This window comes from Rhinoraja longicauda, chromosome 5 (genome assembly GCF_053455715.1).
Source record: "Rhinoraja longicauda isolate Sanriku21f chromosome 5, sRhiLon1.1, whole genome shotgun sequence".
NCBI classification, from domain to species: Eukaryota; Metazoa; Chordata; class Chondrichthyes; order Rajiformes; family Arhynchobatidae; genus Rhinoraja; species Rhinoraja longicauda.
Window position 1 is genome coordinate 26,883,540 of NC_135957.1, and position 144,179 is coordinate 27,027,718.

The following is a 144,179-nucleotide window of genomic DNA, read 5'->3' on the forward strand; positions in this document are numbered from 1 at the left end:
ATATTTAAAAAGGGAAAGGGAATGAGGAACCAGACATGTGTTGTTCAAAGTTTAGATAATTCCGAGCACTGAACTAAGATGCCATTGAAGAATTTAATTTATGGCTATACATGTAAAGTTCCTGTACATATCTGTTTTGTAAATAAAGGGGGATGTTATGGGAATAGCACACCCGGTGGTGCAGTACCGGGGATATATTACCCATGAGGCCGTAGCCAGAGTGATCCTGAATTAAAATGGCTGAACCCAAGACTCGAGTGTAAAGCCTCTGTTAATTAGTTGTGTAGCTGTACTGTAGCAGGTTACAGAAAGGAAACACACTAACAAAACACGGACTATTTGAAATACCTGTGACATAGGCAAATGAGTCCGAGCTCCAGAAGATTATGTGTAAGCCTCAAACAAAAAAACACATTGACCTGAACATATGACAATCCCATAACATAACCGGAACATTAATCTCATTTAAGGCAAAGCTGTAGAGACCGACGCCAGGCAGAGCCGTGGTAGTAGGGGACTCCATCATGAGAGGTACAGACAGGGGTTTCTGTGGCAACAAGCGGGATTCAAGGATGGTTGCCTCCCTGGTGCCAGGATCCAAGACATCATGGACCGATTGTAGAGCATCCTCAAGGGTGAAGGTGAGCAGCCGGAAGTGGTAGTGCATGTCAGCACAAACAACGTTGGGAAGAAGAGGAAAGTGATTCTGCAGCGTGACTTTAGAGAGCTCGAAAGAAGGCTGAAAAACAGGACCTCCAGGGTGGTTATCTCCGGTTTGCTTCCAGTTCCTCGTGCTGGTGAGGGCAGGAACAGGGAGAAAGGGGATCTGAATGTGTGGCTGAGGAGCTGGTGCAGGGGGCAGATTCTCAGAAACACTGGGATCTGTTTTGGGGTAAGGGTGAATTGTACGAAAGGGACAGGTTGCACCTCAACAGGCGGGGGACCAGCATTCTGGCAGGCAGCTTTGCCACTGCTATGCTGGTGGTTTTAAACTAAATAGTGGGGGGGGGACAAATGGGATAGATAAGGATGGAGTTAAAGGGAAAGAGAGTATAGGAAAAGTTAAGAAAGACCCCAGAATTAACGGGACAGAAAGCTCTCGAAGGGATAGGAGAGCATGGCCAAGTTTAATAGTAATCAATGTGAAAGGTGAGGTGAGTAATGGATTGAAAGTATTATATATGAATGTGCGAAGTATAAGAAATAAAGTGGATGAGCTTGAGGCTCAGTTAGAGATAGGTAGATATGACATTGTGGAGATTATAGAGATGTGGCTGCAGGAGGATCGAGACTGGGAACTGAATATTCAGGGTTATAAGTCCTATAGAAAGGACAGGCAGGTGGGCAGAGGAGGCGGGGTAGCTCTGTTGGTGAGGGATCAAATTCAGTCCTTTGCGAGGGGTGACATAGGGACTGACGATGTAGAGTTGGATAGAGTTGAGGAATTGTGAAGGTAAGAAGACACAAATGGGACTTATCTACAGGCCCCCAAACAGTAGCCTGGATATAGGGTGTAAATTGCAGCAGGAGTTAAAACTGGCATGTAACAAAGGTAATGCCACTGTGGTTATGGGAGATTTCAATATGCAGGTAGACTGGGAAAATCAGGTTGGTTCTGGACCCCAAGAAAGGGAGTTTGTAGAGTGCCTCCGAGATGGATTCTTAGAGCAGCTTGGACTGAAGCCTACCAGAGAGAAGGCAATTCTGGATTTAGTATTATCCAATGAACCAGATTTAATAAGGGAACTCAAGGTAAAGGAACCACTTGGAGGTAGTGACCATAATATGATTAGTTTTAATCTGCAATTTGAGAGGGAGAAGGTTAAATCAGAAGTGTCAGTGTTGCAGTTGAACAAAGGGGACTATGAAGGCATGAGTAAGGAACTGGCCAAGGTCGACTGGAAAAGGATCCCTTACAGGAATGAAGGTGGAACAGCAATGGCAGGAATTTCTGGGCATAATCCAGAAGATACAGGTTCATTTCATTCCAAAGAGGAAGAAAGATTCTAAAGGGAGTAAGAGGCAACCGTGGCTGACAAGGGAAGTTCGGTATAGAATAAAACTAAAAGGAAAGATGTATAACATAGCAAAGAGTAGCGGGAAGCCAGAGGATTAGGAAACTTTCAAAGGACAACAGAAGGGAACAAAAAGGGCAATACGGGCTGAAAAGATGAAGTACCACTGAGGGTAAGCTGGCCAAGAATATAATGAAGGATAGTAAAAGCTATTTTAGGTTTGTTCAGAGAAAAAGATTAGTAAAGACAAATGTGGGTCCCTTGAAGGCAGAAACGGGTGAAATTATTATGGGTAACAAGGAAATGGCAGAACAGTTGAACAGGTACTTCGGATCTGTCTTGACTAAGGAAGAGACAAACAATCTCCCAGATGTACTAGAGGACAGAGGATCTAGGGAAACAGAGGAACTGAAAGAAATTTGCATTAAGCGAGAAATAGTATTGGGTAGAATGATGGTTCTGAAGGCTGATAAATCCCCAGGGCCCGATAGTCTGCATCCCAGGGTACTCAAGGAGGTGGCTCTAGAAATCGTGGATGCATTGGTGATCATTTTCCAATGTTCTGTAGATTCAGGATCAGTTCCTGTGGATTGGAGGGTAGCTAATGTTATCCCACTTTTCAAGAAAGGAGCGAGAGAGAAAATGGGGAATTGCAGACCAGTTAGCATGACATCGGTGGTGGGAAAGATGCTGGAGTCAATTATTAAAAAGGTAATAACGGCGCAATTGGATAGCAGTAAAAGGATTGGTCCAAGTCAGCATGGATTTATGAAGGGGAAATCCTGCTTGACTAATCTTCTGGAATTTTTTGAGGATGTGACAAGTAAAATGAATGCAGGAGAGCCAGTGGATGTAGTGTATCTAGAGTTTCAGAAAGCCTTTGATAAGGTCCCACATGGGAGATTGTTGAGCAAAATTAGAGCACATGGTATTGGGGGTAGGGCAGGGCCGTCTTAACGCATGGGCCTGATGGGCACTTGCCCGGGGCCCCACGAGCATAGGGGCCCCATTTTATCGACCATTTACATTTTTATTCCTGTGAGTAGTTGTCGTAGGGGCCCCAGTACACTGCTTTGCCCGGGGCCCATAATGCTGTAAAGACGGCCCTGGGGTAGGGTATTGACATGGATAGAGAATTGGTTGGCAGACAGGAATCAAAGAGTAGGAATAAACAGGTCCTTTTCAGAATGGCAGGCAGTGGCGAGTGGAGTGTCACAAGGCTCGGTGCTATTTACAATATATATTAATGATTTGGATGATGGAATTAGAAGAAACACTAGCAAGTTTGCAGATGACACAAAGCTGGGTGGCAGTGTGAACTGTGAAGAGGATGTTAGGAGGTTGCAGGGTGACTTGGACAGGTTGAGTGAGTGGGCAGATGCATGGCAGATGCAGTATAATGTAGATAAATGTGAGGTTATCCACTTTGGCAGCAAAAATAAGGCAGATTATTATCTCAATTGTGTCAGATTAGGTAATGGGGAAGTGCAACGAGACCTGGGTGTTCTTGTACACCAGCCACTGAAAGTAAGCATGCAGGTACAGCAAGTAGTGAAGAAAGCTAATGGCATGTTGGGCTTCATAATGAGAGGATTTGAGTATAGGAGTAAAGAGGTCCTTCTGCAGTTGTATAGGGCTCTCGTGAGACCACATCTGGAGTATTGTGTGCAGTTTTGGTCTCCTAATTTGAGGAAGGACATCTTTGCTATTGAGGCAGTGCAGCGTAGGTTCACGAGGTTAATCCCCAGGATGGCGGGACTATCATATGAGGAAAGATTGGAAAGACTGGGGTTGTATTCACTGGAGTTTAGGAGGATGAGAGGGGATCTTATAGAGAGGTATAAAATTATAAAGGGACTGGACAAGCTAGATGCAGGAAAAATGTTCCCAATGTTGGGGGAGTCCAGAACCAGGGGCCACAATCTAAGAATAAAGGGGAGGCCATTTAAAATTGAGGTGAGAAGAAACTGTTTCACCCAGAGAGTTGTGAATTTGTGGAATTTTCTGTCATAGAAGGCAGTGGAGGCCAATTCACTGGATGAATTTAAAAGAGAGTTGGATAGAGCTCCAGGGACGAGTGGAATCAAGGGATATCGGGAGAAGGCAGGCATGGGTTACTGATTGTGGATGATCAACCATGATCACAATGAATGGCGGTGCTGGCTCGGAGGGCCAAACGGCCTCCTCATGCACCTATTTTCTATATTTCTATGTTTAACCTTCAGCAAAAGTTCTTTTCAAAAAATATACTCACTGTCTCAGGCACCCACTTGCTACACTTTTTTCCTTCTCCTTATCTGTTCTTTCCATCATCATGTCTACCAGGCCACTCTCCTGCATCTCCTAACATCCAAGAGGTTAATGCTGCACAACGCTTTTTTTATCCAAAAATAATTTAATCAGTTGTTAAAAATTAATATTTACAGTACACAATAAAACAAAACTAAACTCACCACCATAATAGGAGTCAAACAAATATACTAAATGAACTATTATATAACTATATTACAATCCCCATCGACGATGACTTCCACCCCACGAGGTACCTAACGGTCCCGGAAATCCCTCTGGGCACCCGTGGACAGCGAGTAGTTCCTCTCAAGTACCACCCGGGCACGGACGTAACCCCGGAAAGAGCACGGACGTAACCCCGGAAAGAGCACGGACGTAACCCCGGAAAAATCCTCAATTTTGGTAGGAACTGTGCTGATGGTGCATCACACTGTGGGAGGGGCAGTACAAGGGAATGCTGCACTGTTTTAAAAAAAAATTATTTCTCAAAAATAATTTAAATCAACTATTTACAATAATATTTACAGTACGAAATAAATCAAAACAAAACCCTCCACAATAATACAAGTCAAACAAATATACTACTGTACAACTATATCACAATCCTTATTGAGGATGCATTCCAATACCCGCGGTGCCCAGTGGTCTCGGAAATCCCCCAGGGTGCCTGTGGATAGCGCGTGGGAGCAATGCACTGTGGAAGACCAGTGCTGAGGAAGTGTTGCACTGTGAGAGGGGCAGTGCCCCTCTGTGAAAACCGCACCGTGGGAGGGGTAGTTTAGTTTAATTTAGACCCGTGAGTGTGGCTCACCGAGTCCACACGACCAGCGAACCCCGTACACTAGCACTATCCTACACACTTGGGAGTGTTTGCAACCGAAGCCAATTAACCTGCAAACCTGTACGTCTTTGGAGTGTGGGAGGAAACTGGAGCACCCCGAGAAAGCTCACACGATCACACGGAGAATGTACAAACTCCATACAGACAGCACCCGTAGTCAGGATCGTTTGCCTGGCACTGTAAGGCAGCAACTCTACCACTGTGCCACTATGCCGCCCCTTTTGATTTTCTACCTGTAATGTTATGGAAATGCTGCATTGCAGGATGGCAGTACCAAGAGAGCAGATTGCTGTGGAAGGAACTGTAGTGACAGAGTCACGCCATGGGATGGGCTGTGTCAAGGGAGCGTGACACTGTGGGAGGGGAGGTGCAAAGAAAGCGCCGGGAGGAGTAAGACTGAGAAAGCACCTATTGTGGGATAATAACCCATAAGCACCTGTCATTTTGGGGAAAGGGTGGCACTGATTGCCCAAAGGGCTGTAGCTACACCCTTCAGACAGCAGATGGGAGAAAGGTGATCTTGCCACACAGGGTGGAGTGTTACAGAGGCCTGTATTAAATACCCACTGCCCTAGCTACCTTCCAGCAGTGAGTTTAGTATACATCTGTAAGGGGGCAGATTACAAGGCAGATCACAATGACCAGACTGTCCGAGTTTACTCTATCCCCTTCCTCTGACAGCTCAGTCCATTGACCCACCAGCCTCTGTGTGCATAACTTGCCCATCAAATCCCCTTTAAATCTTTTCCTTCTCATCATGGGCATTTGCAGGAAACATGTTCCCAATGTTAGGCGAGTCCAGAACCTGGGGCCACAGTTTAAGAATAAGGGGTAGGCCATTTAGAACGGAGATGAGCAAAAACATTTTCACTCAAACACTTTAATTCGCTGGGATTTGCTTGTCAATAATTAAATGTGTCATTGACCTAGGATCAGATGGCTGGCTTAAGGCTGCATGCATCACCTGAGTGATAACTGGAAGGGCAGCGTTGCATGGATTTCCTGTGAGTGAGTTAATTATCCACAAAGGATCAGCCTCAGGACCTATTGTGTGTTGTCTTCAGACATCAGAATTTCCCTTGTAATATGTAATTAATACCATAGTCGACATGTCTGATTAGTCATGGAGGTGAGTCGGGCAGGATATCTCCCCCACACACTTTGATAGCTGTCATCGCCAAGTTAGTTCCACACACTTCACAAAAACTAATTTTCAAATTGTTTTTTTGTTGTTGTCTGTTATTGATTTAAAAGCCACAGGTATGTTACTGTGAGGTACTAGACTAAGTGGACCCGTAGGGCCCAAACCTCTCCTGCATTGGTGCAGCACCCTCTCCTCCCCCCATGAGTAAGGTGGGTCTAAAATTGTCACACTATCGTGTACCGTTTTGGCAGTAGTTCAGGAACAAACAAACAAGAGTTTTAGTATATTGAAGTAGAAACAAGGAACTGCAGGTGTTGGTTTATACCAAAGGTAGACACAAAGTGCTGGAGTAACTCAGCGACTCAGACAGCATCTCTGGAGAAAAGGGATGTGTAATGTTTCAGGTCGGGATCCTTCTTCAGACTCACGAGTCTCCTTCAGGAGTCTAAAGAAGGGTCCCAGCCCGAAAAGTCACCCATCCTTATCTCCAGAAATGCTGCCTGACGTGTTGAGTTACTCCATCATTTTGTGTCTATCCTACCGACCAGGTATATCGGTAAAATCCTCAAAAAAGGCACAATTTTGACTGTACCCAATTTTCTTCCTAAATACCCATTGACTCCCACAGCATATTTATGATTTATTCTATAATGTCAGATGACCGCTTTCGATAAATGCCATTCTCTCTTCATTTTGAAACCATTGAGCCTATTTTACAGAATAATAAGGTTTGCTCATAATTCCTGATTACAGAGTTTAGTTTAGTTTGGAGAAACAACATGGAAACAAGTCCTTCGGCCCATCGAGTCCACACCAACCATCAATTTCCCGTTCACACCAGGTCTACCCCATATTCTCATCCACTACACATAAGGGACAATTTTTTACAGACCAATTAACCCACAAACTTGTACATCTTTAGGATGTGGGAGGAAACCGGAGCACCTGGAGGAAGTCCCCGCAGTCACAGGGAGAAGCTGCAAGCACCACACGGAGAAGAATCATTGGGCTGATTAGCAAGTTTGAAGATCATCCTCAAGATCAGTGTTCCAAGAACACATTTGTGGTCAATCCTGCGCCTTTCATATTTCAACACTCAAATTACAAAATTATTGATTACCTCACAATCTGTTGGCTAGAACATGAATCTTCCACTGACAATACAGTAATATTCAATGCACAACCTTTTTGCTATTTTGACTGCTTCTACCATGCAATGCTTACTTTGTGGTTAATAACTTGTTGCTACTATTCAGTATATTTTAATTTTCTGTGTAAAGAATAAAGTCCATCTCAAACACTTGTTTACAACCTAAGCTGTATGATTATTTTCTACGTCACTAAACAAAGTCCCACATGGAAGGCTGGTCCAAAAATGTTAGAGCCCATTGGATCGAAGGCAAATTGACAAACTGGATCCAAAATTGGCTTGGAACAGTCAGAGATGGCAACGGTTTGCTTTGTGATTGGAGGTCTGTGACCAGTGTGTACTACGATGTTTGGTTGTACATTCAACACTGGTCCCAACCTTTACTATTTGTTTTGTATATTTACAACTTGGATTTTAATATTGGAAGAATATTTACTAATTTTGCAGATAGTAGAAAAATGACAAGGTTGTGGATAGTGAGGAGAATAGTCTTGGGTACAGAAAACTACAGATGGCAAATTCGGTAAAATAATGTCAGATGGAATATAATTCCGATAAGTGTGAAGCGATACATTTAGGGAGATCAAATAAATCTAGAATGTACACAGTGAATGGTAGGTCCATAGAGACACACCTAGACAAGATGGAAAAGAAGGTCAGGACATTGAGTACAGGAAAATATTAAGTGTTGGAAGAATTTAATGGATCAGGCAGCATATGTAGAGGAGATGGACAGATGACATTTTAGGTCAGACCCTTCTTTCAAACTGAAAGGGGGGGAGCTGGAAAAAGAGGTGTGACCGATACAAAGCCTAGCAAATGAAAGGTGGGTACAAGTGGGTGGAGTATGCGACAAATGGCTAGACGTGAAAAGGAGGCAAAAGGGCTTCAGAAGAGGACTGAAATATAAAGCTGGAGGAAAGTATATGGGTGGAAGGAGACAGGGGAGGGGAAAGAGCGGTGATAAGCTGGAAATGGGGGACTCAGGATGGGAGATGAGTGTACAGAGGGAAAAGGATCACAGATATCCACACTCCAAAGACATACAGGTTGTAGGTAAATTGGCTTGGTAAATGTAAAAAATGTCTCTAGTGTGTGTAGGAGAGTGTTAATATGCGGGGATCGCTGGTCGGATGGCTGAAGGGCCTGTTTCCGTGCTTTATCTTTAAACTAAACTAAACTAAAGGTATCACCTGTCTGCCAATTTAGCCCCCACCCCCCTCATCTGTATCCACCTATCACTTGCTAAGCATTGCCCCACCCTCCTCTCTTTTCCAGCTTTCTCCTTCCTACTCCAATCAGTGAAGAAGAGTCTGGACCCAAAGTGTCTTCTGTCCATTTCCTCCACAGAAGCTGCCTGATCCACTGAGTTCCTCTGTGCTTTGCTCTAGTTTCCAGCATCTGTAGCTTCCTGTGGCTCCATTGAGTACAGGAGTTGGCTATCATGTTAGAATGATAAAAAATCTTTGGTGAGTCTTCAATTGGAGCATTATGCAAATTTCTGATATCCAAGGATGTTGTTAAGCTAGGGAGAGTGCAGAAAATATAACAAGGATGTTGCAGGAAATGGGGGAATGAATTATCGGGATAGAGGATGGAAGTATTTTGCCTGTAGTGAAAGAAACTGAGGGGTGACCTTATAGAGGTATATAAAATTGTGAGGGGCATAGTAGATGGTATCACAGTATTTTGCTCATAGTAGGGGAGTCTAAAACTACAGGGTATAGATTTAAGGAGAAAGATTTGACGATTACCCGAAGGGCAACTTTTCCATGCAGACAGCGTGGGTATATGGAAAGATACCCCTGAGAAAGCAATAGAAGCCAGTACATATACAATTTTTGAAATATATTTAGACAAGTACATAAATGGGAAAAGTTCAGAGGGATATGTGCCAAATGCAGACAAATATTTCTAGTTCAGATATGCCTTGATTGGCATGGAATGAGTTGGGTCAAAGAGCCTGGGTCAAAGTAGATCATTATGGAGTGAGAACATCATGATAGTAAAGTGGACAATTAGTTATTTTAGAAAAATAAGTTCCCGTATATCTTGTTTGCATGGTGAAACTAAATGGAGAGGTGCACAAAAATTCATGAGAATTATGTACTTAGCTTAGTCAATATAGTCACTAATTCATATTCATATGAGAAAAATGTTGTCATATTCACAATAGGTTTCCATTCAGAGTAGAATAGAGGAAATTGTACAGTATGAGGAAACGATTATTATTGTGGAAAACAAATGTTTCTAGTCACTGGAGGCAATAACAAATTAAACCAGAAAAAATGCTCAGCACTTTCAAGTTTTAACACCAACTTCAAGTTGGAAACTCCCTTTATACACATCAACCAATGAATCATTCACAATTTAATATTAAAATATTTTGGGATGGTTAATAGAAAGATAAAAACAGCATAAATGGTACAAGTATGGTACAAATGGTACAAAGGAAGCTCTGTATAAATTTTATTTTTAGCTTTGGAAATACAGTGCGGAAACAGGCCTTTCAGCCCACCGAGTATATATTTCTCCACATACACATTATTTGGTACTTATACTTACTTGGAATGCACCTTACAAACTAGATGAATAGATATCCAGTTTCTGCTCAAACACTTACAAGCCTCTGGCAGCATCTCTGGAGAGAAGGAATGGGTGACGTTTCGGGTTGAGACCCTTCTTCAGATCCAAAACGTCACCCATTCCTTCTCTCCAGAGATGCTGGCTGTCCCGCTGAGTTACTCCAGCATTTTGTGTCTCCCTTCGATTTAAACCAGCATCTGCAGTTCTTTCCGACACACTTACAAGCCTCTTATGGTTGGCAAGTCGTACTGCTGAATAATCGCTCAGGCCATATTTTGAAGACAAGGTCTTTGGCAGTTAGCATCTGTTTTCTCTCTACCTGTTGTTTAGTGACCTTGTTCTTTCATTCTTATGGGAACATTAATTATTAACTTTCTTTGCACACCATATACTGGACAAGTTCCAGAATTACAAGTCTTTTGGACAAATTATTTTTTTGTGAGCATTTAATGCAGAAAGCATCTTTGTTTTATTTGAAAGGAAGGGTTTAATCCATATTGGAAGCGGCAAGAAAACTTCAAAATAAAGTACCAAATTGAAAAATACTCCTTTGAGTTACAACATTAAAAAAAACCATGCCTTCAGGTATAATGTTTGGAACTGACAACGCACAGAGAAAATCACCCTGGATCAGTACTTCGAATTATGATGTAGCGGCCATTACGGAAACTTGGTTGGAAGAACAGCCCGACTGTCAGCTCAAAGTGACTAGGTTGTAATGTTTCAGACAAGATAGAGAAGGGGGAGGGGTGGGGGTAAAAGAGGTGGGGAAGACGTTTTGCTAATCAGGGAGAATCTCACGATGGTACTTAGAGAGGACATACTGGAGGGTATGTCTATTGAGCTGTTATGGATTGAGCTAAAAAATAAGAAAAGGAGCAATTACACCTCAGGAGCAACTAGGAGCAATTATAGGCCACCCAATAGCCAGTGGGAGATAGAGGATCAGATATGTCGACAGATTATGGAAGGATACAAGAACTACAGAGTTGTTCTCGTGGGCAACTTTAATTTCCCCAATATTGATTGGGACTTACACAGGACAAGAACAATAAATAGGACAGAATTTGTTAGGTCTATCCAAGAAGGTTTCCTTAAATAGCATGTGGATAGTCTGACTCGAGAAAAGACCAGACTGGACGTTGTTTTGGGAAAGGAGCCTGGCCAGAGGATTGGTGTTACGGTGAAAAAGCATTTTGGAGAGAGTGATCACAAATCCAAAAGTTTTAAGATTTTTTGGAATAGGGACAAATCTAGATTTGGGGAATGGTACTTAATTGGGGCAAAAAAGATTGCAATGTCTTTAGGCAGGAGCTAAGGAGGGTAGATTGGAAGCAGTTGTTATTGGGTAAATCCACAGATGACATGTGGGAGTAATTTAAAGGTCTGTTGATCAAAGTGCAGAATCAGCATATTCCAGTAAGGAGAAGGGAAAAAGACATCAAGGTACGTGAAAAGTGGATGAACAGGGAAGTTGTAAACCTGGGTGTAACATCTATTAATGTGGGGAGAGTGATGAAGGGACATCCATCGCATTGTCCATGACAGTGACAGACCAGTGTTCAATGGCATTGACTCCATAATAGTCTCCCTGCCTGCCATTCCTTTGAAACTGGCTTATCATAACCACCACTTTCTCATCAGCCCTTCCCTTTGCTGACCTATTGCTCTAGTTCCCATGCCATCTGCCATTCTAGTTTAAACTCTTCCGAATAGCACCAGCAAACCTCCCTCCAGTTCAGGTGCAACTCCAGCACCCCTCCAGTTCAGGTGCAACTCCAGCACCCCTCCAGTTCAGGTGCAACTCCAGCACCCCTCCAGTTCAGGTGCAACTCCAGCACCCCTCCAGTTCAGGTGCAACTCCAGCACCCCTCCAGTTCAGGTGCAACTCCAGCACCCCTCCAGTTCAGGTGCAACTCCAGCACCCCTCCAGTTCAGGTGCAACCCGTTCCTCTTGCACAGTGATCCCAATGGTCCAGGTTTTGGCCACCCTGCTCCTGGAAACATGCCCTTAAGCTGGAATGAATGCAGAAAACATTTACGAGGATGTTGCTGGGACGTGAAGATCTGAACTATTGGAAGAGGTTCGGTAGGCTAGGACTTTATTCTTTGGTGCATCGGAGACTGAGGACGATATTCTATAAAGAGAGGTCTATAAAATCATAAGGGGCACAGATCAGGCTAATGCCCACTACTTTTTTCCAGAGCGGCACAGTGGTGCAGCTAGTAACGTGGCTACCTCACAGTGTCAGAGACCCGGATTCAATCCTGATCTCAGTGCTGTACGTAAGGAGTTTGCATATTCTCCCTGTGACCACACCGGTTCGTTTCCTCCTACATCCCAAAGACATGCAGGTCTGTTGGTTAATTAATCACTGTACAATTGTCTCTAGTGTATGCGAAAGTGGGATAACATAGAACTAGTGTGAACAGATGGCCAATGGTTGGCATGGACTTCATGGGCTGAAGGGCCTGTTTCCATTCTGTATCTCTAAACAGAACGAAAGATTTAAGATGAGAGGGGAAAGAGTTAGTAGGAACCTGAGGGGCAACGTTTTCACTTAGAGGGTGGTGGGTATATGCAATGTGCTGCCAGGAAGTGGTTGAAGCAGGAACAATAACAATATTTAATATACATTTGGACAGATACATGCATAAGAAATGTTTTGAAGAATATGGGTCAAATGTGGACAACTGGGACTGGCTTGAATGGGCATCTGGGTCAGCAAGGGGCCTGCTTCTGTGGTGTCTTGCCTACAGTATCTGCCTACCCTTTCTGTGTCTCTTGGTGGTCATCCAATTACCGATCACTTGCACAGAAGGTACAATAACCTCCCTCCTATGATGCTCTCAGCATCACCCCATATTGAATTTCACAACTTCATGTTCCTTGATATTGTCTGTAATAGTAATCCATTTGTGAAACTGGTTCCGTTTGTTTGTTTTTGAGACATACCAAGTCTCACCTGGCAATTATGTCATTCTGCTCTGCATTGTGCAACCCTTACATTATTTTGTTTTTGTGTTGACTGTTCCCATTCACTCATTGACCAAATGACTGTTCACAGCATATCCTCATGGTTAACCTAGTTCACCTTATTAGAGACATCACCCTCCCAACTCTCCCTGCAGTTTAACATGCATACTTCTTTTGTCTTCTTTCTGGTTTTGACAAAGGGTTTTCAACCTGAAAAACCTGACTCTGTTTCTCTTCCTCACCTGCTGAATATTTCCAGCATTTTCTGTTTTTATTCCATACTTCACTTGCATTATTTTTCTTGAAGTCATTGTTATCTACCATTCAAATTATTGTTTTTGTCTTTGTAAATGTTACACAGTAGCTAATATGACTTATCTGAGAAAATATTGCCTGAAGAACAATTTATATAATCCTAAAAGTATACCTCTTTAAATGTCCTGTCCCGACTGTAAATTGTTATTTTTCAATATAAGACAGATCACTATCGAAGGGATCTACAAGAGTCGCTGCCTCAAAAAGGCAGCCAGCATCATCAAACACCCACACCAACCTGGCATCACTCTCATTTCACTCCTGCCATCGGAAAGAAGGTATGGGAGCCTGAAAACTATAATGAGCAGGTTCAGGAGCAGCTTCTACCCTACAACCATCAGGTTATTAAACACAACAACCTCCAAGTAGACTCTGAACTACATAGATTTGGGGCATTATTTTTGACTTTGCATTATTATTGTTTATATATGTGTGTGTGTGTGTGTGTGTGTGTGTGTGTGTGTGTGTGTGTGTGTGTGTGTGTGTGTGTGTGTGTGTACTAAACTTTTAAAAGTATTACAGAGTATTATGTTTACATATCAGCTGTGCTGCTGCAAGTAAGAATGTAATTGTTCCATTTCGTGACGTATGACAATAAAACACTTTTGATTCTTAACTCTTAAAGAAGTTTGTCTTTCATTCAATGTGTATAACCATTGCCTTAAAATGATTGAGTGCCTCAGCTTCAAAGGTAACATTGTTGCATGATGCTGGATGCATTTAAATTCCAAAATGAATGCAACAAAAACTGCCTTACAGACCACCTGTGTAGATAAGATTGTTACCTCCAACAATGTGCAAATGGTTCAGGCCTGAACATGCACTGAAGGAAAACTGTTTATAAAAATTTCCATGTGTTAGTGACATGGATAGTTATTACAGACAGCTTTCATTGCAAATGACCAGGCTTGTTGACAGAAATCCAGGTGTCAGATGAGTAGCATGCAATGCAGTCCCTTTCATCACCTCAGGCATGCAGGTTAATATGCAGTGTTCCATAGCGGTTGGATAGAACATTCTTTCACAGTTTAGTGTGCTTCAAAGGAAGAATAAAGACACTACCCGAAGTATCAAAAACGTAAATAAAAACAGTGAAACATTGGAGGGAACAAAATGTTATGAGGCTGTCCAATCTCACTAAGATGGACACAAAATACTGGAGTAACTCAGCAGGTCCGGCAGCATGTCTGAAGTAATGGAATGGGTGACGTTTCGGGTCAAAACCCTTCTTCAGACTGAAAGATAGTGGGGGGTGGGTGTGTAACTGGAGACGAGAGCAAGAAAAGCAAGCAAGCTCAATTTCACTACGTTTCACTCTGTCCTATAAAATAATACGTTCTGTCCAGAACTTCAGATTTTGGAACAAAATCAAGAAAGTGATCAATTTCCAACCAAGATTCAAAATTACCTGTTGCAAAACCAATGATTTGCACATACCAGGAATGGACACGGTCTGTGGCCAGAATCTAATCTGAAACTGAACATAAATGTTTGTAAGACCTATACAGTTCAAATCTAAAAGGAATTACAATTTAGTAATCACTTGTACATAATATTGGAACATACAAAATAGAACAGAACGCCATGGGAACTGGCCCTTTGGCTCACAATGTTTGTGCCAAAAATGATGTCTAGTTAAACTGATCTCATCTGCCTATGCATGATTCATATCCCTCTATTTCCTGCACTTCCATTTACCTATCCAAAAGCCTCTCAAACACCACCACTGCATCTGCCTCCACCACCGCCCCAGACAGTGTGTTCCAGGCCCCCATCGCGCACTGTGTAAAAAAAACATCCCGCACATCTCCATTAAACTTTCTCCCTCTCAGCTTATAGCTATGCTCTCTAAAGTTGGACCTTGGGAAAAAGGTGCTGACTGTCTACCCTTAGGGTGACAGAGTGGTATAGCTGGTGGAGCTGAGACAGAGACAGCACAGAGACCGGGATTTAATCCTGACCTCAGGTACTGTCCGTGTGGAGTTTGCACGTTCTCCCAGTGATCACATGGGATCCTCCAGGTGCCCTGGTTTCCTCCCACATCCCAAAGATGTGTGGGTTTGTAGGTTAATTGGCCTCGGTATATCGCCACTAATGTGTAGGAAGTGGATGCAAAAGTGGGACCGTATGGAACTACTAATGGGTGTCGATAGTAGGTGTGGACTTGGTGTGCTGAAGGGCCATGTTGTATCTCTAAACAAAAATGATGCCCCTCAAAAATTTGATATGCCTTCTATCAAGTCTCCTCTCAACCTCCAATATTCCAGAGAAAATGAGACATGAAAAAGTTTTTCCTTCCACAGGTGCCTGTCCTGCTGAGTGTTTCTGACATTTTCCATTTTTATTTGAGATTTCATCTGCAGTATTTTTTTTCGCAATATCATAATAGAACTCCTCAGTACTGAACTAATCAATAGGACATTGCATTATTGCAATATGAGAGACTGAGATGACAAAGGAGATTGATGAAGGCAGAGTGGTGGATGCTGTATGCAAGGATTTTAGTCATGGATTTGGTAAGGTCCCTCATGTTAGACTGATCCAGAAGATTGAGATGTATGGGATTCACGATGACTTGGTTGTATGGATTCAGAGCTAGATTATTCGTAGAAGACAGAGGGTTATGGTGGAAGATAAATATTCTGGCTGGAGATCTGTGATCAGTGGAGTTCCGCAGGAATCTATGCTGAGACCTCTGCTGTTTGTGATATAGATTACCCAGACGTTAAAATAGATGGGTTAGTGAGTAAGTTTGCTGATAACAACAAAATTGGAGGAGTTGCAGACAGTGAGGAATGCTGTGAGAAGAGACAGCAGGATATCGATCAGCTGCAGAAATGGGCAGGGAAATGGCAAATGGACTTTAATCAAATCAAGTGTGAGGATATGCATTTTAGGAGGTTAAATATAGAGAATAGTGGTTGTCTGGAATGCATTTTCAGGGAAGGTGGTGGAGGCAGATACGATAGTGGTGTTTAAAAGGCTTTTAGATAGGCACATTGAAGTGCACGGAATAGAGGGATGAGATCAGTTCATGTTCGGCACAAACATTACGTTTCCTGCACTGTATTGTTCTATGTTTTTCCTCCAAAATATTTTAGAAATTTGTTTCTACATGAGACGTTTTACTGAATTTCATATTGGTGATAAATGCCATTTCACCAAACCTACATCTCAGCCAACTTCACTGCAGGTACAATGTCAGATAACACCCAAATTGTGATAGCTTTGGATCCATCAAAAAACGCTTCCATAATCAAAGAAGTATTTATTAAAATGTCCCAAGAGCTTTCACTTAATCCACAGTCGTAAACAGCAACCTCTGGAGATCATTAGTGGTAATTGCAGAGATCTCCCTGCACCAAAGGTTTACACAAGGTGAGCAGGGAAAGATTTAATAAGCACCTGAGGGGTGATTTTTTTATACAAAGGGTGGTGGTTATATGGATCGAGCTGACAGAGGAGGTAATTGAGGCAGGTACTATCATAATCTTTAAGAGATATTTAGACACAGGATAGGTTTACAGGTTATGGACCAAGTGCGGGCAGGTGGGACTCGTGTAGATGGGGCATGTTGGTTGGCATGGGCAAGTTGGACCAAAGGGCCTGTTTCCACTCTGTGTGACTCGATGACAATGACCTTGTTTTGAATCCTTACTTTTGCATTTGTTCGATATTCTGTATTGTAATGTTATTTACCCCAACGATTTATGAGAAAAAAGTGTGTGACACAGCGACACAGCTAGTATAGATGCTGCCTCTCAATGACGTAGAGTGGATTTAATCCTAATTTTAAGTGCTGCCTATGTGGAGTTTGCAAATTACTCCTTGTGACCATATAGAATTTGTCCAGACACTATGGTTTCCTCCCACATGCCAAAGACGTGGGTCAGTAGGTTAAATTACCTTTGTAAATTGCCCTTAATTTGTTGGTGCGTTGCAGGTTTAGGGTGTAGTTGATGGGAATGTGTGGAGAATAAATTTTGATGGTAAAGGCTGTTGTCAGGCAACTGATCCACAGCTAGAGAATAGTCCTGAACTACTATCTACCTCATTGGAGACACTCAAACTATCTTTGATCGAACTTTACTGACTTTATCTTGCACTAAACTTTACACATGTTATGCCCCTTATCATGTACACTATGGATGGCTCGATTGTAATCATGTTTTGTCTTTCCACTGACTGGTTAGCACGCAACAAAAGCTTTTCACTGTACCTCGGTACGCATGACAATAAACTAAGCTCAAGAAACTCAAGACATTAGGAATTATAGAACTACTGGAAGTAGCAAATGGCAGAGTAGGATTGATGACTTGAACAGATTGTTTCTCAGTTTCTTCTTCACTGCGAGACAGTTTCTGTAGGTTGAAGCAAAATTTGGGAATCAAATTTGCACCAAATTTGAGAATCTTCTGTAAATTATTCTCGCTCTCCCAGGGTAACATCTACACCGCACCAACATAAACTTCCCTTCTGTAAGCATTCGTATTTGATTTTGTCAGGGAGGGTGCCTTTGAAATCCTGCTGGAGGTTTTGTCCTGTTATTTTTCAGAGTTGAACTGGCACAGATGAACTATGTATGACGTATCAAGATGTTAGAATATAAAACAACCATACCTATTCAATTTTCATTGATACACAGCATGGACACAGGCTCTTTAGCCCAACATACATGGCGACCTAAACTAGAGCCATTTGCATATGATTGACTCATATCCCTCTAAACCATATCCTCCAAATCTGCTGATGTGCCTGTTCAAACCTATATACTAAAACTCTTGTTTGTTTGTTTGTTCGTTCCTGAACTACAGCCAAAACGGTTCACGATAGCGTGACAATTTTAGGCCCACCATACTCACGGTTGTCCCGTGGTGGGAGGGGGGAGGGAGAGTGAGAGGGGGAGGAGGGATAAGGGGGGTTTAGGGGGATGGAGTGGGGGGAAGGGGGGAGGGAGGGAGGGAGGAGGGGGAGGGGAGGGGGGGAGTAGGGGAGGAGAGGGTGCTGCACCAATGCAGGAAGGGTTTGGGCCCAATGGGTCCACTTGGTCTAATATCTTTTAAATGTTGCGATTGTACCTGCCTCAACCACTTCCTCTGACAACTCATTCTATACACACACAAATCTGTGCGGAAAAAGTTGCACCTCAGATCCCTTTGAAATCTTTTCTAGTTTTAGATTCCCCAACTCTGCGAAAAAGAGCATGACCATCCACTTTTTTAGTGCCATTCATGAGTTTATAAATCACTGTCAGGTGACCCTTAAGCCTGCTTTGTTCCAGGGAAAACAGTCCAGTCTATCCAGCCTCTGTGTTGAAGTCAAGCCCTCCAGCCCTGATAATATCCTTGTGAATCTTTTATGCACCTTCTCTAACTTAATCGGACAGCACCTGAAGTCTATTGAACCCTGGTCTGTGGTGCTGTGAGCCAGCAGCTCTTCTGCTGTGCCATGTGCCATCCAGTGATGATATTAAGCTTATTGAGAGTTGATGGTGCTGCGTTCTTCCAGGCAAGTGGTGCGGATCCCATCACAATCTTGATGCCAGTGGAAAGTCTTTGGATGTGAAGAGGTGAGTCTCTCACCACAGGATACCCAGCCTCTGACTTCTCCTTGTAGGCATATTTATGTTGTGGGTCCAGTTGAGTTTCTGGCCACACCACCAGAATATGGATTGTGTGAAAACTAGATTACAACAGGATCTTGATCAGCTTGGTAAGTGAGCAGAGGAATGGCGGATGGAGTTTAATGCAGATATATGTTGCCTTTTGAGAAATCAAACCAGGGCAGGGGTTCATAGTGAATGACAGAGCACTGGGGAGTATTGTAGACAGAGGGATCGAGGAGTGCAGGTACATAGCTCCTTGCAAGAGGTCACCTGCACTCACAGCCTACTCCCTTTCTTCGTTACCACCCATCTACTCTGTTCCTGAACCTTAGGCGTGACCAATTCGCTATAACTCCAATCTATGAATCTCCCATTCACCTGGACGAATCTGAAGTCGTCCAGCCACAACTCCAGTTCCCTAATGCAGTTTGTAAAGAGCTGCACCAAAACACACTTCCCACAGGTATAGTCATCAGGAATACCTGCAGTTTCCCTCACTTCCCACAGCCTGCAGGAGGAACATTACATCATTCTCCGTGCCATCTCTGCTACACTAACACCAACAGGAAAAACAAGCACAACACAACAAACAGCTGTCCGTACCTTTACCTCCTGTCACCCTCTGCTTCTCCTTTGCTCAGCCTTATCGCCAAAGCCTCTTGAGCCAAAGCCTCAAACTAATTCTCCACACAACACTTAAGCCTCTCGACCACCTCTCTCTCAGCACAGCCATTCCTATTGGGCTGCTCTGCTGCACCTTGGCTTATTTTCTTTGGCAGTTCAAGTAACCATTTATAGTTATTTGACATGCTATATTGCTAATATTTATGATATTGAGTTTAGGACTTCTCTCTATCATCATTGCGATCTTATGTAAATAGATTCACTCCTATTATTGATGTTGAATGAGATCTGCCACTAGGTGGCATGAGCCTAGCAAAATTAAAGTTATTTAAAATCTTTTTTTTAATAGAGCATAGAACAGTACAGCACAGGAATAGGCTCTTTGGCCCAAAATGTTTGCGCTGAACATGATGCCAACTTAAACTGATCTGGTCTGCCTGTACATGACTTGGATGAAGGGATTAAAAGTAACATTAGCAAATTTGCAGATGATACAAAGCTGGGTGGTAGTGTGAGCTGTGAGGAAGATGCTATGAGGTTGCAGGGTGACTTGGACAGGTTGTGTGAGTGGGCGGATGCATGGCAGATGCAGTTTAATGTGGATAAGTGTGAGGTTATCCACTTTGGTGGTAAGAATAAGAAGGCAGATTATTATCTGAATGGTGTCAAGTTAGGAAAAGGGGACGTACAATGAGATCTTGGTGTCGTAGTGCATCAGTCACTGAAAGGAAGCATGCAGTGAAGAAAGCCAATGGAATGTTGGCCTTCATAACAAGATTCAAGATTCAAGATTCAAGATAGCTTTATTTGTCATCCAAAAAAACGATTTTTTTGGACGAAATTCAGTCACCCACAGTCCAACAATAAAAGCATTAAAATAGGCAGATTACACAATAAAGCATTAAAATAGGCAAATTACACAACCCCAAAAACACACAAAAAAAGAAACGTCCATCACAGTGAGTCTCCTCCAGTCCTCTCCTCACTGTGATGGAAGGCCACAATGTCAAGAGGAGTTGAGTATAGGAGCAAAGAGGCCCTTCTGCAGTTGTATAGGGCCTTAGTGAGACCGCACCTGGAGTACTGTGTGCAGTTTTGGTCTCCAAATTTCAGGAAGGATATTCTTGCTATTGAGGGCGTGCAGCATAGGTTTACTAGGTTAATTCCCGGAATGACGGGACTGTCGTATGTTGAAAGACTGGAGCGGCTAGGCTTGTATACACTGGAATTTAGAAGGATGAGAGGGGATCTTATCGAAACATATAAGATTATTATGGGGTTGGATACGTTAGAGGCAGGAAACATGATCCCAATGTAGGGGGAGTCCAGAACCAGGGGCCACAGTTTAAGAATAAGGGGTAGGCCATTTAGAACGGAGATGAGGAAAAACTTTTTCAGTCAGAGAGTTGTAAATCTGTGGAATTCACTGCCTCAGAAAGCCAAGAGAGGCCAAGTCTCTGAATGCATTCAAGATAGAACTAGATAGGGCTCTTAAGGATAGCGGAGTCAGGGGGTATGGGGAGAAGGCAGGAATGGGGTACTGATTGAGAATGATCAGCCATGATCACATTGAATGGTGGTGCTTGCTCAAAGGGCCGAATGGCCTACTCCTGCACCTATTGTCTATTGTCTATGATCAATGTCCCTCTACTCCTTGCACTTCCATGTGCCTATCCAAAAACCTCTTAAATGTCACTATTGTAGCTGCGTCTGGCAATGCGTTGCATATTGTAGCTGACCCCACTGCTCTCTGTGTAAAATACTTGCCCCACACATCTCTACTAAACCTTTCCCATCTTACCTTACAGCTATGCCCTCTAGTGTTGAACATTTCCATGCTGGGAAAAAGGATATGACTGTTAACACTATCTATGCCTCTCATCATTTTATATACTTCTATCAAGTCTCCCCTCAACATCTGACGCTCCAGAGAAACCAGTCCAAGTCTATCCAAATTGCAAATATTACCCTGCTGTACAAGAAGGGAGTCGAGCATAAGAGTGAAAACTATAGGCCAGTTAGTTTCAGTGGTTAGTAAGATTTTAGAGTACAATATAAAGGATGAGGTTACCGAGTCCTTAGAAGTTCATGATAAAATAGATCGACATCAGCATGGTTTTGTGAAGGGGAGATCTTGCCTGACGAATCTGCTGGAATTCTTTGAAGAAGTAAATAGCAGGACAGACAAAGGAGAGTCAGTGGATGTTGTTTACCTGGATTTTCAGAAAGCATTTGTTAAGGTGTCGCACGTAAGGCTGCTAAGGAAGATGAGAACCCATGGTATCAAAGGGAGATACTGGCATGGAGAGCAGGTTGGCTGGATAGCAGAAGGCAAAGAGTGGCAATAAAGGTTTTTTTTTCTGGTTGGCTGCCAGTGACTGGTGGAGTTCTGCAGGAGTCGGTGCTGGTGCCGCGAGTCTTTACGTTGTACATTAATGATTTGGATGAGGGGATTGAAGGCTATGCGGCCAAGTTTGCAGATGATACAAAAATAAGTGGAGAGGCAGGTAGGTAGAGAAAGGAGGGACTCTGCAGAAGGATTTGGACAGGTTGGGAGAGTGGGCGGAGAAGTGGCAGATGGTTTGGTGTTGGTTTATGATTGTATGTGTTATTGCATATTTTTATTGCTTATTTTTATTGGTCTTATTGTTGAACTGCGGGTAATTTTTCATTTCACTGCACATTTATGTGTATGTGACAAATAAATTGACTATTGACTATTGAATATAGTGCAGCAAAGTGTGGAGTCATGCATTTTGGTAGCAAGAATAAAGCTGTAGACTATTTTCTAAATGGAGAGAGAATCCAGAAATTGGAAGTGCAAAGGGACTTGGGAGTGCTGGTGCAGGATTCCCCAAAAGTTAATTTGCAAGTCAAATCAGTAGTAAGGAAGGCAAATACAATGCTGGCATTTATTTCAAGAGGACTAGAATACAAAAACAGAGATGTAATGTTGAGGGTCTATACGGCCTGGTGAGGCAGCAATTGGAGCAATTTTGGTTCCCGTATCTGAGGAAGGATGTGCTGGCTCTGGAGAGAGTCCAGAGGAGGTTTATGAGAATGATTCCAGGAATGAGTGGGTCAACATATGCTGAGCGTTTGACGGCACTGGGCCTCTATTCGCTGGATTTTAGAAGGATCAGGAGGGACCTCATTGAAACTTACCGAATAGTGAAAGGCTTGGATAGAGTGGATGTGGAGGGGATGTTTGCACTCTCGGGAGAGTCTAGGACCAGAAGCCATAGCCTCAGAATTAAAGGACATTCATTTAGGAAGATGAGGAGGAATTTCTTTAGTCTGAGGGTGTTGAATCTGTGCAATTCATTGCAACAGAAGGCTGTGGAGGCCTAGTCAATTAATATATTTTTTTAAGGCAGAGTTAAATGGATTCTTGATTAGTATGGGTGCAGGGCTTATGGGGAGAAGGCTCAGACCTCCCAACATTTGATTTTACAAATTCAGAATTTTGATGTCCAAAATTCAGAATTTTACATCAAAATTCATAATATGGCGCGTAATGCAACTTTTCAGCAAAAAAAAAGTATGCACGCCAAATGCGCATACATGTTGCGCAACATTCATGTGTGAAATTATTTCCAACAGTCTGTATTTCTTGGACTACATGTACAATGTCAGGCCTATCATGAGTATATTCTGCCATTTATAGAAAGGTTATTGAACAGAAATACTTTTCACAACACAAAGAAAAAATTGTTTTGTTTTGTTTTCTTTATTTTGCTTTTTCCTTACACAAAATGTATGACTAAGTTATGAAGAAAGAGTTTCATTTAAAACTGCACATACCTAATTTCATTGAAGACATACTTGCTCCAGTGGTCTTCAACAGCAAATCACAACAGTCCATGTCTCCCCACCCCCCCTCCCCACTACCCTCCCCCCCACTCCAACCCCCCTCCCCCCCACTCTACCCCCACTCCCGACTCCCCCACACCCTTTCCCCCTCCCACCCTACCCCCCACTCCCTTTCCCCCCTCCCGCCCTACCCCCCCACTCCCTTTCCCCCCTCCCGCCCTACCCCCCCCCACTCCAGCCTCCCCCCCTACTCCCCTCCCCCTTTCCCCTCACTCCCACCCTCCCCTCCCCACCTTTTCCCCCCACCTACACTCCCTCCCACTCCTCCTCCCTTCCTCCACCCCCCGACCCCCACTCCCCCCTCCACTGCCCCCCTGCCCGCCTCCCCCACACCCCATCCTCTCAACATCAATGGGCCTCGCGTTACACAGCGTGGCAGGGTGAGGCGAGCCCAGCGGCGAGGCGAGGTGAGGCGAGCTCAGCGGCGAGGTCTGAGCCCAGCGGCGAGGCGAAGCGAGCTCAGCGGCGAGGTGAGGTGAGCCCAGCGGTGAGGTGAGGCCGGGCCAGCGGCGAGGTGAGGCGAGGCCAGCGGTGATGCGAGGCCGGGCCAGCGGCGAGGCGAGGTGAGGCGAGGCCAGCGGCGATGCGAGGTGAGCGGCGAGGCATGTGTTTTGCAGAAAAATGTGATATAAAATCGGAATGGCGGAAATGAAATAAGAAAGCGGAAACTTTCCCCCAAATTCGGACGGGTTGGGAGGTCTGGAAGGCTGGAGAATGGGGTTAGGAAGGAGAGATAGATCAGCCATGATTAAATGGCAGAGTAGACTTGATGGGCCAAATGGCCTAGTTCTACTCCTAACACTCAAGAATTTATGAACTCTCTTTGTAGCTCGAATCCAGGCAGCATTCTGATAAACCTCTGCATTCTCTCCAAAGCCTCCACACCTTCCCTGCAATGGAACAACCAGAACTGCATGAACTACTCCAAATGCGGCCTAACCTGTCTTATAGAGCTACATCATGACTTTCTGACTCTTACAATTAATGCCCCTAGCAATGAAGGAAGGCATACCGCAGCGGTAGAGTTGCTGCTTTACAGCGAATGCAGCGCCGGAGACTCAGGTTCGATCCTGACTACGGGTGCTGCACTGTAAGGAGTTTGTACGTTCTCCCCGTGACCTGCGTGGGTTTTCTCCGAGATCTTCGGTTTCCTCCCACACTCCAAAGACGTACAGGTATGTAGGTTAATTGGCTGGGTAAATGTAAATGTAAAAATTGTCCCTAGTGGGTGTAGGATAGTGTTAATGTACGGGGATCACTGGGCGGCACGGACTTGGAGGGCCGAAAAGGCCTGTTTCCGGCTGTATATATATGATATGATATGATATGATACTTGTGCTGCCACCTTCAGTGAGCTATGAACTTGGACTCCAAGATCCCTCTGCACATCAATGCTGTTAAGGGTTTTGCCAATAACTGTATACTCTCTCTTTGCATTCAACCCACCAAAGTGCAGCACCTCACATTTGGTTAAACTCCATCTGCTATTCCTCCGCCCACTTCTGTAGCTGAGCTATATCCTGCTGTATCTTCTGACAACATTCCACACTGTCTACAACTCCATCAATATTGGTGACATCAGCAAACTTATTCACTGACCCATCTACATTTATGTCCAAGTCTTTTATATACATCAGGGTCATGGGTGGCACGGTGGCATAGCGGTAGAGTGGGCGGAGAAGTGGGAGATGGAATATACGGAACTCTGCCTTAAACAAAAATATCCATTGACTAGGCCTCCACAACCTTCTGCGGCAATGAATTGCACAGATTCACCCACCTCAGACTTCCTCCTCATCTCCTTACTAAAGGAAAGTCCTTTAATTCAGCTGCCTAACAGCGATGCAGCGCCAGAGACCCAGGTTTCCATCCCGAATACGGGTGCTGTCTGTATGGAGATTGAACGTTCTTCCTGTGACCACGTGGGTTTACTCTGAGATCTTCGGTTTCCCCCACACTCCAAAGACGTAGAGGTGTGTAGGTTAATTGGTTTGGTGTATGTGTGAATTGTCCCTAGTGTGTGACGGATAGTGTTAATGTGCGGGGATCGTTGGTCGGTGGGGACTTGGTGGCCTGTTTCCATGCTGTATCTCTAAACTAAAATAAAATCACAAGTAGTAGAGCTCCCAGCACAGATCCCTGCAGAACTCCACTGGTTACATATCTGCAATCAGAATATCTACCATCAACCAGAAAACTGTCTTCCATGAATAAGCCAGTTGGAAAGAGTGCTTAAAAGATTCACAAGAGCTGAAGGGCTTGAGTTTAAAGAGGAGATGGATAGGCTGGGGCTTTCTTCCCCTGGACGTTATGGGACTGAGGGCTGATCTTAGAGAAGTATATAAAATCACGAGGAGCATAAATATGGTGGATATTCACAATCTTTCTCCCACTAATTTAAAAACAAATAGAATTATGGTCACTGATCCCAAAGTGTTCTCCCATTGCCAATTCAATCACTTGCCCTCATTCATTCCCTAAAAGGAACCCTAGTATTGTGTCTTCTCTAGGAAGCCCTCTATAAATTGATTAAGAAAGCTTTCTTGGGCACATTTAACAAATCACACCCCATCCTAGCCCTTTACACTTTGGGTGATCCAGTCAATATTTGGTAAGTTGAAATCTGCCACAAATACTACTCTACCATTTTACAGCTATCTACAATCTCCCTCCATATTTGCCCCTCTAATTCAGGCTGGCTCTGTTTCTCCTGGAGTGAAGGTGGTTGAAGGTTGACTGTGTACAGTTTGGAACAATCATGAGGTGGATGGTCACCGTCTTTTTCCCAGTGTAATGGAGTCTAAAACTAGAGAGCATCAGATTAAGGTGAGCGAGAAAAGATTTAAAAGGAACCTGAGAGGAAGGTATTGCACACAGAAGATGGCGGGTGTGTGGAATCAGTTGCCAGAGGATGTTTGGTACAATGGCAAAGTTTAAAAGATATTTGGACAGGTACATGGATAAGAAGGGATGTGGACCAAATGCAGGCAAATGGGATTAGTTTAGGAAGACACCTTCGTCTGTGAAGATGAGATGGGTTGAATGGCCTGTATATCCATGCTGTATGGCAATGACTCTAGAATGGAGAAGGTATATTAAGCGCATTGAATTGGTGTCAGGCTTTGGCATTATGAAAATCCGAAAGAAAAAAGAAAAAACTTTTCTATTATACAGTATAAGCTTTTATGAAGTTCAGGATAATAACTTGAGGCTTCCTTTTGCCCCAAAAGCTTAAAGAATATGAATTATGTAGAGTTTCACCTTTGTACTTTACCTAAATCAAATTAATCCATAATATGTAGTTTTTGTGCCAGCAATTCAGCTCTGTGGGCTTTTTTAAGTGAAGTTTAATGTCTCAAGTGGAGTATTTTGCCATAAACAACCTCACTGTGTGAGTACGTCTTAATAAATATTTTGGTGTTTCAGACAATTATGTAGCAAGAATGGAATTTCCAATAAATCAAGACACAACTATTATCAAATAACTGCTCAATATGTTTTAAAATGTTGCAAAGATAAAATAAGACATATTCATGCTTCAGCTTTAGCTTCCATTAGCCTCAGTTTAAAAAAATGGCTAAGAAATTTAGTTTTGAAACATCCATTGATATTAGGGCTATTGGTAAACAAATCTATTATAGAGTCATCGTCATAGAGCATGGAAAAAGCCCCCTGGCCCAACTCATCCATGCTGACCAAGATGCTCCATATTAGTGATTTCCCCATGTTTGACCCATATGCCTCTTTGATCTCAGTACCCGTCCAAATGTCTTTTAAATGCTGTTATTGTATCTGCACGAATTACATTCTCTGGCAGCTTGTTCCATAAACCCATCATACTAATCATACTATGTGTGAAAACGTTACCTATTAAATCTCACCTTAACCCTATGCCCTCCAGTTCTTGATTCCCCTATCTTGGGAAAAAGTCTCTGTGCATGTCAACCCACCTTAACCCCTTTCCCCCCCTGATTTTATACACCTCTCTAAGGTATCACCTCAGCTTCCTACTATCTAACGAATAAAGTCCTAGCCTGCCCAACCTCTCCTTATAGTTCAGGCCAAGTCCTGGCACCATCTTCATAAATTCTCTCGGCACTGTTTCCAGCTTCCTGGCCTCTTTCCTATGGCAGGTGATCAAAATTGAACTCCAATTGCGGTCTCACCAACATCTTGTGCAACTGTAACATAATGTCCAAAATTCTATACTCATTTCCCTGACTGAAGGTCAGATTGCCAAAAGTCTTCTTCACCTCCTGTCTGCCTGCTACTTTGAAAGAATTGTGTAATTGTTCTCAAATGTGGTCGAGTAACTCAGCAGGTCAGGTAGCATCTCTGGAAAACATGGATAGGTGATGTTTCAGGTCAAAACCCTTCTTCAGACTGGGGTTAGGCAGGGTACTTGCTCTCTTTAGATCACCCTGTTTTACAACACTACCCGGTGGCATACAATTCACTATGAAGGGCCTACCCTGGTTTAACTTCTCAAAATACAACACCTCAGACTTACAGTATCTGCATGAAACTCCATTTGCCATTGCTTGGCCCATTTGCCAACCTGATTAGGAACTGGCTGTAATTCTTGCGAACAAACTTCATAACCTACAATGCTACTTATTTTAGTGTAATTTGCAAACTTACTAATCGTGCCTTGTACATTCACATCCAAATCATTGATGCAGATGATAAACAGCAATGGACCCATTAACTTTCCCAAATTCCCTTAACTTCATGGCTTTCTCCGCAGTAAAAAGGAAGAAATATTCACTGTTCCTTACACATCTTTTATAGCCCCACATATAGATGACCACTTTGGTTTCAGAAGTGCCCTATTCTCTCACGAGTTACTCTTTTTCCCTTAACATATATAAAATCTCCTTAGATTCTTCTTAATCTTATATGCCAGAGCTATCTCGTGTCCCCTTTTTGTCCTCTTGATTTCCTTCTGAAGTATACTCCTCAATCCCCTATCCTCCTCCAGGAATACTTGATCCTAGCTACCTAGTCCTGACCAATGCTTCCCTTTTTTCTTGACTCGTGTATCAATTTCTCTTGTCATGCAGGGTTTCTGCCCTCTCAATTCCCACTTTCCAGCCAAACCTTTGCCTGCAAACAATCTACTCCAACCAACGTTTGTGAGTCCTGTTGGATTTGGCCCTAGAGTATTTAGTGCTGTTCCAGACATCACACAATAGGATGTGAATGGCAACTGAAAGTATGCAAAGGAGATTCACCAGGACGTTGCCTGGATTGGAGCCTTTACAACATACAGAGAGACCAGATAGGTTGGGTTTGTTTTCCCTGGTTTGGAGGAAACAGATGGGTGATCTATTTGGAGGATTTAAAATTATGAAAATGATAGATAGGATAGATACTATTTTTATCCATGGTGGTAGTGTCTTAGACAAAGGATTTAAGGGGAGAGGCAAAAAGTTTATTGGAGACCTGAGTTTTTCACACAAAAAACACGGTATCTGGAATGTCATCCTGTCTGAGCAGTACTCTCGAGAAGCATCTTGACGAGTACTTGAACTGCTAAACGCATAGAAGCTATCAACCTAATTCAGGTAAATGTGTGAATAGGTAAACTTAGTGTAGATAGATACAGCACACAGCATGGACATTGTGGGCTGAAGGGCCTGTTTTCGTGCTGCATGTTGCTCCAACTCTGTAACTCTTATATTCAGTTTTTGGATAGGGGAGATGGGAGAAGGGGACTTCAGACTCGCCTTACATCTAGCACCTCTTCCTTTCTAATGCTAACATGATCCAGAACATCACCGACCTTGCTCTGAACTCTTCCTCAAGATAGCCACATGCTCTAAAAATCGATTTCCGAGTTCACGCTTGGTCTCACCGGTGTGGACGAGGCCACCTTGGGAGCAGTAAATGCAGTGATCCAACGTAATGTTTTATTAAAATTGGGAGTCATTTGAGGCTTCCCTTTCCCCAGCAAATTCAAACAGCATGAATTATGTACAATTTTATTTTTGATCTTTACCAGATCCCAACTAGTCCATAGTCTGCAGTTTTGTTACCAATAGATCAGCTTTGTGTACTTTTATAAGAAAGGATTAATGTCTCAAGTGAACCAATTGGTCATAAACAGATGAAGTCAACCTCACTGCTGGAGCACATTTTAATAAATATTTGGGTGTTTCAGATGATTATGAGGCAGGAATGGAACTTCCAAAAAACTGTCATCAAATAACTGTTCAATCTGTTTAAAAAATAAATAGAAGGATTAAATAATGTTCTTGTTTCAGCTTTAGCTTCCATAAACGCCAGTTTAAAAAAAGCCAAAGATATTTAGTTTTGAAATATTATTAATAGGGCTATTTGGTGAAGAAATCAGTTATAGAATTATACAGCATGGAGAAAGGCCCTTTCGGCCTAACTCATCCATGTCGATCAAGATACTCCATCTCAACCATTTGGCCCATATCCCTCCAAACATTTCCTATCCTTGTACCTGTCTAAATATCTTTTAAATGTTGTTATTGTATCAACTACTTTCCGTGGTAGCTTCTTTCATATATCCAGAATACTTTGTGCGAATATATTGCCTCTCAGGTTCTTATCTGCCCCATCTCACCTTAATCCCTCTAATCCTTGATTTCCCCTATTCTGGAAAAAGACTATGGGCATTCATCCAATCTATTTCCCCTCATGATTTTATATATCTTTACATGGTTGTTACTTTACGTACCTCAACTTTATCCTCTGGCAGCTTATTCCATATGCCAAAATACCCATCACCCATGTACCCACACCTCTGTAAGATCACTCCTTAGCCTTCTGGGCTCCAGGGAATAATGTCCAAGCCTGCCCAACATCTCCCTAATGCTCAGGCCCTTGAATCCTGGCAAAATTCTCATAAATCTTCGTTGTGCTTTCTTCAACTTAATGCACCTTTCCTTTAGCAGGTGACCAAAACTGAAGACATTACTCGAAGTGCGGTCTCAATTACAATTATAATGTTTAAAAAATATGTGGACAGGTATATGGATAGGAAAGGTTTAGAAGGATAGTGGACAAATATAGGCAAATTGGCACTATCTCGAAGACACCTTGGTCAGTATGGACAATATGGGTTATATAGTCATATAGTTATACAACATGGAAACAGGGCCTTATCTAGTCCATCTTGTCCCATTTGTTCGTATTTGGCAAAGAGTCAGACTTATACAGATGGAAGTCTGTTTCCCTGCAGTGCTTCGGCATTATCAAAATCTGAAAAGTTATAAAAATGCAGTACATATGGATCATATGCAAGCAGAGGACATTAGTTTAACTTGGCATCATGCTCAGCGCAAACATTACAGACCAAGGGGCCTGTTCCTGTGCTGTACTGTTATATGTTCTATGTAAGTGTTTCATAAATTGAGTCCCAACAGTAAATCATTTCCTACAACAAAAGCAAAAATTGACTTGTAATTTGATTTACTAGCTTCTGAGATTCTGACTGTTTCCCATAAAATCGACACTTTACATTGCAGTCTCTTGGTTCTCTTTACATTCCTGCAAATTTATGGAACGTAACTTTCTAGCCCAACTCCTTATGTTAATCCAATCAGTTTATTCAATCTTTGAAACAAAAAGAAAACCAAGTAAAACTGTGGATGCTGAAAACCTGAAATAAAGAAACCGAAAATGTTGCAGACACTGAGCAAGTCAGGAAACTTCTATGGAGAAGAAACAAAGTTAACATTTCAGGCCGATGATATATCACCACAGCAACATTTCAAGGTGATAGGCAGAAAAATCGAATTTCCAAGTAGACTGGAATGAGGAAAGAATCCAACAAAATTATTATTTATAGGAAACAGGAACAGCGGATGGTTTACTAAAAAAGGCACAAAGTTCTGGAGTAACTCAGCAGGTCAGGCAGCATCTTTGAAAAACATGGATAGGTGATGTTTCTGGTCTAAACTGAGTCTGCAGAAGGGTCACGACCAGAAACGTCACCTACCCATGTTTTCCAGAGATGCTGCCTGACCACTGAGTTACTCCAGCACTTTGTGTCTTTTTTTACTGGAAACACAGCATATGAGCAGGCATCTTTAGTCCCCAATGTCAGTGCCAAACACACCCATCTGCCTACAGATGATCCATGCCCTGCAGACCCATGTGTCTAACTAAATGCCTCTTAAACCCAACTAGTTTATCTGCCTCTAACACCACCCCTGGCAACGCATTCCAGGCACCCACAACTCTCAGTATAAACAACATGCCTGCACATCACCTTCAGACTTTGCCCCTTTTATCTTAACACTATGTCCTCTCATCTTTGGCAATTCCACCTTGGGAAAAAATTTACCCTATCTATGTTTCTCATAATTTTATATACTATTAGGTCTCCTTCGACCTCGAGCATTCCAGAACAAAAAGTAAGTTGGTCCAGCCTCTCCTTAATATACTTAAGCTAATATCCTTAATCCAGGCAGCATTCTGGTAAACATTTTCTGCGCCCTCTCCAAAGCCTCCCCATCTTTCCTGTAATGGGGTGACCAGAACTGTACGCAATACTCCAAATGCTGCTTAAAAGTATTAAAAAAGCAACATCATGATTTCCTATCTCATACTCAATGCCTCAACGAACGCACAGTGGTGCAACGGTATTGTAGCCTTAGAGCTAGTGACCCGGGTTTGATCCTGACTAGGGATGCTGTCTGTACAGAGTTTGTATGTTGTAGGTTTTCTCCACATTCTCCGGTTTCCCCACATTCCAAATACATGCAGGTTTGTAGGAATATTGGCTTCTGTAAATTGTCTCTAGTGTGTAGGGTAGAACTAATGTATGGGTGATCATTGGTCAGCGCAGATTCAGTGGGCTGAAGGGCCTTCTTCCACGCTATATCTCTAAATGAAACTAAACAATGAAGGCAAGCTACCATATGCTTTCTTTACCACTTTATCTACTTGAGCTGCCAATTTCAGGTAACTATGGACTTGAACCTCTAAGATCCCTCAGTATACGAATGGTGCTGAGTTGTGCCATTAACTGTATGGTTTCCCCTTCCATTGGACATTCCATTGTGCAACACCTCACCCTTGTCTGGATTAAACTCAACCTGAAATTTCTCTGCCCATATCTGTAGCTGATCTATATTCTGCTGCATACTTTGTCAGTCTTCCTCATTGTACGCAACTCCAGCAATCTTTGTGTCAACTCCAAATATATGAGTTTAGTTTAGAGTCAGGAAGACATGATGCAGCTTTAGAGGACTTTGGTTAGACCTTATTTGGAGTATTGCATGCAGTCCTGGTTGCCCCATTACAGGAAGGATGTGAAGGCTATGGAAAGGTGAATTATGACACTAAATGCTTTCTGCTCACCTCTCAGCACAGTGGCAAAGAGAAAAAACTATTTCCATTCAGCACAGAACAGTTCACTTCATTGCCCCTCCCATTAGCCTGTAAACTATCACTGCAGAATTAAAATATTTGCAGTACTATTTTGGGGGGGGATTTATTTATTTATGGGATGGTAGTTTCACTGGCAAGATCAACATTTATTGCCAATCTCATATTGCCCAAAATGATTCGTCATCTAGAATTCTTGAATTGCTGCAATCTTCTGGTGAATGTACTTCCACAATGTTATATACCATTGTCACTTGTAAATTAATATTACAGTTTCCATATGATTATTCCTTCATCAGGTTGGATCTGCCCCCAGCACTGTTGGACTTTCCTCACCTCTGGTTAGGAAAGTGAAACCTTACCGTGCTTTGTCTCCACCTGCTTAAAAAAGACATCAATAATACCAGTATCAAAGAAGAGAAAGATGACATGCTTCAATGAGTACTGACCAATGGCACGAATGTTCGTGGTGATGAAGTGCTGAGAGGTTGGATATGATGTACAGCATCTGCTGTTATAGTAAGGATTTGAACCCACTACGATTTGTCTACTGCCACATCTGATCAACATAAGATCATCCTGGCTCTCCACTCTGCACTGAATCACTTAGAACAATAAGAACACGTACTTCACTTTTGTTCATCAACTGCAGCTCAGCCTTCAACACCATCATCAAACTCAAAGAATTGAGTCTCTGCTCATCCCAATATAATTAGATCCTTGACTTTGTCCTCAGTAGACCACAGTCAGAATGAATTGGCAACAACACTTCCTCCTCAATAACTATCAACAAAGGAGCACATCCATCCGCCTCCAGGAAGATCTCAAGCCCCTCCAGTTCTTCCTTGAACCAAGACCCAATCAATTTCCCTCTACTAACACTCCTCTCTGCCTGGCGGAATTTGTCCTCACCCTCAACAACTTCTTTTTTACTTCTCTCACTTTCTTCAAGTTAAAGGTGTAGCCATGAGCACTCGCATGGACCCCAGCTATGCCTGCCTTTTTGTCAGTTATGTCAAATAGTCCTTGTTCCAAATGTACGCTGGCACCATCCCCTAACTCTTTCTCTGCTGCATCAGGACTGCCTCCTGCATACGTGAAGAACATGTTGATTTCATCAATTTTCCATTAATATCTACTCTTCCTTCAAATTGATCAGCCATGATCACAATGAATGGCGGTGCTGGCTCGAAGGGCCTCCTCCTGCACCTATTTACTATGTTTCTGTGTATCTAAATTCACTTGGTCAGTCTGACACCTCTCTCCCCTTTCTTGATCTGTCTGTCTCCATCACAGGGGACAGACTATTGGCTGATGTCTACTGCAAACCTACTGACTCCCACTGTTATCTGGATAATGCTTCCTCCTATCTTGCCTCATGCAAAGACATTATCCCCTACTCTCAATTTCTCCATCTCCACTGCATCTGCTCCCAAGATGAGGCTGTATCTGAGATATCCTCTTTCTTTAGTAAACGTGTATTCCGCCCTGCTGTCATAGATGTGTCCCTCACCTATGTCACGTAGTTCTGCAGGTGCTCCTTCTCCCCTCTCGGTACAAGGATAGAGTTCTCCTGGTCCTCACCATTCACCCCACCAGCCTCTGCATCCACCAAATTATCCTCCGACATTTCCGTCATGTGCAACATTATCCCACCCGCAGTCACATCTTCCAATCTCCACCTCTTTCCGCCTTCTGCAGATACCACTTCCTCTGCAAATGTTTGGTTCACTCGTTCTTTCGCATCCAAACCACCCCATCCACAGATACGTTCCCCTGCAACTGCAGGAGATGCAACACCAACTCCCACAGTTATCTGGACGTGCAACTGGAATGTTGTAGTCATTACCGAAACCTGGTTAAGAGTGGTACAGGACTGGCAGAACAATGTCCCAGGGTATAGATGCTATTTAGAAAAATGGGAGGGGTAAGTGGCTGATGTGTTCGTGGATGAGCCTCTTGGAACTCTCTTCCACTGTTCTATTAGCTACAAGCTAGTTAGAGACAAACGGCACATTGGTCCAGAGAGTGGCACGGTGGCGCAGTTGCAGAGACCCAGTTTGATCCAAACTACTATTTGTACATTCTCCCCATGACCTTGTGGGTTTTCTCTGGACACTCTGGTTTCCTCCCACATTCCAAAGACGTGCAAGTTTGTAGGTTAAATGGCTTCTGCGAATTGTCCCTATTGTGTAGAATGCGAAACTGGGATAACACCGAACTAGTGTACAGGTGATCATTGGTCTGTGCGGTTTCGGTGGGCCTAAGGGCCTGTGTCGACGCTGCACCCCTACACTAAACTAAATGAAGCTAAAGACAGGGTGGGCCCGTGAGTTAAGAGTTCTAAATGAGGCAAGGCCAACTTTGACAATATTAGACAGGTTCGCTCAAGTTGATTGGAGCAGCTTGTTTGCAGTAAAAGGAAATTCCGGAAAGTGGGCTGCTTTTAAAAGTGTGCTGACAATTCAGAACATGCATCTTCCTATTGGGCAAGTGGGTAAAGGAATGGTTAATGGAGTTTAATGCAGATAAATGTGAGGTGTTGCATTTTGGGAAGTCCAACCACGCAGAACTTTCACAGTAAATGGCAGGGCTTTGGGGAGTGTTGCAGAGCAGAGAGACCTAAGAGTGCAGGTACATAGTTCCTTGAAAGTGGCCTCACAGGTAGGGTGTTTTAGTTTAGTTTGCTTTAGTTTAGAGATACAGCACGGAAGCAGGCCCGTCGGCCCACCGAGATCACGCCAACCAACAATCCCCGCACACTAACACTATCCTACACAAACTAGGAACAATTTACATTTACACTAAGCCAATTAACCTACGTCTTTGGAGTGTGGAAGAAAACCAAAGATCTTGGAAAAACCCCAGCAGGTCATGGGGGAGAACAAACAAACTCAGTACAGATAGCACCCGTAGTTAGGATCGAATTGGGTCCCTGGTGCTGTAAGTCAGCAACTCTACTGCTGTGCCACCATTTCTTTTCCTCCTACAGTTCCAGTTTCCTCCTACATTCTAAAGACATACAGGTTTGCAGGTTAATTGGCTTCGGTAAAAATTGTAAATTTTCTCTCGTGTATTGGATAGTGCTAGTGTATGGGGCGATCACTGGTCGGTGTGGACTCGTTGAGCGGAAGAGACTGTTTCCGCGCTGTATCTCTTACGTCTAAAGGTAGATAAGGTTGTCAAGATAGGATTCGGTACATTGGCCTTCATCAGTCAGGGTATTCAATATAGAAGTTGGGATGTTATGTTACAACTGTACAAGGCGCTGATGAGGCAACAGTTGGAGTGCAGGTACTCCCCAACTTACGTAATAAGTTACGTAAATTTGAACATGTGATAAGTGGTCCCGTTTCCTGAATGACCTGGGTTAAGGCAGCGGGAGGATAATGAGGGCTTCCCATCTGCTTCACAGATATAAAAGTATCATCCGAGCTTGCTGTTCCTCCAGTTTCAGCCACTGTTGGTGTGACACTGGGAAGATAAGCGGAAATGAGGGAGGTAGAGAGCAACTCCTGGTCAAGTCGCCGACATCTTCGACAAGGTGCGCCGGCGAGCCCTTCTTCACCAGCTGCCGCACCATCCGATTGATGGCTCACATTATAGGCCCTGGCCAACAGCACTTTCTTTTGGTCGCCACCATTGACAGGACATGCTCAGTCACCGTGGGGCTCCCTCTCCCCTCACCAGCTGCTGCTTCTTCCTTTGTTCCTTTGTCCACTCCCCCCTCCGCCGCCACCTCATCCTTTTCCCGTTGCTTTGTCCATTCTGATTTCTTCCCCTTCCACGGCCATCTCCACCTCCTTCCACATTGTAGAAGATGTCAGCAACTCTGGGGGCGGAGGAAGAGGAGGCGGCGGAGGTGGAGGGGGGAGCGTAATGTACGTGTGATGGACGCATTTGTAAACTGAGGTAATTTGACAAATACTTTGGTTGACAAACATCTTATGCAAAGATCACACATACCAGCATTAATATTTTTAAGATCTCATTTTATTGGATAATTCTCCATTTACTATTATTTTTAATATTTATAGATTCTTTATAATCACCAACACTTCTGTATTTTAAATTAATAGGCAGAATTTCAAATCACAGATATTACATATTCATATTCTTCACAATTGATATGATTATTTTTACATCTAAATCTTTGATTGAAGATTCTTTATTTAATTGCTTTTGAATTACGATTGACAATGAACTCCAGAATATTTTTTTTGGAATACCATTATTGAATATAAATATTTAATATACTCCATACAAGATCTGTCTTCTGATTAAATATAATTTTACTTTTAAAATGTCATGTACCTTTCTCCCGTGAATGCCATTTGACACCAAATGGAATGATGAGATTGACAGTATCAATGTTAGGTATAAAATGAGACAACATTTCTTTTGAATTAAGGTATTAATAGTTATAAATTTGATCATAGCCTGTATTTAGTATAAATAACCTTCTTGATGTCAGTACTTTGTGTTTACAGACACGAAAATATGACAAAGTTGCAAAAATATTGTTATTATTATACATTCTTCCAGAAACCAAAGAGCAATTTTTTTAAATTGTGAAGATATCTACAAATATTCTTAAGATGCAGATGTATAATTAGCTGGAAAAATGCCAACATTTTCATGGAGTTGTCCTTCCCACCAGTCAAAATGAGAATTAGTTTGGGTTGTCACTGTAATTATATCACCTGCATTGAAGCTGAGATCACCTGGTGCTTGTCCCTCAAACGAATACATTGCCGTCACAGTTAAAGGTTTTTCCCATGGATCTTCTGCAAGGCAGAACAAATGTAAATACACGCACGAGCTAAACAAGCTTATAAAATCAACAATAAATACATTGCCACGATATGATTGAGCACAATGATAGATGCAGAGCAATTTTACAAACTCCACCTGATTTGCAAGGGTCGAGCAATCTGCATGTAGTTAGCAGTGGGTAGAGTTGATACACCAACGATTGTGGTTGGGGAAAGAAGATCATTTGGCTGAAGATGGTGTAGGAAGGAACTAAAGATGCTGTTTTACACTGAAGATAGACACAAAATGCTGGAGTAACTCAACGGGACAGGCAGCATCTCTGGATAGAAGGAATGGGTGACATTACGGGTTGCCACTCTTCTTCAGAATCCTCAGAAGGGTCTCGACCCAAAATGTCACACATCCCTTCAATCCAGAGGTGCTGCCTCCAAATGAGTTACTGTAGCATTTTGTGGCTGAAGATAGTCTCAGTTTATAAATTCACTCTCTTTTCCAGGAAAACAACTTTCTTTGTCAAATTTCAGTAGTGTGGTCAGTACCCATGATGGATCGGGCAACGATAACCACTTTCTGCAGCCACAGGATACATCTGTGGAGGGAATGGACCGGTGAAGTTTCTTATAATGCTAAGCTAGAAAATCAACGATGATCTCATTGAATGGCGCAAGGGGTGTACACCCGAAGGACAAAAAATGTTGGAGCGATTTGGCGACCTTCTCGTTTAACATTTCGTTGAACTAGCGTGAAATGGATGATGTTCAGCGTGGACTCGGTGGGTCGAAGGGCCTGTTTCCACACTGTACCTCTAATCTAAACTACACTGTGCTTTTCGATGTTCTATGTTCTATAAATAATAATCTCTTTGAATTCTCTCCTCGTTCCTGTCTACTTGGAAATTTAATTTTTCTGCTCATGAAATTTTGCTGTTGTGATGCATCATTGGCCTGAAATGTTAACTTTGTTTCTCCTCCATAGAACCTTCCTGATTTGCTCAGTATCTGTAGCATTTTCTGTTTCTTTACTTCAGGTTTCCAGCATCCACAGTCTGACTTGCTTTTCAATTATTTTTGTTTCCAAGATTTAATAAACTGACTGGGTTAACTTTTAGAGTTGGGCTAGAAAGTTATGTTTCATAAATTCACAGGAATGCAAAGAGAACCAAAAGATTGCAATGAAAGGTGTCGATTTTATGGGGAAACAGTCAGAATCTCAGAAGCTGGTAAATTAAAATGTAAGTAAATTTTTGCTTGTGTGACAGAAGATGATTTACTGTTGGGACTCAATATATGAAACACTTACATCGAACATGTACAGCACAGGAAGAGGCCCTTCAGTCCCTAATGTCTGCACCGAACATGATGCCAAGTTAAATTAATCTCCTCTGCCTGCATGTGATCCATATCTACTGCCTTTTCACAGCTTTTCAAATTTTGATAATGCCAGGGCACTGCACATATTCAATGCTTTTAATATATCTAGTCCAGGTGGGGTACAGGGGAGGGGGCAAGAGAAACAGGGGATTAGGATAGGAGAGAAAAGGTGGGAGGGGGGGGGGGGGGGCTTGTTAGAGGTTATATAACATTGGAGAATTCAATGTTCATAGCATTGGATTGTAAGCTACCCATGTGGAAAATGAGGTGATGTTTGCATATGGCTTCATTCTGGCAATGGAAGAAGCCCAGGACATAAAAGTATGCGAATGGGAAGGGGAGTTAAAATGGTGAGCAACCAAGATATCCAATAGGCTTTGATGGACCAAGCGCAAGTGTTCGGCAAAACGGTCTTAGAATCTACGCTTGGTCTCACCAATGTACAGGAGGCCACATCAGGAACACTGGATGTAGGTTGGTGGAATGCATGTGAACCTCTGTATCACCTGGAAGGACTGCTGGGGTCCCTGGATGGAGGCAAGGAAGGAGGTATAGGGACAGGTGTTACATCTCCTGCAGTTGCAGAAGGAAGTACCTGGGGAGGGGATGGTTTTGGTGGGAAGGGATGTGAACAAAAGAGTTGTGAGGGAGCGGTCTCTGCGGAAGCCGGAAAAGGATGGAGATGGGAAGATGTGACTGGTAATGGGATCAGGTTGGAGATGGGGAAAATGTCGGAGGATGATGTTTTGGATGCGGAGGTGGGTGGGGGAAAGGCGAGGACCAGGGGATCTCTATCCCTGTTCCATCTGGATGGAGAGGGAGCGAGAGCAGAACCACGAGACAAAGAGTGAGTGATCCATCTATGACAGAAGGGGGGGGAAACCATGCTTAGTAAAGAAAGAGGACATCTTGGATGACCTAGAATGGAAAGCCTCATCTGGAAGCAGATGTGGCAGAAACAGGGGAATGGGGAGCAGGAAATAATGTCTTTGCAAGAAGCAGATTTGGAGGAATAGTAGTCCATATAACGGTAGGAGTTAGTAGGTTTGTAGTAGAAGTCAGTCAATAGTCTGTCCCCCGTGATAGAGACAAAAAGATCAAGAAAAGGCTAAGAGGTGTCAGAGATAGTCCAGGTGAAATTGAGGGCCAGATGAAGTTAATGAAATCAACAAGTTCTGCACCGGTGCTTAATCTAGGTGAACCTAATCATTTATGGTATGAATCTTTTGAAGTGGACTCGGGGATCATGGTTAACTTGCTTCCATTCCAGTTTTGAGGAGCACAAAACATAAGCATGAATTCTTTTAATATGGAGTGGCCATTCCACACCAGCTACTATATGTTCTTTTTCTAATGGTGAGGAGGTCCAAAACTCAAACTACAACTTAAAACACAGTGGTGATGCAATCTCTAAGCACACCACATGGCTGCAGATTCTTGACCTGGCCTACATCCTTTCCCTTGGATCTGATCGTCACAATCCCCCATCTCCTCTTGCTCCTTCAGTCTTCCTTCCTCATACCCTTTACCCTAACTGCCTCCCTCATCTGCTCCACCCCTCTTCAATAATTCAATGGTACTTTATTGTTACATGTACCCAGGTACAGTGAGATTCTTTGTTTTAGCTTACAATAGTTAGGAAAAGGGGACGTACAACGAGATCTGGGTGTCCTAGTGCATCAGTCACTGAAAGGAAGCATGCAGGTACAGCAGGCAGTGAAGAAAACCAATGGAATGTTGGCCTTCATAACAAGAGGAGTTGAGTATAGGAGTAAAGAGGTCCTTCTGCAGCTGTATAGGGCCCTAGTAAGACCGCACCTGGAGTACTGTGTGCAGTTTTGGTCTCTAAATTTGAGGAAGGATATTCTTGCTATTGAGGGCGTGCAGCGTAGGTTTACTAGGTTAATTCCCGGAATGGCGGGACTGTCATATGTTGAAAGACTGGAGCGGCTAGGCTTGTATACACTGGAATTTAGAAGGATGAGAGGGGATCTTATCGAAACATATAAGATTATTAAGGGGTTGGACACGTTAGAAGCAGGAAACATGTTCCCAATGTTGGGGGAGTCCAGGACCAGAGGCCACAGTTTAAGAATAAGGGGTAGGCCATTTAGAACAGAGATGAGGAAAAACTTTTCCAGTCAGAGAGTTGTAAATCTGTGGAATTCACTGCCTCAGAAGGCAGTGGAGGCCAATTCTCTGAATGCATTCAAGAGAGAGCTAGATAGAGCTCTTAAGGATAGCGGAGTCAGGGGATATGGGGAGAAGGCAGGAAAGGGGTACTGATTGCGAATGATCAGCCATGATCACATTGAATGGTGGTGCTGGCTCGAAGGGCCGAATGGCCTACTCCTGCACCTATTCTCTATTGTCTAATACATAGAATATACAAAGAATTGCCATGTTTCTGGTACCGTCAAAGTTACAAAAGTACTCATTAGTCAAGTTGGTCCTTCGTTCTCGGCATCAACGTTTCCACCCCCCGCAAGGTGCCTCTTTGTTCTCGGCAGCCCCCCTTGTCCCTCTTCTCCTTAGCGCTCTCTCTTTTAGCCCCCTTCCTCTCAATAAATAATTTACAGCTCACACAGGATTTAGCCGAATTGAGGAATAAGCTCAGAGGAACTAATGGGCGAAATGTGTTTCAATATGCCCGACATTACCATAGTATTTGTTCACATAGTGGAGAGGGACTGCTTTTTGGGATAACTACCATGGAATTTCCTACATTAAGAGTTTAGTATTGGAATTCTAGTAAGCTGATTGATTTCAAAGGGAAAATATGGTAGCAAATGGAAGTATATGCACATAGAGGCATCAATGGTTAGCTGGAAGCTACATTTCCAATGATAAGCAGTGTCCAGACACTGGCTCTACGTAGGGATGCGAGGGTAGGAGACCAATGAGTTTGGGCAACTTGCTGATACCAGAAAAGCTGGAACCATATCGTAAACAGAATAACAACCCTCAATTCAGCTTTTCTCAGATCCATTCAAGTATATGCAATGCATGGACAGTGAAATCGTGCCTGGAATCATTTGAGACAATTTCCCTGGTGGGCTATTATCATGTAAAATGCATGGGAAGATGCAGTAAAGATCGCAGAAGAGTATGAAGTGATGGTGAAGTAGGGGCCAACCAATCTTGTGGCCATGAGAGAGTCTGGTGGGGACAATACATCTTACAGCTTAAAGACAATACAGAGGTTGATATTCTGAGGTTGATTTTGCCATTGCCAAGAGAGAAGTACAATCTGAACAGTGTATTCTTCGCAGAGTTAGACTAAGTAATCGGCATTGAGAAAGTGGTGGTGAGTGATGAGTGAGAGTAGCTGTACAATACTTCATTGATATATATATTAAAGCTCTTAAAAATTGGCATCTCAAATATCAAAAGTTACAATCTATTCCAGCTTTACAACATTTGAAAAAATATTGTGGAAATCCGCCTGTTGGACTAACTTAGTTGTCCTATATTTGACTGCACCTTCTTCCCCCACCCCACCTATACATTCTTCTCAATTCTTCCCTCTTAGGACAATCTCCTTGCCCCAAAAATCAACGCAATGAACCTCTACTGCACCACTTAGTAATGCTGAATAAAGAACACAAAGTGGGGGTGAGGGAAAACTTATTTTTGGTAAATACAAGTTTACTATTTCATTATGAACACCGACAAAGAAGATCATCCCTAGCCATGTTTTCCAACTCTTTTCTGTCTGCCCACTATTAAAGAATGATTTTACAATCATCCTAATTGGAATACAATATTTAAGGTACTGGATTTCCATTGTATTTGACAATCTCACAATGTGGGATTATTTGGCTGCAAGTGACATCCAGAAATTATAAACTAATTAGCAGAACAAAATATACTGAAAACAACTTGACATGCTGCTAAAGCAAAATAATACAATGCTGGAAATCTTAAAAAAGCAGAAAATGTTGGGAATATTCAATAGATTAAGACCATCTGCGGTACAGACACTTTATAGTGTCTGTACCACAGATGTTTCATGGCAATGTTCTTTCATCAGACATTCCCGTAATGTCAAAAACTAACCAAATTAACAATAAAACCAGCAAATACTAGAAATCTTCAGTAAGTCAGACAACATTTGTAAAAGAGATTTAGTTTAGTTTAGAGATACAGCGTAGAAATAGGCCCTTCAGCCCACCGAGACCATGCTGACCATCAATTCCACTATAGTCAGAGATAGACTCTTTTTTTCAGATTTCCAGCATCAAAACAGATCAGATATGGATGTTATAAATCTGTGAACTTCCTTAAAGTATTAGTATAGTATTTTAGTTAAGCAATTCCATTGCAACAATTCAATCTCATTCAAACTTTTGAATAAAGCATGATGAAATTCAATTAATAGCAGATTTAAAGCGATTAATAATGGTTTAGAATTCATAGTGGGCTATCCACATTTACCATGACTGCTAAGTATGAATTTGCCTAATTTGGATCGTTGGCAGAAATTTGCATTTGGGAGTTAGCTTGATATCATGCAGTGAGGACTTCTGGATCATCACAGAGAAGCCTCCAACCATAATAAAGCTGACAATCTTTGGCAGCTTTTGTTAATAAATTAAGAATAGGCTGACTATAATAGTATTAGACAAGAACTGCTGAAAGTAAATTGGGTAGCTATTTGAATGTAAATCCACATCTGTCATGTGGGGATATTTAAAAAACCAATCGATTATGAGTTCAGAACCCATATGTGCCTGTGAGAAGATAAGGATGACAAAGTTCAGACACCCTGCATGACAAGTTTAGTCAAAAAGGAAAAGGAAGCATATGTATGATTTAGGAAGCTGAAATCAGCTAAAGTCCTTGAGGAATATAAAGGAAACAGGAAAGAACTTTAATAAATTAGAAGGGCTAAAAGGGACCATGAAATATTCTTGGCAAGTAGGATAAAGGTAAGAGGGAAGGGAAAGGGTAGGCCCACTCAATAGCTAGGGTGTGAATTTGTGCGAGGGGCCACAGGAAGTGGGTTAGACCATTCATAAATACTTTGCAACAGTTAGAGTGGCCTGCAAGTGTGATTGCAGCGCAGGAGACTTCGACTTCTACTTCCTACTCCCTAGCATCCAATTGGACAATATACAATCTTTAGAAATTGAGATTGAAGACTTAAGGGCAAGGTTGCATTACCAAATGGGACACGAGGGAATACTGTATGCTGATTCACAGAGATTTAGCTCACCCTCAGCTCTCCAGACCTGAAGGTTATGGAGTGGTTATTTTCCTAGCTCCTTGTAATGAATACTGTACAATCTAGGTAAAATACATTGTAGTCTTCTGGAAGGTGGGGGTGGGCGCGGTTGGGGGGTGATGTTGGTGGTAAGGGCAGGCAAAAATACCCACTCCTGATACAAACCGAAAAAAGAGTGAGTTAACTAATTGATGAGGTGTTGGTCCCTGAGCTTGAGTTGGGCAGTTGCAGAAGACCACAAACAAAGGTCAGAGTGGGATGGTGAATTAGAAGATAGACACAAAATGCTGGAGTAACTCAGCGGAACAGGCAGCTGGAGAGAAAGAAGGGGTGAGGTTTCGGGTCGAGACCCTTCTTCGGACTAGTGAATGGTGTTGATGAATTAAATTGGCAGATGAGTGTCACTCCTCTTCAGACTCAAACTCGGAAACAAAGTGTTAGAAATGACTGAGAAGCAAGCACTGGATTGATTTACACAATTTAGTTATGTGGCATCAATGCTTTCCAATGCTAATAAACATCTAAACTGTAATTGAATAATTTTGCTTTAACTCCTTTGGGCTTTGGATTTTTATTACAAATGACTTAATAAATTCAGACTTCTAACCAAATATTTACATCAATTAATTGTGAATTTATATTTGGCAGTTAATTGTTCCAGGGACATTCACAACCTCATGATAAACTAAATCTTTCAAGAATGGGAAATCAATCCAGACCAATTTTACTAACAGAAACTAAAATAACAAATTTCATTGTACTCTCTTTATGGGACCATCACGTGCGAATGACAACAAAGACTACTCTGGCCTTAAGAAAATCTACCTTAACTTAGGTCAGTAATCAATGTTTAATTTAATCGTAGAAGTCCTTGCTCATGACACCAACGACTATTGATATGGAAGAAAATGAGAGATACCGGAGAAAACCACAAATGGAAAATGCAAACAACTATAAATACACCACTGGAGGTCAGGATGAATCTGGGTTATTGGACCTTTGAGGCATCAGCTCTGTTAATTGCACTACTGTCTTGTCCTTTGTGATTAATACTTGGCAATTATATTAATTTGACGAGTGAGGATTGTATTGAACAGCCAAGATGCAATAAGGATGGCTTATTCCTTCTTCTTTGTCTTATTTTCCTAACTATTTTTTAAATATCCATCTAGGTGAACAGATGCGATCCAGATTTAGTACCTCATCTGAAAAATGTATCTCATAGACACTTGTGCATACAAACAAGCTTTCAGAACATTGCATTCAAAAGTCTGATGCTACAGATGGCGGAACTACTTCTCCACTTTCTCCACTTTAAGCAATATTTACAATATTGTGGAGGCGTGGTTACCATATTGAGTGATTTGTGTCTATTTTCCAACCAATCAACAAAATTGACTTAAAGATGTCTGTAAAAATGTGATCCACTTATTATTCGGGGACTATCTGCAATTAAATCCATTCTGTAGGCCATTGATCATTTTATTTTTGATTCCAAGTACAGATCCACCACTGATTTCCTGGTATCCTTGGTTCCAGAGCCTTTCTGGATTATCCAGTTTTGCCAGTCCAACTGAGGTCAGGACCTACATGAGGAGTCCTATTGTACCAGGACGGTCAGATTAGGGAGCCGAGGAGCTGAGATATTGGACCGCAAAGTCAGTTGCGGAAGTCAGCTATGGGAACAGATTCTGTGGAAGAGAGTGGCCAGAGTTCCAGAGCCCCGGCCGTAGGGGGCAGATTCAACCTGTCGATCGGCGCGGAAGTTCCAATGAGGTCGAGATCAACTGCCTCTCTGGCCTAGGTGCCACATTTTCGAGGACACGTCCAGGGGCAAGGGGGAGGGGAGGTGGGGAGGGGGATTTCGAGTGCACTCTCGCAATTTTGTCCGGATTAAAGGAGGTGCCAGACCACTATTTGCCAGAAGATCAGTGGTGAACCTGTACATTTATTCAAAACAACAAACACTCAACCGAAATAAGATTAAAAAATTTGGCCAAATCAATTTTTAAAGAGAAAATGAAAATGTGAAAATGTTATTGATAGTGCATTGAGACTTTCCATGTTAAATGCTGCACTATAAATACAAGTTACTGTTATCTTACTTGTTTCAAATGACAACATGATTTTGCTCTACTATGCATGAATTGGTAATCAAAGCTGACTTTCTGTAACATTTAACTTACCAGACTGGGAGTTTGGTAGTTGTGGATAAAGATTTTTGGAATTCTGCTCCACTTTGAATCAAGAAAGAAAATATTGTCACTCAGAATTTATTTTGTCATAGATTAGCCAAGCATAAACATTGTAATATCATAACACTGCATATTTTGTTAATCTGGTATTATTAGAGACTTAAACTCTATTTCTCCTTTTCACATTCATTCATCATTTTTATTATGTTTAGTTTCTTCCTTCTACGTAAGGGGTAAATGCTGTTAGGTTAATTAAAATAAGCATGGAAAAAGATCACATTTATTGCAGGAATGAGAAATAAATAGTAAATTATTCCCAAATATATCAGTCACGGATAGCATATTTTCCTTCATAATTATATTTTTGTCATGATGAATTTTATTAATGAAACAAAAGTATAATTCTCACTTTGAACTGAGTGACCTATGTGAAACAAGCCAACAAGAGTGCACTAAAGACACGAACAAGAAGATAGAAAATAAATTTAACTTGCAGACTCACCATAACATGTGAATTAAATATTTAAACGCTATATATTTCTCGTGTAATTGTTGCCGATTAAAACTTAAGTGGAGCCTAAAGCATGTGTAAGCCCTGGCTGTATATGTGTGACCCCTGGCATTTCTCAAAGCCTTCCAATTTGCCATTCCATCATTGATGTGTTTTGATAATATCCACCTTTTCCCAGCTGGATAGCCATATTAAAGGTCACCTGTGCTACATAATTTGCCTCACCCCAAGCTCAGAAGTTCTTTCCTTCACTTGTGACATTGTTCCATTTACCAAAAACATTCATTCTGTAGACTGGCTGAAAATATGAATTTTTCAAAGATATAAAAGCAGGAAACAAATCCACTAGTTCAGGCTGGATTTAAACTAATTTTGGAAATTTAATTAACTCGTGCTCAAAACATTGATCCAACTATTTCTAGTTATCACTGTAATTTGTGCATTGATTTTGGAACCACATAAGCTAAAATGAGCAGAAGTGTTCCAGCACAAAATCACTTTAAAAGACAGATGAGCAAAAAAATAAAGTACTCTACAAACTCAGTGGATGAGGCAGCATCTGTAGAGGGAAATGGACAGACAATATTTCAGGCCAGGACCCTTCTTCAGACTGATGCAAAGGGTCATTCTTCCATCTGAAGAAGGGTGTTCGTCCAGCACTTTGGCTTTTGTTCACTTTAAAAGGGCTATGACTGTGCTGCGGAGGCAAATATAGTCATTCAGTGCCACCATTGCCCCATAATAGGGCCTCAAAGAGAAATAAGCATGTCAGGATTTCAAGTGATAAAGGAATTTTCACACAAATACAGCATGCCTTTTTTGATTTTGAATTAAGACCATGATTCACAGCATAGGATTAGAATCATGCCTCCACGTGTCTCAAATAAGAAAGGCAAGTAGAAAAGTAGTGCATCATAATAATATTCATACAGATACCTTGTCCTCTTTCATTCGCAGATGCCCGCATACGCTGTGGTCTTGGTGGATTTCTATTTGATTCTTTGACCTATATAATCAAAAGAAAAAGATATGATCATGCAGAATGAAGGAATACATCCGTCCCTTTTTCTACAAAACATTAGGTCCAGACATTCTGTGGTCAAGCAACAATTAAATATACACTGTCCTCATTATGCTCAAGGGTTTTGCACAGATTTCCTGTGGATTATTAAAAAAATGCAGATAATTCAATATCATTGACAAATTGCCTCTTACTCTGGCTAAGGATAATGACATACATCCCCTCCATGGCTATACACTGGAATTTAGAAGGATGAGGGGGGATTTTATTGAAACATATAAGATAATTAGGGGATTGGACACATTAGAGGCAGGAAACATGTTCCCAATGTTGGGGGAGTCCAGAACAAGGGGCCACAGTTTAAGAATAAGGGGTAGGCCATTTAGAACGGAGATGAGGAAGAACTTTTTCAGTCAGAGAGTGGTGAAGGTGTGGAATTCTCTGCCTCAGAAGGCAGTGGAGGCCAGTTCGTTGGATGCTTTCAAGAGAGAGCTGGATAGAGCTCTTAAGGATAGCGGAGTGAGGGGGTATGGGGAGAAGGCAGGAACGGGGTACTGATTGAGAGTGATCAGCCATGATCGCATTGAATGGTGGTGCTGGCTCGAAGGGCTGAATGGCCTACTCCTGCACCTATTGTCTATTGTCTATAACAAATTCTATGTGTAATAAAGTGCTTATGTACACGCTAAGATACAATGCATTATTTTATTGAAGCACTTACATCATAGGACCTGCAGTACATTACAGCTCCGAGCTGCTACATCTACTGCCTGACGTAGGCGAGTTCTTAATATTATAAACCACATACTAGGCGGGACTACTACTAACAAGCACTACGATTCGCTAGCATGCAATAGCCCATCTACACTATGTAAGTTTCAGCTTATAAATTTTAGCTTTGATGTTTCAGCGTTAGTAAATCAACAATAACTCAACATAGTAATTGAACCAAAATCTTTGCTTGAGTCTGTCAGCACCATTCTTCCGCCAATTATCCCTGTTCTACAATTAGTGGGCAAAATCAGAACATTTGAAGGGGTTACACAAAATGGGTCTGATATGCAATAGATGTGGTCTGAATGTTCAAAGAGATTGCACCAATACAAACTCAAGATTCTTTTGTGTAGGAAAGAACTGCAGATGCTCGCCTGAAGAAGGGTCTCGACCCGAAACATCACCTATTCCTTCTCTCCAGATATGCTGCCTGTCCCGCTGAGTTACTCCAGCATTTTGTGATCTACCTTCAAGATTCTTTTGTATGATTACAAATCATATTATTCCTTTGAATAAGAGTAGCACAAGAATCTCAATCTATTTGGGGAGATGGATTGGGGGTCTAATGAGGGTAGGATATTTATCATATAAGCCAGGGCTATGGAGAGTATTGAAAAACATGGGCTTCATGGTGATCAATTCTAAAGAATAGAGAACTTTGGAGCACAGGAAAGGCCATTTGACCTGTGTCGAAGAACTTAATCTCTTTTGTCTGAATGTGATCCGTATCCATCCATTCCTGCATATTCATGAGCCAATAATCTAAACACCACGAGCATATATATTTGCTTCCACCATCATTCTACTCTCTGTGCAAAAAAAACTTGACCCGCATATCTCTTTTAAACTTTCCGCCTCTGACCTTAAAGCTATGCCCTCCAGTCTTTTACATTTTCACCCCGGGAAAAAGGTTCTATCTACCCTATCCATGCCTCTCATAATTTAATATACTTCTATTAGGTCTTCCCACAATCTTATTGATGCTCCAGAGAAAACAATCCAAATTTGTCCAACCTCTCCTTGGAGTTTATACTCTTTAATTCAGGCAGCATTCTGGTCTATTTTTTCTACACTCTCTCCAAAGCCTTCACAACCTTCATATAATGGAACCACCAGAACTACACACAACACTCCCAATGCAACATGACTTCCTGATCCATATACTCTTGCTGTGACCAATGAAGGCAAGCATATCATATATCTTTACCACTCTGTCTATTTGTGTTGCCACTTTCAGGGAGCTATGGACTTGGACCCCCACATCCCTATCTACATCAATGCCGTAAAAGGTACTGTCATTAATTGTATACTTTCGCCTTCGTAATATCTCACACTTGTTCAGATTAATCACCATCTGCCATTTCTCTGGCCATTTCTGTAAGGCAAGGCAAGGCAAGTTTATTTATATAGCATATTTCATACAGCAATGGCAATTCAAAGTGCTTTACACAGAGCATATAAAATATAGAACAAGGAGAAAAGGTAGAAAAATACAAATAATAAGAGTAATAAGATAAATAAATAATAGTTATAAGTAAGATTAATAGAGTAATGGGGGATCATGACAGAAGCCTCCTCGTGGCGATCCCACGGAAAAGACAACACGATACACTCTGACGCGTCGGGCGAACAATTATGTCAACATGTTGGACGACGACAGAAGCCAACAGCGAGCTAATGTCGTCTGACACATGAGCGAACGATAGAGTAATAAAATTAGATAAAAAGTAATAAGAATAGACCAAAAGTAAGATATATAGAGTAGCAAGAATCAAAGTGCTAGTCATAGACACTGCAGAACATGAAGGTTTTAACCCTGTAACTTTCTGTTAATTCTGTAACTGAAATAAATCCCGCTGTATCCTTTCACAACACTCCTCATCAATTTTGATGTATCTGCAAACTTACTAAGTAAACAAAAAACAACTCAGCTGGTCAGGCAACATCTGTGGAGGAAATGCACAAATGGCATTTCAGGTAACAATCCTTTAGACTAGCACTGCTTGAAAGGATGTTAGAGGCAGGTACTCTCACATCTGGAAGAGAACCTGAATCACTAATACATAGTAGATTACAGAAAAATGTTAGTAAATGGGATTAGTAAATGGGCTACAAGAATTGACTTCCATTTTCAATCCATAACAAAAGCAACATTTAATTGTGAAATCTAAGTAATGCACAGTATTCATTGTGGAACTAATTTCTGATTTTTCTATTTTACTGTTTAACATAGATAAAAGCAAATTTCAAAATTTTGCAGGCTGTTGGGCATTGGAGCCATTTTTGAAACAATTTAATTTGATTATTTCTGAATTCTTGCGTGAATGGAAATTTAATTCTGGAATCTACATTGCACATCAGTAAATTTATTTCTGAGGTAGTGAAAAGCTTTTGTTTGTGTGCTATCCAGGCAAAGAGAATACTATAGGTAATTACAATCAAGCGGTCCACAGATAAGGTTAAAGAGTACAACATTTAGTGTAAGATAAAGTCTAATTAAAGATAATTCAAAGTTCTCCAATAAAGTACATGGGAGTGTGTAGGAAGGACCTGCAGATGCTGGTTTAAACCGAAGATAGACACATTAAGATGGAGTAACTCAGCGGGTCAGACAGTGTCTCTGGAGAACAGGAATAGGTGGCATTTCGGATCGAAACCCTTCTTCAGACTGAGAGTCAGCGGAAAGGAAAAGGAGTGATAAAGACGGTGATTTTGAGAGATATGGAAAAAATGAATGAAAGATAAGCAAAAAAGTAACAGTGATAGAGGGAACAGGCCATTGTTAGCTGTGGCCTAGGTGAAAACGAGTTACAGATAATGAGACTCAACAAGACGGCTTACACATGCTAGCTGATGAGAGAACAAAAATCAAATTAGTTTGGGTAGGAATATCTGAACTATATCTTTGCTGCATTTAACTGTACAGAAAAAAATGAAATAAGGATGCAGAACATTGCACAGGAACAGGTACTTTGACCTAGGATCCATGCTGAACATGATTATAGGTCAAACTAATCTCCTCCGCATGCATATGATCTATAGTCCTATATTCCTTGCATTTCTATGTGCCTGTCTAAAAGCCTCTTCAGTTTCAGAGACAAAATCATCCTAAGTTTTTGAAGCTCAGTGGATTTCTTACTTTGATTCTGGTGGCTGAAAGATCAGTTTCAAATTGACTGAATACAACAAACAAAAAAATAGGCATATAAAACATCACAAACCTTTGTTTGTGTTCTTGCTCTTTTTTTGTTGGTTTCACGAAGTTCTTCTATTTGGTACTGTTCAGTGAAATTGCCCAATATTTCGTATAGCTCTTGGGTTGCAGTTGGAGGCTCGACATCTCCATACAGAATTGCACTTGCCCTGATGTCCTGGCAGTAAAATCTATTTAAACACATTTTTACAGAATTATTATTTTCAAAATTATGAACTACAGTGCATTATATACTGTTTGATCTAAGTAAACACGAAACTATTTTATACTAACAAAGCAATCTAAATTTTAAACAGCACATTATCGAGGAAGTCACATCAATAGCACTGAAGTAGACAAGGTTGGTAAGAGGTGCACATATTCATCTAGAAGGAGTGCTGGGGTTCAAAGGTTTCAAAAATCTTTTATTGTCACATGTAGACACTCAATTAAGGTACAGTGAAATGCGAATTACCATATGAAAAAAAAAGCAACAAGACACACAACTACATAAAAGTTAACATAAACATCCACCACAGCAGATTCCCCATATTCCTCACTGTGACAGAAGGCTAAAAAGTCCAATCTTCTTCCTCTTTATTTTCCCGCGGTCAGGGCAGTCGAACCATCCGTCGGGGCAATCAAAGCTCCCGCAGCCGGCGGTCAAAGCTGCCACGTCGAGGTGATCAAAACTCCCGCGTCGGGGTGGTCGAAGCTTCTGCGGCTTGGAGTTCCCGAAGTCGGTCTTTAATCAGAGACCGCGAGCTCCGTGATGTTAAATCCGCAAGCTCCTTGGCAAAGGGATTGCGGGCTCCTCGATGTTAAAGTCCCGTAGGCTCCCTGCGGTGGAGTTTTCAAAAGTCGGTCTCCAGCAAAGGAGACTCCACGATGTTAGGCTGCAGTGCGGATGGAGATACTATACGGAAAAAAATTGCATCTCCGTCGCGTTGAGATTAGAAAAAAACTTCCCCCCCCACCCCAAACATAAAACAAGCTAAAGAACACTAAACACATACATTTAACACATACTATTAAAACACAAAGAAGGGACAGACTGTTGGCGTTATTAATGAATAGAAGTGAGCGAGGATGTGCAGGAAAGGGTGTTGAATCTCCTGTGGTTGGATGGAAAAGTGCCTGGGGAAGGACTGGGGTGGGTAGGGAGTCTTGAGAAAAACAATGAAGTAGGAGAGAGAGATATCTACAGAAGATAGCAAGGGTTGGGAGGGGAAGATGTGACTGGTGATGGGATTGTGTGAAGGAGGAAGAAATGTCTGAGAATGGTGTGTTGGATGCAGAGGCTGGTGGGGTCAAAGGTAAGGACCTGGGGAACTCTATTTCTGTTCTGTCTGGGAGGTGGGGTGGGGTAGAGAGCAGAACTGCAATAAATGGAGGAGACATGGGTGAGAGCTCCATCAACAAATGCAGGGGGTGGGACTACCACGTTTCATGAAGGAAGAGGACATCTTGGATGTCCAAGAGTGGAAGGCCTCAATCTGAGAACAGATGTGTGGAGATGGAGAAACCACAAGGAATGGTAACCTCACAACAGCTAGGATAAGTGGAGGTCAAGAGAGCTGTGGGAATCAGTCGGTTTGTAATAGATGTCTGTTGGTAATCTGTGTCCTGAGATGGGGACAGAGAGAAAAAGAAAGTGCAGCGAGGTGTTAGAAAATGGTCCAAGTGAATTTGTACTACTAAGTAGAGTTTGAATCCCGCTATGGCAAGTGGGAAACATGATGTAAGGAACATGGAAGGTAAGTACTCGTATATGACATGTAAATACATATGTCAAACACTGGCAGTGACTTACAATGATGATGCCTATATTTTATAAAAATCAGTAAAAATGACGATTTTACCATCAAATTAAATTTTGATACCAGAACACCAATTTGATTTGATGCTCAAAATGAAATATATGTTTATAAATAATAATAATATATTCCTTTATTCGTCCCACACCGGGGAAATTTACAGTTTACAGCAGCAAAGTGGATAGCAAAGATCATTCATTATAAATAAATAAATAGAAACAGTCAAATTACTATTCTGAACTGTGGATAGGCAGGGTCAGCTTAAAGTAAATATTTTAAAACAAAAATGCACAAACCAAATTACAAGAATAAATATGAATTATAAACCTGTATAACGTTGGACTAAGCAACTTTGTTTGATCATTTAGATTGCCTCTCTTCGAACATCTCTTGGAACTAGCTAGTTTATCTTGAGACAAGTTCCAGGAGCTGAACCTGCACTCCATGGTCATGCAGAGCAGCATTCCAACATAAATATGTCAATGGATTTTTGGACACATTACATAATCAAATATTTGGACAGAAAAACAAATCTCTCTGCAACTTACTTGCGATTGGTCTCTTTTCTTTCAATCAAGTAAGAACCCTCCAATGATATTCCAGCAAACAATCCACGTGCCTTGCAGTATGTGTACATCGCAGCTGAACTTCTTACGGCAACATCTCCCTCAATGTTTCTAGAAAACATTGTCTGATGTTCATTAATACATTATATGAGAAAATTTACTAATATGCAGATCTTTACTTTATGTGCTGGGCCCACAACAGATCTTCAGAGATATGCACATAGGAGCTTAAAGTTGTTGACTCTCTCCCCCATGCACCCATTGGTGAAGACAAGTTTGTGGATCCTCGGTCTTCCTCTTGCAAAGTCAACAGTCAGTTCCTTGGTTTTACTGAAGTTGAGAGCAAAGTTATTGGTCTGGCACCATTCGATCAGCTGACTGATCTCCATCTGAAACTCTGACTCATTGCCTGTAATTCAGCTGACAACGGTGGTGCCATCAGCAAATTTAAAGATGGAGTTGGATCTATGTCCGGCTACACAATCATGGGCATAAAGTGAGTAGAGCAGGGGGGTGAGCACATACCCTTGATGTGCCCTTGTCTGGATGATTATTGAAGAGGAAGTGTTGTTGCCAATTTCTACCGAGTGTGTTCTGTTGATGAGAAAGTTGAGGATCCGGTTGCACAGAAATGCGCTGACACCCAGTTCTCTGAGTGTGCTAACATGTTTGATGGGAACAATGGCGTTGAACACCAAGCTTAGTCTATGAACAACAGCCTGACGTACGTGTGTTTATTGTCCAAGTGGTCCAGTACAGAGTGGAGAGCCAACAAGATCACATCCCCTTTGATCTACTGTGGCGATAGACAAATTGTAGTGGGTTCAGGTTCTTTTTTTAAATTTTTTTAAAAATATTTTATTTAAGTTTTAACAGAACCCATACGTTATACATTATACATTTCATAGTAAACAATAGTCACTAACCTATAACTTAGATTATACACGTATTGTTCTGTATTTTCTCCCCTCCCCCCTCCCCCCCACCCCCCAGTTAAAAAGAAGGAAAAAGAAAAAGCAGAAGAAAGAAAGAAAGAGAGAAACCTGGAGTCCCGAGGAGTCACTTCCGAGTAATTTCTTTTAAAATTCTTGTTAGGTAACAAAGCAATCCTGAATTTAAATACTTCCTATTCTTAATCCTAGCTTTGCCATGAATGGGTTCCACACCTTCAAAAAGAAGTCGTATCCATTTCTCAGATTATACGTTGCTTTTTCTAATGGGATACAACTCCGCATTTCTGCATGCCATCTTTCAAATCTTATTTCATTTTGTTCTTTCCATGTAATCGCAACACATTTTTTTTGCTACTGCTAATGATATTTTGAGAAATCTTTCCTGATGTTTTTCCAAACTTAGCTTTGGTGTTATTCCTTTTGTATCTCCTAGCAAAAACAACCTTGAATCCATTGGTATGATCTTATTCATCAATTGATCTAAAAACTTTTTTAGGTCTTGCCAAAAAGGAATTACCTTCTGACATGCCCATTGTAAGGGGTTTCTGCGCCGAGCTTTCGCCCGACCTAAGGTCCCCGTGCCTTGCTCTGATCCCTTGACCAGGCCGTGCACACTGGTTCCCCGTGAGTGGTTCGACCCACTCACCCCTTACGGTTCTAGACACTGGGCTTAGATGCAGGAGCTCTTATAGTGCAGAAAAAATTCAACCAGACCAGATTTCAAAACCAGGGTTTAAATGAAAAGGGCTTTTATTCAGCACTTGGGACTATTGTCCATGAATACTTATTATACAGTTCGATAAGACATATCTATAATACACATCCCGAATACATGAATATCTTTTATTTATTAATCACAAAACGCACAGTTCACAAGACATATACCCGAATACCCTTTTCGCTGAAAACTTAAAAGCACACAGTTCCACGAGACATATATCCGAATACCTTCTTCGCTGAATTCTTGAAACACACACAGTTACACAAAACGTATACACGAATACCCTTTTACTTATGAATTCTTAAACACAGTTCTGCAAGACACATACACGACTGTCAGATGGGGAACGCACGACGCATCGCAACCTTGACCAAACCCTATTTTTAATACACACCCAACGTTTATTCACAACCACCCTCCTCTCTACACTAAACTATGTCCAGGATATGTAGGATTTGAAGTGCATGCTCACCATGGGGTTATTACTGGGGTTACTGGCTGTTCGGTTTTTGCAGTATTTCTTTTCGAGTTGCGTGCCTGTTCCTCTCTCTCGCATCCGTTCTTCTTTCCGACTTTCTTCTTGACTTCAGACTTCGAACCCGGTTTTCTCTGCGCTTCTTGCCTCCTGTCCGTCTTCTTGCCTGCTTGCGTTTCTTGCAGGTTTTCTTCTAGCTTCAGCTTCTTCTTCCAGTATTTCTTCTTTTTTTTAAAACCCAAAAGTAGTGGCCAGTTATACTGTTTCTCACCCGTCCTATCTCCCGCCAGATCTTGGAATCTCTTTGTTCAAAAAGATATGTATATGAGGTTTTCTTCTGATCTGCGCTTATGTTCGGGGATACCGGGGATGGCCAGAAGGTGTAAATTGGGATTTCATTGTGAGGTGATGGGTGTTAACTGGTTTCCCATCACCTACCAGGTAGTTTTCTATGGGCTATTGTGCCCCCTCACTGAGATGAACTGTTTAGGTCGGCTTGGGGCATTGTGAGTATGCTGATGTCAGCGCCCCAGTGTCTGGACTCCGACCTGGTTTCGTAGGTTTCTGCATGGCCAATACCCATCCTTTGTTCTGGCCATGGCTTTGCAGAAAACCTAGAGACTGGGATGGAAGGTTTTTACCTTTTTTTTTGTGGCTGGTCACGAGGTCCTGCAGCCATTTTAGGACCCACAGATTGTGACATCCTTTGGTAAACTGACTGCAGCCTTTCTCCGCTATCAGCCCCAGTCTCCCGTTTAAAATGTCCAAACTGCAGCTCTTTGGTTTTGTGTTGATTTCAGAATGAGGGAAAACTTCTCAAATCTTACAGTCCCTCCTGTTGATTTGCATAACCCCAGCTTATCGAATCAATTAAATAATGTGGTTGAGCAATGTTTTCCCGATTCTCCATATCCAGACCCCTGAGGTTTTAACTAAACTAGTGTTTCATTGCGAACGTACAGTCCCCATCTCTTAGGCTGACCTTTACTGCCCGTGTCCCGGGCAAAACTATATTACAAATATGTACATTTTCATGTCGGACATATACACCTACACCTTGTCCCAGGCCGATGCCTCCGCCATCCTCCTACTGGTGTCAGCTGTAATGTAGGACACGAAAACAACACAACAGCAAAACGATACATTTTGTACATTTCTTCACAATCACTCTTGATACAAATTTGAAGAAAACAATACAAAAAACAGTTTATACAAATTTTAAAGGGGACAATATAAAACACAGTCTACTCGGTGTGGAGGGGGGCACGTCCTACTAGCAGCTTGCGACTGGGTCCTGCTCGCCCACCCGCACGTAACGGTCTCTCCATTCTCCTTGATATACCCGGTAAGTCTTTCAGTTTCCCTGGGGCACCACTCCGGCAACCGCACCTCGGTGAGGTTTAAAATCACCGAGGCTACCGCATAGTGCACCCCCTGGTACAATACCTGGTCAGTCAGTATCAGTACCAGGCCATTCCCGGGCCCCTTAGTGGTTTTTGGGCACTCACCCTCCTGTGCTACTGCCAGTGGTACTGTGGGTGGTGTCATGCGTGGTCTGGTGATGAGTTCAGTGGCGTTTACCGGGATCGGGGAAAGGGGGACCCCACAAGCCCGCAAGCTATCATCCCACCTCATCACCTTACCGTCATCCTGCCACTGTCTCTGAAAAAAATATGCTGTTGCCCGTGGGGCAACGATACCTTGAACCCCACATACACATATAAATCCCCTCATCCGGTTCCCACCATTTGTCCCAACCCACACTCAACTGTTCTTTAGTCCCAGAAATAGTTCTGTGAGTGTTGTTGTTAAGTCTCTCCCACTCAACAGTGGAGTTGGCCATTGTCCTGCTCATTTTCCTCAGCCACCACCGCCTGCTCGCGGGGACCTTCCCCGTGCATACCAGGCAGACCCTTTTGCCAACGGTGGCGCTGATCTTTTGGGCGATGATCTTGATTCTCGGGCACAATAATGAAGAGTCCCGATAAGCAAAACCTGGGGCGCTGGAATACTCTGAAGAGTTCGATCCCAGCCACCCCGGCCACCGGCCTTCATGGAAGTAAACTGCGGTCTCCTCCGCTTCTCTCCTTCCAGTCTTATCGGTCGCGATGGGAGCCGTGTCCCCGGAGCAGCCGTAGATGATGATGTCCTTGGTGTGGCCCCGATAGGTCCACCCACATCCGATCGCCGTGGCAAAGATCCACCATACGAGTGCCTCCTTCCACTCCAGAAAACAGATAAAGAAGAATGGTATAGCCAGCCTCTTGGGGAGCGCTTGGCTTTGTTAACGCCTCTGCGGGCGGGTCTCTTGACCCCCAGCCTGCACCCCACACCCACACATCCTGGACGCATCAACTTTATTTAAACGCTAACTATCCCCACAAAACTTATCTAAAATACTTAAACTTATCTAAAATACCTATCCTTATCTATATTACCTAAAATATCCATATCTATAATAGCTTATCCTTATCTAAATTTACCTAAAATATAATACAGTGCCGCCTTCCCAGGGCGGCTCAGCTAATCCCTGTCAGGGCTGCAGCGGGTCGTCTCCTGCGGCTGCACCACGCTGTCTCCCACCTTTGATCCTCCGCAGCCTGTCGCTGCCTGGCGGGGGCTAGGTCCCCTCCGGGACGTAAGCTCCCTCCTCCCTACTTGGCTCCCGTACCTCGGGGCGTGATTGACCTCTGGCCAAAACTTCCTAAGTTGGGGTTTCCTGCTGGACCTACGGAGGATCACCTTAGACACTGCCCCCTGGACAGCCTGGCTGAGGACCGGTTCCTGCCTTGCCGCAGCTCGGGTACCCCCCGCAGCTGCCGACCCTGGCCCCGTCTCATCCAGCTCTGCCCCCTTGGTGCTGGGTATACCCGCGGCATCCGGCCTCACTCTACCTGTATCTACAGGTGGTGAGCCTTCGCTCGCTACCCCCGCCTTCCTGGTGCTTGAGTCGGGGACGTTACTGTCGTCCCCCTCCGACTCCTCTTCCTCCGTAATGGGATCCAGCCCCTGGTCGAGCTGATCAGGCTCTTCCTCACCTGAATCCCACCCAAAACGGGAGACCCTCCATTCCTGGAGAATGTCCTCCCCCCTCACGCAGGCAACCTTGCCTGTCTGCGTGACCTGCCTCATCCTTGGCTGTGAACGCGCGCCAGCCTGTTCCTTCCCTGTGAACCCCGCCAGTGCGAAAGGGACCCCCGTGGACAGGGGAGAGTCAAAGGGTTGCTCTGTGTGGACCACGGTGCATGAAGCCCCCGTGTCCAACAGATAACTGCCCCTTTGCCTCTCCACTACCATCTCCACAAGCGGTCTCTTCCACGCATCGTAGCGGAGAGGACACAGATAGGCAGGCTGCGTGGGCTGATGTCATTGGGGAATGTCCAGTGCCCCCCTCGCACCCGGGGAGCCGGTAGCGACTGCCACCTTCCCCTGGGCGGCCATGAGGGACTGCATCACCTCGATCATCGTTTCGATGATCTCGGGCTTAACTGGGACCTCGGTGCGCTGGGTGGTGCCAACCCTATCTTCCTTGGTGTGGGCCCTGCAATCCTTCTGCCAGTGTCCCACCTTACCGCACCTGAAACACTTTGACTGTGTGGTAGGGTTACCCTCCTGTCGCCACTCCTTTTGGGCCAGTGCAGTAGCCTCCGCTACGTACACCTTCCCTGTTACGAGTCGGGTAGACGTACTCCGGGTGTTCCTATACCCAACCGTGAGATGGTCCAAAACCGCCTCCTCCGTGCTATTTGTGGGATCAAACCAGGCTTTCGCCTGTTCCCTGACGGCCGCCAGGCTGTTTGATACCAAGCAACGGAGCCACTGGGCTCTCCCATTCCCGGCCAGGTCATCCCGCGCGGGGACGTGCGGGCAACTGCTCTGATATACTGTCCACAGTCGCGCCGCAAAAACCCTTGGGGGTTCTCCCTCCATCTGGAGGGTCTTCCCTAATCGGGCAAATGGACCCTCATCGCCCATCCCCAAGACGTCCAGGACCTCGTCCCGTAAGAGATCGTAGGTCCTGGTCCCTCTTTTACTCTCGTCTGAGAGGCATTGGAGGATCGAGCTGTCCAGGGAGAACAGCAACATTTTTGCCCGTTCTCCCTCGTCGCAACCATTGATTGCGGCGGTTTGCTCGATCTCCCTAAAATGCAGCGAAGGGTCCCCTGATTCGGACAATTTCATTACATGCCCGATCATGGCTCTTAACTGCTGGGAGCTGTGGGGCACCACGATCTCGCTCTGAATGGGTCCGGCGTCCCCATTCAGCGCGGTGGGTCCCCTTCTGGTTTCCAGGACCGGGCACATGGGTGCCGGTGCCGAGTATTCTACCGGGAGCTCCTCTCTCTCTCTCTCCCCTACACTACCCCTTTCCCAGGATGCCTCGTAGCTAGGGGAATTGTGGAGTCTGGGGGCTGAAGCCACCATGGTCTTTCTAGGGATCGGAACCGGGACCTTCGCACCCGCTAGTGACTGGCCCGCGGGGGGGTTCATCAAACAGACCAGCCCGCTTGCTTTATTTAAAGCACCCCGCAGACCCTCTATCTCCTGCAGGCAGGCCCCGTGGTCGGCCCCTTCCGACCTGTCCTCCAAAACCATTTTATAGGCTGCCCTAACTCCCTTAAGTTTCTCTTCCTGGGTCTCCAGCTGGTGGCTCAGGGAAGCGCACTGCTCCCTGAGCTTGCCCTTACTGCGCATAGCCTCAGTGATCTGACACTCCATCAGCTCTACCCTGGCCTTGTGGCGGTTGGTCACGACCCGGCGCTCTTTGTTTAAAGAGTCCAGAGCCTCAATCAACTGGTTCCCACACGCAGCCTTCTCCTCTACCTCCTCCTGAAGGTCCCTGATCTGGGCTGCCTGTGCCACAACCACGCGGTCCAAAAGCTGGACCTGCTTTTTATAGCAGGTCAGCCAGACCGCCTTCTCTACAGATTTCTTATGGGCTTTACTGGCCGTCCACCGGATTGCTGCATCCAGTGGGCGCTTGTCATCTAGTAACGCACACATCCATTGTTTGGTGATATTCACCTTACTAAAAACATAGTCCGCAATGCGCTCGTCCATTAGGTCCCTAGTTTTAAAATCCTTTTCTGGTACACTATCATCCTGCTGCCAGTGTCCCATCTGGGTCGCCATTATCTGTAAGGGGTTTCTGCGCCGAGCTTTCGCCCGACCTAAGGTCCCCGTGCCTTGCTCTGATCCCTTGACCAGGCCGTGCACACTGGTTCCCCGTGAGTGGTTCGACCCACTCACCCCTTACGGTTCTAGACACTGGGCTTAGATGCAGGAGCTCTTATAGTGCAGAAAAAATTCAACCAGACCAGATTTCAAAACCAGGGTTTAAATGAAAAGGGCTTTTATTCAGCACTTGGGACTATTGTCCATGAATACTTATTATACAGTTCGATAAGACATATCTATAATACACATCCCGAATACATGAATATCTTTTATTTATTAATCACAAAACGCACAGTTCACAAGACATATACCCGAATACCCTTTTCGCTGAAAACTTAAAAGCACACAGTTCCACGAGACATATATCCGAATACCTTCTTCGCTGAATTCTTGAAACACACACAGTTACACAAAACGTATACACGAATACCCTTTTACTTATGAATTCTTAAACACAGTTCTGCAAGACACATACACGACTGTCAGATGGGGAACGCACGACGCATCGCAACCTTGACCAAACCCTATTTTTAATACACACCCAACGTTTATTCACAACCACCCTCCTCTCTACACTAAACTATGTCCAGGATATGTAGGATTTGAAGTGCATGCTCACCATGGGGTTATTACTGGGGTTACTGGCTGTTCGGTTTTTGCAGTATTTCTTTTCGAGTTGCGTGCCTGTTCCTCTCTCTCGCATCCGTTCTTCTTTCCGACTTTCTTCTTGACTTCAGACTTCGAACCCGGTTTTCTCTGCGCTTCTTGCCTCCTGTCCGTCTTCTTGCCTGCTTGCGTTTCTTGCAGGTTTTCTTCTAGCTTCAGCTTCTTCTTCCAGTATTTCTTCTTTTTTTTAAAACCCAAAAGTAGTGGCCAGTTATACTGTTTCTCACCCGTCCTATCTCCCGCCAGATCTTGGAATCTCTTTGTTCAAAAAGATATGTATATGAGGTTTTCTTCTGATCTGCGCTTATGTTCGGGGATACCGGGGATGGCCAGAAGGTGTAAATTGGGATTTCATTGTGAGGTGATGGGTGTTAACTGGTTTCCCATCACCTACCAGGTAGTTTTCTATGGGCTATTGTGCCCCCTCACTGAGATGAACTGTTTAGGTCGGCTTGGGGCATTGTGAGTATGCTGATGTCAGCGCCCCAGTGTCTGGACTCCGACCTGGTTTCGTAGGTTTCTGCATGGCCAATACCCATCCTTTGTTCTGGCCATGGCTTTGCAGAAAACCTAGAGACTGGGATGGAAGGTTTTTACCTTTTTTTTTGTGGCTGGTCACGAGGTCCTGCAGCCATTTTAGGACCCACAGATTGTGACATCCTTTGGTAAACTGACTGCAGCCTTTCTCCGCTATCAGCCCCAGTCTCCCGTTTAAAATGTCCAAACTGCAGCTCTTTGGTTTTGTGTTGATTTCAGAATGAGGGAAAACTTCTCAAATCTTACACCATGTGGAGTGTATAAAAGTGCCCACGTCTTGGTTGCATCTAAAACACCTTTCAGATGAGTTTGGTTTAAATTTATTTAATTTTTCCGGGGTTAAATATAGTTGCTGCAAAAAATTATACTGTACTAAGCTATATCTCACATTAATAGTATTTTTCATACTATCTAGACACAGTCTTTCCCAACTTGGTTCATCAATAATAATATTAAGATCTGTTTCCCATCTTTGTCTTGCTTTATGAATTCCTATCTTTGGACTAGATATCTGTAGTAGTTTATACATTGATGATATAAAAAATTTAATTCCCTTGCCCTGAATCAAGGATTCGATTCCTTTAATCTGAAATAGAGACATTGAATTACCTAACTTTTCCCTTAAAAAAGATTGTAATTGATAATAGAAAAAAATACTATTCCCTGGAATTTGATATTTATTTCTCAATTGAGAAAATGTCAAAAAGATATTCCCTTCATAGCAATCTCCTATATTTTTAATACCCTTCTGTTCCCAGAGTTGTAGTATTTGATTATTCCAAGCAAACGGCAATAATCCATTTTTTACTAATGGAGTTTTAGCTGTTAAAAAAAATCTTTTATCCTTAACTTTAACTGTTTTCAACAATGTATTAATTAAATGTTTTAGCAAAGGTGACTCTTTATCCTTAACTAATATCTTCGCTTCCCATTTATATATAAATTCTTCTGGACAAGACTCTTTTATTTTATCCATTTCAATTTTAACCCATGCTGTTTTTCCACCCTCTTGATAAAAGGATGAAATAAAACTCATTTGCGCTGCCAGGTAGTAATTTTTAAAATTTGGTAATTGCAATCCATCTAATTCAAATTTCCATGTTAATTTTTCCAGAGACACTCTTGGCATTTTACCTTTCCAAAGAAAATTCCTCACAGTTTTGTTCAATTCTTGGAAAAATTTATTTGGCAAAGGTATAGGCAGTGTTGAAAATAAATACTGTATCCTCGGAAAAATATTCATCTTAATACAGTTCACTCTCCCTATCAATGTAATTGGAAGATTCATCCATTTCTTCAGGTCCTCATCTATTTTTTTTATTAGTGGTTTATAATTTAATTTATACAAATTATTTAACTTATTATCTACTTTAACTCCTAAAAACTTAATGCCTTCTTTTTGCCATTTAAACTGACTTTCTCTTTTACATTGATCATAATTGCCTTCAACAAGAGGCATTATTTCAGTTTTATCTTTATTAATTTTATATCCTGATACTTTCCCATATTCTTCCAGTCTGAAATATAATTTTCTTAAGGATTCCAATGGTCTAGTAAGACAAATTAAGACATCATCTGCAAATAAAGTAATCTTGTGATCTTCCTGATTAACTTTAAATCCTTTAATATCTAAATCTGATCTTATTAGCTCTGCCAGAGGTTCCAATGGCCAATACAAATAAAGCCGGTGACAAGGGACATCCCTGTCTACTAGATCTTTCCAAATTAAATGATTGAGAAGATTGGCCATTTGTCACCACTTTGGCTTTAGGTTGTTTATAAAGAGCTTTTACCCAGTTAATAAAACCATTTCCTAATCGGTACTTCTCTAATACTTTAAATAAAAAATCCCATTCTAACCTGTCAAACGCCTTTTCAGCATCTAAAGCAACAGCTACGCTCAATTCCTTTCTTTTCTGTGCTAAATGTAAAATACTTATAAATCTTGCTACATTATCAGATATTTTCCTTTTTTTGACAAATCCAGTTTGGTCCTCTTTAACCAGCTTCGGTAAATATTCTGCCAATCTCCTTGCTAAAAGTTTAGCAACTATTTTATAATCTGCATTCAACAATGATGGGTTCAGGTTCTTGCAGAGGTAGGAGTTGATATGCACCATAACCAACCTCTCAAAGCACTTTATCATCAAGGACGTTATTGCCACCACTCGGTTGTCATTGAAGCATGTTGTTACCTTACTCCTCTTCGGCACCGGTATTATTGATGCACTTTTAAAGCAGGTGAGAACCTCCAACCTCTGTAATGAGGTTGAAGATGTCCACAAACACTCCAGTCAGTTGGCTCACACAGATTTTGAGAATGCGACCAGGTACAGATGCCAAGTCTAGATGCTTTTCCAGGATTCACCCTCTTGAAAGAACTTCTGACGCCAGCCTCGATGACTAAGATTGCAATACCATTTGGGGCTATGGGGGTCCGAAAAGGCATATCAGTGTTCTCCCTATCGAACTATGCATAGAATGCATTGAGCTCACCCGGGAGTGATGTCTCGCTGTCGTTTGAGCTGTTACTTGGTTTCTCCTTGTAGGAAGTGATGGCGTGCAAGCCCTGCCAAAGCTGCTCAATGCTCTTCTTGTCCTTCAGTTTAGAGGAAAAGTCCCATTTAGCCTTTTTGATGGCCTCATCAAGATTGTATGTGGACCTATATAACTCTACATCGCCAGACTTGAATGCCTGAGATCTGATTCTCAGATTGCGGACCACCTGGCTTCAGGTTGGGGAACACTCGGATGATTTATGTGGGAACAAACTCCTTCACACATTTCCTTATGATGTAGTTAACAACTATGGCGTATTCTTGCAAGTCCGTTACCAAGTCATTGAACTTCGCCCAGTCCACCGACTCTAAGCAATCCTGGAGTCGTTCCTCTGTCTCTCCTGACTAACTCTGTGCAGTCCTCACTGGCGGGGCTGCACTCTTTAGTCCCTGCCTATTTGTAAGAAGGAGGAGCACAGCCAGCTGGTCAGGTTTTCCAAAGTGTGGGTAAGAGATGGAGCCAAAGGCATCTTTGATGGTGGACTAGCAATGGTCAAGGGTGCTTGATCTTCTAGTGTGACAGGAGACTTGCTCGTGGTTGCTTGGGAGTAATTTCTTCAAGATGGCCTTGTCGAAGTCCCCGGCTATGACAGGAAAGGTGGTGGGGTACGATGTATGGTGTTTGTTGACCACAGTGTGCAGCTCCTCCACAGACGCCTGCCTGGGGTGGGATGTAGACTGCGGTCATGATGATGGCGGTAAACCCTGGGGAGGTGGAAGGTACTGCACTTCACTGTCAAGTGTTGCAGGTGCGCAGAGCAGGAGTTTGAAAAGATCAGCACGTCTGAGCACCGTAAAGAGTTTATCACGAGGCAGACGCCACTGCCTCTCCCTTTCCCCGATGCCTCTGTTCAAACCAAATGATGAATGGAGATATCTTCAGGCTGGAGGGCTGAGTCTGGGGAGCTGGGGGCAAGCCCATGTCTCTGTGAAACAGAGCACACAGCAATCCCTCGTAATGCTTTGATAAAGCTGCCTTGCCTTTAAGCCTTCAACTGTATTCTTTAGGGATTGTACATTGGCCAGTAGAGTGGTAAGAGCAATGGGGGGGGGGGGGGGGGGTTGCAGTCCCTTTTTCAGACACAATGGAGGCTTCCCCCATGTTTCCTGGCACTGTAGTCACTGAACCTGCAATCCTCCCCAAGCTGTAGTTTAATCTAAACATCTTTCCTCACTCCCTGCCATGACCCTGCCTATCCTGTGAACTGACCTTGCTGTCATTAAACTCTGTACTGAATTCCAGCCTGCCGCCCTGTCTTACTACTATATAGGATTCTGTCACCCTACCAATCTAACTGAGATCTGATCAAATTTTTATAAAGTTGGAGAATAACCTCCTTACTTCTGTATTTTGGTGCGCAACTAATGAACCCCTACCAATGTCAATTACCTATTTTATCATCCAACGATCTATGGACTTGTATTCCTAGGTTCTTGTTCCTCAATATTCTAAAAAAAAACTACTATTCATGCAGTATGTCAGACCTTCATTAGTACTCCTGAAATGTGTACTAATTCACATTTGTCTGGATTAAACTGCATCTGACATTTTTCAGCCCATTTTGCACAAAACTATGAATACCTTCCACACTACCAACAACTCCACCAATTATTGTGTCATCTGACAAACTGATCAGGTCTCCCACATCCACATCATTCACATACTGTATATTACAAACAGCAAGTTTGAGCAGCTCTAAAGTGAGTTCTAGGAAAGTAAACTGTTTCTATACTTCACCACGCAATGTCACTACATTACTGTTAACCAGAAAGCAATCCCCTCAGATTTCCCTCTGCACAATAAATAAACAACTTTGTAACAAATTTTATTTATTATGTAGCCAGAGCATAATAAATAAAATGAATGCAGAATATTGATTACATCTTGTTTGAATAAGTATTTTAGTCAGAAAAATATTAGTACAAATTGTTAAATATTTCTTCAAGAAACTAAAAAAATATACAATCATTTACCTGCCAATAGGTCCAATTGCAACAGTAACATTTCCACCCAGAGTAACATTTCCCCCTTTTGCAAAAGCATTAACTGCACGCTGGTGATTCAGGATTATCACCAAATCCGATACCTATAATAGATATTTTAAAAATGATATAAAAAATGTAACAATACGTCAACAATGGTTAAAAAGGCTTTCGACATATTAACCCTCATTTGTCAGAGTATTGAGTTTAGAAGTTGGGAGGTGATGTTGCAGTTATGTAAGACAATGGTGAGGCCACATTTCGAGTACTGTGTTCAGTTTTGAGCACCATATTATTGGAAATATGTTGTCATGCTGGAACAGATGCAGAGATGATCTGCATGGATGTTGCCAGGAATCATTAGAGGAATAGATTGGGTAAATGCACAGAATGTTTTGCCCAGAGTGGGGAGAAACGAGAACCAGAGGACATTAAGTTTAAGGTGAGGGGGGAAAGATTTAATAGAAACCAGAGGGGCAATTTTCTTTTACACAAAGGGTGGTGGGTGCATGAAATGAGCTGCCGGAGGAGTTGAGATGAGGCAGGTACTATTGCAATATTTAAGACACATTTAGACAGGTACATGGATAGGATAGGTTTATGGGCCAAACACATGCAGGTGGGACTAGTGTAAATGGTACATGATGATCAATGTGGAAAAGTTGGGCTGAAGGGCCTATTTCCATGGTGTGTGACTCTCATGTTCAAATTTTAATATCATAAATAGCACAACTACTCTGTAATGACTTTTGAGAACAGAAAACAATCTAAGTGACAGAAACCGAGATTACACTGATTTAGTACAATGTTTTCAATGAAGCAATGATAATTGTATTTCAGAACAGAATGCATCTTCTACCACTGTCACTGAGTATACCCTCCAGGGATGATCTTGTCAGCTGCACTTGGGCTCGCAACACAATCTGCACAACTGACATCATTATCAGCTGATGGAACACAAAATGCTGGAGTAACTCAGTGGGACAGGCAGCATCTCTGGACAGAAGGAATGGGTGACGTTTTGGGTCGATATCCTTCTTCAGTCTGATCTTAGTCTGAAGAAGGGTCTCGACCCGAAATGTCACCCATTCCTTCTCTCCAGAGATGCTGCCTGTCCTGCTGAGTTACTCCAGCATTTTGTGTACTATCTTTGATTTAAACCAGCATCTGCAGTTCTTTCCTACTCATTATCAGCTGAGTCAGTTTTTGTCAGTTGTATTTCAGTATTGGAGAGCAGCGGAGTTTTCTAAAGGCAGCAGTTGAATTGATTGAAAGTCTATTTCAGTTTTGGAGCAGCAGTGGAAAATTTCAAAAGGCAGCCATTGGATTGGTTTACTTTAGTTTAGTTTAGAAATACAGCATGGAAACAGGCCCTTCCTTTCACCAAGTCTGCGCTGACCAACAACCACCCGTACACCAATTCTGCTATTCCACTTTCTCGTCCATTCGCTACTCACCAGGGACAATTTACAGAAACCAATTAACCCACAAACCCGCACATCTCTGACAATAGACAATAGGTGCAGGAGGAGGCCATTCTGCCCTTCGAGCCAGCACCGCCATTCAATGTGATCATGGCTGATCATTTTCAATCAGTACCCCGTTCCTGCTTTCTCTTGGAATGTGGGAGGAAACCAGAGCACACAGAGAAAACCTATGCGGTCACAGAGAGAATGTACGAACAGCACCCACGATCTAACACGGGTCTCTGGCCCTGGCAGGCAGCATCTCTGCTGGTGTGTGGCGCCCCCTATTAATGTGGTACACACATATTAATGTAATCTTGTACTAACAGATTGAAGGAAACTGTGATTGAGTCAGCTGCAGGAGATTGCTGTGAGAGGGTAAGTGTGAGGCTTTAGCTCAAGAGGTTTCAGCAAGCAGGCCGATGAGAGGAAAGACAGGTGGGAAAGGCGCAGTCTGTTGTTTCTTGTTTTTTGATTGTTGTGCTTTTTTTTCTCTTGGTTTTAGTGCAATAGTGATGACAGATAAAATGGTGCAACATTCCTCCTGCAGGACGTGGGAATGCAGGGAAACTGTTGGTGTTCCTGATGACTACACCTGTGAGAGTTGTGTTCTGGTATTACTCCTTACAGGCCGCAATAGGGAACTGGAGTTGCAGGTGGATGACCTCAGGATCATTTGGGTGAATGAGAGTTTCATCGATCTTGTGCTTACAGAAGGAAGGAAAACAGTTGTGGCTTCAGATAAAATAACTACATTCAAAAGTTATACTATAAAACTTGATCCTACATTTCCTGGAGTTAAGGCTGGAAGTTGCATCAGTAGATGAACCCTCCAGTATGTCCTCTACTTTAGAAGCATGCTCAGAGTAAGTTTGGTGAAAAATGGGGTTCAAATCCAAGATAGTTACTGCTGCAAGCTGAGTACTATGAGTGCAATGTTCTACATCACTATGAAAATGTAAAACTACTATTTAAAGGACTTCACACAAATACAGTGCAGTGTAATGTCATGTAAATGTCTTAAAAGTTTAAATATTAATGTGGCACACAGCAATGGTACATAATATAGTACAATATAAAATAGTCATAATATTGATGTAATATATATTGTGTTTCTCCTCATGTGAATTAAATGATGTCCAAAGTGTTGAAAACCCAATACGATAGAAGATAAGCAATTTGGTTCAGATAATCATACATAAGAGATAGTGATTAATTTCTTTGGTTCATAGAGTTATAAAGCACGGAAATACACCTCTCAGCTCAAACTGTCTATGTTGACCAAGATGCCCCATCTACACTATCTATACCTGCCTGTATTTTGGCCATATCTCTCTAAACCTTTCCCATTCACGTACATGTCAAAATGTCTTTTCAAATGTTGCTACGGAACCTGCCTCAACCATCTCCTCTAGCAGCTTATTTCATAACCTTTTGCCTAATTCCCTTTATTCATTTTGCAGGACTTCATCCCATTTCCTACCTATGTAATTTGTGCCAACATGCACAATGACGTCTGACTGCTCACCCTCCCATTTGAGAATGTCATGCAGCCGCTCTATGCAATCCTGGACCTTGGCAACAGGGAAGCTAAACACCATCCTAGAATCTCAATTGCTGCTGCAGAATCTTCTGTCTGCCTCACTAACTAACATGAGTTCAGTTGTTATATTTTCAGTGCACCATGCTCATCCAATTAACTAATCACTGCAATTAGATCACAACTCTGTTTCTATAATATAGCACTATCTAAACACTGGGAATGCTTCATTATGGAAAGGAAAGCCTTACTACAAACCAAGTCTTGAGAGCCTCTGGACTTTTGGAAAATAGCTACATCAGCTATTATAGCTAAATAGCTATTTTGGAAAATTGCCCATTGATTTTGGTACTGGGTGAATCAATGTCGTGTTATATGCATAAGGCTGAATTTTTCAACATTTTTCTAGAATCCCAGGTTCGTCAACATAATTGGATGTTATTATCTTCATAATATTTAAATATCATATAACAGTAAAGCACAGGAGCAGCCCTTCGGCCCATCTGCTGACCACAAAGCCAAATTAAACTAGTCCCATCTGCGAAGATGAGCTATGCACTTGCACCCCAAGAACCATCCACACATCAAAGCTCCTGAGGGTCCTGCCATTTGCTGTATACTTTCCCATTTTATTTGAGCTCCCAAAGTAAAAACACCTCACACTTGTCAACCTTTTCCGTATGCCATCTCACTGCCCATATCACCAACTAATCTTTATCCTACTCTATCCTTTCACAAGCTTCTTCTCTGCCCATGTCCACTAATTTTGGTTTGTGACTATGATGTGCCTCAGGGATTGGTGCTGGGCCCATTGCCGATGTCATCTACAGTGCATTCAGAAAGTATTCAGACCCCTTCACTTTTTCCACATTTTGTTACGTCACAGTCTTATTTTTAAATGGATTAAATTCATTTTTTTATCATCAATCTACACACAATACTCCAGAATGAAGAAGCAAAAACAGGTGTTTAAAACTTTTTGCAAAGTAATTAAAAATAACTAAAATATCACATTTACATAAGTATTCAGACCCTTTGCTATGACACTCAAAATTGAGCTTAGGTTCATCCTGTTTTCATTGATTATCCTTGAGATGTTTCTACAACTTGATTGGAGTCCACCAATGGTAAATTAAATTGATTGGACATGATTTGGAAAGACACACACCTGTCGATATAAGGTCCGACAGTTGACAGTGCATGTCAGAGCAAAGTCCAAGCCATGAAGACGAAGGAATTGTCCGTAGACCTCCGAGACAAGATTGTGTCGAGACACAGATCTGAAGAAGGGTATAAAACAATTTCTTCAGCATTGCAGGTCCCGAAGATCACAGTGGCCTCCATCATTCTTAAATGGAAGAACTTTGGAACCACCAGGACTCTTCATAGAGCTGGCCATCCGGCCAAACTGAGCAATCGTGGGAGAAGGGCCTTGGTCAGGGAGGTGACCAAGAACCCGATGGTTCTGACAGAGCTCTAGAGTTCCTCTGTGAAGATGGGAGAACCTTCCCGAAGGACAACTATATCTGCTGCACTCCACCAATCAGGCCTTTATGGTAGAGTGGCCAGACGGAAGCCACTCCTCAGTAAAAGGCACATGACACTCTGCTTGGAGTTTCCCAAAAGGCACCTAAACAAGATTCTCTGGTCTGATGAAACCAAGATGGAACTCTTTGGCCTGAACATCAAGCGTTCTGGAGAAAGCCAGGCACTGCCCATCACCTGGCCAATACCATACCTGCGGTGAAGCATGGTGGTGGCAGCATCAAGCTGTGGGGATGTTTTTCAGTGGCAGAAAATGGGAGACTAGTCAGGATCGAAGGAAAGATGAACGGAGCAAATTACAGAGAGATCTTTGATGAAAACCTGCTCCAGAACATTCTGAAACTTAGACTGGGGCGGAGGTTCATGTTCCAACAGGACAACGACCCTAAGCACACAGCCAAGACAATGCAGGAGTGCCTTCGTGACAAGTCTGTGAATGTCCTTGAGTAGCCCAGCCAGAGCCCGGACTTGAACCCGATCGAACATCTCTGGGGCCCTGAAAATAGCTGTGCATCGACGCTCCCCATCCAACCTGACAGAGTATGTAGGTTAATTGGCTGGGTAGATGTAAAAAATTGTCCCTAGTGGGTGTAGGATAGTGTTAATGTACGGGGATCACTGGGCGGCACGGACTTGGAGGGCCGAAAAGGCCTGTTTCCGGCTGTATATATATGATATGATATGATATGATATGATAGTATGAGAGGATCTGCAGAGAATGGGAGAAATTACCCAAATACAGGTGTGCCAAGCTTGTAGTGTCATACCCAAGAAGACTTGAGACTGTATTCGTTGCCAAAGGTGCCTCAACAAAGTACTGAGTAAAGGGTCTGAATACTTATGTAAATGTGATATTTCAGTTAAATTTTTTAATTACTTTGCAAAAATTTCTAAACACCTGTTTAGCTTTTTTATTATGGGGTATTGTGTGTAGATTAATGATAAAAAAAAGAATTTAATCCATTTTAAAATAAGACTGTAACGTAACAAAATGTGGAAAAAGTGAAGGGGTCTGAATACTTTCTGAATGCCCTGTATATCCACAATTTGGATGAGAATATACAAGGTATGATTAATAAGTTTGCAGATGATACTAAAATAGGTTGTATCATAGACAGTGAAAAAGGTTATCAAAACTTACAGATGAATCTAAATCAGCTAGGAAAATGTGCCAAGAAAAGACTAATATAGTTTAATTCAGATATTTGTGACGTGGTACATTTTGGGAAGTCAAATCAGGGCAGGACCTTCACAGTGTGCCTTTGTGCCTTTGGACCTTGCAGTGCTGTAGACCAGAGGGATCTAGGAATAGATCAGACATAGTTCTCTGAAAATGATGTCGGAGGAAGACAGGGTATTGAAGAAGGCTTTTATCACGCTGGCTTTCATCAGTCAGGGAACTGAGTATAGACGAGAGACACAAGAAACTGCAGATGCTGGTTTACAGAAAATGCTGTAATTATGTTGATGTAATGTTTACACACATCAGTTTAGAAAACACTGCCTACCTCAATTCCAATTTCAAAACCACCACCAAGACCAGCAATTCCTATTGCCGAAGGAGCAGACCATCCTGCATGGAACAAATTTAAATTCAGACAAACATTTTATCTTAAATCTACCTAAATAATGACCAAGCTAAAACCAAAAGGCCACTTCATGTTCTACTTCGTAGAAATAAAGAACTGCAGATGTTGGTTTATACCACAGATAGACACAAAGTGCTGGAGTAACTCAGCAGGTCAGGCAGCATTTCGGGAGACAAAAGATGGGTGATGTTTCAGGTCATTATTAGATCAGACTCAGGAAGGAAGAAGTCATTTAAAGTTAAATATTGTGGCGAATCCTGAGAGTTAGGCCACTCCTTGGCCGAACCCTCAGCACTGAGATTGACATGGTCTGGGATTGCCAGTCCACGGGGTTTCCCAACAGGTGTTTTGTGGAGAGAGAGGAGAGTGGCAGCTTGTAGTGTTAATAAAGCATCCCGACTGGACTAACCTGGCATCTAGCCTTATTTCGGGCTTAACCGATCGCTCCCACTGCATTGGTGACCCCGATGCTCCAAAAGCATCATTTTGGAGCACAACATGCAAGACGTCAACCAGCTCCCCGCTGCTCTGGCCGACCAGGCCCAGCTGAACATGGTCGCCCTGAAGTTACCGACCTTCTGGACCTCCCAGCCACACGTATGGTTCCAGGCACAATTCGACATCCGCGGGATCACGGTCGGCGAGACCCGTTACTGCTACGTCGTCGGCGCGCTCGACCAGGAAACGGCCAGTGCCTTACCTGCGCGATCCCATGGCAACCACTAAATACGAAGGCCTGAAGGCGCTGCTTCTCCGCTCCTTCGGGCTCAGCCGCATGAAGCGAGCGGCGTGGATCCTCAACATGGGCGGGCTTGGCGATCGGAAACCGTTGGCCCTCATGAGCGAGATGCTCACCCTCATGGACGGCCACCAGCCCTGCCTTCTGTTTGAGTTTGTGTTCCTCCAGCAATTGCCGGACGACATCCGCCTGCTCCCCTGCGGGGCAGACTTTGACAACCCCCTGGCGCTTGCGAGCGCGCCGACGAGCTGTGGCTGACCTATCGACAGGAGATGGGCGCACTGGATCGAGGCCCCGCAGCGCCCGGGACATCGCAGCAGGGCGGTGCGTCTATCAATCGGGCGTCAGCAGTGCCCCGGAGAACCCAACGACCGTCCCCTGCATTTACCGGGGGCGACAGTGCCGCCAGCCCTGCTCGTACCTGGGAAATGCCAGGGCCGGCCTCCAGTAGTCACTGCGGCGGCCGGCCAGCCAGATACACCGCATCTACGCTTGGGATCGACATTCGGGACGCCGGTTCCTCGTTGACACCGGGGCGGAGGTGAGTGTTTTGCCTCTATCAAGAGTCGACACTTGTTCAGGTAAGCGGGGGCCCTCGCTCACCGCTGTGAATGGCAGCCCCATCCGGACGTATGGGGTTCGCACGGTCCTGCTTATTTTTGGTCCCTGTCATTTCACCTGGACCTTTACAGTCGCTGACGTCTCCCAGCCGTTGTTGGGCGCCGATTTCCTCCGGGCTCAATCCCTGTTGGCGGATGTGAAGGGGAAGCGCCTGGTCCACGCTGCAACGATGGAGTCGATCTCCATTCGCCCAGCTGCATCGGGACAATGTCTATGCCCGGATAGTGTCAGACTTTCCCGATATATTGACCCCCAATTTCGGTCGGCTAGCCCCAAGCATGGAGTGGTGCACTGTATCCTCACCTCCGGACCGCCACTCCACGCACGTGGGCGCAGACTTCCCCCTGACTAGCTCCATATCGCCAGGGAGGAGTTCCGCCAGATGGAGGCCATAGGGATTGTCCAGCGCTCCGACAGCCCGTGGGCGTCCCCATTGCACATGGTGCTCAAGGCGTCCGGAGGCTGGAGGCCTTGTGGGGATTACAGACGACTCAATGATGCCACCAACTGCGGATTGGTAACCGGTTCTGCATATCCAGGAATTTAATGCTTATCTGGCCGGGGCTAAGTTATTTTCCAAGGTCGACCTGGTGCGGGGCTATCACCAGATTCCGGTACACCCTGACGACGTGCCCAAGACGACCATCATCACTCCTTTAGGGCTGTTTGAATTTCTCCGCATGCCTTTCCAGCGCCTGAAGGACTTGGTGGGCCAAAGCCTGGATTTTGTTTTCATTTACCTGGATGACATCCTCGTTGCCAGTTGCTCTCGCCAGGAGCACTGCGTGCACCTCCGGTTGCTCTGTCAGCGGCTCAGCGAGCACAGCCTGGGCATTAATCTGGAGAAATGTCGGTTTGGCGTTAGTTCCATCGATTTCCTGGGTCATCGCGTCACCCAGCATGGTGCGGTCCCGCTCCCGGACAAGGTGGAGGCCATTCGCCAGTTCCCGCGGCTTTCCACGGTGCGAGGACTCCAGGTATTTGTGGGGATGGTGTCCTTTTACCACCAGTTCGTGCCCGCAACGGCTCGGTCATGCGACCGTTGCATCGGCTCCTGGCCGGCAAGCGGAAGGACATCCAGTGCCACGACGAGGACGTGGCCGCTTTCGATGACACCAAGGAGGCACTTGCACGCGCCACGATGCTGGTCCATTCGTGGATGCCCTGACGGTGGACGCCTCGGACTCTGCTATGGGCGGCGTGCTCGAGCATTTGCTCGATAGGTGCTGGCGGCCTCTGGCCTTTTTCAGCTGGCAACTCCACTCAGCAGAGAGGAATTACAGTGCTTTCGACCGGGAGCTCCTCGCCTTATACCTGGTGGTGCGGCACTTTCGCTATTTCCTGGAGCGCCAGCGCTTTACCTCCTTCACCGACCACAAGCCCCTCACGTTTGCCTTCGTGAAGGTGTCCGACCGGGTGTTCAACGTCATCCACGGGTTGTCTCATCCTTCCATCCGGGGTACGACTACCATGGTAGCTGCCCAGTTCATGTGGCACAGCTTGCGCAAACAGGTCGGTAACTGGGCCCGGGTGTGCATTCCGTGCCAGACGTCAAAGATTGAGCGCCACCTCCGGGCGCCCATACAGGATTTCACTGTGCCTCGCCGTCGTTTCCACCACATCCACGTGGATATCCTGGGCCCACTTCCCCCATCCCAGGGCGTCACTCACCTCCTCACAGTTCCACCGTCATCTCAAGGCCGTGCTGAAGGCGTGGCTCACGGGCCCGGAGTAGATGGATGCTTTGCCGTGGGTTTTGTTGGGGTCCGTCCGGTCCCGAAGGAGGACTTGGCTTCTTCCTCTGCAGAACTAATGTATGGTTCTCTGCTCACAGTTCCGTTGGCGCACAGACAACAGGAGCCGCCCTCGTCCGGGCTGCAGCACCTTCGTGAGAAGGTGGGCACGCTCTCTCCTGCCCCGATGTCTCGTCATGGGGTGAATCGTCCCCACGTCCCGTCCGCTCTCCAGGACTATCCGTATGTGTTCCTACGTCATGACGCTCATCGGACGCCGTTGTAGTGGCCGTATGAGGGTCCTTTCCGGGTACTGCAGACTGGGCCTACGGCGTTCGTTTTGGACAAAGGGGACCGGCGCAAGACTGTGTCGGTGGCTCGCCTTAAGCCGGTCCATTTGGACATCAACCTGTGCAGGTGGCCCAGCCTCGTCGTCGGGGGTGTCCTCAATCCTGGCCGCTCCCGCTTGTGCCAATGCTGGCCCCTGAGAGAGTGGATGTGCGTACAAGGTCCGGCCGCCTCGTTCATCCGCCGGTTCATTTCGTGCCTCCAGTTCTGGGGGGGGGTCCTGTGGCGACACCTGAGAGTTAGGCCACTCCTTGGCCGAACCCTCGGCACTGAGATTGACAGGGTGCGGGACTGCCAGTTCACGGGGTTTCCCGGCAGGGGCTTTGTGGAGAGAGAGGAGAGTGAACATGTGCGCTGGCAGCTTGTAGTGTTAATAAAGCATCCCGACTGGACTAACCTGGTGTCTAGCCTTATTTCAGGCTGAACCGATCGCTCCCACTACAATATTATATTTATGTTGCTGCTTTGCAATTGCACATATTTCTTTGAATTCAGAAGTGCAAAAAAATGACATTGCTGTGCACAATTTTTAAAAAATTGTCCTCAAAAAAAGCAATATAATTCAAGTCACTTATAGCTACGTACAAATAGGCACTGTCAACTCTGCATATTGATGCATTATAACAGCAATGCTACAAAATATATACTGTTGAAGTTACTGAAGTCAAAACTTATCAATAGTGAAAGATGTGGGGAATGATATATTTGCACTCCCAGGTTCTATCAGCCAACCAATAACAATATTTAAAGGGTATGTTTAAATAATATTGTTTGCTCGAGTAATTGGTTTCTTAACCATAACACCCAACATTATATTTGCATATAAGAGACTTTTGGATAACCATGTGGATACGCATGGAATGGCGGGATAAGGGTTGATCTTGGCATCATATTCAGCAGACACTATGGGCCAAAGACACTATTCCTGTACTGTGATATGTTCTATAAAGATGAGCAAACAATTATCAAATAGATACTGCAGCCTTACTTTATTTTCAGTTGACTTCTCTAATTTTGCTATGTATTTAAATTTATTTTTTCAATGTGTAAAATAATGATTGGGGTAACTTACTTCCATCTGGTAGGCGGGCCAATACAATTCCACTACCTCCACGAGCCGTTACTAGAAATCCAGCTTTAATCACTGATAGGATTGCAAGTCCTTGTGCTTTAGCTATCACATGAGCTTTAAAATGAATAAAGATATAACACAAATTCATTAAACAATTTCATGTTACCCCCATAAAATAAAAATATGCTCCTTCCATGTCTTCTAAAAACATAAACTGATCCTAAGGGCACTCTCACAGATAAAAATCCTTAAATGTTGCAGTGATGGTGCTATTTCATCAATAATTCCTACTTAACTCATGAAAAAAATTAAATACTTACTCTGGAAATAAACTATTTCAGGTTTGTGAATATTGTAAAGCTAACCAAATATAATTTTTTGGAGATTTTTTGATAATTTTTAATATAGCCTGAATATTACTTTCAAAATCACACATTTGCAATAGTGCAGAAAGATCCACCTGGAAAACAATGGAAAATCCAGCACAGCTCTGAATGTCACATTTGGATTATTGTGTTCAGTTTTGGTCACCCTGCTATAGGAAGGATGTCATTAAGCTGGAAAGAGTGCAGAGATCTGAGGATGTTGCCGGGATCGATAGCCTGAGATAGGGGGAAAGAATGTACAGTTATTTACTCAGGGTAGGGGAATCAAGAACCTGAGGACAGGTTTAAGATGCGAAAGGCAAGAATCTGAGGGGCAACTTTTTCCACATAGAGAGTGGAACGAGCTGCCAGAGAAGGTAGTTGAGGCAGGTTCAATAACACTATTTAAATGACACCTAGATAGGTACAGACATGAGAGGTTTAGAGGGATTTGAGCCGAATTTGGGCAAATGAGAATAGCGTACATTGGGCATCTTGATCACTATGGATGAGTTGGCCAAAGGGTCTGTTCCATAATATATGACTTCATGACTATAACTTTCTTTACTGGAAACACAAGCTGATGATACAGGGTCTAGACCTGACACTAAGCCATAATTGTCAGTGAGTATAGGAATAGAAGGATTGGTCAAATAAATGCATGGATGAAGGAATGGTGCATCGGGATGGTCTTCAGTCACCTAGACCATTGTGACCATTTCTGGGGAAGATGGGATCTGTACAAGCAGGACGGGTTACATTTTAACCAGAACGGGAGCAACATCCTTGCAAGGAGATTTGGTGGCGCTGTTAGGATAAATTTAAACTGAGTTGACAGGGGAATGGGGCTTAGAGTAAATGTGCGGATGGAGAGGTACAATCACCGAGAAGAAACAGTTACAATTACCAGAATAAAAAATAGTTAGTTCTCCATTTCTGTGTTTGGCATGATTTTAGGAATGTTTCATTATTTTTTTAATCTCTAGCAGAAGTCCACATTCACCTAATTCCAAACCCTAGGTTTATCCTCAGCACTATTCAACCCTTAGATTAGTTACAAAGCTTCTCTGCCTCAGCTGTCAGAATGTTTTTTTTTTAAGTGAACAAATTACTTTGTTGCCAATTCCTGAATACTGATGCATATTCATATGAAAAGCTAATCCAACCCACAATCATGCCAGGAAGACCCGACCCGCAATATGATTAGACAGAAACAAATGTATAAGATATGCCAAAAAAAAAAGCACACAACTAATTAACTAACCTGGTATAATTACATCAGGTCCATTTCTTGAAGTTATTTCTGTAAATTCCCTTAAAATCTTTGCAGCTTTCTTGGCTTCTGACTTGAGGTTTGATGGAATGGGATTCACTGCAATAATGCATTTGATTTTATTTAAAATACTATTTGTAATACCAATATTCATTTTCTTGCTAAATATGCATCATAACTGCACTTTATTACATTACTTTAAGGGATTTTTATCCATATAATTATGGCAGTGTTAAAAAAGCAAAGATTAACACTGTATTAATTACATTATATTCCAAGTCATGAATGAAATATTGTGTCATAATTAGAAATACTATTAAAATCGAAAACATTTTACAAAAGCTCCTAGTACTTCTGCTTTTAAATGTTAATTGTCATTTTATTAAAAGCAAATTAAGAAAATAATAGAATACATTAAGTTCGTCCGTGGTGGGGGTGGGGGTGGTAGTGCACACTATTACCAGCAAGGCTGCCTGGCATTGTTTCCAGCCCTTGCCACAGTCGATGTGTGTCTGAGTGATTATACTGGGACTCATGTTTGTCCAAATGTCACTTGGCATTTTGATGGCTTTGAAAAATCGTAGCGAGATTTCATGAAAGGCATGGGATCGTTTTGACTTGTACGCAGCAGCCTTGACCTTCACCTGGGAAATTTATTGCACCCTGGTGTATATCTGAATCTTAATCTGACACAAGTCGATACTGGAGTCAAAAGAAACACAATAGGCAAGAAATACAAAATGAATTGCTATAATATGGATACACCATGTGAAACATTTGTGGAAACAAATTCTAAACTAATTTCCCAAATTAGGTGACTTGTTGGAAAAGACAAAATGAGCTGAGCAGGATTTAAAGAACTGGAACAGTGGCAAAGAATTGAATTGCGTACAATTATTATATAATTCATCAATGACATGTTTACTTATGCCAACTTTCCCTGTAATAGAGATTGTTTTAATATAGATAAATAATAAAAGCCAAGACTTTAATAAGGATAAATCTAGACTTGAGGAAAGTACTAAATTGGGGTAAAGCACATTACAACATGATTAGACAGGAGGTAGGGAGAGTAAATTGGGAGCAGTTGTTATTGGGTAAGTCTGTCAGATACGTTTAAAGACCAGCTGATTAGAGTTCAGGACTGACATGTTTATGCAAGGATGCAATGGTTGCCAAGGGAAGGGAATCATTGATGGTCAGAGAGAATATTAACTGGGTTAAATACAAAAAGAAAGCAAATGAAAGGTTTAGGAAGATTAAAGGGTGTTTGAAAAATATAATTCAAGCAAGGAATTAGAAGGGCGAAAGGTGCCACGAAAATTATAAAGAAAAACCCAAGACTTTTTATATGTATGTTCTCAACAAAGAGGTAACTAAAGAGCAGATAAATACACTCAAGAATAAAGGAGGGAATTTATGCAAGTCAGAGGATATATGTGAGGTCTAAATAAGTACTTTGCATCTGTTATTCACCAAGGATGAGAACACAGAGAATGGCGAGATATGTGTAGCGCATGCTAATATGCCTGGCAATTTGAGATCAAGAAATAGGTGGTGATTGGTCTTGTGAAAAGCATTAAGCTGCATAAATGCCTGGGGTCTGATGGAATCTATTCCAGTTTATTGAGAGGTAAAGAATAGATTGCAGGGGCTTTGACAAATATATTTGTATCCTCTGTTGCCACAAGTGAGGTCCAGGAGGATTGGTATGTAGCCATTGTTCTTCCTTTGTTTAAGAAGGGAAGTAGTGGCAATCCATGTAATGTAAGTCACCCGGTAAGTCTCCAGGCATGTGAATGCGGTTTAAAAAAAAGAAAGAGCCGACCGCTTGCGCGAGGCATAGAATGGGGGTCAAAAAATTGGAAAAGTTTTGAAAATTTACACACAATTTACCAGTTTCAAGCCTCTGTTAGTGCATTTCAAAGTAAAAACAGACATTATAAAATAATGTGAATATTTCACTGTACACTAATAACATTTAAGTAAATTTGCACATTAATTGATAATCAGCCCAAAAAGGTGGTAATTGGCTTTTCTGCTGTGTTTTATATTTTAACTGTCTTAATTAATGTAGTTATATAATCTTGCACTTAAATGTAATATTTACTCATTACAATTCCACCACTGATTTTCTGGCACTCGTGGTTCCAGAGCTTTGCTGGTTTATCCAGGAGGCCAAAGAAGACAGCTATGGGGATAGATTTGCTGGCTCCAGCTGGGCTGGAGTTCCAGAGCCCCGGCTGCAGGTTGCACATTCAACCCACCGATCGGCCGTGAAAGTCCCGATGAGGTCGAGATTGGCTGCTTTGCCCAGCCTATGTGCCACATTTTCAGGTAGACTTCCAGGACGCCGGGGGATTTCTCGCGGAACCTCTAGCTGCCGAATTGACAAATTGGCCATGGACGTCCCGATGAGGTTGAGATTGACTGCCTTGCCCAGCCTAGGTCCCACATTTCCGGGGAGACTTCCAGGGCGCGGCGGGGGGGGGGTTTCGCACGGAACCCCTAACGACCTCTAGCGGAACCTAGTGTTCATTTACAGATGTATACATCATTTTTTTTCTTCTCGTTTTTTCAATCTGATTTCTCCATTTCTTTGGCAAAGTGAGAAACGCGGAAACCATGCAAAAAGCATGGAAATGGATTTTTAAAACGTGGAAATCTGCGGAAACGCGAAAAATTCACATGCCTGGCCTCACATCAGTGATAGGAAAGCTATTGGAGAGGATTATTTGGTTCAAGGATAATTCGCATTTGGACGAGATTGGAATAATTAGGAATAGTGATCATAGCTTTGTCGATGAAAGGGCATGATTTACGACTTTGACTGAGATTTTTTGAGGTGGTGAAAAAGGTGATTGATGAGGGTAGGGCAGTGGATGTTTTTAACAAGGTTTTTAATAAGACATTTGATAAATATAGAAACATAGAAAATAGGTGCAGGAGAAGGCCATTCGGCCCTTCGAGCCAGCACCATGATCCTGGCTGATCATCCAGAATTCTGTACCCCGTTCCTGCTTTTTCCTCCTACCTCTTGATTTCATTTGCCCTAAGAGCTGTATCTCCAACTCTCTCTTGAATACATCCAGTGAATCGGCCTCCACTGCCTTCTGTGGCAGAGAATTCCACAGATTCACAACTCTCTGGGTGAAAAAGTTTTTCATCATCTCAGTCCTAAATGGCCTACCCCTTATTCTTAAACTGTGACCCCTGGTTCTGGACTCCCCCAACATCAAGAGCATTTTTCGTGCACCTAGCCTGTCCAATCCCTTAAAATGTTTATATGTTTCTATAAGATCCCCTCTCATCCTTTAAATTCCAGTAAATATAAGCCCAGTCGATCCATTCTTTCATCATATGTCAGTCCCGCCATCCTGGGAATTAACTTGATGAACCTACGCTGCACTCCCTCAATAGCGAGAATGTCCTTCCTCAAATTAGGAGACCAAAACTGCACCCAATTTCTGGCTGGAAATCTGTGACCGGATATTGAATCATATAGCATGGAAACATGCCCTTTCATCCAAGCCAACCAAGATGCCCAATCTAAGCTAACTAGTCCTATGTGCCTGTGTTTGGTCCATACACCTTTCCTATCCATGTCCCTGATCCAACCTCATATGTGGCATCCATTGTTCCTGTTGTGGACTCTTGTACTTCAGCGAGACTAAGCGTAGACATGGCGACCACATCACCGAACAGTTACACTCGGTCCGCCAAAGCCCGCTCTGTCTTGGGCCTCCTCCATTGCCAGAGCAAGGCCACACGCAAATTGGGGGAACAGTGCCTCATATTCCGCTTGGGTAGCTTACAACCCAATGGTAAGAACATTGAAGGTAGCTTCTACAAACACTTCCCTTCTCCCCCCCCCCCCACCCCACCATCACCACTTCCTTCCCCTAAACCCTGGCCGACCTTGCATCAGTTTCTCCACCCACCCCTTCTACCAAAAATTCTTCAACAAACTTCAAAGTGTGCAACTATGTATCCCTTTTAGACTTACACTTGTTTCTATCTCCAGCCTTCGTCCAACTATCTGTCTATCAGGGAACCCCATCACCAAAGGTCATCCGTTGGCAGCTGTGATTTGTCCATCCCCTTCCAGCTATCTTTCCCACACCCCTCTGCAATCAGTCTAAAGTAGGGTCCCGAACCAAAACATTACCTATCAATATTCTCCAGAGATGATCCGCTGAATTACTCCAGCATTGTGTCTTTCTTTGGTAAATCAGCATCTCCAATTACTAAACACTTTCACCCCCCCCTCCCATACTGACCTTTCTGTCCTGAGCCGTCAGATCCACTGTCAGAGTAAGGCCCATTGCAAATTGGTGGCACAGCACCTCATATTTTGCTTGGGCAGCTTACGACCCAGCGGTATGGATATTGACTTCTCTAATTTCAAGTAACCCTTGCTTTCCCTTTCTTTCCATCCCTCCCCCATCCCAGTTCTCCGACAAGTCTGACTGTCCTCCTGATTAAATTTTATCTTCGTATGCTTCGTTTTCACCTTCCCCTCGCTAACAATGCTCTATTCTACATTTTCCTTGACCTTTGTCCCCTTTGATGTCTCATTTTTACACCTTACCCTTCCATATCTGTGTCTTCCCCTCGTGATTCGCAGTCTGAAGCGTCTCGACCCGAAACGTCACCCATTCCTTCTATCCAGAGATGCTGCCTGTCCCACTGAATTACTCCGGTATTTTGTGTCTATCTTCAATGTAAACCAGCATCTGCAGTTCCTTCCTACACATTTTGTCTGCAATTCCTTGTTACTACATGTACTTGCCTAATGGTTTTTTAAATGCTATTATAGTACCTATCTAAACGACATAGTTTGTAGACAATACCAAACTTTGTAGCGTTGTGGACAGAGGAAGGCTGTCAAAGGATACAATCATTTCTCCGAGATCTTCGGTTTCCTCCCACACTCCAAAGACGTACAGGTATGTAGGTTAATTGGCTGGGTAAAATGTAAAAATTGTCCCTAGTGGGTGTAGGATAGTGTTAATGTACGGGGATCGCTGGGCGGCACGGACTTGGTGGGCCGAAAAGGCCTGTTTCCGGCTGTATATATATGATATGATATGATATGATTTATATATCAGTTACAGATATGAGCGGAGAAATGGCAGATGAGTTTAATCTGAGCCAGTGCAAGGTGTTGTACTTTGGGAGATCAAAAGGGAAAGTATATATTTAATGGCAAGATGTGTAACAACATTGATGAACAGGGGGACCTTTGGGTCCATGTCTATTGCTTGAGTACAAGAATCAGAAAGTCATGTTGTAGTTTCACAGTACTTTGCTTCGGCTGCATTTGGAGTATTGTATACAGTTGTGGTCAACCCATTACAGAAAGGATGTGAAAGCCTTGGAGAGGGTTTACCACAATGCTGCCTGGATTAGAGGTTACTAACTGTAGAGAGAGATTAAACAAACTAGAATTGGTTTCTCTGGAACCTGATAGAAGTATATGAAATTATGAGGTGCGCAGACAGGGTAGACGGTCAGAACCTTTTTCCCCAGGGTGAAAATGTCAAAGAGTAGAGGGCAAAGTTTTAAGGCGAAAGAGGCAGAGATGTGCAGGGTATATCTTTTCGCAGAGAGGGTGGTGGGTGTCTGGAGCACACTGCCAGGGATGGTGTTAGAAGCAGATGCAATTGTGCAATTTAAGAGGCGTTTAGATACATAGGTTGATACGCAGGGAATGGAGGGGTATGGATATGTACAGGCAGATGAGAGTAGTTTATCTTGGCATCATGTTTGGCACAGACATTGTGGGCCAAAGGGCCTGTTCGTGTGCCATATTGTTCTACCTGCTCCCTGAAAATGACAACACATGTAGATAGTAGTAAAGAAGTCTTAAAGTATGCCTGCCTTTATCAGTAAGGGCACAGTGCAAGAGTCAAGCTGTTTGCATAGCAGCTTTGTTCATTGTGCAAAATAGGTTTAATGTAATGCTGGCTGGATTAGAGGGTATTAGTTGGAAGGAGAGATTGGACATATTTGGATTGTTTTCTCTGAAGCATCAAAGGTTGAGGGAAGTCCTGATGGAATTATATAGAACCCTTTTCAAAAAGTGAAAATGTCAAAGACTAAAAGGCATAGCTTTAGGGTGAGAGATGCAAAAGAAATGTGCAGAGAAAGCTTATCTAAATCGAGTGGTTTAGTTTAGTTTATTGTTACGTGTACCGAGGTACAGTAAAAAGCTTTTGTTGCATGCTAACCAGTCAGCAGAAAGACAAAACATGATTACAATCAAGTCATTTACAGTGTATAGATACATGAAAAGGGAATAATGTTTAGTGCAAGGTAAAGCCAGTGAAGTCCGATCAAGGGTAGTCCAAGAATCCAAGGAGAGTGTTTTGAACACTCTGGAAAGTCAGAACTGAGGGGAGACCTGATAGAAGAATATGAAATGATGAGAGGCATAGGTAGGGTAGATGGTCAGAACCTTTTTTCCAGGATGGAAATAAGTTCATAAGTGATAAGAAGCAGAATTAGGCCTTTTTGGCCCATCAAGTCTACCCCACCATTCAATCACGGCTGATCTATCTTTCCCTCTCAATCCCATTCTCCTGCCTTCTCCCCACAACGCCTGACATCTGTACTAATCACAAATACTCGGCATAGGTTTAAGAGGTGCCAATGTGGACCAAAGGGCCTGTACCTGTACTCTATAATATAATTCTATAATATAATTCGAATATTGCACCAAATAACAACCATGGTGCAATTGGAAAACCCACAAGTGTTTCTTCTAAAACACACGTCCAAAGAAAATGCAGGACTTACTTTTTACAGGAAATACTCCAGTAAAATGGTTAAAGGTAAACTATCAGTGCGCCCCACGTCTACATCGCTCCTTTCCTCTGTTCACCTGCATACCTGTCCACTTTCTAATGGGCGCACCGTGGGCCTCATCATAGCTCTCCGTGAAGCTGCCATCAAAGTCAAGTTGCCAGAGGCCGATGGGGCTAATTTCAACGCGTGTTTGAAAAGGAATTATAAAATATTGCAGCCAATGAGGTCTTACCCGGGGGATGGGTTGTTTGCGAAGCGAATTGATCAGGCAAGACGGGAGGCACCAGCGGCAGTAAAAACAAAAGGACCCGGTGAAGATGGCGGGTGGAGGACAGCAGTCGGTGCTTTTCGTGTGTTTGGGTAAATATGCAATCCGCTGCAAATAATATTTACGGTGTGTGTCTGCCTGCTAGCCAGGCGGGCGATTACTGTCGGCGCCGAGCACCCGTGCGTGCAGCCCGTGGATGTGGGCCTTTGGAGGTTGGAGCGACGGCGGTTGGGGGTGCGAGCGGCGGCGGTTGGGAGTCGGAGTGGCGGTTGGGGGCGCGAGCGGCGGCGGTTGGGGGTCGGAGTGGCGGTTGGGGGTGCGAGCGGCAGTTGGCCGCCGGCTGCGCGTCCCGGGCTCGCGGCACCCGGGGAGCGCTGCCGCACCGGCGCCAGACTGTCCTGCACAAAGGTAATAGAGCAGAGCAGGACAGACCACTCGACCCTAAAAACCGGTGTATGTCATGGCGCCATTTTAGTACGCAGAAACTTGCAGAAACATTTTAAAAGAACAATAACAAAAATCTGTGAATTAATAGACGAGATATATTCTGCATTTTAACGGTGTCATCACACATCCTGTTCTCCCAAAACACTGATTACACTGCGAGAGACATAGCGAACGGCGGGTTTTGCTTACTAAAATGGTGGACGTTACGCTCCTTTGCGTACTGCACTTCAGTATAGGCGATTTCATCGGAGTGGTTCATCTTGCTCCTCTAGTGTTTTAGGTCCTGCAGCGATACAGCGTGGGAACAGGCCCTTCGCACCTATCATAAGATCATAAGGAAGAAGGGTCTCGACCCGAAACGTCGCCCATTCCTTCTCTCCTGAGATGCTGCCTGACCTGCTGAGTTACTCCAGCATTTTGTGAATAAATACCTTCGATTTGAACCAGCATCTGCAGTTATTTTCTTAAGGTACAGGAGAAGAATTATGCCATTCGGCCCATCAAGGCTACTCCGCCATTCAATCATGGCCTGACGAAGGGTCTCGACCCGAAACGTCACCCATTCCTTCTCCAGAGATGCTGCCTATCCCGCTGAGTTACATTTTGTCTACCTTCGATTTAAAACAGCATGTGCAGTTATTTTGTACACATTCAATCATGGCTGATCTATCCCTCCTAACCCCATTCTCCCCATGGCCTTCTCCCCATAAACCTCTGACACCCATACTAATCAAGAATCTATCCATCTCTGCCTTAAATATATCCCCTGACAACCTCCACAGCAAAGAATTCCCCAGGTTCACCACCCTCTGACTAGCACTATCCTACACACTTGGTTCAATTTTACCAAAGCCAATTAATTACAAACCTTTTGTAGGAAGGAACTACAGATGCTGGTTTAAACCGAAGATAGACCCAAAATACTGGAGTAACTCAGCGGGTCAGACAGCATCTCTGGAGAAAAGGAATAGGTGACGTTTTGGGTCGAGACCCTTCTTCAGACTGAGAGGGAAAAGGGAAACGAGAGATATAGATGGTGATGTAGAATAAATGAATGAAAGATATGCAAATAAAGTAACGTTGACAAAGGAGACAGGACATTGTTGGCTGTGGGCTAGGTGAAAATGAGTTATACAGGCAAAGAAACTCACCAGGATGAGAGTGAAACTAGTACAATGACTAGGGTGGGGGAGGGACAGAGAGAGCAGGGATGCAACAACCCTTGACTTCTTTGGAGTGTGGGAGGAAACCGGAGCATTAGGAGAAAACCCATGCAGTCACAGGGACAATGTACAGACTCTGTACAGACAGCACCCATAGTCAGGATCGAACCTGGGTCTCTGATGCTGTAAGGTAGCAACTCTACCACTGTGCCCCATGTCGCTACACCAAGGACCTTCCTGGGTCAATGTCTATCATTTTATCAATGTCACAGAAAAAAACATATCTTATAGCTTTCGTTTGTATGCTTAGCACACAACAAAAGTGTGCTTCGTGACAATAAGCTGAACTAAAATTGATGGGAGTTGGCTCTGCAGCTGAATTCCCGAAATTTCAAGAGTACGGGCTTATTAGGTTATTCACGTGTACCTAGGTACAGTGTAAATCTTTGTTTTGTATGCGTTCCATTGAAATCAGATAATTCTGTACATAAATTCAATCATGCCAAACTCTAGTACAATAGGTAGAGCAAAGAGAATGATATGGAGTGCAGCATTTAGTTCTCAGCATTGTAGCACACCAGTTCAAAAATCAAGAATGTTTTATTGTCATAGGTCCCGAATAATGAAATTCTTACTTTAACAGCACAACAGATATGTGAACATAGCACTCTAAACATCACTTAAAAAAAACAACACGTTCTATAAACAAACTATAATAATGCAAAGACAAAAACAATGCCCTCAAGCCAGTGTTGTTTGGAGCTTATTTGAAGAATGTGGTGTTTAGTAGCCTGATGGTTGTAGGGTAGAAGCTGATCCTGAACCTGGATGTTAGTTATCAGGCTCCTATACCATTTTACTGATGGCAGGAGTGAAATGACAGGGTTGGGCGAGTCTCTGATCTTGGCTGCCATTTTGAGGAAGCGACTCCTGTAGATCTCTTCGATGGCGGGGAGGTCAGTACCCATGATGGACTGGGTATTGTTCAGTACTTTTTAATCTTCATTCCTGGGTGTTTGAGTTGCTGAACGAAGCCATGATGCAACTTGTCATTATGCTCTCTACGTAAACTAAATGTGTAGAAGGTTAAGAGAGTATTGGTTGACATACCAAATCTCCTCAATCTTATCAGGAAGTAGAGGCATTGAAGGGCTTTCTTTATGATTATGGATCCAGGATTGATTTTCAGAGAAGGAATCTTCAACCCAGGAATTTAAAGCTTTTTGACTCTCCACTGCCGTCCTGTCAATGAAGACAGGTTTATGAATTCTCGTCCTTCCTCATCCAAAGTCTACAATCAGTTCCTTGGTCTTACTGACGTTCAGAGCAAGGTTGTTGTTCCTGCATCATTTGGTCAGTCGATCGATCTCCCTCCTATACTCTGACTTACCGTCATCTGTAATTCGTCCAGCAACGTTAGTGTTGTCTGCAAATTTGAAGATGGAGTTGGAACTGTGTCAGGCTACACAGTCGTGAGTATAGAGTGAGTTGAGCAGTGGGCTGAGCACACAGCCTTGAGGTGCTCCCCCGATGATGGTTATTGAGGAGGTATTGCTGCCAATTTGCCAGATTGTGGTTTGTTGATGGAAAGTTGAGGATTCAGTGCAGTATAGGCCCAGTTCCGTGAGGTTGGTAACCAGTTTGGAGAGGACAGTTGTTTTGAACGCTGAGCTGTAGTCTATGAATAAGAGCCTGCCATTTGTGTTTTTATTGTCCAAGTGGGTGAATGTCCATAGTCTTTTACCTAGAGTAGGGGAATCAAAAACAAGAGGACATATGTTTAAGTTGAGAGTGGCAAGATTTAATACAAACCTTAGGGTCAACTTTTCACTCAGAGGGTGGCAGGTATAAGGAACGAGCTAAGGTAGGTGTAGGTCCTAATTCATAATTTAAAACACACTTGTCAGGTACATGGATAGGAAAAGTTTAGAGGGATATGGAGCACACACAGACAAATGGGACTATGTTAGATGGAGCATCTTGGACAGCATGGAAGAGTTGGGCTGAAGGGCCTGTTTCTGTGTTGTATTACTCTATGACTAAAAACGTTAATGAAAATGTAGATTGGTTGGTTGGTAAGTTTGCAGTTGACACAACAATCAGTGCAGTTGCTGGCAGCGAAGAAGGCTATCAGAGCATGAAGCAGGATAACGATCAATTACAGATATAGGCAGAGAAATGGCAGATGGAATTTAATCTGGGCAATTGTGAGGTGTCACATTTTGGGAGACTAAATGTAATAGATAAAGTACAGTTAATGACTGGAATCTTAACAGCATAGGTGTACAGAGGGACCTTGGTGACCCTGAAAGTCGCAACACAAGTAAATGGAGTGGTAAAGGTGTATGGTATGATTGCATGACAAGAAACATTTGCAGTATTGAGTGGAATTCTAGTCGCCCCAAGATAGGCAGGATGTGGAGGCTTTGGAGAGGGTACAAAAGGTGTTCCGTAAAGTGATTATCTGATCAGCATTTGGTTTCTCCAAAGTAGAGGATCAGCATGTGGGAATATGATATTAATGCTTTCACAGACATATTTGAAAGAAAGGCAGGAGTGGCAACTGTGATAGAATCTTCAAGCATGATGAGACCGAAAATGCAAAATAAGTGGTCTTGTAACATTGATTAAGGAATGTAATACTGCAGTAATGAAGTCTCTTCAAATAAAACCATTTGATTAGGGCTGGGAAACAAAATGGGCTGGGGGGGTGGGAGTTGGGAATCATTTTTTGGGGGATGTACTACAGGCTTCCTAAAAGTTATCAGGAGATAGAGGGGCAGATGTGGAGACAACCCATAAGGAAATGTTAGAATACAAGAAGTATTATAAGAGATTTCACCTTTTTCAATATTACCTGATCATTTTAATGCAAAGAGCTTTGAGGATATGGAATTTCTAAAGTGCACCCATGATAGCTTTTTCAGCCAATATGTGGATAGTCCTTCAAGACAAAAGGCAGTACCAGACGTAATCTTGGGGCTGTAGCTGTGCAAATGGCTCAAGTGTCAATGGAGAGCATTTTGGAGATTATTACCATAACACTCTACATGTCAAGGTAGTTATGGGAAAGGATGAGAATGATCCAAATTTTTTTATTCTGAATTGGAAAAAGCCAATTTCAATATCATAAGCTGGCACAAGCAGAGTAGCTACTTGTAGACACAAGGACCTGCATATGCTTGTTTACAAAGAAAGACACAAAGTGCTGTAGTAACGCGTAGGGTTGCAGGTTGTTCTAATCATATAAATGGGGGTCATTCAGAAGTTAAATATTGAAAGCTCAGGGCCTATAAAAGTGACTGCATGTCCAAAGAACCCTCAATGTCAAAGTATATCAAAGGGTTTTTTTGTATAAAGGAATATACCGCAGGCATTGAAAATTTCCCCTGCTCTCTTCTAGATTTCCTCTCTTTTCCCCATCCCCTCTGCCCCCCAAACCACTCCAAACCACAATCAGACTGAAGAAGGGTCATGACCTGAGATGTCACCTATCCATGTCTTCATGAAATGCTGCCTGACCTGCTGAGTTACTCCAGCACTTTATCTATTTTTGTAAACCAGCATCTGCAATTCCTTGTTTCTACATGAATCAAAGATAGTCAGCTTGGTATCATTAGGGGGAGATACTCTAATAAATTTGATGACATCTATATGTTAGACAATAGGTGCAGGAGAAGGCCATTCGGCCCTTCGAGCCAGCACTGCCATTTTTGTCTGAAGAAGGGCCTCGACCCAAATCGTCATCCATTCCTTGTCTCCAGAGATGCTGCCTGTCCCGCTGAGTTACTCCAGCATTTTGTGTCTACTGTTCTTTCGTAATATCTTTTATCAATCCCTGATGGGAGACTAATCTAAAAGACTAGAGCGCATAAGATCCAGTGCATGATGGAAAATGGGTCCAAAATTGTCTTGCTAAAAGAGGCAGAAGATAAAACGCTATTTTGTGAGTTGAAGCATGTACTCAGTGGTGTACCACAGAGACAGTGCTGGTATCCTTACTGTTAGTCTTATGCATTAATGATTTGTATATGAATGTAGAAGGTCCAATAGTAAGTTTGCAGGTGACACGAAAATCAACAGTGTTGCTGATCATGGGAAGAGGAAAATGACGCCAAACTGGCAACTGTATAGTGAAGGTAGACACAAAATGCTGGAATAACTCAGCGGGACAGGCAACATCTCTGGAGAGAAGGAATGGGTGACGTTTCAGGTCGAGACCCTTCAGAAGTCTCGACCCGAAACGTCACCTATTCCTGTGTCTACCTTCAATTTAAACAAGCATCTGCAGTTCTTTCTGACAGACTCTATACTGTCTGTGCTGTACTGTTGAACACTTGTACTGTATCTGTGAAGCTTATCTAAGATATATCCAAGTGCTTATGTATAATCACACTTGTAAGGAACTGTAAACAAAAATGAATTTCACTGTACCTCGGTACATGTGACCAGTAAAGTACCATACCATTCACCTGAAGGTGTGTATGATAAAATTTAAATATTTATTTTTTAAAATACCCATCCTGTTAATGCAGTGTGAATACCGCCACAACAGGTCCATGGCTGATGCCATCTCCCTGGCCCTCCACTCATTCCTGGAACACCTGGATAAGAAGGACACCTACGTCAGACTGCTATTTGTAGACCTACAGCTCTGCTTTCAATACCATTATATACCATTATCCCAACAAAGCTTATCTCCAAATTCTTGTCACTTGGAATCAGCATGTACAGCTCCTACCCCCCCCCCCCCCTTTCTATTTTGGTCTTGTCGACGACAGGAATTCTATGTTCTTAAAATAGAGCTATTTTAAAATAACTAGTTGCTAACAAAGTAAAATGAGCAAAGTTATTGATCAAAATTATTTTTTAAATTCTTTTTAAGGCAATATTTGCCGATCTCCAATTGCCGAAGCCATCTTCAGGAAACTGGCAACAGACCAGGGTGTTATAAACAAAGTAAGTTCTCCTGTTTTTTTAATCTTCAAACTTATTCACTTCCTTGTTTAATCAATAAACAAATCACATGGCAAAAGTAGGCTAACGAACTGCTATCACTGCCGCTAACAAACTGTATTCTCTGCTACTAACTGCGCTTTATATATTTTCTCCAATGTCACTGTTTCATTTAATTTGCAATAATGGTTTTATCAGCTGAGAACGATAACCTGCAATATTTCTAACTCTGCTTAGGTGAATAAAATATTAAAGTTTGCCCTTAACTTTCATTCTAAAATAGGTCAATGTTATGAAAATTGCAAAAGTGTATAATAATTTATTCAGCAGTTATTGATTATTTTGCATAGTAATGTTAGCACCAATATGCAACAAAGTCAACATATCCCCACTTGCTAAATCTTCTGTTTTAAGAACCCTGTGATAGGATTTTGAGTTCCACTTCCTTGCCACCTACTGTGACCAGGGTATGTTAGTTTATAACCTAGGGAAATGTCTATTCATTCTTTCATCCCAATGCACGGCCTCAATCCAGGTAACCTTTTTTTTTTTGCACTAATCCTGGTACTTTAACATTTTAATTTTTAATTTTTGAGATTGAAACAGTGCATTGTTTTCTCTGTTCTAATCAAGAGTGTTTTCTCTGTTCTAACCAAGAGTCTACATTAATGTACGTTATCTTGCCCTTCATATTCCTTTCCTCGAAAATTATCTTGCCCTTCATGTTCCATTCCTCGAAAATTAAAGGTAAATATTTACGTGAAACCTTTTTGGGCCCTATCAATCTTTTTTGTTGCTACTTTTGGCCATTTATATCCAGTGCCCCTAATACACAATGTCATTTGCATCTTTCTTTTGAGGGAAGATGGCTTCTTATCCAAATGCTTGATTTCGCACGTCACCATATAAAATTTACTTTTCTTTTGTTGGCTCACTTTGGAAACTTATTGTTTTGTATACACTTCCAATTCCTGAGACCAGATCAACTTTTCAAATGGAGATTACTAACTCCTGAATCTACCTATCCATTGAAACTTCCCTTACAACCTTGTATTTATAGCCATTATTATGTAATTGCTTTGTTGCTTGTTCCTTTTCTTGCGTGGCACCTTTAAAGACCTCCTTAAGATTTATCCAGTCAATTGCCCTCCTTTATTCCTATTGAAAATGTTGATTTCTATTTCATACAAGTTGACTCGTAACTACCATATTGTCTCTTGAACCATGTATATTAATCACTTTTGTATTAATTGAACATGCAAAGCTTTCTTTGTTTGTCATTTTCTGTTTTGAATACGTAATCCAAATATGTTTTGTCAGTCCGGTTGATTTGTGTTTCTCAAAATGAAAATTAATGTTTTTAAAACATGAATTTTTTTAAACATTTGGCATACTTTTATGGAGATAAAATAATGTTGTGTTAAGGCAATTCCAAATCACTGTTCAATGTTTTTGAAAAGAAGAATACATTTCTTGAACAAACAAAATTAGTCAATGACTCTATCATTGTTCCATTACAAAGAATTTTGAGTGCTAATATATTGGCATTTGTTGCTTTCTGCGAAAAATATTTGAACTAATGACAAAAAATGCTGGAAATCGTCATGTAGATAGTGCATGTGAAGATAGAGAGAAAGGGACATAACATTTCAGATCATTCCAAGGTTATATTGGGGTTTGGCTGTAGTAAAGTGAAAGTTCCTACCAATTATTAATCTTAATAATGTGGTTCTATAATAAAAAAAATTACTGACTGCATGGGGAAACAAACAGCATGGCACTTGTGTTTCTTCCAGTGGAATATAGACAGTGCAGCAACCTCAAGATACGAAATAGGCAATCCTGCTGACTCTCGGGGCCAGAGGTGTCTGATGAAACATGGCATTACCACGAATCACATTGCCAGGCAGGTACTGTATCTCAGTTTTTTGTTTTATTGCGGGCTATAAATTTTCTTTCTTATTACAGTGGATGATAGACAGTGCTGGTGTAATTGACATCAATGTTGGGAACTCCCCAGATTCAAGGGCTCTAAGCTGTTTAAGACAGCATGGCATTGAGACAACACATAAAGCAAGACAGGTAGACGTATTCGCCTTCTTTTAAATTTACACAATTTTTGTTTTCAAATTGCTATTCAAGATGAAATACTGTTAAGTGTAACCATGGTTATTTAATACCACAATGCTTTTGGTAAATTTTAAATGTGCTGATGAAATTAAATCACATATCTAAGACTAGTTAATTTGTGTTAATTATCAGATGAATGACAATGTATATTATGTAATTTACTCCTGAATATACTTGAATAGTTCTTTGAAGTGCATCTGCAACAGTCAAAAGATTGTTAGAGATTACCTAAAATTGCAGAATTACAATTTGGGTAGTAAGCCACCTTGTGGAATATGAGGTTCTGTTCCTCCATTTTCCATGTGGCCTCACTTTGGCAATGGAGGATCCCCAATGCAAAGGTAAGCAAGTATGGGATGGGGAGTTAAAATGTTTAGCAAACGGGAGATCAGTTCTGGGGTATGTAGTAGAGCAGAGGGATCTAGGATTACAGGTACACAATTAGCTGCAAATATTTTCACTGATAGATAGGCTGGTAAAGAAAGCTTTTGGTACATTGTCTTTTTCCATATGTGATATCCTGACTAAGGCCAAAGTGCTGTAGTAACTCAGCGGGTCAGGCATTAGTCATACTCTTGCCCAGTTGATCAAGATTATGCTGTAATTCTTTAACTATATTCACTGCAATACCACCGATTTTTGTACACATGCGGGACTTTATCAAATGCCTTATAAAATGCATGCAGGCAACATCCACCACCCTACTTTCATTGAACAAGTTGAAAAAGCTGGAAGAAGTACAGAGAAGATTTAAGAGGATATTGCCAGAACTTGAGCCTCTGAGCTATTGGGAGAGGTCAGGCAGGCAAGGACTTTATTCCTCGTAGTGCAGGAGGGGTGAACTTGTAGAGGTTTACTAGACCAAGTGGACCTGTTGGGCCCAAACCTCTCCTGCATTGGTGCAGCACCCTCTCCTTCCTCCTCCCCTCTCCTCTAACCCACTTATCCTCCCACCTTCCCTCCCCCCTCCCTAAGAGATAGATTTTAAACTTTAAAATGTGAATAACTTCAAAAATATAACACCGATTTCAATGAAACTTCTTCCATTAGCACCAAAGGGACGACGGTGAATAAGGTGGGCCTACAATTGTCGCGCTTTCATGTGCCGTTTTGGCTGTAGTTCAGGAATAAACAAACAAACAAACGAGAGTTTTAGTACATAGATAAGAAGCGAAGCGCATGTAAGGTTTAAGAGGATAGAATCAGACTGGGACTTTGAGGAATGTAAAGATAGGAGGAAAGAAATCAAGCAGACAACCATGAGGAGAAGAGATAGAGTAGATGTACTGTCTTTTACCCGGAGCAGGGGAATCAAGAACCAAAGACGTAGGTTTATGATGAGAGGGGAAAGATTTAATAGGAAACTGAGGGGCAACATTTTCGACACAGAGGGTAGTGGGTATATGGAATGAGCTGCCAGGAAGTAGTTGAGGCAGATACCATGACATTTAAGAGACATTTGGACATGTACATGGACAGAAAAGGTTTAGTGGGATAAGGGCCAAACCTGGGCTGGTGGGACTAGTGTACATGCAGCATCTTGGTCAGCAAGGGCAAGTTGGGTCAATGGGCCAGTTTCCACGCTGTTTGACTAAGATCACGTCCTTGCGTGGCTTACCAGAGTATAATTCCCTGGATTCTCTCCACTTCCCTTAAATAAAGGAACAACAGTCCTCCGGGACCGAGTCTGTGGCTAGAGAAGATGCACAGATCTTCAAGGCTCCCGCAATCTCTCATGGCTCTCAATAACCTGGGATAGATCCCATCAGATCCTGGCAATTTATACACTTTAATGCTCATCGAGCCCGTGCACTGCCTCCTCAATTTCAAACTGCCCATACATACTCTCCACACTGATCTCGCTGTCATCCATGTTGTTCTGCATGATAAAAACAAATGTAGGAACAATAAACTTTGGGATTTTCTTTAAACCGACTCGCCAAGACTATTTCTTGGCCCTTTTTGGCCTTTCCAATTGTCTGCTTTATTTCTTTCCATCTTTCTTTATATTCCTCGAAGTCCCTGTCTGATTCCATCCCCTCTCCCAACACAGTTGCTCTGCCACATCTTGCCTTTTTATTAGCTACTGTTAGCCAATTTGGATGCTCCAATCAATGGACTTGCTGAGAGAGGATCCCAATTTAATGTCTCATCTAATAAAATGCATTTTCAGGAATGATTAACTCCTTCTACAATAATGGACTTTGAATCCATGACCTTTAGCTTGCGATGAGAGTGATACTACTAAGCCAAGGCCTTCTAAAAGAATTAATGCATAAACATCTGCCAGGCATTGTTTGCTTTGACTATCCACTTTGAAGAATAGTTTAACATTTTAGAAGACTGTGGTTTAAATAATTACATTACTGTTATTTTACCAAAGTTATTTCAACAGAACAAAATCATTTCTGAATAATTGTAATTAAATGTTAACTATTCAATTACTATGTGTAATAATCTGATTGGTAAATGAATCGGATGTTCATATTTTTAAATTCTAGGTAACCAAGAATGATTTTGTAACATATGATTTTATGCTTTGCATGGATGAAAGCAATTTAAGGTGAGTCAAATAAAATATTCAACAATTCTCCTTCTTTTAAGTAAATTCCTTTGTCAGCGGTAATATTAAATTATTTCTGGCTTGAAATGCGTTGGACTTTGTGTAAATCAATTATGTATTTTCTGCTAATCATAATAGGCACAGAGACATTAAAGTTTCCTTACAATACTACATATTGTGTAGCAAAGTGTGTGGCTATATAATTCCCCAACCTGCAACTCTGTTTGGAATTTTCCATCTTAAAATAATTCTAAAAGTTCATTAAAAAGGATGATGTATCAAGAGTGTTTTATTGTCATATGTCCTGAAACAGAACAGTGGAATTCTTACTTGCAGCAGCACAATATATATTAAAAATAATCAAACAATAGTAATGCATAGAAATGCCCCCAGGTCTATGTAGTTCGGAGGTTGTAGTATTTAATAGCTTGTTGGTTGTAGGGAAGAAGCCGTACCTGAACCTGGCCGTTATAGATTTCGGGCTCCTATACCTTCTTCCCGATGGCTGGAGTGAAATGCGAATTTGGGTCTCTGATAATGCTGGCTGCCTTTTTGAGGGAGCAACTCTTGTAGATCCTTTCAATGTTAGGGAGGTCAGTACCCATTGATGGATATGGCAGTGTCCACCATTTATGCAATCTTCTTCGTTCATGAGCGTTTGAGTTGCCGAACCAGGCCATGATGCAACTAGTCAATATGCTCTCTACTGTACTCCGAGAGAAGTTCAAGAGAATATTCGTTGACATACCAAAAACACCTCAATCTTCTCAGGAAGTAGAGGCGTTGATGGGCTTTGTGATTACATCAATGTTTTGGGTCCAGGACTGATCTTCAGAGATATGCATGTCAAGAAATTTGAAGCTTTTTGACACTCCACCACTGTCCCGTTGATGAGGACAGGTTTATCAGACCTCAAAACCTTTCCGAATTTGGCGGAAAGTTTCTGCTTCCTTAATTCATTTCCGCTATTCCGATTTCGCCTCAGATTTTTCCGCAAAACATATGCCTCTCCGCTCGCCTGGTCCCGTCCAGCCCCTCCGCTCGCCTAGCCCTGCCGCTCGTCTGGCCCCGCCCCACTGCTCGACTGGTCCCACTGCTCCGCTCGTCCTGCCCTGCCGCTCGTCTGGCCCCGCCCCGCCATGTCGCTCGTCTGGCCCCGCCCTGCCGCTCGTCTGACCACGCCCCGCCGCACGACTGGTCCTGCCCCTCCGCTCGTCTGGCCCCGCCCCGCCGCTCGCCTGTGCAGAGAGACAGTTCTGTGAGCTTGGTAACCAGCTTGGAGGGGACAATGGTGCTGAATGCTGAGCTGTAGTCCATGAACAAAAGCCTGAATTATGTTTTTATTGTCCACGTGGTTAAATACAGAGTGGAGAGCCAGTGAGATTGAATCCTGTGTTGACTTGTTGTGGCAGTAGGCAAATTGTATGGGTCCAGGTTCTTCTACTGTGGTGCAGCTGGTAGCACTATGCCTCACTGCGCCAGAGACCCAGGTTCGATCCTGACCTCAGGTGCTGACTGTCGGGGAAATTGCATGTTCTCCCTGTGAACACGTTGGTCTCCTCCTGGTGCTTCCCACATCCCAAAGTTGTGCTGATTTGCAGGTTAATTTGGCCTCTATAAATTGCCCCTTGTGTGTAGGCTGTGGATGAGAAAGTGGGATAACATCAAACTAATGTGAATGAGTGTTGCATGGTCTTGTTGGGCTGAAGGGCCCGTTTCCATCCTATATTGCTAAACTAAACTAAACCTGATCTAAACTGCTTCCAACATATTAGCATTCTGTTAGCTTTTCTTATTGCATGTAACCGCTGCACACTGAACTTCAGTGAATCATGTCACCACGATCCCTCTGCATCTCTCACCTTTGGGTAATTTTTAAAAATCAGAAGATTGATATGACATTTCCACACATTATACTCCATTTGTCAGATCTTTGCAGATCACATAACTTATCAAAATCCTTTAATAAAGCCTCCATATATCCTCATAGCTTACATCCAACCTCTCTTGTCTTCAGCACATTTAGCAATCTTATCTTCACATGTTGTATAAACACTCAGTTTAATATTTAAATGATACTGCTCAGAGGAGTCGAGACCCCCCTGAAGAAGGGTCTCGACCCGAAAAGTCACCCATTCCTCTCCTGAGATGCTGCCTGACCCGTTGAGTTCCTCCAGCATTTTGTGTCTACCCAGCTCAACAATTAGTACAAGAGGGCAAGGGGTGTGTTGACTGTGAGGTGAAGACACGCTCCGTCGTCCACTGCACACCGCCAGCAGACCACACAAGTCGGGCTGATTGGTCAGCCCAGATCATGCCAGGTCCACGCAAGTGCTCGAGCTCGACGGACGACGGTTCGAGACCAAAGTGGCTCAGCCCGCCACATGACACACTCCACCCCCACCCCCCTCCAGAACCGGAGAATTGGAGGCGGTTAGGCTATCGAGTGAGGCGGACTGATCTTGTGTACGTATCTCCTGTGTTTGAGTTTGCAGCTGGTTGAGTTGAGGGCGGGTTTGGTCGTGATGGTGGACGCCCTCTGCGGCGGGGTTGTGCCACCTGCACTAGTTGGTCAATGTCGAAGTGTGCTGGCTTAAGATGGTCCACGGAGACAGACTCGTGTCTGCCGCCCACGTCGATGATGAAAGTCGTGGTGTCATTTTGCAGTGCTCTGAATGGTCCCTCGTAAGGCTTTTGCAGTGATGTACGGTGGGAATCTCGGCGAAGGAAGACGTACTGGCAGTCTTGGGGCTCGGGTGGGACATACGTCATTGTGAGACCGTGTCGGGACGTTGGGACTGGAGAGAGCTTGCCCACGTTCTCACGGAGGCGCGTCAGCATGGTCGTGGGCAGTTCTTGATGTCCGCGTGCTGCCGGGATGAAGTCCCCAGGGACCGTACGTGGGGTGCCATATGCCAGGTCCTCCTTCAGGGCAGTGCGTATGCCTAGTATGAGCCACGACAAATCGTCCATCCAGTCCGGGCCCGTGAGCCGTGCCTTGAGGGATGCCTTCATGTGCCGGTGAAAACGTTCCACTCGGCCGTTTGCGGGTGGAGGGCTGTTGTTGGTTCAGCTTAGTGCCAAGCAGCCGGGCCATTGCTGACCACAGCTCGGAGGCGAGCTGCGCACCTCTGTCGGAGATGTCCGCCGGCACGCCAAAGCGGGCAATCCAGTGGGTGATGAGGGCACATGCACAGGTCGCAGTGCAGATATCCAAGAGCAGGATGGCTTCCGGCCATCTCGTGAATTTGTCCACGATGGTGAAGAGGTGGGTGACACCTCTGGATGGGGGCAGCGGTCCAACGATGTGGATATGGTCGAAACGCCAGTGTGTCAGGGCGAAGTTCTGCAGCGGCACCTTGATGTGTCGCTGAATCTTGGAGGTTTGACAGGGGATGGAGGTTCTGGCCCAGTTCCCAAACTGTTTGCAAAACCCGTGCCTCATGAACTTGGCTGCCATCAGTGCCTTTGGTGTCCGGATGGAAGGGTGAGCTGGGCCGCGTCGTCCCAAACAAGCTCTTTCGGCTTGTTGGCCAGGGCCTTGAACTGCGGCTGCTGGCATGAAATGGTGGTAGAAGTTGACAATGCCAACAAACTGTTAAGAGTCCCTTCATAGTGGAGGGTTTGCGAATGGCCTTGGTCGGGAGCGGGACCGCTCCGTGCTGATTGATGTGGTGGCCAAGGAAGTTGATGGCAAGGTTGATGGCCAGGCCATACTTGTTGAGCCTCTGGCAGAGCTGCCGGAGGTGTGCGCGGTATACCTGGCGAGAGCGGCCAGCGACGAGGTAGATGAGCACGAAGTACAGCCCGCGGCCCACTATATCCATGAGCCGTTGAAAAGCGTGGGCGGCGTTCTTGAGGTCGAAAGGCATGTGCGGGATCTCAAAGAGCCTGTACTGGTTGATGAGGGCCGTCTTGCGGATGTCGTCTGGGTGGACCAGAATCTGATGGTAGTCGCGTACAAGATTGACCTTGGATAAAACATTGGCACTTCAAGGTTTGCCGTGAAGTTCTGGATGTGAGGGACAGGGTACCGGTCTGCTGTTGTGACCCCGTTGAGATGGCAGTTGTCCCCAGTTAGTCTCCAACCCCCAGACGCTTTGGGGACCATGTGAAGCAGGGATGCCCATGGGCTGTCTGAGTGGTGCACTATGTCCATTTCCTCCATCTTGCGGAACTTGTCTTTGGCCAGTTGGAGCTTGTTGGGGGGCAGCCTGATTGCATGTGCATGGAGTGGCGGCCCGGTGGTGGGGATATGGTGCTTCACCCCATGCTTGGGGATGGCCGTTGTGAACTGGGGAGTTATGATGTCAGGGAAATTGGCTAAGATCCTGGGGAACTCGTTATCGTATAAGGACATCGAGCCAAGGTGGGGTGCAGTCAATTCAGCTTGGTGCAAGGCGATTGACTCGAATGTCTCAGAATTAACGAGACGTTGTCCTTTCACGTCGACCAGCAGGGAGTGCGCCCGGAGGAAGTCGGCGCCCAGCAGCGGTTGTGAGACGTCAGCAATGGTAAAGATCCACTTGAAGCAGCAGGAGTTGAAGTTGAGTGGGATCGTGCGGACCCCGTATGTTCTGATGTTGCTGCTGTTGGCAGTGGTTAGGGGAGGCCCTTTCTTTCTGGAACGAGGGTCGATGCCTGAGGGGCACAAAACACTGACCTCCGCTCCTGTGACCTCCTGTGTCCTGTGATGAGGCAGCCGGTGGTCCAGCGCACTGACCATGTAGTAGTACTTGGTGACGTCGGCAGTTATCTGGCGGATGTGGTATTGGCCTTTGGTTTGTTCAAACCACAGTTTGAGTGAAGCTGCGTTTTGCTGATCTGGGTTGTCTCCTCCAGGCATGATGAAATCCAAAAGAGGCCGTTTTGGAACGTCGGGGTCACCACTGTAGATAAACACTCAGTTTAATATTTAAACGATACAGCTCAACAATTAGTTCAAGAGGGCAAGCTGTGTGTTAAGGTGTTGTCTGTGAGGTGAAGACTCACTCCGTCGTCCGCTGCACACCGCCAACAGACCACCCAGGTCGGCGTTGATTGGTCGGCCTAGATCACACCAGGTCCACGCGAATGCTCGATGAACGATAGTTCGAGACCAAAGTGGCTCGGCCCGCCACAGGTCAAATTTTAAGATCAGGACCCTCTATAATGTAATAAAGTCAAAGAGTCTTACAGCAAAGGTCTTCCAACTCTATAAATTCCATTTATCACCTTCTCTGTCTTGACGATTCTAGTGCTTTTCCAGATGCTTAAATGTCACCAACACGTTCTCGGGATGTGTGTTCCCAAATGGAACCACCCCATGGATGAAAACATTCTTCCTTTCTAAACTTCTTCCTCCTCATCTTAACCCATGCCCAATGGTTTTAGCAACCTGTTATGGAGATACGGGTGAAAAATTTACTTGAGAAAGTTATCACATTAAATTTACTCTGTATTAGTGTTACTACGTTTAAACATTTCTCTTGACTAAGAAATACTTTTCTATCTTAATTACTAAGCAACCATTTTCCCACACCCAATATGTAATTTTGTAAACCTCTATCGGGTCCATTTCTCAGTCTCCTGTGCTACAAGGAACACAAACACAGCTTATGCATTCTCTACTCATTACTGAAACATTCTGTCCCAGGCAACATCCTGCTGAATCTCCTCTGCACCCTAATCAGTGTAATTATGTTCTTTCAAAAGCACGGCAAGCAAAACTACACTCAAATATTCCAGCTGTGATCTAATGAATGTTTTGTAAAATTGTACCAGTATCACACTGCTCTTGTACTCCATGTCCCAACTAATAAAGGAAAATGTCCTCTATTCCTACCCCATCCCCTATCAATGTGTGCTGCAACCTTTTATAATACTTTCCAACATCCTCCCTATGCCAAATATTAAACTAATCGCCTGTAGTTCCCTTTTCTTCCCCCCCCCCCCCACTTTTTGAAGAAAAGGATTGCATTTGCTGTTTTCCAATCTAACAAAATTCCACTATGTCCATGGAATTTTAGAAAATTAAAATCAATACATCATCTAAATCTCAATCTGAAGAAGGGTGTTGACCCAAAACATCGACTGTCCATATGCCTCCACAGATGCTGCCCAATCCACTGAGCATCTCCAGACGTTTGAGTACATCATCTCAATCACTACCCATTTCTTAAGCCCACAGATGGTCTATCATGACATGGGTACCTGTCAGCCTTTTGCTGCAGTATTTTGCTAAGTACTGCTTCCCTGATGTTTTGAGGCTTATTTATTGATTTATACCTCAACAGCACTGTGATTTTCGGTTTGATTTGCTAGGTTAACTGATAGTGCTTGTAATCTAGCAGAGCAAATTGTCTTCCCATTTATAGAACCAGCTTAATTTTCCTTCCATTGAAACCTAGCATTGAACATGAAAATCGGTTCATAAGATCATAAGGAATAGGATTAGAATTAGGCTATACAGCCCATCAAGTCTACTCCACCATTCAATCATGGCTGATCTATCTCTTCATCCTAACCCCATTCTCCTACTTTCTCCCTGTAAATTCTGACACCTGTACTAATCAAGAATCTATGCACTGTAATGCCATCTAATTTCCCAGAATATTATTGATCCCACTGTTCAGAACAATTTTGCTGTATTGCAAGTATTGGGAATTTATGTTTTCATTTACTGTATTGCAACTATTGGGAATTTAGCCAATGTCCAACCCATTATTAAAGAAATGGGATAGAAATGTGATCACATTCAATATTTTTTAATGAACTGTGGATTTCTGTGATGTCTCACATTGCAACAATTTTCTGTGCATATTGTGGAAATATATATTGAGTAGAAGGAAGAAACATTGCTCCATTGTAATTGACCAGATCAAGCTTTTAGGGATTTCGATGAGAGCAAATTAGACTTGACCAAGGCAGGTATTGAGATTCTGCCTGCTATTGAGATGGATTTTACATAAAGGAAAAACAATTTGCTGATGTATTTTGTAGATATTATTGACCCTTTAGCAGAATTTAAAGCACTAGGAGATTGTCTGAAAACAAGATCTCCTTACCAAAGAAGATTGAAGGAGGATGAGTGAACATCTCTTATAGCAACGTATGAGAAATATTGTATCAGCAGGCCAAGATTGTTGAAACAAATTCCAACTATCTACGGGCAAATTCCAATAATGCACCTGTATTTGACGTCTGTTTGTGGAGAAGAAAGTTACTATAAACCTGAACTGAAACTGCAGATTATTCAGGGCAGTAATGACTGTGTTACACTATATATTGTATTTTGGAGCTTATGGCTACAGTTAGAATGCAACAGAAGCTCCCTATTGAGGGAGGGACACTTTGGCTGCACAGCAAATTTTAGACAGTACAGTAATTGAAAGAATAACTATCTTCAAAGTAGTTGTGTTCCCTAATCAAATTAGAGATTTGTTTAAAATTTCTGATATCAATGTTTGCAACAGAGTTCAATTTTAGTTGGTGACTGTGGATGAATTTACTTAAGACAGACTTAAAATGCTGGCTTAACTCAGCGGATCAGGCAGGATCACTGGAGAAAATGTATATTAAATGTCTTGGGTTGGAAACCTTCAGTCTAATGTAGTAGGGAGTGTGGGAAAAAAACTAAGCACAAAAAGCAGGAAAATCAGGGACGCCAACAGGTGAGCAGATTGGAGATTGTTGGATTGAGACGGTGCGAGCCTAAGAGATATATAGTTGTGAATTGTGATGCTGCTCAACGGACGTTCAGTGGAGAGAGGGCGGAGGGGAGGGGGGGAGGGGGAAACTGTTACAAGGTTAACCAAATCTACTTATTTACTTATTGTTGAAATTATTATTAAAATTATTGATATAACATATTTTGAAGAAACCTAGTTCATGTTTGATAAATTTACAGAGATTTAAAGACAATGGCTGGAAAAGTAAAGAATCCTAAGTCCAGCATAAAACTACTTGGATCATTTGATCCAGAGGATCAGCAAATTATACAAGATCCCTATTACGTAAGTAGTGAAAGCTTTAAAGTTATCTTGTGTGTACATTATTTTCCAATCTGGAAAAATTTGCATTGTTCGCTGTTTTAAGCGGAAGTGTGTTTATCCTCCTGTATGTTATGGAAATATTAATTTACTCATTTTGTTTCTCATGTCCAGGGAAATGAAGCACATTTTGAAGAAGTGTACCAGCAGTGTTTAAGATGTTGCACAGGATTCCTAGAGGCTTCTACTTAACAATGCAAAAAGAAGCGTTGCTTTTATAAATTATCAAAACAAATCCATTGAGTATGGTTTACCAACATCATTGGTCTCAAATTTATAGAATTAATTAAATATTTAAAATTATTAGCTATAATTGTTTCAATGTTTTTGTTTGCTCTAAAGTAAGTAGACAAAATTGATATTCATTGACAAACTTTAAAAAGGCAAAAATCACAAACCTGATGCTTTTATTCTCATGACTTTTGATTGCAGGGCAATAAAATCTGATGCTGCAGAATTTATGTCCTTTCTGTGGACAGTTTAAATGTGTATAAGAGTGAAAAACGCACTTGAGAAAATTAAGTGGTATTAAATTTATTCTGTGTCCGTGCTACTACATTCAAATACTTCTCTCCACTATTGGAAATACTTTTCTGCCTTCCTTACGAAGCAATGATCTTGAATAGTAGCAATTTTCCCAGACCCTGAACTGGTATTATTTACATTTAATGTTGTTTGAAAAAAAAAACCTACTTTTGTCAATCACCTTTTGATGTAGGTTGATCCAAAATAATCAAAAACTACAATGAGAAGAAAGGCTCCAAAAATCAGCAATGGTTTGGATGTTTTTTGCATTAAATTACAAGTTTTCAAATTACATATATTCCTTTGATGCTTTCTGTCAAAATAATCCACAATTGTATTTCATTTCATCTATAGGGAATGGCTATGGAGAAGCTCTGTTGGGCACAGATTTAAAAACAAAACAAATTTATGATGATACCATGGGTAATTTCCCATTCTTGTAGTAAACAATATCCAAGGACATACACTGTCTGTGGCAGTGAGTTGTTTTTCTTTCCTGTTTTTAAATCTTGTTAAACATCTCTCCGTCAAAAGTTAAGGTAATGTCTTAAGTCTCTGCAAAGGTATTAAAATATCTGGTGCCAAAATGTCAAATGAACACTTCCATTTAAATGGCATTGTTGCCATTGTTCCGTGTGAAACACTTTGAAAATAAATACTACATATTGCAGACATGAGAGTTTGGTGGTACAACCTGAAGGTAGAAAGACCTGGGGTTTGCCTAACAAGATTTATCTATCACGGAAGAGATTATATTTCTAGATGCATGATTGAAAGTTTGTTGGGCTGTAGTTGATTTAAAAAAGGGAAACAGCAGACCAGAGAATTTGTAAAAGGAGCAAGAATATATATTTTTAAAAGGATGATTACCTTGTTGGGAGTGTACTATAGAACCCCAAATAGTCAAAGGGAACTCTAAAATTAAAAATGTTGGGAAATTGCGGATAGCGGCAAAACTGATCTATTAAGAGTGTAGGTGAAGTTAGGTGGCCCATCTGGACTCCCTCTCCCCTCCCTCTTTCACCTTCACTACCACCATGTTTTATGACCCAGACTCACTACCATAGCCACTTGTGTTTCCTGAACACTTGCCTGCACTGCCATCTTGTGCCTTGTGGCTTCCTGCCAGGCCTCCCAGTTTGGCCCAACCGACATTTTAGGTACCTGTACTCAATCTGCCATTTCTCGCAACAGTCCTCCTTCAGTACTCTGCCTGCCATGTGCTAGTACCAGGAGGCCCTAGTTCTGACTCTCCCGCTGCTCACTCGCCCAAACCTGCAATGGACCTTAACTTTACTTCATTCTCTGCTGGATCCAAGCCTTCAATAAAAGTTGATTCACTTACATGTACTCCACCGAGCATCACAAATTTGACCACCTCCAGACCACTCCCTCTGGCTGTCTTGACTGCCCGCAGGTTTCATCGCTGGATCGTATTGCACACCCAACCACTATGAGGCAGAGACCCGCAGTGCCAATGCTCACCAATTCCTCCGTCTCTCCAAGGGCCGGGACTACCATAACTGCTGCTGCCAACCCACACCACCACCCTGGTCGATTCCAGGACAGCCATACTAACCTTCACCTCCAGGCCAGGCAGGCAGACGCCAGGCTGACCTGCTGATGCTTCCAGGCCTGACCTACTGATGCTCATGCCCACCCACACAGCTTTCTCGGCCGCCTCCAGGCCACGCCTTGTACAACTGTAATGTAACTTCCCAATTCTATACTCAAAACCCTGACTGATGAAGGCCAATGTGTCAAAGGCCTTATTGACCATCCTATTTACCTGATGTCATCTTCAAGGAAAAATGTACCTGCACTCCTAGATCAACCTGCTCTACAATGCTCCCCAGTGTCCTGCCATTTGGACATCTGTTAAACTCCGCCAACCATTCCTCAGGGGATGGAGTTTAATGCCGATCAAGATGCTGCTGCATTATTTGACAAACATCTTTGCTGTCCACAACACCACCAACTTTACTGTCATCTGTAGACTTACTAATCAAGCCTTGTACATTCTCATCTAACTCATTGATATACAGTGCATTCAGAAAGTATTCAGACCCCTTCACTTTTTCCACGTTTTGCTCCATTACAGCCTAATTTTAAAATGGATGGTTTTTTATTATTTTTTAATCATCAATCTACACTCAATACCCCATAATAAAAAAGCGAAAACAGGTGTTTAGAAATTTTTGCAAATTAAAAAGAAATAACTGAAATATCACATTTACATAAGTATTCAGACCCTTTACTCAGTTCTTTGTTGAGGCACCTTTGGCAGCGATTACAGCCTCAAGTCTTCTTGGGTATGACATTACAAGCTTGGCACACCTGTATTTGGGTAATTTCTCCCATTCTTTGCAGATCCTCTCAAACTCAAGCCAAAGAGTTCAATCTTGGTTTCATCATACCAGAGAATCTTGTTTCTCTTGGTCTGCGAGTCCGTTAGGTGCCTTTTGGCAAACACCAAGCGGGCTGTCATGCGCCTTTTACAGGCATGTGAATTTTCCGGGTTTCCGTGTATTTCCACGTTTTTTAAATCCTTTTTCCGCGCTTTTTGCATGATTTCTGCGTTTTTCACTTTGCCAATTAAACGGAGAAATCAGATCGACAAAAAGAAAAAAAAATGTATAGACTTGTAATGAACACAAGGGTTCCTCTAGAGGTCACTAGGGGTTCCATGAGAAATCCACTGCACCCTGGAAGAGCTCCCTGAAAATGTGGCACCTAGGCTGGGCAAGGCAACCAATCTCAACCTCATCGGGACTTCCATGGCCAATTTGTCAATTCGGTCACTAGGGGTTCTGCAGGAAATCCCCCGGCGCCCTGGAAGTATCCCCGAAAATGTGGCACCTAGGCTGGGCAAGGCAGCCAATCTCGACCTCATCGGGACTTCCATGGCCGATCGGTGGGTTGAATTTGCAACCTGTGGCCGGGGCTCTGGAACTCCAGCCCAGCTGGATCCAGCACATCTCTCCCCATAGCCAACTTCCTTGGCGTGCTGGATAAACCAGCAAAGCTCTGGAACCACGAGTGCCAGAAAGTCAGTGGTGGAATTGTAATGAGTAAATATTAAATTTAAGTGCAAGATTATATAACTAAATTAATTAAGACAGGGTTAAAATATAAAACACAGCAGAAAAGCCAATTACCACCTTTTTGGGCTGATTATCAATTAATGTGCAAATTTACTTCAAAATGTTATTAGTATGCAGTGACATATTCACATTATTTTGTAATGTCTGTTTTTACTTTGAAATGCACTAAAAGATGCTTGAAACTGGTAATTTTGTGTGTAAATTTTCAAAGAAATTCCAATTTTGTTTACCCCCGTTGTATGCCTCGCGCAAGTGCTTGGCTCTTTCCCTTTTTATCTTTGACCTCACTCATGCCTGCTTTTACTGAGGAGGGGCTTCCATTTGGCCACACTACCATAAAGGCCTGATTGGTGGAGTGCTGCTGATTTAGTTGTCCTTCTGGAAGTTTCTCCCATCTTCACAGAGGAACTCTGGAGCTCGGTCAGAGTGACCATCGGGTACTTGGTCACCTCCCTGACCAAAGCCCTTCTCCCCCTATTGCTCAGTTTGGCTGGGCAGCTAGCTCTATGAAGAGTCCTGATGGTTCCAAAGTTCTTCCATTTAAGAATGGCGGAGGCCACTGTGCTCTTCGGAACCTGCAATGCTGCAGAAATTGTTTTATACCCTTCCCCAGATCTGTGTCTCGACACAATCCTGTCTCAGAGGTCTACAGATAATTCTTCAAGGCTTGGTTTTTGCTCTGGCATGCACTGTCAACTGTGGGACCTTATATAGACAGGTGTATGCCTTTCCAAATCATGTCCAATCAAGTTAATTTACCACTGGTGGACTCCAATCAAGTTGTAGAAACATCTCAAGGATAATCAATGGAAACAGGATGAACCTAAGCTCAATTTTGAGTGTCGTAGCAAAGGATCTGAATACTTATGTAAATGTGATATTTCAATTATTTCTTTTTAATTACTTTGCAAAAATTTCTAAACACCTGTTTTAGCTCTTTTATTATGGGGTATTGTGTGTAGATTGATGATTAAAAAAATGAATTTTAAACATTTTAAAATAAGGCTCTAACGTAGCAAAATGTGGAAAAAGTGAAGGGGTCTGAATACTTTCTGAATGCACTGTAGATGACAAACAGTAATGGCTCCAGTAATGAACCCTGAGGCACACTGCGAGCAGGCTTTCAATCCAAAAATCAACCTTACACCATCGCATTCTGCTTCCTTCCACAAAGCCAATTTTCTATTCATTCAGCTGTCTCTCTTTGCAGCTTACCATGTGGATGGCGGGACTTGATCCCTGGGATGGCGGGACTTACATATGAGGAAAGACTGGATAGACTGGGCTTGTACTCGCTGGAATTTAGAAGACTGAGGGGGGATCTTATAGAAACATATAAAATTCTTAAGGGGTTGGAGAGGCTAGATGTGGGAAGATTGTTCCCGATGTTGGGGGAGTCCAGAACCAGGGGTCACAGCTTAAGGATAAGAGGGAAGTCTTTTAGGACCGAGATGAGAAAACATTTCTTCACACAGAGAGTGGTGAGTCTGTGGAATTCTCTGCCACAGAAGGTAGTTGAGGCCAGTTCATTGGCTATATTTAAGAGGGAGTTAGATGTGGCCCTTTTTGCTAAAGGGATCAGCGGGTATGGAGAGAAGGCAGGTACAGGCTACTGAGCTGAATGATCAGCCATGATCATATTGAATGGCGGTGCAGGCTCGAAGGGCCGAATGGCCTACTCCTGCACCTATTTTCTATGTTTCTATGAACCTAATCAAATGCCTTGCTGAATTCCATATATACAATGTCTGCAGCTCTGCCTTCATTGGCCTTTTAGGTCACATATTTAAAAAAACAATCAGATTCGTGAGACATGATCTCCCATGTACAAAACCTGCTGACCATACCTCATCAACCCTTATCTGTCTACATGCATGTATTTCTTATCCCTCCAAATACTCTCGTAACTTTCCAATCGCAGATGCTAGATTCACTGCCCCATGGTTTTCAGGTTTTTCTTTGCAGCCTATCTTAAATGGAGACACAATATTTTCCGCCTTTCAGTCTTCTCCACCCTCCAGTATATAATAATGACTTGTAAATCTCAGCCAGGGCACCTGCAATTTCTTTTCTTGAGGATTTCCTCATCATCCGACCTTCCTTTCGCCCACCTGCCATGCCCTTCACTCTAATGCAGTCCTGAAGTCTTGTCGTTCCTTTTCCTGCAAACAATCTGCTCCAATCAACTTGAGGGAGTTCCTGTCTAATACATTCAAAATTGGCTTTCCTATAATTTAGAATTTTAACTAGTGGGCCTGCCTGCTCTTTATCCAGAACAATCTTAAACCTAATGGGACGCTGGTCCCAAAAGGTTCATTCATGAACACTTCATCCTCATGCCCCTCCTAATTTCCTAAGACTAAATCGAGCGTTGCCCTCTCTCGTGTAGGGCCATCTACATATTGCTTGAGGAAACTACGCTGAACACATTTGACAAATTCTGCCCTGTCTAAATCTCTTGCACCATGATAGTCCCAGTCAATATTGGGAAAGTTAAAATTCCCGACTATGACAACCTTATTAGTCCTGCAGCTTGCTGCAATCTCCTGACACCAGCTGTTTTTCTGACTTCCTACATCCTGCAGGAGGAGCATTGTACCTATTTATCTGCCATCACTACTGCAACTGAACCAAGAAAGAAAGAGAAAAATAACAAGATGCACACACAAGAGCAGACTATATTATCATCCTATAGGCGACCTCTTATCGACCTCTGTGATAGCCTCCTTGCCAAAGACTCACACTTGTCCTCAACACAGCATTTCATCTCAATACAGTGTCTCTCCCAACATGGCCGCTCCACTACACCTTGCATTTTTATATTGGCTGCTCAATTGTCCCGCTGCTCAAGTTAGCTGCCTTCAGCTGGCTCCACTAATCCTCTGCTAATCTTTTAAATTCTCCTGCTCCTTTCTGAGACCAAAATGAAGAAGTTAACAGGAGTCTTCAATTGTTCACACTAGTTCTGTGTTATCCATTTTCACATCCACTCCCTATGCACTATGGTAATTTACAGAGGCCAATTAACCTAAAACCTAAGATGGACACAATGTGCTGGAGTAACTCTATCAAATTATGTCTATCGTTAGTATAAACCAGTATCTGCAGATCTTTGTTTCTAACTTAAAACCTGCACGTCTTTGGGATGTGCGAGGAAACCAGAGCACACAGGAAACCAGAGCTACACAGACAGCACTCAAGGTCAAGATCAGATCTGGTGCTGTGAGGCAGCAGCTTTACCAACTTGCCACCCTGTTCTCAGCTAAATTTCTCAATTTATAAAACCGCTTCCTTGAGGCACATAAACATGTGTAAATCTGTCAAATTTAAAGACCTAAGCACAAAATGCTGGAGTAACTCAGCAGGATAGGCAGCATCTCTGGAGAGAAGGAATAGGTGACGTTTCAAGTCGAGACCCTTCTTCATGTTACGGTCCTGCAAATATAATGTAGCATAATACCTGCCCCATTCAAAACTGCCTGTAGCTGTTCTTGCAGCAATCGCTTGTACCACTGAAACCCTCAAACATATTCCTCTGAGTTCTGCAATTTATCATTCGGTGTTAATCCTGCCATTATTTAATTTCCATTGGTTTAATAGGCAGCATGTGTCATCTATTGCACAATCATTCACCCAGCGCCTCATGTTATTAGCTTCTTGTGCATGAACTTTCAGGACATTGTTTAAAATTGCTCAAGGGCTTCCTCTACTTCTGCAGCCCCCCTCCTCTTTCCAAGCAATCCCTCTCTCTGTTACTGCCAGAGCTTTAAGGTTTGGACAAATTGATTATCCTGTTAGACCTTCATCTTCTCCTTTTAAATGAAAAGATTCCTGAAAATATATGATCAGATCTTCAACCATGCTGCAAGTCATTGTTCAAAATTACTCCTTAACATTGCTCTCATACATTATTCTGCAGAATACCTTTGGGATGTTGTATCTTTACAATACATTCACAGGGAGAGTAATGTGTCAAATCACAAAAGTATACTTTTGTTATCTTCAAGTTGTCTTTATGTGTACCTAGTTTAAGACAACACATATGGTACCTTTTGGTGCGAGAATATTTGATGTTTTCAGCATACTAAAAGATGTCTGAAACTAAGCCTTTAATTTAGCTATCAATCCTGAAGTTCATTCTTCGCCAACTCTGCTGACCCATTTGAACCTATGATTTTGTGTGATTTTACTTTCCTTCCTTTTAACCCATCACATTTGTTGCTCTTAACATTTACTTGCAATGTTGAATGACTATTTGGTTAACCTTCCTTGTTGTAATAGACATTTTAGACATTTCAGTCCCAAATCTGAATTCAAATCTTTTTCCTAAATTTGTTTAAATTTCATCTGCTGCAGGAGATTGAAACAATTAAGTTTTATCTGCCACCACATACTTCCTTTATGGAGAGGAAATGTAATTCATCATCTTTGTTTTTAGTACTTTATCTCTCTGAACCTTGACAAAGATATTTGCTAGGCTCGGTAATTGTTTGCTTTGTTTAATAGCAACATTTCAATCCATCTCAATAGTCAGTAAAGTATTGAATTGAATAAATTGTATTAGTCAAGCATGTATACATACAAGGAATTTGCCTTGGTGCTTTGCTCACAAGTAACAACACGATAACAACAAAAATAAAACATTAGAATTTAAACGTGAAGAATGAAATAAAATACCAGAGCAAAAGGAGGCTACAGACTTTTGGCTGTTGAGTGGAGCTACTGCTCATGGAAAAAAGCTGTCCTTCTGTCAGGCCTTGGCGTCTTTGACAGTCCGGAGTCGCCTTTCAGAGGGAAGTGCTTCAGAGTTTGTAGGCAGGGTGAGAGGAGTCAGAGATGATCTTACCCGCTCACTTCCTGGCCCTTGCAGTGTACAGTTCGTCAATGGAGGGAAGATTGCAGCCAACAACCTTCTCGGCTGATTAAACGATGCACTGCAGCCTACGGATGTCATGCTTGGTGGCTGATCCAAAGCAGATCTTGATGGGGAGGGTGAGGACAGACTTCTCTATGATGGCAGTATAAAACTGGACCATCATTATATGTGTCAGATTGTGTTTTCACAGCTGCCGCAGTAAGTACATACTCTGTCGGGCCTTTTTGACTGACGTCAACAGTGACCTCCCATTTAAGGTCCCTGGAGATGATGGTTCCAAGGAACTTAAATGACTCCACAGATGTGACTGTGGTGTTGTTGATGGGGAGGGGGAGCTCTCCTAAAGTCTACAATCAATTCCACCGTCTTAAGAACATTGAGCTCCAGGTAGTTGTGATGGTACTAGGACGCCAGCTGTGTCACTTCCTGTCTGTAGGCAGATTCCTCCCCATCCTGGATCAGCCCAATCAGGGTTATGTCGGCCGCAAACTTGAGAAGCTTGACAGAGGAGTCTGTGGAGGTGCAGTTGTTGGTGTAGAGAGAGTAAAGGAGAGGGGAGAGTACGCAGCCTTGTGGTGCTCCTATGCTGAGGGTCAGCGGGTCCGAGATGTGCTTTCCCAGCCTCACATGCTGCTTCCTGTCAGTCAGGAAGTTGGTGATCCATTGACAGAGGGGTTCAGGCACAGTCAACTGGGAGAGTTTGGAGTGTAGTAGCTCTGGCACAATAGCGTTGAATGCAGAGCTAAAATCCACAAACAAAATCCTTGCATAGGTCCCCTGGCAGTCTCGGTGCTGGAGGATGAAGTGCAGGCCTAGGTTGACTGTGTCATCTACTGATCTATTGGCCCAGTATGCAAACTGCAGGTGGTCCAGCAGGGGGTTTGTGATATTTTCCAGGTGGGCCAGCACAAGTCTTTCAAGGGTCTTCATAATTACAGAGGTCAGTGCGACAGGCCTGTAGTCATTAAGACCAGTAATCCTTGGCTTTTTGGATACGGGAACAATAATGGAGACTTTTAAACAGGCAGGGTCAGTGCAGGTTTGCAAGGATCAGTTGAAAATGTCTGTGTAGACTGGTACCTCCATACATTATGCAGCATCTGTACACCCATGCAATAATTGAGCATATCAAGCTGGACTTAACACTAAAGTCACAGATTCCAATATATTATTCCTGCATATGTATTTTTATTATGATGAAAGACAAATCAATATGGAAGTTGAATTATCTTATTTACTTGTTTCATTTTATTCAACTGGAAAAATATAAATTAAATAAACAATTCAGTGTCAACCACCACTGTGCGTTACAGTAATGGGTTTGGGTACAACAAATTGCGTGCAATAATTCAAGTTAAGTCTTGACAATAGGCCTCTATACTCTTTCTACCTGTTTATTTTTGACTAATAACTTGAAAAATCATATTACTTTTATCAGCATTAGATTACTCAATTTAAATTTCTAGGAATTGAATCTTGACAGCTACAAGTTTGGAAGAAGTAATTAGTATTTCATTAAAGAAATAAAAACTTGCATATGGTGATTTAACATCTTATACTGTTAACATGTTCTTTAGCATTGTGTAGCTGGATAACATGGATAAATTATGTTTTGGGTCATTACCCTTCAGACTGAAGATCTCCATGTTCTCCAGAGATGCTGCCTGGCCCACTGAGTTACTCTAGCATTTTGTGTCATGACATGTGGTTCATTGCTCAGAGAGAACAGAACACTGCATGCTATATCTAACAAACTGGGCGTATGCACAGAGTAGTGGAATCAAGAACCAGAGTTCAGAGGTTTAAGGTGAGAAGGGAAAGATATAATAGGAACCTGAATGACAATGTTTTCACTCACAGGGTGATGGGTGTTTGGAATGAGCTGTCTCAGAAGGTAGTTGATGCAGGTACAGTAACAACATGCAAAAGACAATTGGACAGGTATATGGATAGGAAAGGTTGAGAGGAATGGACCAAATGACTGCAAATGGGACTAGCCTAGCTGGGCCTTGGCATGATGCGTTGGCCCAAAGTGCCTGTTTCCATGCTGTATGACTCTTGGCATCGAGGCACCTGATTAATTAATTTGTTTTAATGTAGTTTGGAAATAAAAGTAATCAAGAAGCTGAGATTGTTATTGTTCCGCTGAGAAAATATAAAGTATTTAATTTCAAATGTTTTATTTGAAAGATGGCATCAGCAACATGGTAGCTCTCTGCCGGCACAGGAAGTAAATGTTGGATTATATTCTCACGTTTCAAGTCCACAAGTCATGTCAAATCAAGTTTATTATTGTATGCTCAAGTACGTTGAGGAACAGGTACAAGGAAAATCTTGCTTGCAGCCGCATCATAGGCACATAGAAAAAACTTTTAACTTTCCCAATATGGAATGGGACCGTCAAAGTGCAAGTTGCATGGTTCCTCGAAGATCGAGTCACAGGTAGATAAGGTAGTCAAAAAGGCCTTCATCAGTCAGAGTATTGTGAAAAGACGTTGGGAGGTCATGTAGCAGTTGTATAAGACATTGGTGAGACAGCATTTAGAATATTGTGTTCAGTTCTGGGCACCATGTTATCGGAAAGATTTTGTCAAGCTTAAAAGGGTTCAGAAAAGATTTACGAGGATGTTGCCAGGACTAGAGGGTGTGAGCTATAGGGAGAGGTTGAATAGGCTGGGTCTCTATTGCTTGGAGTACAGAAAGATGATCTTATAGAGGTGTATAAAACCATGAGATGAATAGATCGGGTAGATGCACAGAGTCTCTTGCCCAGAGTAGGGGAATCGCGGACCAGAGGATATAGGTTCAAGGTGACGGGGAAAAAATTGAATAGGACTCTGAGGGGTTACTTTATCACACAAAGGGTGGTGGGTGTATGGAACAAGCTGCCAGAGGAGGTAGTTGAGGCAGGAACTATCCCAACTTTTAAGAAACAGACAGGTACATGGATAGGACAGGTTTGGAGGGATATGGCTCAAGCGCAGGCAGGTGGGACTAGTGTAGCTGGGACATGTTGCCCGTGTGAGCAAGTTGGGCCAAAGGGCCTGTTTCCACACTGTATCACTATGACTCTATGACTCTAAAAGGCTTAGACGGGGTGGAATTTGGCAAATATATTCAGGAATGTATCCTCAGGCAATATGTGAAGGGTCCTATTAGGAAGAGGGCAAAGCTGTTAGATGACCTTATAAAGGTTAATAACATGAGGGGCATAGATACATAGATCGGCACAGCCTTTTTTTCATGGTAAGAGTGTCTAAAACTAGAGGCCATAGGTTTTAGGAGAAAGGGGAACATTTTTAAAGTGACTTGAATGGCGACTTCGGTACATGGAATGAGCTACCAGATGAGATACATAGAAAATAGAGGAGTACAACACAGGAACAGGCATTACCACCCACAATGTCCACGCCTAACATGATGCAAGTTAAATTAATTTCCCCTGCCTGCACATGATCCATATCCCTCCACTTCATCCAAATCCATGTACCTATCATAAAGCCTCTTAAATGCCACTTTGGTATCTGCCTCCGCCAGCATCCCTGGAAGCATGTTCCAGGCATCCACCATTCCCATTTAGGCAGAGGAGGCAGGTACAATTACAACATTTACAAAAACATTTGGACAGGTATATGGGTTGAAAAGGTTCAGATGGACTTGGGCCAAATGCAGGCTAATGGGATTAGCATAGATTGGCATTTTGGTTGGCATGAGCTGCATGGTCGTGCCCATTTCCATTCTGTATGCCTCTACTATCCATGACTGTCAATAAGCTGCTCTCAGATTCGGAGATTGTCATCAATAAGGGAAATTTGGGGAGACAATTGACAATACGTGCAGGAGTAGGCCATTCGGTCCTTCGAGCCAGCACCACCATTCAATTTGATCATGGATGATCATTCTCAATCAGTACCCCGTTCCTACCTTCTCCCCATACTATCTTTAAGAGCTCTATCTAGCTCTCTCTTGAAAGCATCCAGAGAATTGGCCTTCACTGCCTTCAGAATGTTTAACAGCTTTGGACGAAGTTTTCTTCAGATTACTTCTACAGATTAATTTAAAGAAGAATGGTGCTGTGTTTCAATGTGCTCAGTGTGGCAACACAGTTTTGGAAGCTCATTTTTTAACTCCAGTTGGTTAAGCAGGAGCTGCCTGTTGGTGACTGATTAATTGTTCAAAACCTGTTTGTAAACACGTGGAAAATAAGCTGATGACTATCCATGACACTGTTAAATGGTCACATTTGTGCTCCACGTATATCACAAGCCTCCCACAGCCTTGGGACTCACTTTCCATGGCTGCCAGCAATACTCTTAATAATTTGGTTCCCATTCCGTTTGAAATTATTTATGCATCATTTGCTCCAAATATACAACAAATCATCTGCTGTCAATGTTGTGACAAACAGTACAAGAATGCAAATAAAATCAGGTCATGCATTTCCTGGACATGCTTCACTGATCAAATTTATGTCCAACATGGATTGTTTTCCATGCATTCTTCTTGTACATCTATCTACAACAAGAAATTAACAAGAATAACAAGATAACAAGAATCCAGCTGGATCCCCCGGTTTGCTAACTATTTTAACTCCCCTTCCATTCCCTTAATAACCTTTATATCCTGGGCCTCCTTCCTAGACAGGGAAACTGGAGGAACAGCACCTCATATTTCACTTGACTAAATTACAAACCAACAGTATGAACATTGAATTAGAGTCATAAAATAATAGTCATTCAGCATGGAAACAAGCCTTTTGGCACAATTTGCCCATGCCAACGGACATGCCCCATCTACATTCGTCCCATCTGCCTGCGTTTGGCCTATATCCGTCTAAACTTATTGTTTCCATGTACCTGTCTAAATGTTTCTTACATTTTGCAATAGTCCCTGCTTCAACCACCTCCACCGGCAGCTCATTCCATACACCCACCAGTCTTTGTGCAAAAAAGTTACTGTTCACTTTCCTATTAAATCTTTCCACCCTCACCTTAAACCAATGTCCTTGGGGATTTCAATTCCCCTATTCTGGGCAAAATATTCTGTGTGTTTACTCAATCTATTCCTCATGATTTTGTACACCTCTATAACATCACCCCTCATCTTCCTGCACTCCACGAAATAGTGCCCTAGCCTGCTCATTGAGGGCTACAGAGCCCTACAGAGGGCTGTAGGGGCCAAGTCAGTGGATATTTTTAAGGCAGAGATAGACAAATTCTTGATAAGAACGCATGTTAAGGGTTATGGGGAGAAGGCAGGAAAATGGGATTCGGAGGCAGAGATCAGCCATGATTGAATGGCGGTGTGGACTCTACTATAACTAGTGAACTTGTGCTCAACCTCTCCCTGTAGCTCAGGCACTCGAGTCCTGGTACCATTCTGGTAAATCTCCTCTGCACCTTTTCCAGCTTGACATCTTTTCTATGACATGGTGACCAAACCGGAACACAATACTGTAAATGTGGCCTCACCAACGTCTTACATAACTGTAACATGACCTCCCTACATCTATACAGTAGTAACATATCGCTCTCTAACCTCAGCATCATCCATGCTCTTCCCCTTGGTAAATCCTGATGTGAAATACACATTGAGGAACTCGCCAATTTTCTCTAGTCTTCCTTTGTTCCTTGAGTGGATCTACCCTTTCCCCAGTTACTCCCCTACTATTAATATATGTATAAAATGCCTTGGGGTTTCCCTAAATCCTACATTCCACAGGCATTTCATGACCTATTTTAGCCTTCCTTATTTCTTGTTTCAATTTTAAGTATTTATTCACAAAATGCTGGAGTAACTCAGCAGGTCAGGCAGCATCTCGGGAGAGAAGGAATGGGTGACGTTTCGGGTCGAGACCTCAAGTACTTCACATTGATGTTGAGAAGTGATAAGAGTGTGAATAGAAATGAAGGCAGTAGATGTAAATGTGAAGGAAGGAACTGCGGGTGTTGGTTTATACTAAAGATAACACAAAGTGCTGGGGCAACTCAACAGTTCAGGCAACATCTCTGGAAAAATGGAACAGGTGATGTTTCAAATATGAAGAGGGGTCCCAACCCGAAACGTCACCTGTTCCTTTTCTCCAGAAATGCTGCCTGACCCGCTGAGTTGCTCCAGCACTTTGAGCCAATCTTAGATGCAAATGTGATTAAGTTTTAAGTTGTGAGAACACACCTTGATCTATCTTGTGAGGTAATGATATGTTGTGTGACACTGGTTAGCAGTGTGGGAATATTGCTTCTTTCTTGCAACTAACTGGCAGTATCACAGAAGGTAACTTGATGGGGTCTGCCTGGTCTTTTGTGCACATTGCTTCTCTCCTGGGAGTGGTACGGTGTACAAAGCTCTTCAGTTCCCTGTCAATAAACCTGGGGGATGCAATTTCTGGGACAGGACTCTTCCCCCACCCCCGCTCCACTAATGGAGACCGCCCCGGCCGGGAGGCGGGTTGCTATGGCAACCATGGGTTGTTCCCGGGAGGGAGGGGGAGGGAGGAGAGGAGGTGGGGTGGAGGTGGAGAGGGGAGGGGGAGGGGAGAGGGGAGGGGGCATTGTGGGTGGGAGAGAGGAGGCGGGAGTGGGGGAGGAGAGGGTGCTACACCAATGCAGGAGGCAACCCAAGGGGGGGGGAGGAGGGAGGGGAGGGTGTAGAGGGGAGGGGGGAGTGGGAAAGGGGGGAGTGGGGGAGGAGAGGGTGCTGCAATAATGCAGGAGTGGTTTGGGCCCAATGGGTCCACTTGGTCTAGTCATACTTGAAAATATATTCAGCCTAACTTTAAACAAAATGATAATGGCTATATTTTTTTTATATTGCCCCCGGATTACTGTGCATTTCCATTTATTTGACTTAGAAGACAAAAGTTACATTGGTTTAGGTAAACCATGTCTGAAGTTTAGAAATGTAGATATCTTCTATTGTGAATCATGGCATGAAACAATGTAGTAACAACCTGGGAATGTATACAAAAGGCACTCAGTCCTGTCTGTGCCAAATACCAAACACTTTATTTTATAACTGATATATATTCAAGTCTTTACAATATATACATATTGCACATGTTAGTTGGAATGTTTATAAATCTTAATGTACAGTGACTAATGACATTAGCTTGTATATTTTGGTACAAATGACACTCCACTATGTTAGGCAAAAGATAATTGCTGACAAGCCTCTTTTCAGTTCAGAAAATGGAAACCATAACAAACATAGTACTAGCCTAACTGTATTGTTTTAAGGTATTAAATTTTGAAAAGACAAGAAAATGTCATGCAAATCATAATTTAACTCCCAGTCTACAGGGTGACCTTAAACATTCTCATATCGACAGTTACTATGTTATAATGTGGCAAATGGTTTTTAATTGCAATAGCATTACATATGACAAAAAGAGATAGCCGGTACTCTGAAGCAAGAAGAAAAATCCTGCAGTAAATTTAGGATACAGTAGCTTTGGCTTGAACAGTATCTGAGAGTCTCTGTTTAATACAAATTAACGTTCCAAATATTTGTTGAACAAGAAAGCATATGTGCAATTTCGGCAGCAAAAACAGTGAAATTATATTATTTTCTTAAACATTAAGCCTTTGTAACATAGACAGTTATTTATATGAATGTACAGAATTACAGAAACAATGTTGACCAACATACAAAATGCACATTGAGGAGTTTATGGAAGTAATCCATCTGTTTGCAAAAATAAATCTTTGTTCACAATGGAATATGTTATAAAGGTATTGAGATCTATTTGTTTCCCTGTTGTTTTCCAAGGCACTTTTCTTGGTTCTGGGGATATTTGAATTCATTGTTGTCACCTGCAAAACAAGATTGTTGCATTTTGTACTCTTAAGGGGTTTAAGAAAGTAACAAGTTATTTTTTAAATGGGCATGAAGCATTTGGCATGTTTAAGCAGGAAACATTAAAAACCTTAATTAGGCTTCATGGCTTAAATTTATCTGTTAGCTCAAGTGGGCAGGTCTTTCTTGATGCAATTTATATTGTGAAAATGGCATCTAATTCTTGTATCTTTCACCATTTAATCGATTATATGGTGAGTAATTCAATCTATTTTTCAGTAAAGCTTTATATCAGGACTCACTTTCATAGAATAGATTGAAATAAGAGATTGACCAGCCATGTGGTCAGACGTCTACTGTTGCTGTGAACTCCACTTAGTGTTGTGCGTGGCTCGATTGATAGTTTCCCCATGCGCCACAAATTGGGCAGCTACTATTTCACATAGTAAGTTCCAACACAAAGTGCATGTTCAAGATTTCATACGCAATTCCAGTCCGTATATTGTAACTTAAAAAAACAGGTTATTTGAATACACTATTTCTGCATCTTACTTCTGCATCACAATTCTGTTTGCTATCACTGAACTGCCTTTCTCATTGAACTAATGTAATTATAGCCAAAACGTTGATCAAATACACTGTAGCCTCTCATTTGAAGGAGATAGCACAGTAAGAATTATGTGTAATAAATTGGACAATTCTATACGTAATTTTGTGTGATGCAAACCACGATCATTATAATTGGAATTAAATGATTATTATATGTATCTTATATCTTCTTATATAGTTTTGCCTTAAAACATTAATTTATCGATCATGGAAAGAATTTACTTCCACGCTATGTTGTACAAAGTGTTTGAGAGTCCTCATGTCATAAGACACTGAAACAAATACATCAGCTTCAATGTCCATGGTGTACATGACATCAATGTACATGACATCAAGTACCCTTCTATAATAGTCCCATTTAACAGCACTTGGTCTAGAGCCCTCTATGCTTTGGCAATTCATTGTGTGGAGGTACCTGCCTCCACCATCTTCTAAGGCAGTGGTTTGTAACCATCCTCTAGTGAAAAAAATCTACCTCAGATTCCCTTTTATTCCTCACCTTAACCCTATGCCCCCTGACTTTAACTATCTTCTTTCTAAGCACCGTATCTATTCCCCTCACCATTTGTATTACCTCCTTAGCTCCAAGGAAGGCAGATCCAGCCTATCTAGTCTTTCCTAATACTTTACTTCTCTACAACATCCTGGTAAATCTCACCCACTCCACTGTGTACCTTATGAAAAATTACTATGTGTATTTCTACATGTTTGGAGCAGTCAGAATTCCTAAATTGCATTCACGAGAACATTTTTTTTGCTTATCTATAGTGAGTCATACAAGAGGAGGGGCCATCTTGGATTTGTCTTTAAAGACTTAAATTGGACAGAAGGACGTTTGTAACAAATACCGTGTAGCTGTTTTCAGAATGAGAGAATTGATGTTGACATTATAGTTGAGGACAATAAGTGGATAGAAAAGATATGAAAATGGAGCAGTATTAAACCAAATGAAATGTATTCCAGGCTGTTGAGGAAAAAAAGGGGAGAACGTTGCAGAGGGTTTGTCTATGATTTTTCAATCCACCCTGGCCACCAGAGTGGTGTCAGAGGATTGGAGAACTTTTAGCATTATAGGCCAAATAGTTTAGCTACCAGTGGCAGGTTATTAGAATCCATTCTCAGGGACACTGAATCATCATTTTAAAAAAGCACAGATTTATCAGGGAGCATAATCAGGTGTTAGGGGTTATGGGGAGAAGGCAAGAGAATGGGGTTAAGAGGGAAAGATAGATCAGCCATGATTGTATGGTGGAGTAGACGATGGGCCGAATGGCCTGATTCTTCTATCACATGAACTAATGAAGAATAAACATGGATTTGTCATGGAAAGGCATTATCTGACAAGATGATCTTTTGTTTTGAGGAGGCAACTAGAAGGGTCAAAGAAAAGATTGCATTTGATGCATTTGATTTTAGCAAGACCTTTGAAGGTCCCAGCTGGCCATCACACCAAGAAAATAAAATCCTATAGGATCCTAGGAGAATGTCAAATTGGATCAAAGATTGGTTCAGTGAGAAGAAACAAATGCTAATAGTTGCTGGATGGCTGGATTTCCATTGTGTTGTACAAAGCGTTCCTGAAGTCATAAGGAACTGAAACAAATGCTTTAGCTCACTATGCTCATGGTGACCATCAAGTACCCATCTATAATAATCCCATTTAACAGCACTTGGTTCACGGCCTTTCATGGTTTGGCAATTCATGGTGTGGAGGCTATTGCCAGGTTGTGTATAGTCACCTGCATTTTGTAATTTATATACTTAAATGTCATGAGCATGATTAAGAAGTTTGTAAATAATGCAAAGTTCGCCATTTGGACAACAGGAAGCATACTTTAGACTGCAGGAAGATATAAATAGTCTGGTAATGTGATCAGAAAGGCAGCATGTAGAGTTAATCCAGGGAAGTGCAAGGTTATGCATTTGGACAGAATCATAAAATCACCATTTTGGAGCACCACATCTCTCATCCGTGCCGACAATGACGTCTATCTACGCTAATCCCATTTGCCTGCTTTAGACTCATCCTTTTGACTCTAAATACCTGTCTAAGTTAATGCCTTTTAAACATTGTAAATATATCACCTCTACCACATCTGCTGGCAGCTCATTCCAAATAACCACCACCCTTTGTGTGATCAACTTACTCTTCAGATCTTTAAATTTCACCCCTTTCAATATAAACCCATGCCCTCCGGTTTTAAACTCTCCTGCTCTGGGAAAAAGACTAACCATCTATCCCACTAAAGCTCTCGTAATTTCACGGCTCACCGACCTGTAGATTTCAGGCTTATTCCTACTGCCCTATTTCAACAAGAGCTATCTTCCAGTCTTCTAGTACCTCGTGGCTAATCAGCATGCAAAAATCTCTGTTGAAATCCCATCTTAAAAGATGCAAAAATATTAATAAATGGGGAATATGATCTCCCCTGGTGCAGTGAGGCCATTCTTGGAGTAATGTGTTTCGTTTTGGTCATCTTATTATAGGAAGGAGCTGGAAAGAGTGTAGATAAGGTTTGCGAGGATGTTGCCAACACTCGAGGGTCTGAGCTACAGGGAGAGGTTGGAGAATCTAGGAATTTATCTTGGAGTGCAGGAGGCTCAGAGGTGGATAAAATCATGTTGGGTATCGATAGTGTCAATGCACATGTCTTTTACCCAGGGTAGCGGAATTAAGAACCAAAGCACAAATGTTTAAGTTAAGAGAGGCAAGATAGGAACGTGAGAAGCAACTTTTTCTCTTAGATGGTGGTGGGTATATGGAACGAGCTGCCAGAGTTGAGGCAAATATTATTACAGCATTTAAAAGACTCTTGGACAGGTATGTAGATAGGAAAGGTTTAGGGCCAAGCATGGGCAAATTAGACGAGCTTAGATGGTACACATTGGTCAGCATTGCCAAGTTGGGCCAAAAAGCAGTATGACTCTATGACAGTAAATGGCATGAAAGAACAATTGGACCTTGGATTATATGGCAACTTAACGGTATCCTTAAAGGTAACAAGACAGATTAAGGTGGCACAGTAGCACAAAAGATGGCACAGTGGGAGAGATGCCGCCTCACAACACCAGGCACCCGGGTTCAATCCTGACCTCAGGTGCTGTCTGTGTGTAGTTTGCACGTTCTCCCTATGAGCTCCTTCAGATGCTCCAGTTTCCATCCACATCCATATGGGTTTGTAGGTTAAATGACTTCTGTAAATTGCAGCCCTTGTGTGTAGGATGTGGATGGAAAAGTGGGATAACACAGAACTAGTGTGTGAAAAGGTCAGTGTGGATCAGTGGGCCAAAGGGCCTGTTTCCATGCTGTATCTTTAAACTTGAGGTGGTTAAACATGAATGAAGAAGGGTTCTGACCCAAAACATAATCTGTCCATTTCCTTCCACAGCCAGTTAAAAAGTACATGGGATACTTTTGTTTCTTAGCCCAGGCATGAAATGTAAGAGGACATACTGTATACAACACTCATTAGACCACAGCTTATTACTGCAAACAGTCATAGACATAGAAATATAGAAAATAGGTGCAGTAGGAGGCCATTCAGCCCTTCGAGCCAGCACTGCCATTCCTTGTGATCATGGCTGATCGTCCACAATCATTAACCCAGTCCAGGTCACTAATTGTATGAAAAGGCATGACTGCACTGGAAAGGGTGCAGAGAAGATTTACCTGGATTTTGCCACCCCTCGAAAATTCTAACTATGAGGAAAGATTGTGTAGGCTGGGTTTACATTCAAAGAAAATATATCTCAGAGGGTACAACGTGAGCTCAGCAATAGAAAATTGTGAGCATCCCAAATAGAATAAAGAAAGACAACCTGTTTTCCTTAGCAGCTGGGAAAAACTTAGGTATCATAAATAGTAGAAGATTATAAGGAGTTATTTGAGAGGTCGCATCTGTTCTCATAATCTGCAAGGATGGTAGAGACAACAAACTTCGTTGAGTGCATTGTGATTGGGTCCATAGAGCAGGGAAAAGGCCGAGTTTTTTTTCTACTCGCACACAAATTGTGGGCAGCGTGTCCCTGTTTTATTTATTTTTTAAAAATCTGATTCTCTTTCTATGTTCTCTGACGATAATGATGTTGTCTCCATCGCCTGAAGGTGCCAAAATGGAAGTCATGGATAATAATGTCATTTTGCGTGAATGTGAACGGCGCGCAGTGTTTCCTCGCCCAATGTATGCCCGTTTATCTAGCTCATACGTCGGAATACTGAATGGAATTGAGCCTCCCTCCAATCTGTGAGTAGAAAAGATGTTCAACATCCAGTCAATCGCCTTTTAAACGTTCAAGGCTAGATTTTCCACTTTCAAAGTGCGTGGGCTGAACTATAGATTGTAAAACTAAAATGATGAGCGCGTCAAACGCTGCTATCGCTATCAATCTTTAATTGAATGGTGGCCATGGTAATTATTGCTGCCTTGTAAAGAGCAGAAACTCATTATGATGGCAAAGACTGCACTTGGAGACACAAGGAACTGCGGATGTGGGAACCTTGAATAAATCACAAAGTGCACGAGTAACTCAGTGGGTCTGGCAGCATCTGCGAGGGAATGGACAGGTGAGGTTTCGGGTCGGGACCCTTCCAAATAGATCGGGTAAACGAAAAGTCTCGCCCAGAGTAGGGGCATCGAGAGCTAGATGGCATAGGTTTAAGGGTAGTGGGGGTGGGGGCGGGGGGGTTGGGGGAGAGAGTTTAAGGGGGTTGGGGGAGAGAAGTTTAGTAAGAACCTGAGGGGTAACATTTTCACACAAAAGGTGGCGGGTGGAACGAGCTGCCGGAGGGCTAGTTCAGGCAGGGACTATGGCAACGTGTGAGAAACGTTTATACAGGTGCATGGATAGGATAGGTTTAGAGGGATAGTAGGAAAATAACTGCAGATGCTGGTTTAAATCGAAGGTAGACACAAAATGCAGGAGTAACTCAGCGGGACAGGCAGCATCTCGAGAGAGAAGGAATGGGTGACGTTTCGAGTCGAGACCCTACTTCATGAAACGTCACCCATTCCTTCTCTCCGGAGATGCTGCCTGGCCCGCTGAGTTACTCCAGCATTTTGTGTCTACCTAGGTTTAAAGGGATATGGACCAAACACAGGCAGGTGGGACTAGTGTAGAAGGGACATGGTGGTCGGTGTGGGCAAGTTGAGCCCAAGAGCCTGTTTCAATGCTGTATGACGCTATGACTGATTTTATTTTTGCGTTTCAGTAATTTTTCAGTATAATGTCGGTGCAGTTGGAATTTAAATAGTGACATCAACCGAAGCACGGTGATATACGTTCGGTTACTCACAAATGTTTGGAAATACGTTTAAAAAAACAAAAGTACATTGATTGTGCCTCTGTGGTGACTTGCCGTGAGTGAATGAACTGGAATGACTCGAGCAGAAAGTTGCACTGGTCTCACTGATGTCATACGTCTGGAATGGTGCTAATTAAAGTACAACATTGAACAAGTCAATCGATACTGAGTGATCGGCCGTAAGCTGATGTAAGATTAATCTGACTGAATAAGTGGTCGTGTCTCTCCCCTCCATCCCCAAAGACGGAATTCTCTGCCTCAGAAGGCAGTGGAGGCCAGTTCTCTGGATGCTTTCAAGAGAGAGTTAGATAGAGCTCTTAATGATAGCGGAGTCAGGGGATATGGGGAGAAGGCATGAACGGGGTACTGATTGTGAATGATCACCCATGATCACATTGAATGGCGGTGCTGGCTCGAAGGGCCGAATGGCCTCCTCCTGCACCTATTGACTATTGTCTTTTGTCTAATCTCAGGCGGGCAACATGGTATATTTTCCCTTCCCCACCCTGCTCGTCTCAGCATGATCTTCACGCGGATAAACACTAACCATTTGTCGAATTCAGCCTTTCACACACATCGGGTTGGCTGCCAATCTTGTGAGTAGCCTGGCACATCGCTTATAATCTGCGGTAAGAAAGTGTGGTCACCCATCAGCAAAGTAAAAAAACATATCCCCCCACCCCTTTCCACAGAGGTCGCACGTTATGAACTCTGATAAGTCGCCGAATCAGATTTGCTTCATTGTCATGAAACAAACATGAATGGCTATTTTCTATCAAACCAAGTCCAGGCAGATGGGGGAACAAAGAACTGCGGATGATTAGTTGAGTTTGGTGAGCTACGTCCCTGTGCTGTACTTTTCGACACTCCTAACTGGCCGTGCTGTTAACACGTCAACATTACCTTCTCTCCTATGCTGCATCGTTTACATTGAAATTATTTTAAGGCGGTAGAGCTCGGCTCAGCTGATGGGAGCCGCCGCCTCACAACTCCAGCGACCTGGGTTTACTCGCGACCCCACGTGGTTGTCTGCGTCGAGTTTGTAGTTCTCTCTGTGACCGCGTGGGTTTCCCCCGGGTGCTCTGGGTTCCTGCAACATCTCTGGGAAGTCCGGACTGGTAGGTTAATTGGCCTCTGTCAATTGAGCTCAGTGAGTGATGGTGGGATATGACAAGACCGGTGGGTGCATCGTGGCACCAGAAACTAGTACAGAGGAAGTCGTAATGCTGCTGTTACAATATCCCCACCTGGACCCCACCCCGTTTGCGTTCACACACGAGGCAAGGCACACTTTCCCCCAAACCCCGAGGCCCTCCAAACCGGCATCATGAACAAAAATGGTGTCAGGGAAGCAATGACTCGTGAAGTGTAATTCGGTTCTCTTTAATCGCCATTCTGCTAACCATGAGCCGCCTCATCAAGCACCATCTGGGGAAGAGTCTGCCATATGCAGTTTGGTTCATTCGACCGCCTCGGGGGCCACAGTACCAGAGTGGAATAAACTCCAGTTTAGTTTTGAGATACGGCATGAAAACATGCCCTTCGGCCCACTGAATCCACGCCATACATTAAACACACGTTCACACTAGTTATCTCACTACACATTGGGAGCAATTTCCAGAGGCCAATTCACCTACAAACCGGTACGTCTTTGGAATGTGGGAGGAAACCGGAGCACCCGGAAGAAAGCCATGTCTCTGGAGCTGGAAACAGGGAGAACGTGCAAACTCCACAGAGATGGATCAGGAAGGACCTCATGTCTCTGGAGCTGGAGGTAACAGCTCTACAGTTGCGCTGCTGTGTGTCACCCTTATTCCAGGAACTGCCAAGAAAAGCATACCTAAGCTAATACAGTATTTGTCTTAATTGGAGCTACAATAACTCCCCAAAACCACATATTTACGTGGAACATAAAGTGCTGGAGAAACTCAATGGGTCAGACCTTTCTACTCGATAGAAATGTTCTTGAAAACTTGGTGTGGTTCAGAATTAAAGATCTGGCAGTGTGGGTCCCATCACCCCAATATGGGGCACCTGGCGAAAGATGGGGAACCCGAAGGACTGTTTCAGACTTCCAACAGTCTCGGTGTGCAACGCATATCGCAGGAACGGCAGCAACAACTAAACACAATCACTATGTTGGATCAAAACAATCGTTCATGATAAAATGTAGTCCCAAATGATCTGATAAGAAAGGCGGTGCACTTACAGGCTGGTATGGTGCAATCCCTGGTATTGTGGTACAACCGGTAGAAGTGTTTGTTGCATTTGGGGCTGAAGTAAAGAGGTCCTGAAACAACATCAGCAATCGATTAAAATCAGCCGATAGTCAGCACACTGAAGACCACGCAGCGAATGTGAAAGGGTTCTTACCTGTTAAGTGTTTTAGAAACTTGTCCTTCATCCTCCTTAGATCTCTGGGTACTATTTCTGTTGGAAAATGATACATTATATATCATGTGCACATTCTTAATGGCCACATCAGCTCACAGTAACACGACAAAATTGTTTCGTAATCATTGCGGGGGTGGTAGATATTTTATAGGTTTTGCGCGGGTGTCATTGCAGGTGTGAACTGAAGTGATATTTTCCAGTTTGTCCTGAAAAAGGATAGATTCACAATACATCGACATTAACCATTGTCAATTCCAAGAATCGGATCTGTACCAATTACTCCTCAGGCGGGGGAAACAGAGAGAAAGGCGACACCTTCCTCTCTTCTGATATTAGGACGGTGATCGCGGTGGATTCTGAATGGGGTTTGGTTTAAGGAGATTCAAAACAGTGCCTCAAGTCAGGTGTGACTTCATATATTGGAAGCCATAAAGTTGCGCAGCACCCACCCTGTCTACACCAACCATCTACACCAATGTCCGTTTCCTCCTCTACCGTGGCCATTTAGATGCCTGCCTGAAGGTATCTTGAACACAATGGCCGTCTCTCATTCTGCCACCCCCCTCCCCTTGCATGGGAAATCGTGATGTTAACCATCTCCGTTTAAAAATATATATTTTAAATCTCCTTTGACACTCCTTCCTCTCATCTTAAACTTATTGTCTTGTTTTTCACACCCTTGCCTACCGACACCATCTATGCCTCATCATTTTATATAACTCTATTCGCTCATCCCCTAGTGTTCTTTGCTCCAGGCCGAATAAGTCTAGCCTATCAAATCTCTCCCGAGAACTAAAGTTTCCCAAAGCAGACAAAATCGTGGTATACAGCAGCACTACCTTAACTGCCTCAAGATATTTTGGAAGAGTCACGCTCAGATTATGATAATGTGACATCTTTTGCTTCTCGGCCGATGAACAAATCTATAAAGATTTCAATACAGCCGGGGAAAAGAACTTATCCTCCCATTGCCTGATAAACGTAAAGCAAGAGACTTGCAGACGCTGGAATCTTGAGTTAAAAAAAGAACAAAGTGCTGGAGGAACTCCACAGCATCTGTGGAGGGAATGGACTGATGATGATTCGGGGAGAGATTTCAGTCCGAAAAGCACCAGCTCACGGGCTGTGGCGCTTCCCCGCTTCTAGCAGACAGGCTACGGCGTGCGGATCTAATCGCCAGGAAACCAGAAGACTTGCGTCCTCATGTCACCCTGACAAAGTCAGAATCCATTCATAAAACGTGGAGATAGACACAAAAAACTGGAGTAACTCAGCGGGTCGGGCAGAATCTCTGGAGAAAAGGGGCAGGTGACGTTTCGGGTCGTCTGAAGTCTGAAGTCTAAAGAAGGGACTGTTCTCGAAACGTCACCTATTCCTTCTCTCCAGAGACGTTGCCTGACCCGTTGAGTTACTCCAGCACGCTGTGCCTCTCTCTTCTAAGCAACCCATGACCATTCGCATTCCCACGGGACCACAAGACGGTTGCCGAGCGCGTACCGAGATCAAAAATAGCCCGCCCCTAGGATCTGTCTATTGAACACATTTGGAAAAAAATCTGTAATGTACATTAAATGTATTATCGCCCATCATGCACGGTCCTAACTTTAATAGAACGTTTAAAAAAAAAACACACACACACACACACATACTCAAGAAACAACTGAACCAATAAACCAGAAACACCTACCAACTTTCTCCTTCTGAGCGACATCATAATCAGGGAGTTCCTGAGGATCAAAGGTGTAGTCAACGTCTTGTGGAAAATACATAACATCATTAGTCTTCTCCTCTTGGTGCTTCTGTAACTGGTTTATGATTTCCAATATCAAGTTAAAGAGAGTTTTGTCGTCCCGTAACTCCGCGAAATCTGCTTTTTCTTGGCAATATCCAGCTCTGATTATCAAAAGCATAAATCCAAGGAATAGCGGCATCCTCGGTCGGTTCATTTCTGTCGAAAGATCAAAGCCTCCCAACCTCGACTGGAAATACTGAAAGAGCAAAGAGAACGACATGATGATCTTTAACAGCTTTCGTTAAATAACCGCAAGGCTATGCCATCCCACTCATCATTATGCATCATTTTCGTTATTGGTTTTCCGGAAATGGAAATGAAAATTTCTATCGCTCAAGATACTATGTAAAAAAAAACCCAATTCAAAAGCTGAGCCTGTTGTGCTCTTGTGAGCATTTTATTATTGAGTGTCTCCCACTAAACATTTACAATGATGATACACTGATGTCGCTTTTCCGAGGGATAGCTCGCACATTCAGACAAATAACATGAGCGGTTTCTGTTTTTGCTTAATTTTGGTCAAGATATCTTTTACAATCTAGGTGTCTATTTCAGGAAAATTAAAAAACTCATACCTTTAAGCACGGGTTGATCAGGTGGATCCCGGTCCGATTTGCAAATCGTGTGTTTTTTCCTCCCACCGTGCAGAAAAGGTGGACTGTTGCTCAAAACATGGAATATTCTTCTCGGTGTGCACTTAATTCCATAAACCACACAATTTCAGCCGTGCCTCCAAGCGCAGGCCCTTATATAGTATATGATGCATGTGGTAGTTCAATATAATGCTATCGACTTGAGGTGGGTGGTAAACAATAAAACTCCACTTGGCAACCTTTGTTTAGTAACTTTCGTTGGATCTTTCCCAGCCTTTTACTGACTATTTGCAGACGTAATCGGTCCCACCGGATTACCCCGGCGTATCTTTAATTGGAAACGTGTTAACGCTATTTGAAAATTTCATCCTTCCCGATCAGACACTCCTAGAATTGCATTATTTTCGTCAGCCGGATGATGATGCGACCGGCGTTAACTGACAAGCCTGCGTGGTTACCAGGAACTTTTTTTTTCTCCCTCCTTCTATCTACACTTAAGCACGAAAGCCCGTAACTGGTGATATATTCCTGCCCCCTTGCAGTTTATTTGATGATCCCTAGGAAGCGATTTCTGATAAACATATTTATCACTCTGGCTAATTTCCGACGCGGCAAATTATTAGAAGCGCTATTATAAGGATAGTAGTTAAAGACGACGGGAAGACTTTGTATTTGCATATGTTGCAGTGCAATCCCTCCACCCTCCACAGAGCTTCTTAAAGGTAGGTGATCTTTGACAAAGCACCAACCCTCCGAAGGGAAACGGGGCGCAGCGGTCGGGTGGCCGGTGTGACTGAAATGTAATCCCCTTCCACCCATCTGTTTATTCCAGCCGCATTTGCCACTCCTTTCGGGTTAAAACAAACACAACAGTGAATCTAAATTGGAAAAAAACCAGGAACATCAATTGTGTGGATAACTTTATTCAATTTTGTAATTTTATTATTTTAAAGTGAACTTTCTATTTAATATGTTATAACGATGCCTCCCCCCACCCCCCTTTTGTGCTTTGAATGAAGATGCATCATACGCCAAACTAGTGACAAGACACAGATTGCAACTGCAAGTGTTCTGTGGCAGATGGACCAGCAACAGCGCCATTCAGCGACAGAGGAGAGCCACTCGTGGGCTTGATGAGTCCGCGAACCTGGAGGACTGATTTGCAGAATGATTTGTTCGGCTAATGCTGAACGTGCAAGCTTTCGGCGATAGAGATCAAAGACGTTCATCATGTGCAATACAAGCGGCAGTTGCACAAATTAACGAAATTAACTGTTTTTTATTGAATTAACTGTTGCAGAAAGCCATCTTCAGGGGGAATGTATGTCTCACAGCATCCGATTTCAAACGTCCAGTCGTTTACTGCATGTTTGCCAAATCCGATTGTTGGTTTTAAAAAAGAGTTTTGGAGAATGAGCTCCTACTACGTAAATGTTGGTGACGACTCTACTTCGTCCCACTAGATGCCACTCATTCGCTAAGTTATGAGTACGTTCTGAGTCACGCATATTGTTTTACTGTTTGTCTTAATAAACGTGATTCAATTTTCTGTTTATGAATTTTGGTGTAAAATAAAACTGGAAGTGACTAACATGAACTTTGTATCAACATCAACTGTTTAATCCGAACTGAATGCTTTACTTCTCAAATACAGGGTTACAAATTCTGGCTAAAATGAGCAAGATTTTGTTGTATCTATTAACTAGCTGGTTTACCGGTTAAACTGAAGGATGCCACCGTCTGAAAGGCACAGAAAAATCTCACATCTGAAAACAACAAAAAAAGTTACTAAAACACATTAATTTATAAAACAGGGAAAAAAATGTCCAAGAGCTTCATGGACGCATGGACAGTGGGCACTGAAATAAAGAATTAGATATTAAAAATACCAGCAGCTCAGCCAAAGTGTTAGTTTCCAAGCAGGTTAATGGAAATATGAAATACTGCAGATCGATTTATTCACAAAATGCTGGAGTAAGCAGGTCAGGCAGCATCTCGGGAGAGAAGGAATGGGTGACGTTTCGGGTCGAGACCCTTCTTCAGACGTGATCTTGCTCGCTCGCTTCCTGGCCCTTGAATGAAAGACCCGAAACGTCAACCATTCCTTCTCTCCTGAGATGCTGCCTGACCTGCTGAGTTACTCCAGCATTTTGTGAATAAATCGATTTGTACCAGCATCTGCAGTTATTTTCTTATAAATACTGCAGATATTGGAAATCTAAAATAAAAACAAAACGCTAAAAGCACCCAGCAGTTCGGGCAACATTTGTGGAAGGAGATGCACGATACTGTGCCCTCCATAATGTTTGGGAAAATTTGAGATTTGTAATAGAAAAAATCACATGTGGTTAAAGTGCACATTGTCAGATTTTATTAAAGGGTAATTTTATACATTTTGGTTTCACCTTATAGAAATTACAGCTGTGTTTATACATAGTTCCCCCATTTCAGGGCGCCATAATGTTTGGGACACTGGCTTCAGAGGTGTTTGTAATCACTCAGGTGTGTTTAAATGCCTCTTTAATGCAGGTACAAGAGAGCTCTCAGCACCTGGTCTTTCCTCCAGTCTTTCCATCACCTTTGGAAACTTTTATTGCTGTTTATCAATAAGAGGACCAAAGTTGTGCCAATGAAAGTCAAAGAAGCCATTATGAATGAATGAATGAATGAATGAATGACTAAGTTTATTGGCCAAGTATGTGCATACACAAGGAATGTACCTTGGTGCTCCGCTCACAAATGACAACACAAACATACAGTTAACAATTAAGAATAAAGCATAAACACATCAAAACAATAAGGATACAACATTACGGTCTACACCTGGGTGAAAATAAACCAGAGCAAAAATGAAACTACAGTCTTTGGTTATTGAGTAGAACCACCACTCATGGAAAAAAAACTATTTTTATTTCTGGCTGTGACTGCTTTGACAGTCCGGAGTCACCTTCCAGAGGGAAGTGCTTTAAATAGTTTGTGGCCAGGGTGGGAGGGGTCAGAGATGATCTTGCCCGCTCGCTTCCTGGCCCTTGCAGTGTACAGTTCGTCAAATGGGGGAAGGTTGCAGCCAACAACCTTCTCAGCTGATCGAACGATCCGTTGCAGCCTCCGGATGTTGTGCTTCGTGGCTGAGCCAAACCAGACCATGATGGAGAAGGTGAGGAGGGACTCAATGATAGCAGTATAGAATTGGACCATCATTGCCTGTGGCAGATTGTGTTTTCTCAGCTGCCGCAGGAAGTATATCCTCTGTTGGGCCTTTTTGACCGTGGAGTCGATGGTGGCCGCCCATTTAAGGTCCCTGGAGATGATGGTTCCAAGGAACTTAAATGACTCCACAGATGTGACTGTGGTGTTGTTGATAGTGAGTGGGGGAGGGGAGGGGGAGCTCTTCGAAAGTCTACAATTAGTTCCACTGTCTTAAGAGCATTGAGCTTCAGGTTGTTGCGATGGCACCAGGACGCCACCTGTGTCATTTCCGGTCTGTAGGCAGATACCTCCCCATCCTGGATCAGTCCAATCAGGGTTGTGTCATCCGCAAACCTGAGGAGCTTGAGAGAGGAGTCTGTGGAGGTTCAGTCATTGGTGTAGAGAGAGTAAAGGAGAGGGAATACGCAGCCTTGCGGTGCTCCTATGCTGAGGGTCTGCGGGTCCGAGATGTGCTTTCCCAGCCTCACATGTTGCTTCCTGTCTGATGAGACTGAGAAACAAGAATAAAACTGTTAGTGACATCAGCCAAGCATTAGGCTTACCAAAATCAACTGTTTGGAACATCATTAAGAAGAAAGAGAGCACTGGTGAGCTTACTAATCACAAAGGGACTGGCAGACAAAGGAAGACCTCCACAGCTGATGACAGAAGAATTCTCTCAATAATAAAGAAAAATCCCCAAACACCTGTCCAACAGATCAGAAACATTCTTCAGGTGTCAGGTGTGGATATGTCAATGACCACTGTCCGCAGAAGACTTCATGAACAGAAATACAGAGGTTACACTGATGCAAGCGACTGCAAACGACTGGTTAGCCGCAAAAATAGGATGGCCAGATTACAGTTTGCCAAGAAGTACTTAAAAGGGCAACCACAGTTCTAGAAAAAGGTCTTGTGGACAGATGAGACTAAGATTAACTTATATCAGAGTGATGGCAAGAGCAAAGTATGGAGGAGAGAAGGAACTGCCCAAGATCCAAAGCATACCACCTCATCTGTGAAAAGCAGTGGTGAGGGTGTTATGGCCTGGGCATGTATGGCTGTTGAAGGTACGGGCTCACTTATCTTCATTGATAATACAACTGCTGATGGTAGTAGCGTAATGTATTCTGAAGTGTATAGACACATCCTATCTGCTCGTTCAAACAAATGCCTCAAAAATCATTGACCAGCAGTTCATTCTACAGCAAGTCAACGATCCCAAACATACTGCTAAAGCAACAAAGGAGTTTTTCAAAGCTAAAAAATGATCAATTCTTGAGTGACCAAATCAATCAACTGATCTGAACCCAATTGAGCATGCCTTTTATATGCTGAAGAAAAAACTGAAGAGGAACAGCTCCCAAAACAAGCATAAGCTAAAGATGGCTGCAATACAGAGCATCACCAGAGAAGACTGGTGATGTCCATGAATCGCAGACTTCAAGCAGTCATTGCATGCAAAGGATATGCAACAAAATACTAAACATGACTACTTTCATTTACATGACATTGCTGTGTCCCAAACATTATGGTGCCCTGAAATGGGGGCACTGTGTATAAACACTGCTGTAATTTCTACATGGTGAAACCAAAATGTATAAAAATGGCCTTTATTAAAATCTGACATTGTGCACTTTAACCTAATGTGATTTTTTTCTATTACAAATCTCAAATTGTGGAATACAGAGACAAATAAATAAATGATGGGTCTTTGTCCCAAACATTATGGAGAGCACTGTAAATGTTTCAGGTCCTTCATCACATGTTTTCAGCAGTTTCTGTTTCGATTTCTGGTACGATAGATTGTTTTATGGAGCAGAGAGGTTTAAAGTAGAAATGACAGAGAACAGTGCCCCTGGACATCACTCTGCCAATGAATTCAATTGTGTACAGTAGCTCTTAGACAACAATCTATATTTTTAGATAAGTTTGTACTTCAATATTTCTTTGGTGTACTCTTTTCCACACTTTTATACTAATGAGGTGACCATGGCTGACAAAGGAAGTTCTTTACTCCCAGCTGTTTTGTCCTTCAATAGCAGGAAAATGCATGCTTTGGAATCTCCTTTAAAAGCATCCCATTCTCCAAACAACTTTTAGCAAATTCCCGTCTAATACCTTTAAAGTTGGTCCTGCCCTAGTTTAGAATTTTAAGCTGAGAGCTCACACTGTCTTAATTTAGTTTAGAGATACAGCAGGGAATTTAAGAAATGTCTAGATAGGCACATGGATATGCAGAGAATGGAGGAACATGGATTATGTCGAAGCAGATAAGAATTGGTCTTTGTACCATGTTCAGCACAAACATTGTGAGCTGAAGTGCCATTTCCTTCGCTGTACTGTTCTATGATCTATGTTCTAAATTCTACCCAGTTTAAGCCCTTGATACCATGGTAAACTATATTGGGAAAGTTAAAATCCCTGACTATGTCAACCTTATTAGTACTGCAGCTGTCTGCAATCTCCCGGCATATTTGTTCTTCTAATTCCCGTTGATTATTTGGGGGCCATAGTAAACTCAAAACAAGGTAATCATCCCCTTTTTATTTCTCAGCTCCACCCATATGGTAATGTTATCTCAGACTATTGTCATGACATTAATCAGTAAAGCAACTCCCCCTGCCCTTTTCCAGCCTCTCACCCGCCTCACTCTTGCATTGAATTCTGTCCCCCACCTCCATCTTGCCTGTGATCCCGACACCATGGATCATTAAGCTGCTAGTCCTGATCCCCCCCCCTTAGCAAGTTTTCTGTAACGGCTATAATGTCCCATTCACATGTACCTATCCATGCTCCACCTTACCTGTAAGGTCTCTCATTTTGAAATATATGCAATTTGATCTTCGCTTCCTGCCTTGCTCTTGCCTATCCTGTCCACTGAACTTGCTTTCATCGCCTTCTCTACCAACCTCCAGCCTTTCACCACTGCACTGCATCCCATCTGCCTGCTAATCTAGTTTAAACTCTCTTTTATACACCGATCAGCCTAAACGTTGTGACCTGATGAGCCAAAACATTATGACCACCTTCCTGATATGCTGTTGGTCCTCTGTGTGCAGCCCCATACGCAGCAGGGTGCGGTGCACTGTGTATTGTGACACAAGGATATTCTTGCTATTGAGGGCGTGCAGCGTAGGTTTAATAGGTTAATTCCCGGAATGGCGGGACTGTCATATGTTGAAAGACTGGAGCGACTAGGTTTGTATACACTGGAATTTAGAAGGATGAGAGGGGATCTTATCGAAACGTATAAGATTATTAAGGGGTTGGACATGTTAGAGGCAGGAAACATGTTCCCAATGTTGGGGGAGTCCAGAACCAGGGGCCACAGTTTAAGAATAAGGGGTAGGCCATTTAGAACAGAGATGAGGAAAAACTTTTTTAGTTAGAGAGTTGTGAATCTGTGGAATTCTCTGCCTCAGAGGGCAGTGGAGGCCAATTCTCTGAATACATTCAAGAGAGAGCTAGATAGAGCTCTTAAGGATAGCGGAGTCAGGGGGTATGGGGAGACAGCAGGAACGGGGTACTGATTGAGAATGATTAGCCATGATCACATTGAATGGCGGTGCTGGCTCGAAGGGCCGAATGGCCTCCTCCTGCACCTATTGTCTATTGTCTATTGTCTATTCCTCCCGTGACCAGCATTAAAATTTTCTGTGACTTGTGCCACAGTAGACCTTCTGTCAGTTCAGACCAGACGGGATAGTCTTTGATGCCGTCGCGCATCGATGAGCCTTGGGGCGCCCAACACCCTGTCGCCAGTTTGTGGTTTGTCCCTCCTTGGATCATTGTCGGTAGGTACTCACCATTGCTGACCGGGAGCACCCCACAAGCCTTGCTGTTTCAGAGATGCCCTGACCCAGTCGTCTGGCCAAAACAATTTGGCCCTTGTCAAAGTCACTCAGGTCTTTACTCCTGCCCATTTCTCCTGCATCCAACACATCAACTTCAAGAACTGACTATTCACTTGCTGCCTAATATATCCCACCCCTTGACAGGTGTAACAAGATAATCAATATTATTCACTTTGCCTGTCAGTTGTCATAATGTTTTGGCTGATCGGTGTATTATCTCAAATAATTCCAAGGTGTGTGTATTTATAAAATTGCGTAACATGAGGTGACATAGCATTGTGTTACCGTCTTCACGGGAATTAAGTTGGCCAGAGAAAGGGAAAAAACAGAAGAAAGAAGCAATGGACTGACCCGCGGCTGCAGTGAAACGAAAGTACGCATCAGATAGCTTTGACCAACAGGGGGAAATTGTATTTAAGTGACAAATGATCGGATTTGCCAATGAACTGCACATGTAGAGCTTGCTGGTATTTCAACTGCTCGGTATTTGATAAATATGGGTCCAGATTACTTAACTGCATCTTTATGTTCTGCACCAGAAAGAGAGAACATAGAAACATTTGCATCTCGCCATTCCCTGGGCCACCATCCATGAAAGATACCCAGGAAGAAGATCATTATTTAAACAACAATGTGCAAATGTATTAAAATAGCTAAAACAGAAAGCAATAATATGGTTTTAATGAAGATTGACACAAAGTGCTGGAGTAAGTTAGTGGGTCAGGCAATATCTCTGGAGAAAACGGATAGGTGACGTTTCGGGTAGGTACCCTCTTCAGACTGCTACACATATGATTTTAATGCTTTGGTTTATGAAATTTGCACTAAATGCACATTTGGTTTCTTGGAAAAGTGTCAATTACTCAAATGGTAGAGCCGACTGGTAAATCAACCAGCAAATTTGGCCTGTTCAGATGGCAGCATCATTGCAGTTGATCCAAATAATAATTGTTATGTTATCCAGCTGCCTTCTATGCCTGACAAAGAGGAAGTGAAGTAGAACGAAAGAGAGGGCCTCCTGCACGATAAACACTAGAGATAGCAAAAATAATGTGGCTCTCTCTGATGTTGTCACATACGTTTATTAAAAACCCCAAAGTTCTACCTCTGATTTCACTTTCCCTGTCGATCTCAATCCCTTTATATTCTGTTTTCCTTTTATAAACTCCTAAAGTTATTCTAAGTTTGGAATTTCAATTGAACAGCTAACGCTGCCCTTCAAGAACATTAATAAGTATGATGAACAGAAGTGGCCCTACCCATCAATTACTGCCCCCTCCATCGACTCCTTTAAGTCCAGGCTCAAAACCTATTTCTACTCCCTAGCGTTTGAGGCTCATTGACGAGGCACTGTGAACTGTTTGCGTGCTACTGTATGTTTCATTTTTTTCCCTTAGTACCTAATCAGATGTACAGCACTTTGGTCAACGTGGGTTGTTTTTAAATGTGCTATACAAATAAAATTGACTTGACTTGACTTGACAAAGAGGTTGAACAAAATATATCAACATTTTCAATTATTTTACAACAATTTTATCATCTCATTATGAACAAAGCAACTTTCATTTATATAGCACCTTTGGTGTTGAAAAACGTTGAAGAAACTTTACAGGAGCAGTGTCAAACAATGCAGTGAAGAATTTGGACCAGTGTTTGGCAAAGGAGGTAGATTTTAGGAATCAAGTCAAGAGTCAAGATTGTTTAATTGTTATATTCACAGGGAAGGGAACAATTAAATTCTATTGCAGAAGCTTTACAGACATATTCAATACAACAAATAAATATACAATAAGCGATAAATTATCTGTTATGTTGTTGTTGTTGTTGTTGTTGTTAGTCCTTCGGGTTCGAAGATGACCATGACTTCACTTTCAGTTGGAGGATTGGTGACTGTGGGTCCGGAAGTGACTGGTGAAGCCAATCCGAGCCCGGAAGGCACGCCCACACGTAGGACACAAGTGGATGGGTGCTGCAGTGGAAGTGGTAGCCCGGGCCTTGCGCGTGGTGCATTTCCTCTGGGCCTCTGCCTTGATGTCAATCTGCCTTGATGTTATCCAGCAGGGTTCGCACATTCCACGTGTTGAGGTTGAGCACCTTCAACTTGTTTTTAATTATTATTTCGACCGCTGATTGGGATCCCCGCCAGCCGTGGTATGCTGGCCAAGGTGAAGTGAAGCAGGCTATGTTTGAGGCACCTTTTCTAGCCCCTTCCTCCATGGAGGTAAGCAGAGCGAATCCTAAAGAGGGCTGCGCAGACACCTAGTGGGCTGCCGAACTCCATTGCTGCTTCGGTCCAGTAGAGAGCGACACTATTCCCTGGGCCGCCTGTGTGCAGGTTCATGACTACAGCTTCCAGTGTATCCACACCTGCTGCTTCGCCACTCTCCCATCGCCACAGGACTTGAGATTGCACGGTATGGGGTTGAAGTCATGACTTGCGCTTGACTTGGATTTAAGTGAGGGGGAGTTGCGCAGATCGTCGGCCTCACTTTCTCGTCCCGGCCTATCAGGTTCCAGCAGCAAGACATAGTCGGGACGGCTGGGGACAGGTCAGGATGCAGTGGATGGTCAGAAGTGTCCCACGTATCTCACTCTGCCCTGTTTGCGCTCCACGACACTTTGTTGGGATCGTCTTTCTGCCCGTTGAACCTTCTGGTGGTTTCCTCCGCGCAATCCGCCAAACCCAGGCTTCACATGCTAGGTAGACAAGCCCTAAAGCCGCTGGAACCAACGACTTGCCAACTGTACATGTGGCATGCACACAAGACAGTGGAGACATCGTGGGGGCGGGGTCATCTAACTCCCGTACGTCCCATTTATTACTTGCCCACTGCCCTTAGTCTGTTATACTAAGTAACCAGACTATTATAGTGCAAGCCAAAATATGCAGTGCAATCATTATACAAAGAACATAGTAGTTTTGTGCTGAGTTAAAGAACGACAATAAGTTACAGAGGGTTTCCAGAGCTTCCAGATGTTGTAACTGCAGGCACAACTGTGATGGAGATGGATGGTGATGGAGTGCTTGGGTTTCTCCAGAGATGCTGCCTGACCCGCTGAGTTACTTCAGCATTTTGTGTCTATCTTTGGTATAAACCAGCATGTGCAGTTCTTTGTTTTCCTATATTGACCATTCTGTCCTGGGCCTGTTCGATTGCCCGCATGAGACGACATGCAAATTTGAGGAACAGCACCCCATATTCTGCTTAGGTAGCTTACATCCCTAATGGTATAAACATTGAATTCTCCAGTTTTAAGTAACACCCTTTGTGCACTCCCTCCATACCCTAGTGTGTACCCATTTCTCCTACCATCTTGTGTAGGAGGGAACTGCGGATGCTGGTTTAAACTGAAGATAGACACAAAAAGCTGGAGTAACTCAACGGGACAGGCAGCATCTCTGGAGAGAATGATTGGATGATGTTTCGGGTCGCGACCCTTCTTCGGAGTCTGAAGAAGGGTCAAGACCTGAAACATCACCCATTCCTTCTCTCCTCTCCCATCTGTTCCTCTTTCCCCATCACCTTCCCCTTCCCCTTCCACGTATCTCCCTCCCTCTGGCTTTATATTTCACTCCTCTTTTTCCCTTATCCGACATCCTTTTGTCTCCTTTTCATCTGTAGCCTCTATTACTTACTCCACCCATCTACCAATGAACCCCTCCTCCCCACCCCTCATCTGATGCACCTATCACTTGCCAGGCTTTGTCCCATCCCCACCTCTTTTCCAGCTTTCTCCCCCCTACTACAATCAGTCTGAAGAAAGGTGACGAACTGAAGCGTCACCTATCTATTCCCTTCACAGATTCTGTATGATGTGCTGAAATACTCCAGCACTGTGTTTTGCTGAAGGAAATATTAAATTTGGAGCCAAAAACAGCATCAGTTTTAACTATGAGTCCAATGGTAATCAAACATATACTTAATAATTAAGTAAGAATTAATTATTAATACCATTTCGAGTAAATTTATCTCTGACTGATATCACAGCAGACTTTCCCATCTCCCATGGTTTTCCAGCACCGCAGGCATACAGGAATTGTTTCTGCAGCAATAAGTTGCTGGTGATCAGCCAAATTTCTATCATTTTAAGTTATGCCGCCCCGAAGGAAGACGAAGCATTGAAATAAGCTGAAATTTATTTCAATTGAGATTCTGCTTGAAATACTATATAGAAA

At 42.9% G+C, this 144,179-nt stretch overlaps 3 protein-coding genes and 1 long non-coding RNA gene across 6 annotated transcripts; 2 read left to right on the forward strand and 2 right to left on the reverse strand.

Moving 5' to 3' along the window:
* Positions 1 to 556: 556 nt before the first annotated feature.
* On the forward strand, positions 557 to 7,595 carry LOC144593510 (uncharacterized). Of its 2 annotated transcripts, none has more exons than XR_013547262.1 (2): positions 557 to 641; positions 7,215 to 7,595. It is a non-coding gene; the product is annotated as an uncharacterized LOC144593510 (long non-coding RNA). The 2 variants fall into 2 exon arrangements; XR_013547261.1 differs by lacking the exon at positions 557 to 641 and adding an exon at positions 4,558 to 4,709.
* A 29,251-nt stretch (positions 7,596 to 36,846) lies between these two features.
* Positions 36,847 to 87,237, reverse strand: sh3yl1 (SH3 and SYLF domain containing 1). Its single transcript, XM_078399183.1, has 10 exons — positions 86,402 to 87,237; positions 79,592 to 79,699; positions 77,963 to 78,076; positions 73,369 to 73,433; positions 67,301 to 67,413; positions 54,221 to 54,349; positions 51,884 to 52,046; positions 47,804 to 47,873; positions 46,348 to 46,398; positions 36,847 to 37,575 (listed from the first exon to the last, which is right to left on the reverse strand). Coding segments are annotated over exons 1-10 (1,008 nt in total). The 5' UTR covers positions 86,403 to 87,237; the 3' UTR covers positions 36,847 to 37,381.
* On the forward strand, positions 86,613 to 110,540 carry acp1 (acid phosphatase 1). Of its 2 annotated transcripts, none has more exons than XM_078399185.1 (6): positions 86,613 to 86,770; positions 93,174 to 93,247; positions 95,041 to 95,154; positions 97,876 to 97,937; positions 105,826 to 105,931; positions 106,082 to 110,540. In XM_078399185.1, the coding sequence occupies exons 1-6, from the start codon at positions 86,728 to 86,730 to the stop codon at positions 106,157 to 106,159; spliced, it is 477 nt and encodes a 158-aa protein (XP_078255311.1). In that variant the 5' UTR covers positions 86,613 to 86,727; the 3' UTR covers positions 106,160 to 110,540. The 2 variants fall into 2 exon arrangements, with proteins under 2 accessions (XP_078255311.1, XP_078255310.1); XM_078399184.1 differs by lacking the exon at positions 95,041 to 95,154 and adding an exon at positions 95,213 to 95,326 and having other exon boundaries at positions 86,614 to 86,770.
* Positions 110,541 to 121,508: 10,968 nt separating this feature from the next.
* Positions 121,509 to 133,213, reverse strand: alkal2b (ALK and LTK ligand 2b). Its single transcript, XM_078400084.1, has 6 exons — positions 132,939 to 133,213; positions 132,259 to 132,559; positions 130,551 to 130,607; positions 130,387 to 130,467; positions 128,725 to 128,801; positions 121,509 to 122,283 (listed from the first exon to the last, which is right to left on the reverse strand). The coding sequence occupies exons 2-5, from the start codon at positions 132,515 to 132,517 to the stop codon at positions 128,737 to 128,739; spliced, it is 462 nt and encodes a 153-aa protein (XP_078256210.1). The 5' UTR covers positions 132,518 to 132,559; positions 132,939 to 133,213; the 3' UTR covers positions 121,509 to 122,283; positions 128,725 to 128,736.
* Between the last annotated feature and the right edge of the window lie 10,966 nt (positions 133,214 to 144,179).

Excerpts from the sequence above, each read along its gene's own strand:
- sh3yl1 (XM_078399183.1), bottom strand. Across the intron at positions 73,434-77,962 it reads GGCCCGCCTACCAGATGGAA|GATGGTCTGCTCCTTCGGCA; the intron begins GTAAGTTACCCC and ends TGTTCCATGCAG. Across the intron at positions 46,399-47,803 it reads TGCGAATGAAAGAGGACAAG|TGGAGCAGAATTCCAAAAAT; the intron begins GTATCTGTATGA and ends CTTGATTCAAAG.
- acp1 (XM_078399185.1), top strand. The coding sequence starts at position 86,728 with ATGGCGGGTGGAGGACAGCAGTCGGTGCTTTTCGTGTGTTTGG. Across the intron at positions 93,248-95,040 it reads ACCAGGGTGTTATAAACAAA|TGGAATATAGACAGTGCAGC; the intron begins GTAAGTTCTCCT and ends TGTTTCTTCCAG. Across the intron at positions 97,938-105,825 it reads ATGGATGAAAGCAATTTAAG|AGATTTAAAGACAATGGCTG; the intron begins GTGAGTCAAATA and ends ATAAATTTACAG.
- alkal2b (XM_078400084.1), bottom strand. The coding sequence starts at position 132,517 with ATGAACCGACCGAGGATGCCGCTATTCCTTGGATTTATGCTTTTGATA. Across the intron at positions 130,608-132,258 it reads CGCTCAGAAGGAGAAAGTTG|AAATAGTACCCAGAGATCTA; the intron begins GTAGGTGTTTCT and ends ATTTTCCAACAG. Across the intron at positions 130,468-130,550 it reads GTTTCTAAAACACTTAACAG|GACCTCTTTACTTCAGCCCC; the intron begins GTAAGAACCCTT and ends ATGTTGTTTCAG.